Source organism: Hyaena hyaena, unplaced genomic scaffold (genome assembly GCF_003009895.1).
Source record: "Hyaena hyaena isolate Hyena2069 unplaced genomic scaffold, ASM300989v1 scaffold_28, whole genome shotgun sequence".
Lineage (NCBI taxonomy): Eukaryota > Metazoa > Chordata > Mammalia > Carnivora > Hyaenidae > Hyaena > Hyaena hyaena.
The window spans coordinates 5,230,408-5,364,109 of record NW_024080660.1 but is presented as its reverse complement, the minus strand read 5'-3'; the positions used below and the strand labels follow the sequence as shown (position 1 = coordinate 5,364,109).

General features: G+C 46.6%; 4 protein-coding genes and 1 long non-coding RNA gene across 8 annotated transcripts; 4 read left to right on the top strand and 1 right to left on the bottom strand.

The window, feature by feature from the left end:
- Positions 1-1,801: 1,801 nt before the first annotated feature.
- RAB29 (RAB29, member RAS oncogene family) lies at positions 1,802-7,988 on the top strand. The gene is made up of 6 exons (XM_039227413.1): positions 1,802-1,843; positions 2,146-2,380; positions 5,602-5,673; positions 6,363-6,544; positions 6,833-6,954; positions 7,262-7,988. The coding sequence occupies exons 2-6, from the start codon at positions 2,257-2,259 to the stop codon at positions 7,371-7,373; spliced, it is 612 nt and encodes a 203-aa protein (XP_039083344.1). The 5' UTR covers positions 1,802-1,843; positions 2,146-2,256; the 3' UTR covers positions 7,374-7,988.
- Positions 7,989-18,383: 10,395 nt separating this feature from the next.
- Positions 18,384-45,837, top strand: NUCKS1 (nuclear casein kinase and cyclin dependent kinase substrate 1). Of its 2 annotated transcripts, none has more exons than XM_039227507.1 (7): positions 18,384-18,617; positions 35,662-35,711; positions 37,069-37,174; positions 39,662-39,717; positions 41,664-41,816; positions 42,579-42,725; positions 44,671-45,837. In XM_039227507.1, the coding sequence occupies exons 1-7, from the start codon at positions 18,601-18,603 to the stop codon at positions 44,868-44,870; spliced, it is 729 nt and encodes a 242-aa protein (XP_039083438.1). In that variant the 5' UTR covers positions 18,384-18,600; the 3' UTR covers positions 44,871-45,837. The 2 variants fall into 2 exon arrangements, with proteins under 2 accessions (XP_039083438.1, XP_039083437.1); XM_039227506.1 differs by having other exon boundaries at positions 18,385-18,617; positions 42,576-42,725.
- A 31,381-nt stretch (positions 45,838-77,218) lies between these two features.
- SLC45A3 (solute carrier family 45 member 3) lies at positions 77,219-96,566 on the top strand. Of its 2 annotated transcripts, none has more exons than XM_039227556.1 (5): positions 77,219-77,302; positions 89,735-90,136; positions 91,020-91,805; positions 92,515-92,780; positions 94,796-96,566. In XM_039227556.1, exons 2-5 carry the CDS (start codon positions 89,965-89,967, stop codon positions 95,231-95,233), a joined length of 1,662 nt encoding a protein of 553 aa, XP_039083487.1. In that variant the 5' UTR covers positions 77,219-77,302; positions 89,735-89,964; the 3' UTR covers positions 95,234-96,566. The 2 variants fall into 2 exon arrangements, with proteins under 2 accessions (XP_039083487.1, XP_039083488.1); XM_039227557.1 differs by lacking the exon at positions 77,219-77,302 and adding an exon at positions 79,004-79,023.
- Positions 96,567-107,394: 10,828 nt separating this feature from the next.
- Positions 107,395-111,964, bottom strand: LOC120228844. The gene is made up of 5 exons (XR_005527604.1): positions 111,926-111,964; positions 109,775-109,973; positions 108,550-108,630; positions 108,206-108,289; positions 107,395-107,958 (listed from the first exon to the last, which is right to left on the bottom strand). It is a non-coding gene; the product is annotated as an uncharacterized LOC120228844 (long non-coding RNA).
- A 1,789-nt stretch (positions 111,965-113,753) lies between these two features.
- Positions 113,754-124,877, top strand: ELK4 (ETS transcription factor ELK4). Of its 2 annotated transcripts, XM_039227419.1 has the most exons (6): positions 113,754-114,055; positions 119,085-119,231; positions 120,106-120,321; positions 121,634-122,506; positions 123,221-123,337; positions 124,720-124,877. In XM_039227419.1, the coding sequence occupies exons 2-6, from the start codon at positions 119,214-119,216 to the stop codon at positions 124,816-124,818; spliced, it is 1,323 nt and encodes a 440-aa protein (XP_039083350.1). In that variant the 5' UTR covers positions 113,754-114,055; positions 119,085-119,213; the 3' UTR covers positions 124,819-124,877. The 2 variants fall into 2 exon arrangements, with proteins under 2 accessions (XP_039083350.1, XP_039083351.1); XM_039227420.1 differs by lacking the exon at positions 119,085-119,231.
- The last annotated feature ends 8,825 nt before the right edge of the window (positions 124,878-133,702 follow it).

The following is a 133,702-nucleotide window of genomic DNA, read 5'->3' as shown; positions in this document are numbered from 1 at the left end:
AAAAAAAAAAAAAAGAAAATAGCCGCTTTTGGGGGTGATGGGGTGGAAAGAAACCATAAAAGAAAAAGGTAATGGTCAGAGAGACAAGGGGATGAACCACAAAGCCAGAGAGTTGTCAGAGCCATCAACTATGTCAAAGCCAATGGGAACTGAGAAGAGACCCCTGGAAAGGGCTTTCAGACATCCTGACCTCCCATAACTGGGTAACATTTTGGGCTAAATACCTCATGAACCTCATGACGTGTCCTCACGGGTCGTAGGAGACAGCCTCTCTATCAAGAGACCTGGGCAGGGGTGCCTGGATGGTTCAGTTGGTTAAGCATCTGACTTTGGTTCAGGTCATGATCTGTCAGGCTCTGTGCTGACAGCTCATAGTCCAGAGCCTGCTTCGGATTCCGTGCCCCCTTGTCTCTCTGCCCCTCTCCCACTCGTGCTCTGTCTCTTTCTGTCTCTCACAAATAAATCAACTTAAGACCAATTTTTTATTTTAAAGAGATCTAGGCAGAGCTGTGTTTCCCATGGTTTCCTGTTTTCTCTTCTGTTTCTGGCAAAGGCCCAGAAAAATGGAGCTATTTTGTTTGCCATGAATCTCATGCCCCCTTAACTCTTTAACGAAAGGCGGGGCAAGTCATAAAAGTTATAAGCTGAAAATTTTTTTAAATTTTTTTTAATGTTTTATTTATTTCTAGGAGAGAGAGAGAGACAGCGTGAGCAGGGGAGGGTCAGAGAGAGAGGGAGACACAGACTCTGAAACAGGCTCCAGGCTCTGAGCTGGCAGTCAGCACAGAACCTGACGCGGGTCCCGAACCCACGAACCGCGAGATCATGACCTAAGCGAAAGTCGGATGCTCAACCGACTAAGCCACCCAGGCGCCCCATATAAGCTGAAATTTTTAAATCACTGGCAAAAGTGTAGTTTAATGATTGTTTATGAGCAACAGCAGCAGCAAATGGAGGAGGACTCCCAGTGGACTCCAGTTAGCTGCCAGCTCAAATGATAAGACTGGGAATTGTGAAGTGAGAATAAGGAACTGTCTCTTGTTTTCTACCTTTACTATTGTGGCCAGTTATCAAATAACAATAACTGACTTTAATGGCATAAGTTTTTCTAAAGGTCAGTCTCTTGATCAAATGTTCCTGGACTTGACTTATCCTAGGTCACATGGCAAATGACAAAGGTAGCCTTCACGTTCATAAGATACTGGAGATTTATCTGTGTAATTAAAGAAATAGTAAACGGAGCATGAGGGATGAGGCTGGAACTTCTATTAGAATCATTTATGGAGGAGCGTCTGGGTGGCTCAGTTGGTTAAGCATCCGACTTTGGCTCAGATCATGATCTCCCAGTCTGTGGGTTCAAGCCCCACGTCGGGCTCTGTGCTGACGGCTCAGAGCCTAGAGCCTCCTTTGGGTTATATGTCTTTCTCCCCTGCTCGCTCTCTGGCTCTGTCTCTCAAAATAGACATAAAAAAGTTTTTTTAATCATTTATAGAATCTATGGAATCATTTTTAACCTTAATTCCATAAAACCTTTAAAGATAATGAGAAATCTAGGGACGGATTTAGGCAGATGAGGTCATGTGGAATAAAGTAAGATTCCGAACCGCTGAAAGGGTCTGAAAGCCTTGAAACTTTGGGTAGAGTTTTAAAGAAGAAAAATAGTGCATAAACTACATTTCCCAGGAGGCCTCGCGCGGGAGTCTCCGCACTCCGCTAGTTTCTCTTCGCCTCGAGGTAAGCTGGGGAATGTAGTGCTCCAAGCCGCCCTGCACGTGACGCGTGCTGAGGAAGACGAGGGGGGACCGCGCCGCCCTCGGCGGTTCGGGGGCCCCGCAGCCTAAGTGTGAGCTGCTCCTGGCCGGGAATTTGGTTTGCGCAGGGCGGGGAGGGCCCCCGTCGTCCGGCCCCATCCGTGAAAGAGCTGAGCCGGGTTCGCCCGCCGGCGCTGCTCCGGGGAAGTCCCCGTGTGCGAGGCACCTCTGGGTCCCGTTCCGTTTCTGCGCTGCCGGGCCGGGTGCGGCGGAAGGTGCGAACAGCCCGGGGGCTCGCAGCTCGCGCCGTGCGCCCCACCCAGGCTGCGGCCGCACGGGGAGGAAGCGCGTATAGGTTGAGCGCAAAGTTTCCCTTTTTGCTTTCTCGTCACAGCCGCTCCAGCGGGCGGTCTTCACTTTGAGGGGGTCCGGAGCCGAAGGAGTTAAAACAAGCGACGCCCCCCACCCCACTGGCCGCCTCCCTCACCAGTCCAGCCCGCCGGCCATGGGCGGACGCGATCACCTGTTCAAAGTGCTGGTGGTGGGGGACGCCGCGGTGGGCAAGACGTCCCTGGTGCAGCGATACTCCCAGGACAGCTTCAGCAAGCACTACAAGTCCACGGTGGGAGGTGAGACGTCGCCGCGGGGGCGGGGTGCACCCCCGCGGGTGGGGAGCCGGGGGCTTCGAGGCCTTAGGCCCTTACCCGGTCAGGAAGTAGGTGTCCAGGATCTTGGAGGGACTAACCGCCCCGTGTTTGATCTGCACGTTTCTCTTGGGTTTCCCCAATTCGGGTCACCAGCCTGAGCTGACTGCGGGGCGGGGGGGAAAGAGATTGGGCGGAGGTGTGAAGAGCAGCAATGGGGAAGGGAGATGAGAAAATGCGCAATTGTTGCGTTTCCCCCGGGACCTGTGAACTCAGGACTCCTGCAACCTTACAAGGGGTCATGGGCAAATTTGTGTCATCAGCAGGGGCTGCTGGGACTCCCCCCCCCTCCCGCGCCCTCCCCGCACATGGAAGGCCTGGTTGGGTGCGGGACGGGGCTCTCGGCCTGCCTCTTACAGGAGTTCCAGGCAGGTGATGAAGGAAAAGAAAGGTGTTCAATCTGGCCTTAAAGGATCCTAGTTTATCTTGTGTGTTTTAATTATTTTTAAAATTTATTTATTTTGAGAGACAGAGCATGAGCAGGGGAGAGGCACAGAGAGAGAGAATCCCAAGCAGGCTCCCTCTGTCAGCACAGAGCCCCCACATGTGGCTCCTTGGGAGAACTGCTGCATCATGACCTGAGCTGACATCAAGAGTTGAATGCTTAACCCTGAGCCACGCAAGCTCTCCTAGGATCCTAGGTTTGTTTGGGGGTGCCTACCTGGGAGAGCCCCAGGCCCACACAATCTGATGGTATTTTTGTCCACGTATTGCTTAAATAAAGGCAACTTGGGGTGCCTGGGTGGCTTAGTCGGTTAAGCGTCCGACTTTCGCTTAGGTCATGATCTCGCGGTTCGTGGGTTCGAGCCCCGCGTCGGGCTCTGTGCTGACTGCCAGCTCAGAGCCTGGAGCCTGTTTCAGAGTCTGTCACTCCCTCTCTCTCTGACCCTCCCCTGCTCACGCTGTCTCTCTCTCTCTCCTAGAAATAAATAAAACATTTAAATAAATAAATAAAACAAAAAAATAATCTAGAAATTCTTCAAGAAATTTGAAATATACAGATTATCTGACCTATTTTCCGGCCCCCTTTTCTCTCAAACTGGGGAGGGGAAAAAAGGAAGGGAACACTAAGGAGTTCATTCATTTCTTTCTACTCCACTTTTTTTTTTTTTCTCTCTCAGAGGTAGAAATGCCTTTTTGTTAGGTAGAAAGTGTTTAGCTGGTGAAGGGGGAGAGTAACAACATTTATTTATCTACATTACGAGAACATTTTTTAAGGAAAAAAAACCTACGCTAATATAAATTTTGAAGATGGGTAATAGTGTTCACTATGGAATTTAAAAAAATTAACAAGCATTAACATTACAATTAAAACATCCTCCTTGAGAACATCCAGCAAAATTTAGAATTTATAAATTTTTTAATGTCTATATATTTTTGAGAGAGAGAGACAGAGTGCGAGCAGAGGAAGGACAGAGAGAGAGGGAGACACAGAATCTGAAGCAGGCTCTGGGCTCTGAGCGGTCAGCACAGAGCCCAAGACGGGGTTTGAACTCACAAATGGAGACATCATGATCTGAGCTAAAGTCTAACACTTAACCAACTAAGCCACCCAGAAGCCCCAAAATTTAAGGTTTAAAGTTTCAAAAACTATTTCCTGACTACTTTGCCTCCTGACTCCTACATAATATGAGGGCCCCTATTTCATAGATTTGGTTAAAAATATTTCTCTAATTTGGGGCGCCTGGGTAGCTCGGTCGGTTAAGCGTTCAACTCGATCTCGACTCAGGTCGTGATCTCACCTACACTGATGGCCCAGAGCCTACTTGGGACTCTGTCTGTCCTTCTTTCTGCCTCTCCCCAACTTGTGCACGCTCTCTCTCTCTCTCTCTCTCTCTCTCTCAAAATCAATAAATAAACATAAAGTTTTTTAAAAAGTATTTCACTAATTCGTTTTTAGCAATTGCTCTAGTTTTCCTTTAGTAAAGAATAACTGGCTCCAGGTAAATTTTTTTTCCAGTAATTATTCTAAATTTCCCCTGGCTTTCATTTCTGTCACAGATGCGGAAAAATGTATTTCCAAATCTGGAAAAGTATTCATTTTCTCTCATCGAAAGCCTTCCCCCCCCAAGCGTACTCTTCCAGTATCAAAAGCCTCGCCCCCCTCCCCCCGCCACATACTCTTCCAGGCTTAGCTCGCTGAGTCGCAGCATCTCCAGATTTCAGTGGGGCTCTTAAGCGTCATTCGTGCTGTGGCTTCTTCCTGGGACTCCTCTGGGACGTCTGCACTTTGTCCCCATTCCTGCCCCAAATAAGTTCCTCCAGCCTTATGGAGGGTACAGAACTCCCCCCTGGGGTGCGTCCTTCTCATCATGCAATTGGATTAGAAACCAACAGTGAAATTGAATGTGGAAGATGCAAAAGCTACCGCACTTACCTCATTTCCCACTTTTGCGCCATCGTCCCTTCCCTGAGAAAACCCCCTAGACCTCCCAGAAACTGTGCAGCTTGAGATCAGGAGTTGTTTTGCTACTTGCTCCCATCCTCCTACCCCCAGCCTTAGAGACAACTAGTAACAAATAAATGAGTTTGTTGAGAAAATAAAAGCTGAAGACCCCTTCAGAGAGTGGTTATGAATTGTCTGTGCCAGGTGCGCCTGGCTGTCTTCCGTCAGAACATGTGACTCTTGATCTTGGGGTATATGAGATCGAACCCCATGTTGGGGGTACAGTTTACTTAAAAATAATAATAATAATAATAATAATAATAAGGAGCACCTGGGCGGCTCAGTTGGTTGAGCATCTGACTTCGGCTCACGTCATGATCTCCTCATTCATGAGTTCGAGCCCCACATTGGGCTCTGTGCTGACAGCTCAGAGCCTGGAGCCTGCTTCGGATTCTGTGTCTCCCTCTCTCTCTGCCCCTCCCTCACTTCCTCTTTCTCTCTCTCTCTCTCTCCCTCAAAAAATAACTAAATAAATAAACATTAAAAAATAATTTAAAAATAATAATAAATGTTTAAAAAATAAAGAATTGTCTGTTCCACACTTAATACATGTGGTGGGCTCATCTCAGCCCATTGAGAGCTTAAAAATAAATAGAAAGGATTAGATTTGTGTGTCTCTAGTTAAAACTGCATGTTTGATCTGAGTTTGTTCGTGGATTTTTTAAAGGTAAATTTTATTCAATTCTACTTGTATTTTCAGTGGATTTTGCTCTGAAGGTCCTCCAGTGGTCTGACTCCGAGGTGGTGCGGCTCCAGCTGTGGGATATTGCAGGTGGGCTGGGAAGATGCAGTGGGAACAAAGGAAGACGTTTTGTTGAATCAGCAAGCCCTCAGAAAAAGTGGGGTAGCAAACCCAGTTCTTTTCTGGAACCGGAATGACTGGGTCGTTCAGAGGGAACCTAAGATGGGTAGATGTAGAGTGCTTGTAGACCTTTTCTGTAGGTGTTTTGCCCTGGATACATGAAGAGACTTTCCTGTGTGAGGGGAGCGGCTGACCAGGCTGTGGGATCCTCCAGAACGTAGGCCGGTGCTCTCACAGCAGGGGGAGGGCGCTTTCCCCAGCGTTTCAGCTGACCTTGGTGAGAAACAGATCCCCAGAAAATAGAGACAATAATAATAATAGCTGACTTTTACTGTGTGCCAAGCACTTTCCTAAGCATTTTAGATTCAATGACTCGTTAATCCTCATAGCAACCCTGTGATAACAGCTACTGCTTTTATCTCCGCCCTGCAGATGAGAATCTGAAGCACCAAAAGCTTGACTTGGCCAAAGTCATACAGATAATAAACGACAGAGCAGGGATTTGGACTTGGGCGGTCTGGGTGCAGAATCTGGACTCCGCCACAGTGCGTCCTGCCCCGTCCCCCACACTGAAGATAGGAAGGGCAGGGCATAGGAAGGGGTTGCGACTAGTTCTTAGCATCGCCTTTCCAACCAAACATTCCCACCTTCCCTCCCAGGGCAGGAGCGCTTCACCTCCATGACACGACTATACTATCGGGATGCCTCCGCCTGTGTTATTATGTTTGATGTTACCAACGCCACGACCTTCACCAACAGCCAGAGATGGAAACAGGACTTGGACAGCAAGCTCACACTACCTAATGGAGAGCCCGTGCCCTGCCTGCTCTTGGCCAACAAAGTATGTGGTCAATCTAGGCAAACAGCCCCTGGCCTCTCTCTGTGGTCAGACAGTGGGTATATCTAAAATGCTCTCTGATTCCAGATACCCATTTCCCCTTCTCAAGTTCGCAAAATCATCTCTCCCTCCTTTCAAGGGGATGCTGGGACTTTGTTTGGGAAGAATATTGGCTAGATTTTAGATGTCGGTGTTCTGAGCCATCGGTGGAAAGGGTTTAAATCCACAAGTATCTGAGCTTCTCTTCTCAGGAAGCTTATGGTGTTGCCTTTTATGTACTCTCTTTGCCAGTGTGATCTGTCCCCTTGGGCAGTGAGCCGAGACCAAGTGGACCGGTTCAGTAAAGAGAATGGCTTCACAGGTTGGACAGAAACATCAGTCAAGGAGAACAAAAATATTAACGAGGCCATGAGGTGAGCGGTTCCTGCTGTTCTGGGGTCAGACGCACAGATTCCCCTGTCTTCTGCTGCTGCTCTCCCCATCGACCTTCTTTTCTTGTTTCTGAGCAAACAAGAACAGACTGAGCCACTGGAATTCCAGCTTTGGAAGGTCGGGGATGCTGTCCTTTATCCTGAGATACCTGGGGACAAAGGGGCACTTGAACCTTGTGGCTTTACTGAGTGCCATCCGGTGATAAGACAGACAGGGTCTCCCATTCCTCCCTTCCCTCCACCCAGTTTCTCAGGCTTATTTTTTTTTTTTTTTTAATTTGTGTTGTAGAGTCCTCATTGAAAAGATGATGAGCAATTCCAGAGAAGATATGTCTTTGTCCACCCAAGGGGACTATATCAATCTGCAGACCAAGCCCTCCTCCAGCTGGGCGTGCTGCTAGCAGTTTGGGGCTTGTTTTCCCTCCCGATGTCAGGAGGTCTTTTCATCTCTTTCCTTTGGCTGCCCACCCAGCAATCTCCTGTACACGTGACCCATCTCCTGCTGGCTGTCCTGAAAGAGCCATCCTCACTGAGGGAAGTCTGGGACTCCAGTGCATTTCTGCATCCCTCACAGGTGGGCTACTCGCAGCTGTGGCTCAGTACCTTCTGTATAAGAAAGATCATCTTTCTTTGTGATCTGGGATTTTGTGGGAAGCATTGGAAATCCGCACCTGTGATCAGAATTCCCACCCGTTTTTGGCGTCCATTTTTCCATTTGATGTATGTTGATATCTCAACCCGGTAGGACTTCAGATTGCGAGAACAAGAGCAAAGGGCATTTCCCAAATGCCCTATAGGTTGTCGCTGTCAGATTCTTCCTGTCTTGGACTTTGACTTTGAACCTCTGATTCCAGGATGCACAGGAGTGTGGCTGGATATCCATGGGTTTGGGGCCACAGGAGATAATGGAAAAGTCACTGTATTTTTGAAGCTTCTAAAGTCATAATTGGCTTTATCTTATCTTGGCTGCAAGAGTATTCAAGCTTATAAACTACTTATTATGAGTGAAGAGAGCATTTCTTTCCCCCAGAGAAATCAGTTGTCACGTTAGGGTTTTCAAGGGTCTCGCTACCAGTGGGTTGAGAATGGGGTCGGCAGGTTTCTGGGTTGGTGTCCTGACGCATAACACTGCAAGTGACATCAGTTGGCTGCAGTGCCCTGACATAGGTCTGTTCCTCACAGCTTGGGGAGTCTGAATGGAAGAGGGAAAGGTTAATAGAACAAAATCCCATGGGACGACTTGTTTCTGAGCACTTTGGGTGCTCAGCCATAAGAAACAAATTTTATGTACAAACCTCTGCCTGAGGGGAGTGAGTAGATAGACAGAAAATCATTAAGTAATTTAAGTGCTAAGTCGGTAGGGTTTTTAGTATCAAATCATTTCTAGACAGCTTAATTTGTTAAATTCTCACAGGACGGTGATTTATAACCTACCCAAAGTTATGAATATTCTTAATAAATTCTTTGAAAGCACTTACTTAGATAAGTAAGCATCCTAAGTAAGCAGCTCCCAAATCTGACCGAGCAGAACCAGCTGGGAAGTTTGTTTAAAACATCTTTTTAAATAAAATGTTTATTTTATGTTTTAAGGTCTGTCAAGCCCACTGAATCCACATTTCCAGGGGTGGAGTCTTGCTATTTGTTGTTTTTCAAAGCTACCCGGGTTATCTGACTTGCCTGGTTTGGAAAGCATCGCTGGGGAATTTGGTAAAGCTGTACAGAGTCAGGCATTCCCTATATATGTGCCCCTGGGCTTCCCTGCCCTCTCTCAGCTCTCCAGATGATTCGGGTACACACCAGACTTTGGAAACGACGGTCTTAACGATCAGAGGCCAAATATCAGAAAGAGAATGGGAGCCAGACCTTCTTTCAGTGGTTGGTTGCTTGGTTGGTTTTTAATACCAAGTATTATCACTTTTGCATAGTCTCTTAAGACCGTGAAGTTCTCTTTTGTATTACCCTCCATAAACAATGGGTTTTTATTACAACGATTCTAAAGGTATTAGCGGAGTAACTAATTCCCTCTATGTGAAAAGAAAATTGAGTTTTATTTACTGGTTTGAACCTCTGCAAAGTCACAAATAAAGGTGAAATAGGTCTTGTATTCATAGGAGTTATTGGCCTTTAAAGTGAGTTTGGGGGCACCCGGGTGGCTCAGTCGGTTAAGCGTCTGACTTCGGCTCAGGTCATGATCTCACAGTTCGTGGGTTCGAGCCCTGTGTCGGGCTAGCTCAAGCCTGGACCCTGCTTCAGATTCTGTGTCTCCCTCTCTCTCTAATCCTCCCCTGCTCACACTATCTCTCTCTCTCTCTCTCTTTCAGAAATAAATAAAACATTTAAAAATTTTTAATTAAAAAAAATAAAGTGAGTTTAAGTGCCATTTTATACTGATAATTCAAGAGTATTGTGTAAACAGAGATTTTATTTTTACCTTTAAAAATTAAGGTAAAGGAGGGGCGCCTGGGTGGCTTAGTCGGTTGAGCGTCCGACTTTCACTTAGGTCATGATCTCGCGGTTCGTGGGTTCGAGCCCCGCATTGGGCTCTGTGCTGACTGCCAGCTCAGAGCCTGGAGCCTGTTTCAGAGTCTGTGCCTCCCTCTCTCTCTGACCCTCCCTTGCTCACGCTGTCTCTCTCTCTCTCTCTCTCTCCTAGAAATAAATAAAAAACATTAAAAAAAAATAAAATCTCTTTTAAAAAAAAAAAAAATGAAGGCAAAGGAGCGCCTGGGTGGCTTAGTCGGTTAAGCGTCCGACTTTCGCTTAGGTCATGATCTTGCGGTTCGTGGGTTCGAGCCCCACGTCGGGCTCTGTGCTGACTGCCAGCTCAGAGCCTGGAGCCTGTTTCAGTCTGTGACTCCCTCTCTCTCTGACCCTCCCCTGCTCACGCTGTCTCTCTCTCTCTCCTAGAAATAAATAAAAAACATTAAAAAAAAATAAAATAAAAATGAAGGTAAATCTTATTCTGTCTGTTAATTTACGGGTATCCATTGCCTAATACCAATTCAGTACTTGATATAACATTCCAAATAATGCTTGGAAATGTGACATTGTAAAATTAAAAAAAAAAAAAATGAATGTGTTTTCTTTTCCTATGTGCTGACTCAGGAATTACCTGCCTTTTCAAGCATTGCTAGAGGGTGGCCTGCCAGTCCTTCTGAATTTTTTTTCTTTTTTTTTTTAATTTTTTTAAATTGTTTATTGTTGAGAGAGAGACACAGAGTGTGAGCAGGGGAGGGGCAGAGAGAGGAAGACACAGAACATGAAGCAGGCCCCAGGCTCTGAGCTATCAGCACAGAACCCGATGCTGGGCTAGAACTCACAAGCTGTGAGATGATGACCTGAGCTGAAGTCAGACGCTTAACTGACTGAGCCACCCAAGCACCCCAGGTACACATTATAGGGCTGAAACTAATTAAAGAAGAAATTGAAGTATAACTAATTCCTCTGTATGTCCTATCCATAAAGAAAAAGGAAATCAATTAAGTTTTTAAAAACGAGGGCAATGTTTACATGATTAGAAATATAATTATACTAAAAATAATTATATCTTGTCATTTGGATGCTACATCTTGGTACGGTTGTTACATAAGCATGGATATTGTTGGAGCCCTTCCCTAGAGAAATTTCCACATTTGAGACAAGATAGCCTTCCAACCACTCTGCTGGTGTTTGGACAGAACGAAAACATAAGCATTTCCTGCATAGTGTTTTTAAGAGACCCAAGGAAGGGCTGAGAACAGAGCTGTAGAACTGTGACTGCCCTGGCTTTAGACTTTGAACAGAATAACTGAGTGACCAAACAAATAGAGAAAAAGAGATCACAGGTCAAGGAAGGCCCCTCCACAGTAAGTGACGGTTTGCCCTTTTGTTACTACTAATGAGCCGGAATTACTCCCAAGATGACTTTCCCAATTCATTTGCCCAAGCTATTGCTAAGATATGTTTGGGCTCCTCATTTTTCCCTGTCATCTCCAGATTTAACTCTTCTTTGAATGGTCTGTCTTTTGTCCTCAGGACTCTGTCCCATCTAACATGAGGCCTTTACTGTGCCTTGCTGTCCTTTTGTAAGCAATAGCCTGCTTTTGACATGATCTAAGGCTATGGTTAGAAGCTGTAGAAATCTCCATGGTATTCCAGAAGATCCAGTGGAGATCACCCAGGGAAACGAACCTCAGTGCCTTTTTTTCCCTCTACCATCTTGGTTCACTGTATAGGGAGAGGCTTCAGCTATATAAGTGACTCATTTATTAAAGCCAAATAATCCCCAAAGCTGCCAAGTTGAAATAGGTGGGAAACCACTAGAAAGTGACGTGTGTTGGAAAGTACTCCATGTATTTTTGATTCAGCCATAAATACCCAAGACTCAAGAATATATCCGCATATGGCCTTCATTGGTAGAACAACTCTGCCTTTTCTTTGGCTTTTGAGCATAATTCGAATTCTCTTGGATTTTGTTTGCAGAGTTTCAGTATATAATGGTATTGCTCTGTATTAGGATTCTCTTGGAAAACACAGCTAACAGGAGATATATACATACGTAAAGGGATTTATTAAAAGGAATTGACTTGTGTAGTTACAGAGCCAGGCAAGTCCAACATAGGCAGAGTTGATGTTCCAGTTCAAATCCCAAGGCTGGTAGGTAAGCTGTAGTAGCTGATGATATTCCAGTTTGAAAGCCATCAGACAGGAGAATTCTGTCTCACTCAGGAGAGGGTCAGCCTTATGTTGTATTTAGGCCCTCAACTGATTGGACAAGGCCTGTCCACATTACGGAGGGGAATCTGCTTTACTCAGTCTACTGATTTAAGTGTTAATCTCATCCAAAAACAGCCTCACAGAAACACCCAGAGTAATGTTTAACCAGATATCTGGGCACTCCATTGCCTAGTCAAATGGACAAATTAACTGTCACGTACATTTCACAGGACTTCATTAAGCGATGACAGTGTTTTAATATCTTCATACTTAACTTTGATTTACACCCAAAGTCTGTGTGATTAGGAACTAAGTACACATTAATGAGAATAAAGGGGAGAAAGCATGTAGGAAAAGGAAGGACAAAGAGCAGGCATTTTATGATGTATCATGATGTGAGAAAGGCAGCCCAGTAGCACTGACTGCTAATTCCTGCAATGGTGTAAACCCGTCCCTAAGCTCTGAGTTGTGTATGCTTCTTACACTGTCTTTGAAATAAGAAAGCACACCTTCACATTTTATGTTTGAGGGAACAAATGTCTCCAAATTTGACTGACTGAAAGGCAGCCGGTTGAATTTGTCGTAAAGTCAAGACATAACTGCATATTTTTGAATTTCCAATCTCTGTTCTATCATTTAGGTTTCTGGAAAACATTTGACCTGAAAAACCTATTTTAGAAAATAAGCCCAGGGGTACCTGACTGATTCAATGGGTCGATCCTGCAACTCCGATAATCGGGTGGTGGGTTCAGGTCCTACGTTGGGTGTAGAGATTACCTGAAAAATTTTTAAATCTTTTTTTTAAAATGTTTTAAATTATTATTTAGTTTTAAGGGAGAGAGAGGGGGAGAGAGAGAGAGAGAGAGACCGCGTGAGCAGCAGAGAGGCAGAGAGAGGAGACACAGAATCGGAAGCAGGCTCCAGGCTCCAGGCTGTCGGTACAGAGCTCAATGCAGGGCTCAAACTCACGAACCGTGAGATCATGACCTGAGCCAAAGTCGGACCCTTAACTGAGCCACCCAGGTGCCCCGGAAATTTTAAAAATCTTTAAAAAGAAAAGAAAAGAAGCCCAGACATTTAGAGAAACAGAACTGATCCCTTTTGGGTTTGAACTTCCGGTTTGTGTTAGCTTTTGAAACTATGTTCACGCATGGAGTAGAGAGGATCACGTTTCCATATTAAATTTGGGGGGGCCACATTAAGTAGCCTGCGGTGCACACTATCCTAAGATGTTTAATCAACAAGTTCCATTTACCAAGATATGTCACCCAAATGCAGTGACTAACATTTAATTTTGAATATCAGGTATGTTATTTGCAACTACAGGGATTTTAACAGCCATTCCCTTTTCAACTGTCACTGCCAGTAGCTAACATCTAAGTGCCGCTATGAGCCCAGTATTCCCCTAAGCACTTCACATGCATTATTTTTATTTTTACAATGACTTATGATATGTATATATATATGGAAACAGAGGCACCAAAAATTCAGGCTTTGCCCAAGGAGAGCTAAGTGGCAATCTGATTTTTTAGCCTTAAGCAGTGTGACTCCAGAAAATTGCCCTTTACTACACAACACGGTACTAATCTTTTTTTATGTGTGTGTTTTGGTGGTGGCATCCTGAATTTTTTCCATACAACAAATGTTCAGTGTGATAGAAACAAAGAGTAATTTATTAAATGGGCATACAGATTTTTTAATATCTTTTTTTTTTTTTTTTTTTTTTTTTTAGAGAGTGATAGGGTACCTGGGTGGCTCAATTGGCTCAGGTCATGATCTCATGGTCCTTGGGATTGAGCTCTGCATCAGGGTTCTTGCCCACAGTGTGGAGCCTGCTTGGGATTCTCTCTCTCCCTCTCCTCTACCCCTCCCACTCATTCTTTCTTTCTCTCTCTCTAAATGAATAAATAAACATTTAAAAAATAAAAGAGTGAGAACACAGGAGCAGGGGAGAAGGGCAGAAGGAGAGAGAATCTCAAGCAGGTTTGATTTTTTTAATACTTTTATCATGAAAAAATTTAAATCTCATTAAGGAAAATGAAGAAGAAAACTCCAGCAACTCAAACAAAACCTCTATTTACGGGGGCGCCTGGGTGGCTCAGTCGGTTAAGCGTCTGACTTCGGCTCAGGTCATGGTCTCACAGTTCGTGGGTTCAAGCCCCGCATCTGTCTCTGTGATGACAGCTCAGAGCCTGGAGCCTGCTTCGGATTCTGTATCTCCCTCTCTCTCTAATCCTCCCCTGCTCATGCTGTCTCTCTCTCTCTCTCTCTCTCTCTCTCTCAGAAATAAATAAAAACATTTTTAAAAAAAACCTTTATTTACAGAAATCCACCCAACCTTATCTCTTAACACTCTTTAAAGTAGCGAGGAAGTTAGAAGTCTGGAGCAGAAATCTACAGAAGAAAATGAATTTAAATACTTAAATTGACTTCAGCCCAATCTTTTTCTGGCTGCAGTCTGAGGGCAAAGGAGCATCCTCCTTAACCATGAACCTACCTCCAAGGTTACTCAGCCTCTGGGGTTTTAGAAAGACTCAGCAGACACACAGCTTTTCTGTCCCATACTTTCTTATGAGTATGATGGAGCAGAGACACAGCAGATTGGAGGTAGAAGTTTAAAAAAAAAAAAAGCTTGAAAGAAGTTTCCTTTAACTTCCTGGCAGGGTCTTCAAAGACAGGTAGCTCTCTGTGCTCCTGTGGTCGGTAGAAATAATGTCTATCTTTAGATCTGAATGACTTTCATGAGGTCACAGAACTAAAAGTGCCCAGCACAGAGCAAGTGCCCAAAATTTGTTTGAAATCTCCCAGCTACTATAGCTTAGCCTTGAAGGAAATGGGTCTTTGTTAGGGACAGGGAAGGGTCATTCGTTTGCCACCCCGGCACTGCCACTTCTTAGTGTCTTAAACACTAAGCGGAGGAGAAAAGGCTGCTTCCCCAAACATAACTAAAATAATAGGGAAATTAAGCATTGAGTTTAAAAGGCCATTAAATCTCATTTCCAGGGGAAAGGAATGATTATCTTTACTGTCTCCTTAGCCTTTTTGTTTTCCTAGTTTTATTTTATTTAAAAAAATTTTTTTTACATTTCTTTATTTTTGAGAGACAGAGACAGAGCACAAGTTGGGGAGGGGCAGAGAGAGAATGAGACACAGAATCCGAAGCAGGCTCCAGGCTCCAAGCTGTCAGCACAGAGCCCGACGTGGGGCTGGCACCCAGAAATTGTGAGATCATGACCTGAGCCAAAGTCGAATGCTTAACCAACTGAGCTACCCAGGCGCCCCTTCATAGTTTTATTATGTATATTGTCCCTTCAGTGTTATCTGACGGTGCTTCTAAAGTCTAGATATGATATCTTTCTTCAGTTTCCAACAAACTGATTGTGGTTGTGACATGTGCCCAGGGCAGAGCATTTGGGGATGGACAAGAGAGAACTCACCTTGGAGACTTCATTCCAGGCTCGCCTGGCAGCCAGGGAGACAGTGTTGGGGCTCTTGAAGGCATAATTCAGAACTTGCCCACTAAAAAGTAAACTAGTCGTTCAAATATTAGTTACTTTCTTCTTAAGAGACAGTGTTTGTTGAAATACTTAGTGAATGAACAAGCAGATGGACAGAAGATGTTCGCTGAAGTTGAGGTGAGGAGAGAGTAGGGTATGACCCTCACTTTGGAAGAAGAAGACCCTTCAGTGAGACCATCTGTCAGTTGGTCTTGAACTAAACTATAAGGGCAATGCCTGGAAGACCTGTCCTGAAATTTCCACCTGCCTGGACATGTTGACTATGGCCAGTTCCTTTCATTACCTAATAAATGAGTAACAAGAATCCTCTGCCTCATTTTATAATACTAAATAAAGGTATTATCTAAGATAATAGCAGTCTGCCCTGATAAAACAACCCCCAACAAAGTCACTCATGATTACTGCAACACCCTAGCCTTGCATTGGCATTTTGACAATTGTATGTTTGACAATAAACTTAGTCAAAACATATTCAGACACTGATTATGATACTCAATGCCACCCCCCAAATGTTGGCAAGGATGTGGAGAAATTGGACCCCTTGTGCACTGTTGATGGGGGTGCAAAATGATGCAGTTGCTATGGAAAATAGTATGGAGATTCCTCAAAAAATGAAAATATGACCATACGGTTAGCAATTCCACTTCTTTTGTTGTGTTTTTTTTTTAATGTTTTATTTATTTCTGAGAAAGAGACCGTGTGAGCAGAGGAGGGTCAGAGACAGAGGGACACACAGAATCTGAAGCAGTCTCCAGGCTCTCAGCTAGCTGTCAGCACAGAGCCCGATGCAGGGCTCGAACCCACAAACCAGGAGATCATGACCTGAGCCGAAGTCAGATGCTTAACCAACAGCCATGCAGGCACCCCAGCAATTCCACTTCTGATGTATCCCAAAGAATTGAGAGTAGGGGCTCAAAGAGATGCTTAAACACCCATGTTCATAGCAGCATTATTCTGGAAAGCAACCCAAAAAACTGGAAGCAACTCAAGTGTCAACTGACAGTGGAATGGGTAAACAAAATGCGGTACGTGCATCCAGTGAAATATTACTCAGTGTTCAAAAAGCAGAACTTTTGGGGAGCTCCTGGGTGGCTCAGTTGGTTAAGCATCAGACTCTTGATTTTGGTTTCAGATCAGGATCTCATGGTGTTGGAATTGAGCCCTCCTTGGGCTCCCAACTGAGCTGGGAGCCTGCTTGGGATTCTCTCTCTCCCATTCTCTCTCTCTCTCTGCCTCTCCCCCCTTTCTCTCTCAAAATAAGGAAATAAACATTTTAAAAACTGTCTTAAAAAGTAGAACATTTTGGGGGCACCTGGGTGGCTCAGTAGGTTAAGCGTCCAACTCTTGGTTTTGGCTCAAGTCATAATGGCACATTTCATGGGTTGGAGTCCCAAATCAGGCTCTGCGCTGACAGTGTGGATTGGGATTCTTTCCACCACCACCCCTCCACCTCTCCTCCACTCCAACGCATGCTCTCTCTCTCTCAAATAACCCCCCCCAAAAGTAGAACATTTTGATACACACTAAAACATCAATGAACCTGGAAGACATGCTAAGTGAAATCAGTCCACGAAAGAACAAATACAATATGATTCTACTTAGTAGTCAGATTCATAAAAACAGAAAGAAAATGATGGGTGCCAAAGTCTGGGGAGAGAGGGAATGGAGAATTAGTGTTTAATGGTACAGAGTTTCAGTAGAGGAAGATGAAAAAGTTCTGGAGATGGATGGTGGTGATGATTGTACAACCTTGTAAATGTACTTAATGTCATTGAACTATATGTTTAAAAATGGTTACAATGGTGAATTTTATTTTTGTACTTTTTTACTACACCTCTCTCTCTCTCTCTCTCTCACACACACACACACACACACACACACACACATTCAGGGAAGGGTGGAGTGAAATGCTAAAGGAAGAAGATAACTTGTTTAATGCTTCACTGGTGAACTGTGCTATTCTCCTCCCTTAGAGAACCCAGATTTTATATAAGGGAAGACTTTCAGGAGGGAGACAGTGGTAAGTTGGTTGGTTGGTTTATAAAGTGTATTTTCAGTTGGTTATTAACAGGTTGTCTGTGGCAGGCGCTGAAATCATTTTTACAACGGTGAAGTAAACCCAGTCATTCCCATAGGGATACTGAGCTCTACTTCAGAATTTTAGGCATTCAACAAATGTTCACTAATTTAAACGGAATGATCCATTCCACCGGAAAGGAATGATTACCTTCAGTTGCTTGTCTGGAGTTTTCAGCCAACCTTATCCAGTCCGACCCAGGAGTTTCAAAACCTGAATTTTAACAAATACTTAGATACTGCTTACTTATGCGTGGGTGACTGTCCCAGGGCTTTTCATATATTAACTCATTTAATCCTAATAACCCTATGATGTTAAATATCTTTGTTCCCCATTTTACATATGAGAAAATTGAGGCACGGTGAGGTAAAGTTATACAACTACTAAGTTGTGGATCTGATTTTCAAACCGAAACACGTTGTGGCCCCAGGCTCATGCTTCTAAGACCCTGAGGTAATGTCGGAGACCAGGACTCTAATGACCCTGAAACGGATCTCAAGGTCCAGAATGGAGAATAGAAATTAGTAATGAAGTTATGCCTTCAATAACCAAGGTTATGAACCTGCCTTTCTGCTCCAACAGGGGTTGGACCCCTGAGGGCTAATGTTGAAGCCAGGGGAAGGGGTTTGCGCGTCTAAGGTCAAAACTTTTGAACCTATGGAATTTCCCTCCAATTCAGCAGCCCCTTAGTGACGAATCAGCTACCTAGCCCACGGGTTTTGCTATTAGTGCAGTTTCTAGATGATCAAAGCAGGCGAAATGAAACAGCATTAAACTACCACTAAATGACACTGAACCCCATGTAGATCTTTTTTTCTAGTCGTTCCAAGATGCGACCTAAAACGAATCTGCAACCCTTGAGTGGAAACCAGGGGGCGGGCCAAGCAGCGACCATTTTTGTTTTGCGGCCGTGCACTCTCAGAGCATCTTGACTAACAGGACCCCACGGAGGAGGCGGGGCCTATCAGTGCGCGGGGCGGGGTCTGGGAGACGTGATGATTCAAACGGACTAATGAGCTCCGCGCATCTGGCAGAAGCCGCCAATGACCGGGCGTGATGGGGCGGAGCCCACCGACCCTACTGGGTTTGGTTGCAGCGCGGCTTTGGCGCATTTTCGGCTGGTTTGATTCATCCATTTTGAAGAGACGGGGGAGCGGGGGGCTCGTCTGATTAAGGGGCCCTGAACCAAGAAGCAGCGGAGTTTGAGAAGCCAGCAGCCCGGGGTTCGGCGGCAGCGGCCCCATCGGCCGAAGTTGGGGGGGGTGGGGCGCCGAGCGCGCGGGGTGGGGGGGGTCCTGGTCTTTGGCTTCTCGACTCGGTCCTGTTTCGACAGCGAACATGTCTCGGCCTGTCAGGTCAGTGCGGAGTCCGAGGCCTGGAGCGGGATGGAAGGGGTTGGGGGTGAGTGGTGAAGGACTGGGGGGACAGAAGCCTGCAGTCGGTCCTCCCCAGTGCCACGCGCGGCCTCCTCCCTTTCGGGGCCCGCGCGCGCCCTTGAGCGTGGGGGGCCTTGCTGGCTCGCGGGGCTGCGCGGGGGTGGCGGCCGCGCGCCCATGCGCGCGCTCCTCCCCGCCCCGCGCCGCTGCAGGGCTCCAGGCTGCTCTGCTGCCTCCCCCACCCGCCGCACTGGAGCGGGCGGGGTGTTCCCTGAACCGCCAGCGGCCGGAGGGGGAGGGGTGTGAAGTCAGCGCCCCCACCCAGGCCCCACCTCCTCAGGGCCAGCCCCTTGGAGCCTGCGGGGAGACCCTATGAGTCGGACTCAGGCTCGGCTCCCCACCTTCAGTGAGGAGGGGCGGAGACGCCCGGTGGCCCCTTGCCCCCTCTGCCTGCGTGGGGGTGGGGGAACTCAGCCCTCTTTCTTTAGCGGACGGGGGTGTTCCATGCAAAGGGGGAGGGGCGCCGCCGCCATCGGGCCCCGCCTCTGTCCTCCAGGGTCGCTGCGGGGCCCCGCCTCCCGGATTGGGCCGGGCGTGGGCGGGACCCGTTCTTCTCCCTTCAGGCAAAAGTGAGAGCTCGGGACTGGGCCCTGGAAAATAATGACTGTCGCCTCTCCTCAAACTCCGAGTTCTGAGCGGGTTAACCTCCCCCCATCCCCCACCCCCTGAGTTCGCTGTTTTCCCTCCGACTAGAAATGTCCTTCCTCGGGGAAATGTCCATACTCAGGAAGGTGCGGGTTAACAGCACGACCCAAATCCCGTGTGGTTCTCGTTCCCGCTGCCTCTCTACGCTCACCCGGCGTACGTGTCTCGGATGTTTTTGTAACCCTCTCCTTCCCTCCCCAAGTAACCTAAATAATAAGGGGTCTAGGTTCCGGTAACCCGTAGACTTGATTCTGAGCATTTCAACAAGTTTGCAGTTCCCCAGCGGACGGTGGACTCGCCCTGTGCCGTCCTCCTGGCTATTGTATGGAATGTGCCATTTATGGAGGGGTGTGGCTTAACCCAATGTGTTGAGGCCTTTAAAAGGAGGGCTTTTGCAAATTACTGTTAATTCTAATGTAATGTCCGTGACGCTTTCGATGTGAAGGAATCGGCGGCTTCGCATAGTGTTTTCTAGATAAATAGGTGAAGGTGTAGACTTAAAATGTTAACAGTTGTTGCTTCTCCTTCTTCATTCCAAGTTTTGGAGGAACGGAAGTATTTTGACCTAGAGCTCTAAAGAGAGGTTTGGAACCCTGGAAGGGGTTTTGTCCCACACCGATCTATCTCCTCACTAGATCATCCGTCTCCGACTGGTGGTGGTATGGGACGGCATACTTCTCCGTTGGGGACGGGGCTGGGGGGACGCATGAGGAGAGTGCAAACTAACTACCTGATTGCTTTTCTGCCTTCTAATTTCTACCCTCATCTCTGATATCTCACCATCGCCACCGGGAAGAGTTTTGCCCGCTTTCTGGCAAGGAGTCTGAATAGATATTTCAGATTATAGTGTGCAAATTTTTTCTTTTGGCATGAAAATTGATCAATGTATCTCATCAATTTATGTAGAATATTTTCTTTAGGATCAGGTTAAATAGACAATATCGTAATAAAGATTTGACTCCTCTGGATTGGATCTCCTGTTTCTGGAAGTAAATTACTGTGTGGTGAAATTGGACTGTTTCTCTACCTTTTAACTTCGGTTCACTAGGTTTTGATGACTTTATATTATGGTGTGACTTTATTATACTCCTCTGCCTCAATTTGTGTTCCCAGATCTAGACACTGGAACACGAACAGAACTTTTTTTTTTAATTTGGAAACTTTGGTTTTTTTTGTGTGTGTTTTTTTTAAATATCACCAGTTGGGGATATATTAAGCATGGATCTGTCCAGTTTTTGGAGGCATTGGGACGTCTTCACAAATTTTTTCTTGTTCATTGTGCTGTTAAAAATAAATTTAACTGTCTATTTTCCCCTAATTGAACGAAATTAATATACTGGCTTCCGGGGTCACCTTCATAGTATTAATTTTAAAGCAGCTTGGTTTCTAATGATATATTTTAGTGATTAAAATCTCTGTAACTTTTTTTTTTTTTAAAGTTTCTAATATACTCATGACCAATAATAAAGCAGAAATAATTAAAACTTGAGTTTGGTGGTTTGTTAAATTTTGCAACAAAATTGTCTTAATCTTAGGGAAGTGCTTTTGTTCCAAGGTGTAAATGAAGAATCTATATACCTGAGGGTATTTAACAGAAAAGTTAATGGTAGACATTGACCAGGTACCAGAATGATCAACCTGTTTAAAAACAAACCCGGGGGTAAAAAAAAGCACAAGTTGGAAAATGAGTGTCAGCACATCTTCTTTTGGGGTTTGTTTCTGCCCTTTAGGCCTGTATATAATTTTGAGATTTTTCTGCTTTTCATACTTAACTATAAATATTCATTTTCATTTTAATACTAACCTGAGCATTTAAAGAAGTATTAGAAATGTACTAATAGCTGCTTGACACCAGTTTCCGTATGAAGGGAATGGTGAACTGATAGGCTACAGCAGGTTTTTTTTGTAGACCGGTGTGCAACACTTAACCAAGTAGTTTTGTTCACACAGTATTGCTGTCTTTACCTTTTACAGCATCTGACTCATTGTTTATAAATGAGAGCTCAAATATTTTAGGCCTTGGGTTCAATTTTATAGCATAAAATTACAGTCTTGGAGCTAGACAGAAATGTAGGCAAATTCATTTTACAAGTGACTCAGTGGGGACCTGGACAAGTGAAGTGCCTTGCATCACACACTTCATGAATGTAAAGGTTGGGATTAGAACCTAGATTTCTTAAATACCAGGCCTGCTCATCCTCACCCCTTCTGAATAATAATCACGTTACCTTCTACCTGATATGTATTGGTGGTATTGTAGTGTATGGCACTTTTAACCCTACAAAGTGTTTTCATGAATCTTGTGAGGAAGGGAAATGCTATTACTTATAAAAGATGAGAAAGAAAGCTCAGATTTACTGACTTGCCCAGACTAGAAACCAGATTTCTTGAAATTCAACTTAGTATATTCTCCAGAGAGCCTCCTCCTTTTTTGAAAATCATCCAAGTCATTCAGATCAGTGTTTGTTCCTTTCTGTAACATAAGTGTACTTGATATCTGGTTGTCTTTTGTTTAGTGCTTGAGATTGCTAGGAACCCTTAATCTTGAAAGTTTAGATGTAAAAGCATAGGTTCATACTGGTTGGTATAAAATTATTTTAAATAAATGTTTTTAAATAAGCAATTTTGTTTAACTCAATTTAAAATAATTTTCTGAGATACTTTGTAATTTTATTTTTTTAATTAGAAAGAACTTCAGAGATTAAGTCCATTTCCTTTAGCTTACCAGTGATGATTTATAAGCCAAAAAATTAAAGTGTAGAAATAGCAAAACTGTGTTTAAACTCTGAGTCTTAGGTATTTTCCTTTCTACTAGATTTGCATTTATATTTCATTCCACATAGAATGTTGTACAGGTCCACATTCCCTGTATAGTTTGAAACCATGAAGGCCATGTGTGTTTGGAAGTTCAGGTTTTTTTTAAAAAAAATGTTAAAAGTAATGGTGCCTATTCATGTGCTGTCACCAGTGAGTTCTGCAGTAGTGCTCCTGTAATCAAACACTATAGTGACTCTGTAATAAAACAATTTTCACACACAAACGTAAACTGAAACATTTGGTCTTCAGAACTTTTTGAATTTCTAAATTGTGGAATAGAGACTGTGGGCCTTTAACCACAGAAGTACCTTTCTCAACCTTCAATTTTAGAAAAAATAAAATCGCGTTGAAAGTCAAAAGAGCTATCCCTGAGCAACTTTTTTTTTTGTGCCAAGTATTCTGGCTGATGCTTCACACATATCCCACAATCTTGAAAGAACTCTTCAAGCAAGGTATATGTTATTCCCATTTCATATGAAGTAGCTGAGGCTTGGCTAAATTAACTGGCCAGTTTACCTGTTAAGAGGTGAAGCAGGACTTCAAATCCAAGTGTGGCCAGTCCCCAGCCAGTGTGATCTTCCCTGTGAGTCATACTGCCACAGGGAACACCTTCATGGTAGTAGTGCATCTTGCCATCTTGGAGAAAGTTGCACAGAGTTGGAGAGGACCAACCTTAAAATGGGGGAGGGGGTGAAATGACCATTTTGGGGAAGGAACAGGATAATATGTGAAGAGGTTAAAGGAAGATAACCTGAATGGAGAGGGAAAAGCGGTGAAATAGTGGGGCACTTGTGGAAAGAAATGTGAGCATTAGATAAGTGGCATTGCTTCAGGTTTATATGTTTTGTAATGCAAGGGTGTGTACCCTCTAACTAAATCAGGTGAATAGTTTTCAAAGCCACCTACAGGACACTACAAGAAAATTAATGGACTCATTTTACATACAATTATAGATGCAGAAACACCAGAGTATTAGCTAACTGAATCCCTTGTGTATTAAAAATATATATGATCAAGTAGGATTTGTTCCAGGAACAAAACTTAAAATCTGTTATTGATCCATCATTAAAAGATGCCAGAGTAGGCATCTGGTTGGCTCAGTCAGTAGAGCATGTGACTCTTGATCTTGGGGTCCTGAGTTCATGACCCACATTGGGCATTGAGCCTACTTAAAAAAAAAAAAGTTTAAAAAAAAAAACCTTGGTATTTGGAAAGATTCAACACTCATAAAATTCAGCATGTTATAATGAGAAGGAAAATTAAGGTTAATTAAAAATTGGAATTGATTTAACTTGACAAAAAGTTACAAGCTAAGGTAAGTGGTTGAATTTTTAGTGCTTTAAGTAAAACGTGGGGAGGTAACATGGTAAGCAAGTGAAACCCTGGAGATCAGGAGACTTGGGCTCCAGTCTCTGCTTAGGTTTATGTAATGGAGATGTTGCACTCCATTAGAATAATTGTAGCTTGCCCACAAAGCATTTTACAGTTTTCATAGGTTTCTTCCAACTCTAGAAATAATATGGAGAAAGTAATTTTTACTTAAGAAAGGGCAATTGGTTTTGTTTACTTACTTATATGGTCTGTTTTTCCCAGAAAACTAAAACAAGGTCACCATACTATATAATCCCAGAACACCATACCCTAGTCCTGTGAGTGGCACTCTTCTGGAATAGTAAGAATTAGAGCCTGCACAGCCAGATGGATTGCTTTGTAAACTTTGATTACTTGAACTTAATAATGAAGCTATTGAATATGCTGTGAAGTGTTACTTCTGTTTGCATTTTAAAATTCTCAGCTGCAAAGATAGAAATAAATATGACCTCATTACTCCAGATTGTGATGAAGTAGCTTTTTGGATTGTTGAGACTAGAGATAGCAGTTTACAGACCACCATGTTGTGCACAGTAGAAAACCTTTGATTTAGCACAGGACCACTTTGGTCAAACCAGGGCATCCCTTTGTTTTGAAAAACCTATTTAGATTCTAGGAAGTACAACTGATAGTTAGAGAATTACATTGCCATATTTTTAAATAACTACTGTCTAAGTAGCCATAATTACAGGTCTTTGAAATACTTCAGACAGAGACCACAGGTTGCCAAAGACCGTATCTACTGGGTATTGCATATTTTTAGTTGCTGCTTCGTGCACATCTATTTTTTGAATTGTGCACCTTTCCAGTTCCTGCGAACCAAGGTGACCTTCAAGATTTCATATATCAAGCTAAGCTGATCCCGAAGATGAACTACGTGAACTAAATGTTAGCTCCACTTAAAAGTAAAAAATCCACTCTGCTATTCATTGGGCTGGGAAACAAACATGGCTGGCTGGCTGCCACAGATTAACTGCAGCTGTAAAGACTTACTCCTCATGGTGACTACTGCTCTCCTACTAAGAAACCATTCTCTAAAAGCAGAAGCTATCAGAAACTTGACTGTTTGAAATTATGTCAGTAAGAATAAGACATAACACTTCTGTCAGAGTTAGGTCCTTTTGACTTGCAGAACTTGGCGTACAACTTCAGAGCTTCAGGTGAGGAGTTGCTGGACCCAAACTTCACATCTAACCACTCTGCCAAGTAGTAGGCTCCACTTTGTGGTCAGATCTGATGTTAACCTCCTTACACACGTTCTTACTGTGCTTCAAGGCTATTGGGACACTGCTTTATCTCGTTTCCCCGAACAAAGTACCTTTCTCTAAACCCTTTTGTTTTCCTTTGTATGGTGAGGTACTCCATACTTCTGATCTGCCTCTGCCTTCGTTGTAATGAGTCGCTAAACCTGACAGGCTACAGATTTGTGCCTGGTGTTTTGGGTTAAGATGACTGGAAGATGCCGCTGAGCTTCCCGAAGCTCTGCTCCAGACAGGACTCTACTTGGTAGTTTGGGCATCTGAGACCCCTTAAGTCCTACCCGCTTGAGGTTTCTCTGTCCCTAAGTGCATAGGTTTTACACTCAACTTCTGTTGGGAAAAATCTCGCCCCTTTTATTTATCTAATACTATATTCTCACTGAAATGTGTGTGTGCGTGTGTGACTTTTAAACAAAATATTTTCCTATATGGAGAGAATATGGTGGAACTGAATATATGTTAAGAATAAGTGCCATGTAGGAGTTAGTATTTGTTCATCTGGACTGAAACCTTAGCAAGCTGATAAAAGATTTAGTAGGAGATTATGACAATTAGCTCATAAACATGTGCTCATCATTCAAACCTTCACTCCCTTCCCTCTGCCACAGAAATTAGAAACTTTCCATCCAAAAAATGTAGGAATGCTTTCCTAAATGTTCATTTTACTTTATTTTTTACTTTTTGTTTTATAGTGTCTTATAACGTTTTGAATTTTATGTTTAATTATAAATAACAGTGATACAAGGTTCAGTCAAAGAGTAAATCTTAGCCATAAGGAACTTGAAGCTTAAGATGGAGTGAAGCAATTCTAAGAGGTTACTCTTAATTGCATTCAAGTATCCAGGCTTCTGTGAGTTAATGTTCTTATGTCCCGAGAAAACTTGGCATGTGAGTAATCTTTGAGGAATAGAAGAATGGGGGGAGATAAGTTTTAAGGGGGGAGAGTAGTTCTACAGAAACTTTATGTAAATCTGAAGAAACTTCATTAGTCTCTGTTCTGTAGTTAGGTTTGTGAGCGATTAGGAAAGGAAGCTTTGAGAGGTGGCAGGCATCAACAGTGCCCTATGGGGTACTGGGTTAGATGGGCTTGAGTTGGAAAATTGGCTTTACCACTTAATAGCTTGCAATGATAGGAAAGTTACTTAGCCAACCTGAGCATTAGATTCTTCAGATAAAATGGAATTAATGTTAAATTAGCACTTGTGAGATGATGGTGAGGATTGAGTGAGAATTGAATTGAGTATCTGGTGCATAGTACTAATTGCTGTTGTAATAATTTTAAATTCAGTGTTGGTTCACAAAAAAACAATCTCCTAGGTCAGTCTTCCTAATGTCGACTTTCATGGCTCTCTCAGGCATTCGATTCAAATTTTGTTATTAAAATGCTAGTAATTTTAGGGATGCCTGGGTGGCTCAATCAGTTAAGAGTCTGAGCCTTTATGTGGCTCAGGTCACGATTGATCTCACCACTTGTGAGTTTGAGCCCCAAGATGGGCTCTGCACTGATAGCACAGAGCCTGCTTGGGATTCTCTTTCCCCCTCTCTCTGTCCCTATCCCGCTTGTGCTCCATCTCTCTCTCTCTAAAAAAGAAGAAAAGTTAAAAAGTGAAATATTTCTGCTATCTGAAGAGAAACCAGAGTATTAAAAAATACTGGTAATTTCAGAAATCAAAGTTAAGCAAGTTTCTTTAATGCAGGATTTTCAAAGCTTTAACTTGTTTAAGAAGGTGATAATATCCAAATTGATCTGGTCAGGAAACCTTTAGAAAACCTATCTTGACAGAACACAAGTTGGGAAAACTTGTAATGAGAAAATTATTTAAATTTGGCATTAGAATTAATTCGTGCTCTTATAGTGCTGCTTTTCCTTTTTCCTGGCTGTGTTTTATTTTGTGGTTCCTGGAAATATTTCGGTTCAAACGAAAAAGGCTTATTTTTTAAAAGCTTAACTATCATTGGTTTAAACAAGCCCATTTGTTTAAAAAAATAGAATAAAAGGATACTGTAAAAATACTGAGTTTCTCTTTCAAAAAAGATTTTGACAGAGCTTCACATGAGGTCCTTGTGGGGAAAATGACTGAAATATAGGCATAATGCTCGTTCATTGTGATGGACTTGGACCTCGATAAATGGACTTGGACCTCAATATCCATACTCGGAGAAGGCAGATGAATAGGATAACCATCAGCATAAAAGAACATTTCTGATGCCTTAAAGGACTTTGGTCTTGGCCCATGTTGACTAAGTTTACAGATAGTAGGAAGTTGAGAAAGATAAATATGTTGAAATGAACTATCAGTATACAAAACAATTTTAAATAATTACTGGGGTTTTCTTTTATTCTTTTTTTTTAAAGAGAGAGCATGGTGGGGAAGGGCAGAGAGAGGGATGGACAGAGGATCTGAAGCAGGCTCTGTGCTGACAGCAGAGAGCCTGGTTCAGGGCTTGAACTCCTGAACCATGAAGTCATGACCTGAGCTGAAGTCAGATGCTTAACTGACTGAGCCACCCACGTACCCCCAAAAGAGGCTTTAGTTATTGGAATTGGAATATATCCAGTACATTTTATGATACTTGGATTGTATGAGTGCAAATATAGAGTAGAATAGGAAGACATTCTTTTTTTAATGTTTTATTTCTCAGAGAGAAGGAGGCAGCGTGAGCTGGGGAGGGTCAGAGAGAGAGAGAGACACAGAATCAGAAGCAGGCTCCAGGCTCTGAGCTAGCTGTCAGCACAGAGCCCAACTGGGGCTCGAACCCACAAGCTGTGAGATCATGACCTGAGCCGAAGTAGGAGGCTTAACCAACTGAGCCACCCAGGCGCCCCTAGGAGGACATTCTTAATCCTGATCTCTCTCTTTCCTGCATATACATCTTTATAAACCATATTGTTATGGTTAGATTGGGGCACTACTTGATAGTCTTTACTTGATAAATCTGGAGGGAAACAAGGTTGTGAGGATGCTTGAAGTCAGTCATGAGGAGGGGTTAAAGGAACCCTAATTAGCCTTGAAGAAAAAAGTAGAAACTGTCCTAGAAATTGTAAGGACCATGTGGATGAAGGGTTAGATTTAAACCATGGTTTGGGGCGCCTGGATGGCTCAGTTGGTTAAGCTTCTGACTCTTGATCTCAGCTTAACTTTTGATCTCAGGGTCCCGAGTTCAAGCCATGCATTGGGTTCCACGCTGGGCCTGGAGACTACTTTAAAAAAGAAAAAGAAAGAAAATTGTAAACCATGGTAATCCAGGAGATAGATGATAGAATCAAGTGAGTGGACTTTAGAAGCAGATTTTACCTTCTTGGGAAGAAGTATTTCATTATTGGAGGGGTTTGGGATTTTTTTTTGTTTTTGTTTTTGTTTTGGTCTTCTTTTTTTTTGGTATTTTGATAGGTTTTTGGAGTGCTTAAGTTTGAAAAAGTAAGCATTTTTAAAAGAAGAAATTAGGGGCGACTGGCTGGCCCAGTGGGTAGAGCATCCAACTCTTGATCTCAGGGTCATGAGTTTGAGCCCCCCATAGGGCACAGAGTACACTTTAAAAATAATAATAATAAATGGGAAAAAAAATTCTTTTAAAGATAGGAGGGGGACCTGGCTGGCTTAATTGGTAGAGCATGTGACTCCTGATCTCAGAGTTGTAAGTTTAAGCCCCATGTTAGATGTAGAGATTACTTAAAAATCTTAAAAAAAAAAAATTATGGGAAGTTAAAATAGGAAGGGATGTTATTTTTTTTTGCTACCAAGGATCAAAAACAAACTTTTTTGTAAAGGTAAAAACAAGAAAAACTTGAGAACTCTCCTTTTGCAATCCACTTTTTATTCTAGAGTAGTGGGTTTCAAACTTTTTTGATGAGGTTGCTACACACAACACTAACACCTGAAATAAGTTTCAGGTAACTTATATGTTACTTAGGTACAGTTTTTTTTCTGATATTTTTTGTTTTGTTGTTGTTGTTTTAATGTTGGTTATATACCAATAAATTCATTTCAGGACCCAGTAGTGGGTTGTGACCTATCGATTGAAATGCATTGTTCTACAGGATCTCATCTATCTGATGAAATGAGATGTTTACCACCCAGGTGATTAGTGACAAGAGCAATGTTGGTTATTTTAGGTTTCTCAAAATTCAGATTTCAGATGTGCTTTAAGTGCCTAATGGGAAACTTGTTAAATTCTGGAAGGTTAACAAGTTGGGTTTTTTTTTCATTATTCTCTGCGTTGACCAGAACTTCTTCAGGAGAAATGGAAGTGTAGTCTGCTGATAGACCTAAATAATATAATAGATTGTCTTAAAGGCTCTCCAGTTTGCCCTGAGAAAATGGCTTTGTGCTCTTCTTGTGGTATAGAGCTTAGGGTGTCAATTTATATTATTATATGTAATTGTTGGTTGCTTGTTATGACTCCCATGTTTTGATGTACAGGCTTGTTGTAAGTAGAGCTGGATTATGTGGTTTTGTTTTCTCATCTGTAAAGTTAAGAGGGTTAGAAGCTCCTGGCTGGCTCTGTTGATAGGGTATGGGACTCTTGATCTCAGGGTCATGAGTTCAAGCCTCCATGTGGGACCTAGAGCTTACTTGAAAAAAGAAAGAAAGAAAGGGAAGAAGGGATTAGATAAGGTTATCTCAAAATTGTGATGATTTTCATCTCAGACACTGATCCTTAACTTTTCAGAATATTGAGGGAAGGTAAAACACAACCTCTTGCTGTTTGGGTCTTACACAGTCACTGCTGTAAGAAAGAGCATTGTGGGTGTAGACCGATCAGTATTTAGTAAAAATAAGTTGATTAAGAGTAGAAGAAAAAGTCCCTACTGCTTCTGAATTGCTTGAGTTATCTACTTTTGGTGCCCAAACCAGATATTTTAGTGTTGTGTCCAGCTTCCCACTTTACCCTTTGTTTTTGCTCTTCAACCTAATGCACAAGTGGGGAGTCTCACCTCAGAGTTCTCTGGTGATCATTCACAAATTGGTTTGCTGTGACCAAGGTACATTTAGAATCTAGACAGAGATTATGTAAGTTTTTAAAGTCAGAGCAGGCATATAAGTGAAATTTTTGTGTTCCTGTACAGTTGACCCATTGAACACTGAGTTTCAACAACCTAGGTCCAGATTTATGCAGGTATTTTTTCAATAAAAACAGCACAATGCTATAAATCTATTTTCTTTTTTCTAACTTACTTGTAAGAATACATTATGTAATACATATAGCGTACAAAACATGTGTAAATCAACTATTTATTGATAAGGCTACCTGTCAGCAGTAGGCTAGTTGTTAAGTAAGTTTGGGAGGGGGCCATCAAAGTTATACATGGATTTTCAAGACATACAGATTTTAAAAGCCTAAGTTAATCCTCATGTTCAAATAACCGTTAGTTGTGTTATGTTCGAAACAGCAGTGGTATCGTGGGTGGAACACGTTAGTATTTACAAGCAATGAGAGCTGCTCTTTATTGGTTAGTTGTGTACCTGATACAACAATGTTGAGAGATAGGTATTGTTATTCCTATTTTACAGGTGAGGAAACTGAAGTTCAGTGAGGGGAAGTAACTTGCTCAAGAACATACAACTAGTAAGTGGCAGAGCCAGGATTTCAACCCAGTTCAAAACCCTGTTTTTAACCTCTGTGCTATATTGAACTTTTGTGTTGTCCTCCCCCTTCTGGTTCCTGTCTTAGTCGTCGATGCTCATTTTACTCTGAAGAGTTGGGTTAGCTTTGACATTTAATTTACGTAATGGTATTTTTTTGAGGAAGGAAGACTGTTTCTTTGTTTTCAGTTAGAAGTAGAACTTCTCACACCCTTAGACTTAAGTATTGCTCATGAGTGTTGTGTTTCCATCCTAGTATATCTTCTCAATTTTCAGTTTACATTGGAATAAGTTCATTAAAAGTGCATTTCTACCCTAAATAAGGTAAATCTCCAAGTAGTGGAAATTGTAATTCTATTATTGTTTTGAAGCACTTTAGAAGGCAGGAAATGAACTGAGTTATTATTATAAATCATTATAATGAGTTATTAAGAATGACCCATTTTCATAGATGTTTTATTCAAATTATTTTTTCTTTAACCTCTCTGAAATTTGTGGCGGGATACTTTTTTTTTTTTTTGCGCCTAGTAATCCTTAAATTTGCTACTGTTCATATTTTGCATTACCCACATTTTATAGTTTCTGTGATAAAGGACATATATGCAAGATAATTCTGATAATCTTCACATAATTGAAAGTAAAATATTTTGCTTCAAAGGAGGGAGTGGCCTTTGAATTTAATTTTGAAAAATTTAATTACTCCTATCAGCAGGGCTTACATGGCATTTTTTGTAGTTCTGCTTGTTGTAAACTAGGATAGAAGAAAATGTAGTAAATAGTTGCCTTTTTAATTTTTTAGATCTAAAGTAACCAGTTATTTCACATGGAGGAAACTGAATTTTCCTATGTCATTAAGGGCAGTGAAAATTAAATGTCTGATAAACTGAAGGCTCACATACTACATCCTCTCTCATGCCTTTTCATCCTGACCCTTTACACATGCCGAGTCCGTTCACTCATCAAATGCATTTCTTGGACTTGGTGTTCTGAATGAAGGAGACCCAACCCCTGTCTTCAGGAAATTCACATTTAGTAGGGAAAACAGACATTAGGTTAATTATATAATTGTACCAATAAAGGATTAAAGGTGTTGAGTAGGTGAGGTTGTATCTAGTGTGAGGGGGAGAAACACAAGCAGCAATGTTGGTCAAGGAGAAGCCTGACCAGTGGTGAAGAAAGAGCGTGGAGGAATTACAGATTTGTGTAAGTGGCAAAAGATGAGGTCAAAGACTTTTAGGAGATTGGATATTATTCTCTCAAGTATTTTACAAAATTAGGTTTCTTTTTTATTATTATTTTTTAATGTTCATTTATTTTTGACAAGGAGAGAGACAGAGTATGAGAGAGACAGGGAGACACAGAATCCGAAGGAGGCTCCAGGCTCTGAGCTGTCAGCACAGAGCTGAACACGGGGCTCAAACTCATAAACTGTGAGATCGTGACCTGAGCCGAAGTCAGACACTTAAGTGACTGAACCACTCAGGTGCCCCCAAAATTAGGTTTCTAACAGACTTCTTAAATTTGGCCCTAAGAGCAAAAAATTAAAAATAAATGAGTGCTTGCTTGTTTACCTTGCTCTGTGGTAAAAAGAAAAGAAAAAGAAGTGGAAAACAAAATGCGGGTGTAAGACCATTGGTATCAAGAAGCTCAGTTTAGTGAAGGCAATCACTGGGACAGCAACAGGAGCAAAGACGTGTGGTATACAAAAGGAAAGGTGACTATTTGCAGTTGAGAAAACCTTTTTTTTTTTTAACTTTAATTTATTTAAATTTGTGGCATGGGACACTTAATGAGTCAGTCAAAAGAATGTTCAACTCTTGATCTCAGGGTTGTGAATTCGAGCCTCGTGTTGGATGTAGAGATTACTTAAATAAATAAACTAAAAAAAATAAATTTATGGCAATAAATAAATAAAGGCATACCCATTTAGGTCATTAGTTCCAGCAGAGGAGAATCTGAGGCCCAGGTAAATTACGTGACTTGCCTCGAGTTCTAGAACCAGAACCCGAGATTCCTGTTAACAAAGATTCCATACTTTTTAGTATAGAATTCCTTTCTGGAGTGTTCATAACTATCATTAGCAAACTTTTACAAAGTTTGAACCCACACCTAATCTGATCACAAAGCTAATAAGCCTTTTCAAAACCTTAAAGTAGCTAACATGTTTTCTCTTTTGCAAGTTAAAAATTCTATACCATACCCATCACCATTCTGCTTACCCTTCTTTATTTAGTCTCATAGGATGCATCTATTGATAGATGGTACCCAGAAATTGTACCATTGTTTTAGTTGTGACCTCATCAGCAGGGATAAACTAGAATTATTATGCCTGCAATTTCAGAACCTTGTATATTACCTATTAGAGATTAGAGATTTCACACTCCCTCTTCTGGATACTTTCCTTCCTCTAGTTACATGTCCCATTTTTCTTGATCCTAAATAATGCAAAAACTGGTCATCTTTAACATTATGATCATAACACTGTTTTTCATGACATCTGTCATTAAAAAATCAATATTTTGCTAGAACATAATACACATTTAATTACTAGCCCCCCCATAGTCTTTTTAAAAAATATTTTATACTTTTTAAAAATTGTAAAAGCATATAAAATTTACCATCTTAACCATTAAAATTTTTTAAAATTTATTTTGGGAGAGAGAGATGAGGGCACATGAGTGGGGAAGGGGCAGACAGAGGGAAAAAGGGAATCCCAAGCAGGATCCCCACAGCTTGGAGCCCAACTCAGGGCTTGAACCCACAAACCTGTGAGATCATGACCCTAGCCAAAGTCAGACTCTTAACCAACTGAGCTACCTAGGTGCCCTGCCATCTTAACCATTTTTAAGTGTACAGGTCTATAGTGTTAAATACATTCACACTGTTGTACACCCAACCTCCAGAACTCATTCTCTTGCAAAAGTAAAACTATACACATCATTAACTCACCATCCCCTCCCCCTAACCCTTGGCATCTACCATTTTTCTATTTTTATTTTTATTTTAAAAAATTGCGGGGGACACCTGGGTGGCTCAGTCGGTTGGGCGTCCCGACTTCCACTCAGGTCATGATCTCATGGTTTGTGGCTTCAAGCCCCACGTCGGGCCCTGTGCTGACAGCTAGCTCAGAGCCTGGAGCCTGCTTCAGATTCTTTGTCTCCCTCTCTCTGACCCTCCCCTGTTCATGCTCTCTCTCTCTCTCTCTCAGAAATAAATAAAACAATAAAAATTTAAAAGAAATTTTTTTTAACATTTATTTATTTCTGAGAGAGAGAGACATAGTGAACAGCAGAGGGGCAGAGAGGGAGACAGATTCCAAAGCCGACTACAGGCTCAGCTGTCAGCACAGAGCCTGATGTGGGGCTCAAACTCACAAACCTGGAGATCAGGACGCTTAACTGACTGAAGCACCCAGGTGCCCCTATTTTTATTTTTATTTTTATTTTTATTTTTATTTTTATTTTTATTTTTATTTTAGAGGAGAGCCCTAGTCGGGGGGAGAGGGGCAGGGAGAAAGGAACAGAAAATCTTAACCAGGCTCCATGCTTAGCAGGGAGTGAGAGGCGTGGTTCAACCCCATAACCCTAGGATGATGACCTGAGCCAAAATGGGAGGCTCAACTGCCTGAGCTACCCCGGGGTCCCACTTTCTTTCTTTTTTTTTTAAGATTTTATTTGGGGTGCCTGGGTGGTTGACAGAGCAGTGCCTGCTTGGGATTGTCTCCCCTTCTTTCTAGCCCTGCCCCCTTTGTACATGCTCGCTCATGCATGGGCCACTCTTGTTCTCTCTCAAAAGAAATAAATAAACCTATAAACATACAAATTTTATTTTATTTTACTTTATTTTAGGTAATCTTCATGCCCAGCATGGGTGGGGGACTTAAACTCATGACCCCGAGACCAAGAGTCACATGGTCTACTGCCTGAGCCAGCCAGGCACCCCCACCATTCTTCTTTCTTTCTCTATGAATTTGACTACGCTAGCTATCTCCTATAAGTGGAATTAATGGTCATATTTTTGAAGTTAGCTTTCCTATTACAATGGTATTCATATATATAAAGTCAGCTGCTTGTGACAAAACATTTGGAGCATGTTTTAAAGTTTTGCATCTTGACTTACAGAGGCAGTACAGTGAGAAGATAATTCATTGCTGGTAGACTAAAGAAAAACAGAAGGCAAAATTCCTTTAGAGCCTATCTTTCTTCTCCAAAGCCAAGGGTATGGCTATGCCTTCCTCCCCATATAAGCCCCAAACATGTTTTTAGAATTCAGTCTTACACCTTTCATTTTTCCATATTATATATAAGTTGTACACGTGCTTGAATTCTACACTTCCTGTCTTTGGATACAAATGGTGTCTTACTCTATAAAATCAGAAATATTCTTCTGCTCAGGTTTAAGTGTAGTTGGTGGCATTTTTCTTTTAATCCTTTTGGTTCACATATTCAGTATCCATTTAGTACCATACCTCTAAGGCTCTTTTGAAAGCTAGTGTATTTGGATACTAACCTGGAAATTTTTATATATCTCTAAAGGTGGTGTTTTCAACTTTTAAAGTATGAAATAGGAAAATGGAAATTAAAGATTTGTTCAAGATGTTAAAGATGCCTTACCTAATAGGAAGTACTTAAAATCATTGGGTCAAGAAAATTTGTGATTTTGTATTTTTCTTAATCACAGACCCTTTAAGGAATTAATGCTTTAATTTATCAATTTAATTTATCAATAATTTCCTTTAAGAAAAAGATGCTTTTGAATAGATCAGTTAATTTTTTTCTTCTTTGTAAGGCTTAATTTACTGTCACCATAATTCGTATGTTATAATGTAACTATTATGTTTAAAACTCACTTTGCCTTGAAAAAAACTTAGTGATAACTTTATCAGGTATACACATGTGTGTGTATATATCAGTAAGCATAAAAATGTAAAATATTTACAGTTTTTGTTGATGCACGTGTGATATCTCTATGTAATTAATATATATGGTAGTTTGGCTCATTTTGCTGTTTCATGTATGTTTGGGGAGGTGGGAGGTTTTGTGGGAGAGAATATTTGAGCTATCACTGAGATGAGCAGTTGGAAAATTGTAGTTTTAAATACCTTTAAACTACACTTTTCTGTAACAACATGTAAAGCCTTTTTGGCTGAAGTAGGTGGGGGCTTGTCGGAAAATAATTGTCACACAGCTAGTTCTGATTTTGTTTATGAAATAGAAACAAGTGTTCTAATGTCTTAGGAAAGTGCTGCATCTTTATGATCTTCAACAGAGTCTCTTCTTTCTACAGAAATAGAAAGGTGGTTGATTATTCACAGTTTCAGGAATCTGATGATGCTGGTAAGTTTTCGTGATTTCAATAAATTATAAGTTGGATCAACTAATAATGAAGAATTGTCAACTCAGTGTACTGTTTTATCATGCTTTTAGAATAAGTTTTATTTTTTGATTTTTAAACTATGTATATTATATCAGGATTTGTGTCACCCTAAACAAAGCATTGGCTTTTTACTTTTCCTTAGTAGATCATTGATAATAAATACTTGGATAACTTTTTTCCTGTCTGGTTTTGAAGTCCACAGCTTGAACGCGCAGTAATTCTGATGCAGTGTTTATTGATCTTTCTCCAGCTATCATCACAGCAAAACTTGTATCTTATCTTAGGAAGTATTTAAGTGTTTTGCATAGTAAACTAACTAAGATAAGAGCACTTTGTGACACATCCTAGGTCTGTGAACTAATTCATCATAGAATGAGTAGTAGGTTGAAATCTTAGCCATGAAATGTTTCCTTACAGTATGTCCTTAATGTCATTATTTTCCAGATGTACTTGCTATTTTTTCTGCTTTTTTAAAATCTAATTTTACTTGGGGCGCCTGGGTGGCTTAGTCGGTTAAGCGTCCGACTTTCGCTTGGGTCATGATCTCGCAGTTGTGGGTTCGAGCCCCGCGTCAGGCTCTGTGCTGACTGCCAGCTCAGAGCCTGGAGCCTATTTCAGAGTCTGTGTCTCCCTCTCTCTCTGACCCTCCCCTGCTCATGCTGTCTCTCTCTCTCCTAGAAATAAATAAAAATATTTTAAAAAAAAAAAAATCTAATTTTACTTTATAAAGATAATATGTGCACTTTGGTAAAACTTAGAAGATGCAGAAATGTAAAGAAGAGTAATGACATACAATCCAACCTCCCAGAAGTAATGCTAACATTTATTAAATGCTTGCTAAATATTTGCATTTATCAAGTTCTATAGGACTTTTGATATTGGAGATATTTTCCTCAAGTGTCAGAGTATGCTCCATTTAATACTTTATTTCAAGAGTGATCTACTTGATAACAGTAATTGTGTTAAGATTATAGAATTGTGGGTTCTTTACATTCTGAAATGCTTGTATTTATTACTGTAATAGTTTTCAAGTAAATAGATGTTGAAACATAGGAATATCTTTAAGAAATTAAAAGGGTAGGATATAAAATAATAAGAGATACTTGACTGTGTATGGATATGTTAAAATACACACATGAGATTAGAAGGGACCGGGGTAGAAAAGAATTTATTTTTTAAAAATGAAAGAAAATTTTGTGGGAAATCATGCCCCCTGACCACTTAAATAGCATGAAAGATGCTTATCTCCATAAATAAACAGTGGCAATTTGTACATGTAAAAATTATAATATTTGAATTTGAAAATGCTCTGTTTAGATGAAGATTATGGAAGAGATTCAGGCCCTCCAGCTAAGAAAATTCGATCATCTCCCAGAGAAGCTAAAAATAAGAGGCGATCTGGAAAGAATTCACAGGAAGATAGGTAAGAGGCATTGTTAATCTGTTCCTGCTTACGGTGTCCTCGCTTGGAGGTGAGGGTGGCCTCCGCTGTCTAAATTGGTAGAATCTCCATTAACTTGGGGAAAGTGTTTATTGTCCACTTAGGTTGTTTTGCATATTTCTTATCTCAGGCAGTACTTCTTGAGTTATAGGTTAGCCTCTTTAAGGTCATGAGGCTTGCTTGGACTCAATCTGGAATCCAAGGTGATCTCCAAGAATGCCTTTGTTGCCACTCGAACCTCTGAACATAAGCAGAAAGAGTGTTTAAGTATGTAATTTGTTCCCTGAGGTTAGTATTGACATTTTCATTGTAGTGATGATAGCAAAGAATGAGTACCTTTCCTGTTCAGTCACATATCACTGGCAGAATCATAACTAAAGCTTATAGAACCTTAACTTGTATAGACTGCTGAGTTTTGCTGTCTATAATTCTTTGTTCAGATAATTTAGTCGTTTGAGGGGCAGTTTCCTTTCCCTTAGTTTTATAAATGAGTTCAGAGGAGTTGTTATTTTAACTACACTTGCCTTCTGAGACGAGGATACTGCAGTTTTTTGCCTCTGCCATCACAGAGCCATCATACTCCATGTGGCACAATTTTAAGACCTCCTTAATGACGGGGATGATGGCGATAATGGTGATAGCTACCGTGGATGATTCTTTGCCAGTCTCTCCTATGTGCTAATTTATAATTTATATTCATTATCATTTAATTCTGGCAACACCTGTATTGGGGTCTTGCTAGCTTAGAGACCGTGACAGTGATTTACCCAAGGTCGTCCAGCAAGTGGACCAGCAGGCCTTGGAACCGTGTCTGTTGGACTCCAAAGTGCACGTTTTAACCATTGGGCTATACTGCTTCCAAATACCTGAAGTTAGAGCAGTTCAAAGAAATACAGTCTTTCTCGTCAGCTCTTCTAACATATTTCCCTTCCAGTACTCAAGTCTTGTCAAATAAAGCCCTGCACAGAAGTCTTTCCATTCTGAATTCATAGATGCTAAGTTTGTTAGAAATGACAATACTTACCTCCAATGTTTTCTTTCCTGGAAAATTTCAGAAATGTGTTTTTGAGGAAAAATAAGACAAAATTGTGCTGTGGGGAGGAAGACAAGTCTTCCATAGTTTTGTAATGTGTCTTTAATCCAGTTTTCTGTGGTAGCCCAACTTAGATTCTCTTCCATTAGGTTCATTTTTTATATTTCTCTTAGGAGTGGGTTTCTTTGTGGCCAGCCACCTGTTCTGTAATGTGTCATTGACGCAGTTAATACCTCGCCTGAACTTTCCCCTGCTCTAATCATTTGGTTTTATTTCTTTCCTAAGTGTCGGGAATGGTGGAAATACAGTTTTTACTGCCATTTGTACTAAGTGCCTTGTAAAGTTTATTCCCTCAGACCGTTGTTGTGTTGAGTTTTCGATTGATCTCTACTTGTAAAAGTTCAGCTTTTACTTGACTTTATTGTAATGAGACTCCAGGATTAATGGTCTCTGTAAACCCAATAATAAAAGAACTAGAGACAGCTGTAGTTCTTTGTCATTGTAATGGGTGAATTAAATGCTTACCTTGCATAAAAACATGTAGACCGGTCCCAGGTTTCAGCATTCTGGTGTCGGTGTGTCTTGAATCAGGTTACTTAGTAAAGAAATAGGGTTGGGTTCTCTCTTTTTTCAGGAATCTTGAGTTTGGTAGTTTGTTATTTGACTGTGGTCCAGATCCTAGGAAATAGCAAAAGCGATTTACAAGACCTGCTATTTGAAAAAGCTGTGAAGGCTGTTTTTATGTTGAGTGTTTCTTTTTTTGTTTGTCAGAGTTTCTCATAGAATCATCAAGTTGAAGCCCTGACGAGTACCAGGTGATTTGCCTGAGATCATACAACTAATTAATGACAAAGACAGGACACTAGAACCCAGATTCCAGAATAAGATTTCTAAGGGCATAAAACGTGCATCTCTGTGACTTGAATGGTTTTATATAACTTTCCATGGGACTTTGAAGCACGTTTTCTTACTTGGCAGTGATCTTGAGCTCTCTTTTATTCTCTCCATGATACAAGGCAGGTTTGTGTGTTGATGTTTTTGATGTATAGATAATATTGGAGGCAAAAAAAATCTAAGGAGATAATTCATTGATTTATTTTCCTTTTGTTTTAGATAAATTTTTAGGGACATTGTAATTTATGCAACTACACTCCAGTTTTTTTAAATAATTGTTTTAGGTGTTCTCTGCATCTGTATTTCGTGCCATCCAGGTTTATTTGCCCGCTTTCCCACCATTCATACATTGTGTAATTTATTTTTATTATTTTTAGACTCTGCCTCTGACAACAGAGAATTTTATTATTAAATGTTCTTTGAATATTTCATCCATAAAAGAGTTATTTTTCAGGTTCTTCCCCCATCAGAGATATCAGAGATGTGTGTTCACTTAGATTTTAATCTAAGACTTTTAAACTTCTCCCCTCTTCCCTTTACAGTGAGGACTCCGAAGAAAAAGATGTGAAGACCAAGAAGGATGATTCTCACTCAGCAGGTAGTAAACAATTTTTAATGTAATAGGTGGATTGATTTATGTCTGTATTCACTGGACATTTTAATAAGCAGGTTTATAATAGTGCTAGACACTGTCGTAAATACTGGCATTATGAAGAGGTTTGCATTTTTGAAGGGCTCAGTGCTGGTGACTTACTATAGTTACCCTTGAGGGTTTTTTTAAACATGCTTATTACATGCTCTGTCCCACCCCAGGATTTCTGATTCAGTAGGTGGAGGTGGGACATTGGGACTTTGTTTTTTAAAAATAATTACAGATTATTCTTATGCATAATCAACACTGAAAACTATTTACATGAACAAATAACAACTATTCAAACTGAATAGACCTAAACGATTATGTGTAATACTAAGTGACAGAAAGATCTAAGGAGGGTGGTAAGGAGCTCCAGGGTAAGAGCCAACAGAAGATAGTTTCACCCTTACTCACTTTCGCTGGGAAGTAGTCCTTTGAAACAGCAACCACAGAGCAGTCTTCTTTGGTAAGAATTTTAACTCAAAAGAATTAATAAGAGAATCCATGGCCAAATAAAATGTTGAATCCTGATTACTTGTTGGTAGTGTGTATTTTTCCAAATTTAACTCTCCTGAGAATTGAGGGTTTATTCTATACTGCCCCCAACTACTTTAGTTTTGACCTACATTCCCCTTCTTTTGCTTTCCTGGATGTTCCTGTAAGTAGGATTGCTGTTGGCTGATAATGTGGAGGCCCGACAGTTTCACTGCATATACACCACTGAGCTGCTGGCTTTCGTTCTTCCCAAGTGTGTTACCTGACTGCCTGAGTTGAAAAGAAATAGGTTTTGTATCTTTGTATCTTTGATAATTATCTTTGGAAGACAGTCTTCCCCTCTTCTAGAATTTATAAGTATTTTTCTGGGGTGCCTGGGTGGCTCAGTCCATTGGGCATCCATCTTCGGCTCAGGTCATGATCTCGTGGTTCATGAGTTTGAGCCCTACATGGGGCTCTGTGCTGACCACTCAGAGCCTGGAACCTGCTTTGTATTCTGTGTGTGTCTCTGTCTCTGCCCCTCCCTCACTCATGCTTTGTCTCTCTGTCTCTGAAAAATGAATAAACCTTAACAAAATAAAAGAATATTTTTCTAACTTTAGTTTCTAAAAACTGTGAACATATTGAAATGTAATTGATAATTTTGGAGTGACACAATGATATGAGATTAAAGTATGTTATAAGAAGCAGGTGTTCACACCTAAAAACTGCACTACATGGCCCAAGTTATTTTCTATGTAATAATGAGTACATAATCAGGGTGCCTGGTGGCTCAGTCGGTTAAGTGCCTGACTTTGGCTCAGGTCATGATCTCATGGTTTGTGAGTTTGAGCCCCACATTGGGCTCTCTGCTGACAGCTCAGAGCCTGGTGCCTGCTGCAAATTCTGTGTCTCCCTCCCTTGCCCATGCTCTGTCTCTGTCTCTCTCTCTCTCTCTGTCTCTCTCTCTCTCAAAAATAAATAAACATTTAAAAAAATTTTTTTAAATAATGAGTACATGATCTTCTTCAAGTTCATTCTTCAAATTTTAGCTCCTCTTGTATGTTTTGTAGGAATTTTTAGGGATAGAATTTACCCTTTTTTTTTTCTTTTTTAATGTTTTATTTATTTCTGAGAGGAGACAGCATGAGCAACGGAGGGTTAGAGAGAGAGGGAGACACAGAATCCAAAACAGGCCCCAGTCTCTGAGCTAGCTGTCATCACAGAGCCCAAAGTGGGGCTCAAACCCACGAACCATGAGATCATGACCTGAGCCGAAGTCGGACACTTAACCAACTGAGCCACCCAGGAGCCCCAGAATTAACCCTTTTTGAATGAAATAAAGCTGAAGGTTATAGCTCATGTTGGCTTTTCTAGTCAGCCGTCAAATAAACGCACAACTCTCTGATTGTTGCATTATAACTTTGATATTATAGAGGACAGTGAAGATGAGAAAGAAGATCATAAAAATGTGCGCCAGCAGCGGCAGGCAGCCTCTAAAGCAGCCTCCAAACAGAGAGAGATGCTCATGGAGGATGTGGGCAGTGAGGAAGAACAAGAGGAGGAAGATGAGGCACCATTCCAAGAGAGTATGTAGAGGTGGCTTCTGTTAACTTTGGTCGTGATTGTAGTTTGTGACCTTGATGGCTTCTGTGTTGTTGTGGATGCTAAGTATTACAGCTGGTCCTTAAATTAGATATTCGCTGTTAGACGAGATGACTGATTTTGATACCTGCTGATACTTTGAGATTCAAGGACTCTTCTTGATGATGATGTCCATCATTTGAACTCAGATACTAAATGAAGAGTTGTTAGAGTGGCGGTTACATGGTGGGCGTTGTGATTTGGATTTGTGTTTTGGCCTGGGAGTGAAAGGCGTACACCTCCCCCCCAGCAAGTGTTCATCGCAGAATCTAGATGCTTCACACATTACTCAGACTTACTAATTATGTGTATTTTTGCTTTATATTTAGCTTTCCTATTTCATTGGTTCATAATTGGCCCAAACACACCCAGCTGGTTCCCTTTCATTTCCCTGGTCCCCCCACCCCGCTCTACAGGGGAATGATGGAACTACCAAAAGTTACTTGATGGCTTCAGTATTTATTCAGATTAAATTCCTATTTTCATCCAACTCTTCGTACAAGTCAGTGGTGTCGCCCACATGTGCATGCTAACCCACTGCGCACAGGGGGCTGGTAGTGACTCCGGCCAAAGCGTAGCACGGCTGCCAGCAGAACTTGAGAGTGTTTATTTCCCAATCCAGTCACACTTGGCACGGTCTCCCTTTGTTCACTTGGAAGGATGTAGACATTAAGCTGGACGTTGAAATTCTTCTTTCCTCTCAGAAGATTCCGGCAGCGATGAAGATTTCCTAATGGAAGATGATGATGATAGTGACTATGGCAGTTCAAAAAAGAAAAATAAAAAGATGGTTAAGAAGTCCAAACCGGAGAGAAAAGAAAAGAAAATGCCCAAACCCAGGCTAAAGGCTACAGGTGAGTTGTGCAGAAGTGAAATTAAATTACTGCTCTGAAAAATTTCAAGAGCCAATAAACTTTTCTCTACAGAAATTCTTCATTAGGGGTTGGCAGTGGCCACATACCTAACAGGAATGAAAGGATTCTGAAAGGACCCTGTCTTGCCCAGTTGAAATATCGCTTATTTTATTAATAAGGACTCTAAGCCCCTGCAGGAGCCTGATGGCTCAGCCCTGTTCTCCAGCTTCTGCCTTATAGGCAAGGTTCGGTGGCCACTTGCTTGTGTCAGGCACGGTGCTGGAGACACTGCAGTTCCCGCCCCTTTTTCCCGCTGATGTCACCATCCCAGCAGCTACTAAAGACTTGAGAATATGAAATGCACACCTGTAATCCCATTTCGGTTCTCTGTTCTGATCCAGGCACCGTCCTTTGTGCTAGCCTAAGGAAACCACGCTTGGCAACGTGGGTTCAGTTTCTTTGAGCCGTTACGGTTTCCACCAGATAGTCTCCCAGTCGCAGCTACTGGGATGAACACTATCCTTAGTGGTTTGTGAAACTTAACTCAGAAAGTTCAATTTGCTTTGTTTTTTCTGGCAAACAGAACTGGTGATTTATAAATTTTTTAATCACTTCTTACCGTTAAGAATAGTGGAACTATCTGGGGCACCTGGGTAGCTCAGTCAGTTAAGCCTCTGAGTCAGTTTCAGTTAAGCCTCTGACTCAGTTTTGGACCAGGACCCTCAGGTCATGGCAGTTCATGAGTTCGAGCCCTACATGGGGCTCTACACTAACAGTGTGGGCCTGCTTGGGATTCTCTGTCTCCCTCTCTCTATGCCCCTCCTCTACTCACTTTCTCTCAAAAATAAATAAACATTTAAAAAAAAAAAAAGGAATTATGGGACTGTCAAAAGTTCTGTTATTTGATGAGGGCACCTTGCTGGCTCAGTTGGTAGAGCATGGGACTCTTTTTTTTTTTTTTTTAATTTTTTAATGTTTTATTTATTTCTAGGAGAGAGACAGAGACAGAGACAGTGACAGCGTGAGCAGGGGAGGGTCAGAAAGAGAGGGAGTGACAGACTCTGAAACAGGCTCCAGGCTCTGAGCTGGCAGTCAGCACAGAGCCCAACGCAGGGCTCGAACCCACGAACCGCGAGATCATGACCTAAGCGAAAGTCGGACGCTTAACCGACTAAGCCACCCAGGCACCCCGAGCATGGGACTCTTATATCAGTCATGAGTTTGAACCCCACTTTGGGCGTGAGTTTACTTAAAAATAAAATAAGGGACACCTGGGTGGCTCAGTTGGTTAAGTAGCCGACTTTGGCTCAAGTCATGTCTCTGTCTCAAAATAAATAAAACTTAAGATTTTTTTTTTAAAAATAATAAAATAAATGATATATCCTTAGAAAAGTTTTTAAAAATTTTTTGATGGCTTTAATTTCTACTCCCATTGTTCTATGCAGTCTTCTTGACCCGCCTTTTTTTTTTTTTAATTTGAGAGAGTGCACAAGCAGGGGAGAGGGACAGAAGGAGAGAGAGAGATAATCTTAAAGTAGGCTCCATGCTCAGTATGGAGCTCAGTTCAAGGCTCTGTCCATCTACGACCCTGGGATCACAACCTGAGCTGAAATTGAGTCGGATGCTCCACCGACTGAGCCACCCAGGCGTCCCATCCCCGACCCACTTTTTAAACATAACTTTTATCAGAAACAACTTTTAGTTTCACAAACCACTAAGGATAGTGTGCAGTTTCTGTAGCATCCCTTTTCTTTATTATAAACATTACTGCTAACATGACACCACAATGTTGGCAGAAGTGATGGGGAACCAGTACCCACCGTGACTTTTTAGTCAGTTAGGGTGTTGTCTTTATAGATTATATTCTTAACAGTTTTGTTTTATAGCTGATTTTTATTAAAGACCTTTTCTTCCCTTCCCCAAATTGGTATTTTTCTCCTTGCAGTGACTCCAAGCCCTGTGAAAGGCAAAGGGAAGGTGGGTCGCCCCACAGCTTCAAAGGCATCAAAGGAAAAGACTCCTTCTCCCAAAGAAGACGACGAGGAAGCAGAAAGCCCTGCAGAAAAGAAACCGTCTGCCAGCCCCCCACCTGAGAAGTCTGGAGACGAAGGCTCTGAAGATGAAGCCCAGTCTGGGGAGGATTAAAAAAGTGATGATGGTTTGGGGAGAGATTTTATTAAAAAAAAGAGGAAAAAAAAGAAAAAAGAAAAAGGGGAAAAAAACTTACTTAAGATAGAACATGGTTTTGGCTATGGCTTGACTCATGGGCTTTCAATGCTTTTTTCCTTTTCTTGAAAATAACATTCTCTGTCTCTTTCTCTCTCTCTTTTTTCAAGAAAACCATTGTACGTTTAATTTACTTTTTTGTCTATTAGCCTTTTCTTTGCCGTCACCCCTCTTTCCCACCCCTTCCCAATGAAAGCCATGTCAGAGTAATCACTGGATTGACCGCCTCATCTTTTTATTTTTAATGGAAGGTGTACCACAGTTGTAAAGCAATAAGATTTGAGGTGAACGCTCTGGAAATTTTGCTTTTTGCTAAACAGTAGCAAGTTGAACCATAATCAAAAAAACGTAGAAGGTTTTAGTTAAAAATGATTGCTTCTTTTTCTCTACCGGGACTTAAAAGAATCAGTTGTCATCTAATACAAGTTTATATTGTCTATAGACACAAGTATAGACCTCTACAGAAAATGAGGATGCTAAACTTCCACTGATGGGTCAGGTAGGAGATAGAGACGAATTCTGAATTGTTACTAAAAGTATTCATATTTTTTACTGTGGGGGCGGGGCAGGGAATGGGGTCACCTGACCTTATGTGGTAGGGGGGTTGTTGTTTTTTTTTTTAATTCACTCACCTGTTATCTCAAAGAGACCGGGAGCCAGTGATCCTTTTATCCTGCTACATTCTTTCAGGAACTTAAAAAAAAAAAGCAAAAAACAAAACAAAACAAAAAAAACAGGCAAGGGCCACCAAAACTTAAGTCACTCTTGATTTCCTATTTCATTCTATAGTGGTTCATGTTTTTAAATATATATGTATTCTGTTTCTTGGGTAAAATTTTACCAAGGATCAAAAAAAAAAAAACCCCCACAAAAAAACCAAAAACACCTAGAATTTAAATGGCAAGTTCTATACACCAGAGTGGATTTCTTCTTAACTGACAATGTTTAGGTTTTAAGCAAATAAAGTACCAATTAATGTGAAACTCAATCACAGAGACTTGAGATTTTTCCTTTCTGAAAACAGAAAACTGAAATTCTTTTATGCCGTAAGTGTGTGTTCAGACCCCATGAAGCGTGCTCTGTAGTATTTGGGGATAGAACAGTTTTCCCGTCGTGCGCCTGCCTTCCCACTTCTTTGAAGACACGTGAAGCGCGTTTCGGCCTCCTGCCACCACACAGGACACCGCTGCTTCCCCCACCCCAAGCCCAGCAGCGCTGCTCAGCTCTGGCCCTGTTCTTCACCTCCTGGCCCCTGCTTGGCAAGGGTTATGTTAAATGCTGCTCCCACACTCTTCACTTATTTGCTCTTGTTTTTCTGCCGGTGCCCCGTTTGTATAAAGCCGGAGTGTCAGGGGCCCGGGGCTAGAGAAACTGGGGTAGGAGGCTCGTGCGCACCGATAATAGACTTCACATGCCTTAGGAGAGCAGTCAGGACACAGGTCTGTACGCTTGATCCTCCGCATCCTGACGCCGCGAGCTAACGGGAGCAAGGTTTAGGGGCCTTACTGTGCTACTAAGTTGAAAACATAGTTGAGGTTTAACTTCTGCCTTTTTATCTAGATTTGCTGCTTCGATATATCCTACGCGGTTTTCCTCCTTTTAAGTCAGAGCATGTTTTTTGTCTCCGACCACATGGCTTTCTTGCAGATGTTCCTAGGACAAGAGGTTATTTAAGGAATATTTGTAGTCTGATTTTTAGGATGCCTTCAAGACTCTCCTTACTCTGTGACTTTTTAAAAGAGCGCCCAGTGGCAGAGTCATTTCACTGCCGCGCACGGCGTGTGCTAAAGAGTGAATTTGGAGACTTCGGTAACTTGGCCAAAAATGCAAAATTTGAATATAAGTAGCGGTTGGATCATTATCTTCCATGATGGTTAACTTTATTGTTGGGAACTTTGTAATGAGGGTGTTAAAGAATATTCCGTTTGCTTTGGTGAGTTTGTTCAGGTATCCACTTTTCACAAGGAGGTTTGTGTTCAGATAGTAAAAAGATCTATCAGTGTTTCCACCATGCACTTCTATTTTTAGGGGTTTATAACTTTAAGTCCTACATTCCTAGTAACATTTGGAATTTTCTTAGATTATGTTTCATGAAGATTGGGGTGGGAGGGGTCTTTTAAAACTTTAGCCTCTGTACTTTATGTAACACGGTCTCTTTATATATTAATCTGCACTAACATCTCTGTGGTAATACGCTCATTCTTTAGAGGTAATCCTGACTTCTAGGTTACTTGTGTGCATTTGGTTGGGATCCCTTTTTTAAAACTTAATTCATGAGATTGAAAATGTCTTCTATATTTCTAATGGACTAGACAAAAGGATCTGTGTCCCCAAGTGAGACAGGCTCTGAATGACCTTTGTTTTCTCTGCTTTTTATTGATGATTTGAGAACACTCTAGTCTTCCCCTCCAATCATGCGTGCGTACAGGAAGACAGCTGTGGTGGCCCAGCGGGAAACAGGTGCTCAGTCAGGTTTGATAGTGATGTCAGGACAAGCTAGAAGCTGTTGGTGACCGGCCGTTGGCACCGCCCTTGACTAACCCCCACCTTGTTTCCGTCGAGCACGCCTCTGGCAAAATGGCGATGGCATCGTTCAGGGTCTCGTTTGCAATGCTCAGGAAGCGGGACGTGCACTTGGAGGGCGCTTGTTTGCCATTACCTGAAGTCTGTTCGCTCTGCTAGGTTTACCTCTGGAACAGGGATTTCGGCAGCTCTGCTGACACTACATTTTATTTCTTAAGATCCTTAATTTCCAGACTTCTCTTCCCAACATACACGGCCAGAAATGGCTGTCTTACATCTTCCGAAACCCATAACTTGCTGCTGCTTTTTTCCCTCCCCACCTCAGACTGGAACCAACGGAATGGGCCCAAAGGATACACTTCAAGTTCAGTGATGGTAGATTTGTCCTACTTTTTGAAATCTCTCTCCCTTTCATATCCCCACTGCCTGTGGAGTCCATGAAGGGAAATGAACGGGTGTGTCCCCCCTTTAGGGAGGTACCATTGGAAGACTTTTAATCTGATTTTCCACAAGAGAGCTTGGATAATGGGGTGGTTTTGGTTTTGGGTTTTTTTTTTCCCCACAGTATCTGGTTTGCCCCATTTCAGTCCTCAGTTGAAATAGCATTTTCTTACAGGTTACTAATGAGCGGGATTGAGGTTATGATCCAGTGAAGGTTTTGACACTTGTGGATATGGTTGGCTAGACTGGACTCGATGCTTTTTCTTTTTGTTTAAATTTCTCTTCTTTTATCCAGGAACATTCAAGTAACAAGTGGATTTTAAGAGTACTGGTTGGAAGAAGGAAGTGCTTTTCTTTAAACCAGTTTAGGAGATACTTTGAGAGTAGTAGGAAGGCAAGAACAGAATCTACCAGGAGCCACAGGGAAAGCTTTATAAAAGATCATGTGGCCACTGTTGTGGTTCTGAAGAGTGGGAGTTGCGATTTGAACAGTTCTTTCTGTTCCTGTGTCGCCAGTAGCTGCACTGCGAAGAAACTCACCTTAGGAATTTGGAAAGGACAAAAAATCTGGGCTCTGGTCTTTAATGGCATTCAGACAGATACCTAAGTAGAACAAGTAATAAATGTTTCCTACTGAGGGAAGGGGGAGAATAAAACAAGCCGTTTGCTCTTGAGGTTAGAAAATTGTCTTTTTCTGTGTTCATAGAGCTGTGTTTATTTGAAAAGGGAGTTAGTTTGAATATCAGGACATCGAGCTCTCTATAGCCAAGTTTCAGTCTGCAACCTATTTTCCCCTCATCTTGGGATAAACTTGATACAGAATGACTTTCTGAATCCTAAATCCCCCAGTTATACTCTTTTTCAAAGCCTGATTCACAAAATTCACAGTGGTGCTGACTGTGTATTAACCACTATTGGGAACAGTCCCGTAAACCTGCCTGTCGCCATGCCAATGGAGCGCGTGAGCGGGTGACATCTGCTGGAGCATGCTTTGTGTGGCTGGTGGGATGCCACCATTGTGATACACTTTGTACATCAGGGGTGAAGGGAGGGTTTTCTAGATTATGGGGGGAGGGTAAAATTGGGGTTTTTTTTTCGTTGTTCCTTTTTCAGTGGGGTGTAGGGGTATAGTAGTCAGCTTATGCCCTAAATAACATGTATAAAAACCCCTGAAGTATTGTGTGGGTGTGTGTGTGAGTGTGTGTTTGTATATGTCTGGCAATTAAACTTTTGTCTTCTGGAAATTAGTGAATTCTTTTCTTCTTTTTCCTCCAGAAGTATTTGTTACAAGATTTGTAAATAAGAGCTCTACTTAGTTTGTTTACCATGAACATGTTGCAGCAAACCTTACACATCTAATCCCTGCAAGATTTAAAGAAGGACTTTAAGACGTGCCAGGTTAAGCAGCGGCCAAGTTCTCAGTAATTGTTTGCCTTGATTCACCTCTCAGACTTCATTTTCCCCAGCTGGAAAACTCCCAGTCTTCGTTGATTTTAGTTCTTAATCCTTTACCTTCTGAGCAGGAAGGGTTATGGAGAGGAACCTGTTTCAATGTATTTAATTAGTCCGTGGGGCTAAGACGGGGGCATCTCTTAATATTGCAATGTTGCTAGATACGTGATCAGACACCAGAGGGTTGGGCATTCTTGCAATACCTTAACAGTGCTGAGATCTGCAGCATGGTACTAAGGAAGTTAAAGTTTGAATGTAACCACTTTATTTAAAAGATTTTTTTTTTAATTTAAATGAAATGAGGTTGAAGTGAACATGATTTTGTTGACCATGTTCGTGAATTATAGATGCAACATGCATTGGTAGACTTGTGTGATGGTCATTTGTGATCCTTAATTTTTACATATCCCAGTCTCTGTATGTATCTGCATAGACCAAGAAGAAACAAACTCCTGCTTTCTTTTATTGAAGGGTCTCCAGGACTGCGTGTCTGCTCCTGAGCTCTGTTTTGAGTATGTGTATCCTTTGCTTGTATTTTGTATTAAAAAAAATAAGAAAAAGAACCCTTTATTGTTGAGCATGTTGGCATTGTCCCCTTTATTTTTTTTTTCTCTTTTTGGGACATATGAAGCAAGTTATTCTTTTTCTGTATCTTTTTTTCTTTTGTAAACTTTTTTTTTGTTTTGTTTAAAAATGGCTTTATAAAAGGGCTTTTATAACCCAGATGCGTGCTCTGTGTACTTCTTATAACACTCTCAAGCAAATACACTGACTATCCAGTTGACCACCTGGCCAGTCAGCTTCCAGTCCAGCCTGACTACGGGGGTGGGGGGTGGGGGGAAGGAGGGGGACTTGTTTCCTGAATGAATTCTTTGGGAACAGTGAGCGTCACTGTTACTGGTAATAAGAAAGGCGTGTCTTGTCTAAAAGTCAAAAGGAGGGGCGCCTGAGTGGCTCAGTCGGTTAAGCATCCAACTTCGGCTCAGGTCATGATCTCAAGATTTGTGGGTTCGAGCCCCGCGTCAGGCTCTGTGCTGACAGCTAGCTCAGAGCCTGGAGCCTGTTTCAGATTCTGTATCTCCCTCTCTCTCTGACCCTCCCCTGCTCACGCTGTCTCTCTCTCTCTCTCCCCCTCTCCCTCTGTCTCTCTCTCAGAAATAAATAAAACATTTAAAAAATTATTTTAAATAAAATAAAAGTCAAAAAGAGTACTTAATACGTAAGTATGTAATGAAGAGGCAGATTCCCTAACTTGATTAAGTTAAGTTGTGGAGGGCAGAATTTCTTCAACAATAATATATATGGAAGAAGATAATATTTATGCTCAGAAGACAGATGTTTGCATTCAAATACCCATATGAACTACAGTAACCTGCAATTTAGAATTAAATATTACTTTGATATATCGTCTAAGATCCCTCTTTAGAATTGGGCTGATATGGTAGCTATTAGGGCTTTTATTCTTTTCATCATTTCCCATTGTTTACATTCTTGCCTTGTCATCTAAATATTGCAGTTAACATCAAACTCAGCTTGGCTCTGAAATTAAACGTTTCTACACACTGTTACCACCCAGGAACTACATAACTATTTCTCGCAGAGTTGTTTGTCCAGGTGAGAGTTGACTTCTGAAGGACCAGCCCCTTTTCCTTAAACAATCCCTAGGTGCTTCATGAGCAACATACCCCGGTTTCTGTTTCCATACGATGCTGAAGAAGTGTATTCAGTACTATTCTGGTGTAAAGAACTTAAGAAACCACCAGATGGACAAACCTCAGAGGCATAAATGCACTTGGACTCTCTTGACTCCGGTCCATGAACTTTACTGTGCAGTAATTTAACACTAGTTGTACGGCGCTTTGCAATTTATGCAGAGTTTCTGTTTACATAATACTTCATTCAGTTTTCCTAACAACTGAGATTGGCCCGATGTGTGTTGGACCTCCAGTTTCTTAGAGCATAAACCGCTCAGGTGTGATTTCACGTGGCTGGTATTGTGCTAGAAGCCTTTGAAATCAGGTCATTAGTTCTGTGGGCTTGGAGTTGGCACTGCTGTTGTCTCTAAACCCAGCTCCCATTATCTTGAATCAATGGATCCCTTGAGCCTTCTTCCCAATAATAACCTTTTGAGCATTTTGCTGGCCTTCAGCATCTCAGCTAACAGTGCCACTTGAACCAGTCCAGTGACTAACATCAAAGATTTAATAGGAAAAATGTCAGTAAGATACGAAAATGTCTTGTTAAATGCTTCAATGTACTTAAAAATTCTCATGGCCCCTAGATATGAAGCTTCAAATTACTTAAAAGCTTTCATTTTCAGGGCGCCTGGGTGGCTCAGTCGGTTAAGCGTCTGACTTCATTCAGCTCAGGTCATGATCTCGTGGTTCATGGGTTCAAACACCACATTGGGCTCTGCTGACAGCTCAGAGCCTGGAGCCTGCTTCGGATTCTGTGTTTCTCTCTCTCTCTGTTCCTCCCCTGAAGGTTCTCTGCCTCTCAAAAAAAAAAATACATAAAATCTATTTTAAAAAATTAAAAGTTTTTATTTTCTGATTATGTTTAATGACTATTGAAAGTATTATTAGTCATCTTGACTATATATACAGTCTTATTCTCTGCCAGTAGAGGGCGGTGTTTGTCCTCCATACACTTGGCCAATGGGACGGCTGGTCTCCCCAACTCATTTATTTATTTATTTATTATTTTATTTTATTATTAAATTAAATTTTATTTACCTTTGTAAATTCTTGGCCCAACATGAGGCTTGAATTCATGACCCTGGGATTAAGATTCGTATGCTCTACCGACTGAGCCAGCCAGGTGTTCCCCCCCCACCTCACTTTTAGATACTGTCCCCTGGGCTCACCACCCACTGTATCAGGACACCCTTCCATCTTCTTGCATTAGAAATGTTCTGTGATCGGTGTGCCCACTTAACATCCTCATGTATGCAGCAGCAGTAGTCTGTTCTGTGTTTTAAGTGGGAAATAGGATCTCTCGATTCCTGCACATGTGTCTGCTTATGTTCTCTTTTTGCAACTGCCGAAACCTATACGGATAATATCCCAAAACAGAAGATTATGCCGAGATTTGAAAATGCAGCTGAGAACTCTTGGCCCTATTTTGAAACAGGTGTTGTCTTTTGAAATCGTCCTCCAGCTCAGAAGCCTGGTCTTTTGCACAAGCGGCACTAAACACACGTTCACATACAATGAATCCTGAAACTTGTTTTCACGGTGGCACAGGGCCTGGCGTTCCTGTATGTTGATATCATGCTTCTCATGCTGTCCATTACCTGAATAGAGTGGACAGGCACCCATGCTGAACCGCTTTAGCTAGGAGAAATCAGCGTTACTCATGGGTGTGCCCTTGTTTCAATATGAAAGTCCTGGGCAAATATTGGAAAACAAAGGCTGTGCTAATTCTGAGGTCAGGGGGTGGGAGGGTGCACCCAGAGTTTCCGTCCTAGTAAGGCAAACGATTGCTTAAAAATATAACATGTTGGAAATCATAGTTTGCTTTGATTTAGCTCTAAGCTAGCACCCTGAAATCGCTTGTTTAAAAAATCTGATGTTAAGGAAGGGGTTGTGGAAGATTGTGTGTATATTACTATCATTGGTTATGTGTTAGCTATTAATATATAGTAATATATGTATTGAATATAGATACAAACCCTTTGAGCAGAACATGCAAGACCACATCATCTCCTTTGGCTGATGTGAACTATAATGTGTCTAACAGTTCAGCCTTTTCCACCGTGGGTAGGAATCAGGAATATGTAGTCTATATGTAGTCAGTACTTTTCTGACTGTAAGAGATTATTAGGGTGGATGTCTTCGGTAAGGCTCTGAAGAAAGTAATTGGAACAGGAAAAATGATGGCCTAAATTTCTAGGATAAGATTACAGATTTGGCAACTAGCTGACTGGCCATGTGGCAAGAAGCGATTCTCATCCATGAGGAACCGAATTATGTGTAGTGATGTAATTAATAAAAAGTGTGTAGACACAGTGACATACATGCGTCCTCACCGAAGCTCTCTTGTAGTTCACTGACTCAGCCCTAATGGAATCAAATACTAAGACTTTAAAATATGGTCTTCTAAAGTTTTTAAGAAAAATGACATAGCCATGATCTCGCAGTTCGTGGGTTCGAGCCCTGCGTCAGGCTCTGTGCTGACAGCTAGCTCAGAGCCTGGAGCCTGTTTCAGATTCTGTCTCCCTCTCTCTCTGACCCTCCCCCACCCATGTTCTGTCTCTCTCTCTCTCAAAAATAAATAAACTATTAAAATTTTTTTTTTTTAAAAAGAATAGCAACATAGCAAAGCTCTTATATAAGACTCTGTCATTTTGAGCTGAGGACTCAGCTGACATTCAGTTTAGATCTCGGAACATGATCTGCGGCTTCAGTAGCCTAACTTCATATCTAATGCATGCCACATCTCAGTTACAAGCTCCAAGCCCCACCTGTTCGCTGCTTCTCCTGCCTCTGACCTGAATCTAACCACTATCTCTCTTTTCTCTTCTCTTGTTTTTGTGAATGAGTGGTTTCCATGGGGTCAGTGTTTCTGGGGTAGAAATATTGTTTATACATGAACCAGATATCCCTAGAAGTGGTTAGGAAACCCTCTGTCCCACAGACAGCCCCACAGCTGGCTCATGTTCAAGACAAACAGCGTTTCCTGGTAAACCTGGAACAATGCAGAGCTTAGATTCCGAGGCCTCACTGTGGCTGTGAACACAGGTATGCAGGGCATACACAGCACCTTGTTAAAGAGAGCGGTTATTGTCCTAGACCTTGCACAATGGGCCAGTCTTGGGCCATGAGCAGAGCAGGTCGTTCCTCCGCTCTGTCTTTCCTTCGTTCTCTCCCCACACCCTCGAGTGAAGCAACCAGACCCAGTATTTGGTCCAAAGGCCACTTGCTCTTCTCTAAACACCACACCATTGAGGAGTCGCTGGGAAGCAGGTGCCCCGCTCTGGGAGACTCAAGTTTACATGGGGACACACTAATCATGCCATACAATCGAGGGGCGCCTGGCTGGCTTGGTCAGTAGAGCATGAAACTCTTGATCTCGGGGTCGTGAGTTCAAGCCCCCCATTGGGCGTAGAGATTACTTCTTAAAAAGTTAAAAAGGGGCACGCGGGTGGCTTGGTCAGTTAAGCGTCTGACTTCGATTCATGTCTGATCTCATGGTTCGTGGGTTTGAGCCCCGCGTCAGGCTCAACTCTGACAGTGTGAAGGCTCCCCCCTCCTCTCCGCCCCTCCCCAATTTACACACATGCTCGTGAGCTTTCTCTATCTCAAAATAAATAAACAAAATTGGGGGGGGGGGGAAGGACACCTGGGCAGCTCAGTCAGGTAAGTGTCGGACTTCAGCTCGTGGTTTGTGAGTTCAAGCCCCACATCAGCCTCTGCGCTGACAGCCTAGAGCCTGGAGTCTGCCTCGTATTCTGTGTCTCCCTCTCTCTCTCTCTGTCCCTCCCCTGCTTGTTCTCTCTCTCTCCCTCTCTTTCTCTCTCTCAAAAGTAAATAAACATTAATAAAAATTTTTTAATTTTTAAATTTTAAAAATTAAAAAATTTTAAATAATGCCAGACAGTAGAAATGGGAGTTCCCAGAATACCTGTTGTTCTAGAGAACCCCTCTGAATTGACCACATGTATTAACAATGAACATTATGGTGACTCTATTACCAAAACTTGGGACCTGTGGTAGAGTGAAGACTTTTGCCCTACTCCCTGAGAGGAAAACCAGTCAAAGATAAAGTTTGGACATTTCTGGGATATTTTTATGGTTTCAGGAACCAAAGCATGAACTAGGTAAAATGGGATTCTTTGAGAAATGTATATGTCAAGTGTAAAAATTACAACAAATGTTCAGTAGCAGAGGTGAGAACACTCTAGAATGAACTGTCCTTCGCTTTACTGAAACCCCAGTCATCTTTCCTCACCTTATGACCTGCTTCAGGTGCTTGGTAGCTGATTGTGGATGAAGGGGTTTACTGGGTGATCTCAAGCGAGTCGCCTACCTCACGCAACCCCATCTCTCCCTACCTCATGCCCGATATATAAGACAGATAATAAGGGCCTGATTCTCCTCTGCTTCAAAGGACACTAGAGAGGAAGTGGGGCTGTGTGCACTTGACGCCTGGGAGAGAGGCTCTCTGTGTGCCCCAGAAGCTGTTGACACTCTAGCCAAACTGGCCTCAAACAAAAGCAGCAATGTACCTCTAGGCAAGGTATGTGGCGGTGAAAACCTCATTCCTGCAGGACCGAAATCCTTTTAGCTTTGTCTGTGAAGCTTTACCAATGAGTTATTTATTAGTAAGAACACTCTTGCAAAAGGGTAAACTTTAACCAACCCACAATACAGAGCAGCTTTAGAATGGAAGAAAGTGTCACAGCATCTCCCAAGGGACCTGCACTAATAAAAGGGCTTTTTTAGTAATCTAAGTACACAGCACTGATTGCAGTTTGAAGGTTTCTTCAGCTTCTTGTAGGAAAAAAACTTTCTTCCAGTGGTTACAAACTCTTTTCCTGATTGTGGGAGGTGCATGTCAACGAGGGCCGCACTCGTTTGGACTAGAAAACGGATTAGAAGTACTTGCATTGTGTATTTTGAGGATATGAAATCACCATAGTTTTGTGTCTTTGGTCTTCCAAGATTACTACCAGAGGAAGCCACCAAATATCCATTGGAACCATTATCGGGGACAGAACCCAGGGGTCTCGACTGAATTGTGTTACTGATGCAGTGTGACATCCTGGGTTCTCATGATCCCTGAGCCTCACGTCTCTGCTTTATTTTGGACGGCCCATATCAGGAAAGCCTTTTATAGATGAAGAGCATCCTGGGGACTGAACCCCGGGGTGAAAAGCTCCAAGATGGATGCCTCCTTCCTCCCCCGCAAATTCTCTCCAGCCTTGGGGAAGAAAGACCCAGTTAGGACAGATAGTGAGCAGGCCTTTTATAAAAAAGTTTGGTTTATGTTCAGTTCAGTAACGGTCAGACATTCTGGTCAGGAGCCTGTCATCTTGAAACAATCTCTTCCATCAGATTTTAAAGAACATCCCATGTGGTTCTTGCATAGATAAGATAAGTCCCAGAAGTAGATAGTTCCTCCTGTCATGTTATCTTGCTCCAGGAGCTAGAACTGGTCATTTTGGCTTTAGTAAAAATTTCGCTTTTCTCAATCCAATTACCATCACTGAATTCTGTTAAAGTACATGACACATGCTTCCTCCTCATTTGGGATTTTGGACAAGTGTCAGCACTGAAGGTCGTGAGAACTGAGTTTTTGTTCCCTCTTATGAGTGTGATATTAAGATCACTTAGCTGTGAGCTGGGATCGCTTTCGCAGCCTTCCTGGGGGAGCCAGAAGGCCAGCGTGGTCACAGAGAGACGCACAGGGCAGGCCCTCCACAGGCAGGCTGGTGTGAGGAGCGAGGAAACCTGCTTCTCCGGGCCCTTTCCTCTACTCCCTTGACAGTGAGTGCGGCGATCAGGCTTCCGACAGAGATTTCTTTGTTTGAGGTTGTTTTTGTTTTGTTTTGCTTTTTCTGTTTTCAACATAAAATTCCTAATTGATAACACCTAGCTTTTTTCTCTAGTCAACGGAGTAGAACAGAGTAAGAAGGCCAGTAACTAGATGCAACTGTTACACGCATTGGAAAACAAGATGTGAAGGGTTCTGGAATCTGAAAGACTCTGGCTGCCCATAGAAGAGTGCTTTCCACCAGGGGTCTCAAAATGCGATCTTGGGAACAACAACCTCCGCATCAGCTAAGAACTTGATCAAAATACAAAACCTCAGGTAGCATCCCAGACCTACTGGCTCAGGGGCACGGCCCAATAGTAAGGGCTTCACAAGGCTTCCAGTTGATTCGGAAGCACACTGGGGTTTGAGAACCACGGCTAGTTTAAATCCTACCAAAAGGTCCATTGGACCAGATCTTTGCCCTTTTCTCCCGATTGGAAAGGCAGCTTGGCCGAGGTGATGCTATTGAGACAGACAAGTTACTACATCCCTCGGGGCGGCTCAGCAGCATCGATGAAGTCCAAGAGCTGCATCCTTGTCTGCCTTTCCTGGAAGTAGTTTCCTTCAGTTTTGGAGGCTTCATCTCTCTGTAAGTCGCTAGGGATAAAACTGGCCCTTTTCCCTTCGATGAGTCCCACTGCCACATACCTCTTCTGGCACCTCTGCTTTTTGCCTTTTATTTTTTTAACATTTTATTTATTTTTGAGAGACAGAGCGTGAGTGGGGGAGGGGCAGACAGAGACAGAGACAGAATCCCAAGCAGGCTCCAGGCTCTGAGCTGTCAGCAAAGATCCCAACATGAGGCTCGAACCCATGAACCGTGAGATCATGACCTGAGCCGAAGTCGGCTGCTTAACCGACTGAGCCACCCAGGCACCCCATGGCACCTCTGCTTTTTACTCTATGACCTAAGGATGCTGCCTGTGATTGGCCTTGGTTTGGAGGGTTTTTTCATTCTCTTTCTGGAAAGACATCAGGACCCTGAAAATGTATCTGACAAACCACAGATGTTCATGTTCAAGAGAACATACATGGTGACATCTTTTTTCTCTTTTAATGTTTTTTATTTATTTCTAGGAGAGAGAGAGAGACAGCGTGAGCAGGGGAGGGTTAGAGAGAGAGGGAGTCACAGACTGAAACAGGCTCCAGGCTCTGAGCTGGCAGTCAGCACAGAGCCCGACGCGGGGCTCGAACCCACGAACCGCGAGATCATGACCTAAGCGAAAGTCGGACGCTCAACCGACTAAGCCACCCAGGCGCCCGGTGGTGACATCTTTGAATCTACATCTCGCCCTGGAAACCTCATTTTGGCTGTTAACTTATAATTCTTCTGCATTGTCTTAATAACAGTCGTTTCTGTTTCTCAGTGCTTACGTGACCATCTACCGTGCCTTCTGTCACTGAATCCTCATGACTGTCCCCCCGGGTACGGGTAATAGCACTATCCCCAGTCTACAGAGGAAGAAACTGAGGTCTCGAGTCAGTTGGATGGTGTGCCCCAGATCACATAGCCCAACAACAACAACAGTCTGCAACTTTTTTATGGACCAAGGTCAATGTCGATCAGTTGTATTCCGGTGCCCTTCACTGGCTTCCTGGAACACCCAGCCTCTACTAGAAGCGTCGTCAGGGAGCAACGAATGGACCAAAAACTGGTGAAAAGAGAGATGCAGTGAGAAAGCAAACAAAAACTCTAGACAGACGCTCAGGGGCCTGGGCAGGAGTCCTGGGCCACCACTCACCAACCAGCTTGGCCCTTGTTTGGTGAGATGCTGCTCCTCCCTGGTCTGTTTCTCAGACTGTTAACTGTTAACATCGACTTCTCCGCGTCGCAGTGAGGGTCACAAGCGAAACTGCCTAGCGGGAGGCCCCTGTTCTACTTCCTTCCCAGGGAGGGTGACAAATGAGTAATGCCAGTAGCACCAGCAAGGAGCAGCTGCAGCCTCTGAACTGTGGGGCCTTCGTTCTTGCTGCAGAGGGAAGTTACGTTTCTCTGACTGGTTTTTCTCGAGGGAGAGATGATGGTGCAATCCAGGTGACCAAAGGCACGGGAGGAAGAGTTGGGAATCACCCAGCCTCCTGGCCTCAGTGCTCCTGTCTGCCCATCCTCTGTGCCTGCCTGAGTGCCTTGCTGCAGGCACCCTCTGTTTGTTTATATTTGTCCCACAAAGTAGCTGGCAAACAACAGGCTTCTTAGGCACATTTTGGTACTTGTGGATGGGGCCAGGCAGGGTCTCTCTTGAAATGCCCTAACATTCTGGAAGCTCACAGGCCCGGCCTGCCTCAGAGCAGCATTCTCCTGGCCGGTCAGATCTCCCTGGTGAGGTGGTGGCCAGTGGTGTATGGTGGAAGCCGTAGGTAACCAGGACCCCTCATGAAACTGCTCTCAGGGCTGCTCTTCTGCCTAGGACACAGGACTGCACCATTGCGGGCTGGGGAGGGGCTGGGTTGGGAGTGGTGTGCGCCCCCACTTAGCCTTGCCCTGTGATCCCCCCAGGGTGGTGGGGAAGCCTGGAACGGACATCCACACTTGGTGGACAGACCACAAATGCCAGCCTCGTGCAGCCCTGCCAATGGGAGGGGAGAGTGACTGTGAAACACGGAGCAGGAAGGCGAGGCCCGCACGACCACCTTCCTCCCAGGGCCGGTGGTCCTGCCTCCACCCGCCTCCCCCCCTCCCACAGGCTCCTGGTTCACGAGTGTGGCCTGGGTGCCTGTACGGGACAGAAACAGGCAGAGGAGCCAGTATTCGTGTGTCCTGGAGGATGGGAGGCTGGAGGGGGGCTTCTCATCTCTCTGCAGCCCCTCTCTTGTCGGGAGTAGCCAAAGGATGCTTGCTCCCCAGGTTCCCCCCCCCCCCCCCCCCCCCCCCCCCGTGAGGTGGGATACTGGTGACATTGACATTCCCCAGACACTCCTGGCTGCCCAGGAAGCCAGGAACAAAGGAAAGGGGTTTAAGTGCCTGCCATGGTGATGCGGGAAACTAAGGCAGATGAAAAGTTAAATTCCCTTACTGCCTCCAGCCCATGGACAGTCCTTGAGACCAGCAGAGTGACTTCCCTCTAGGAGCTCAGCTGCTTCGATGATGACACTTTGCTGGGGGCAAAAGAGAATCTTGGCTTAACTTTATCCTGACGCCCCCATCCCCCACTGAGGTCCTGCAAGTTTACTTTAACATGTAAAAATTCCTTTTGAAACTTCCTTTATCTCAACTGCCCCAAGATACGTTCTGGCAATCCTATTCCAAGTTTATGGTCCCTGATAGACATCTGAATGGTCTCCTGACTGAGGTCTTACTAAACAGTAATACGTGGTGTTTCCCTAACTGCAGCTACCCCTCAAGGTCCTGGAAAACTTGCTTCCCAATTCCTTAGAGACTTACAGTGTCCAGGACAACCCCCCCCTCGAGGGTATACAATCAAGTTACCCATCACGGGCCCAGTGCAGCTCTTCCGGCCCACGGGTCCTGTTCCTCTGCCTTTAAGAAAATCACCTTTTTGCACCAAACACGTCTTTGAGAATTCTTTCTTGGCCCTTGGCTCCGGACCACCTCCACCATCCCCCCAAAACTTCATCAGTGGGTGTCACAGGCCGGACACTCACCGGACCTCCGTCCCAACCCGCCACTGGGCACGGCTGTGACTCGGATGCTCTCAGGAAACCCAAGCAGAGGATGAGATTAGGGGGTGGCCGTGTGTCGGAGAGTCCCTAAGGAAGAGGGATTGTTCAGCCACAGCCCCTCAGCTGCCACTGGGGAGTGAGAGGGAGTGTGGCTGGCCCACCCCTGCTGTGTACAGCTGCTGGGGCGGCTGCTTCCAGCTGGGCTGCGGGGCAGGGGCGGAGGGGCAGGGGATGGGGGTGCTGGCTGAGGTCCCGGATCTTCCTCCCCCCAGAGGCCTCCCTGGGTTGGCACAGTCCCTGGGGTTGTGGAGCGGGTGCCACGTGAGACTATAGGTGAGGGGGATGTGGAGGGAGCGGCTGGGGGAGCAGGAAACAGCTGGGCTGCTGACTCCCTGGAAAGGTTACTCATGAAGCCTGTTCCGGGATGTGAGGGCTCTGGGCACCTTTCCTCTTTCCACCCCCGGAGAGAGGGAGAGGGCGGGGAGAGGGGACGTCCTGCCTCGGCTCAGGCTCTGTGCTCTGTCCCTTCCGTACCTCCAGTGAGTTAGTTAGCTGGTCGCCTGGCAGGGAGCCTGGGGTCAGGGAACGAGAGAGATTCTCCCGGCCTCCTCTCTGTTGCCTTCCCCTGACCCTTGATCTCATGGTTACAGGTGTGTCACCCTCCCGAGGTCCCCTTAACAAAATGCAAAGTTGAGGACTTTGGGACTGGGACAATCAGGAAGAGGAGTGAAGACTAACCGGACTTGGAGGCCCTTCACGAACCACACAGCAATTTCTTCCCCGAGAAGAGTCAGACCACCCATTTATTGCGTCTCAACAGCGTTCAGCCCAGAGCTGTACACAGGGATAGAGAAAAGGCGCAGGGGCCCAGAGACTGTGAGGCCCCTGAAGGCAGAATCTCTCTCAGATCTTTTTTTTTTTTTTTAGTTGAGATCACTGTAAACTCACATGCAGTTAAAAAAAATTATAAAAAGAGATTACTGATATGCTTTGTTAAATGGTAACTTTTAGCAAAACTTAGTATAGAATTACAGCCAGGAGATTCATGCTGATACAGTTCACTAATCCTATTCAGATAGCCATTTCTAAACTAGAAATATTTATCTAGTTTATGTTCAAAGATGTTATATGAGAGGAATGCCATAGCATGCTCTCTCAGCATCATTCCCTGAAGATCCACTCAGACTGCTTTATATCTCAGTAGTTCATTCTTTTGTATTGTTGAGTCATAATCCGTGATGTGTTAGTGCGAGAGTTTGCCTAGCTGTTCGCCCATCGAAGGCCATTTACACCATTTACAGTTAGGGGCTTTTACACATAAGGCTGCTTGTGGACATTTGCATCCAGGTTCTACGTGAGCATCAAGTGGTTTTCTGTCCAGCAACAGCGTCGTGTGGGCACATAGTGGATACTCAGTCAGAGTTCCTTGGTAATGACTGAGGACAAACAGCTCTTCTATCCAGGCAGGGGTAAGGGAGGTCATGAGAATTACAGTGCATGACGGTGGTGACCTCCAACAACCAACCAAAAATCAAGGTACCTCTGGATAAAGGATTGATCAGAAGGTGCAAGGTCAGGGGTGCCTGGGTGGCTCAGTTGGTTAAGCATCTGACTTCAGCTCAGGTCACGATCTCATGGTTCGTGGGTTCGAGCCCAACATCGGGCTCTGTGCTGACAGCTCAGAGCCTGGAACCTGCTTTGGATTCTGTGTCTCCCTCTCTTTCTGCCTCTCCCCCACTGAAACTCTGTCTCTCTCTGTCTCTCAAAAATAAATAAACATTAAAAAAAGAAGGTACAAAGTCACCATTAGCGTCAAATAGTTGGGACTACAGAATGTAGGGTTCAATATACAGACAGAAGAGAGTAAGAACAGCTGGCCAAAAGCACATGCCAGTGTGCCAATACACAGGGAAGTCACAGAGATGCCGAGACAGCTCTAAGACAAAGAGAAGGCAGGGAGAATCAGGTCTGATTCACATCCTGCCAGCACCACGTTTTAGCTGTGTGTTCATGGCAAGGTACTTAATCTCTCTGGGACTCTACTTCCTAATCTGTAAAATGAACGTAAATCTTTCTCATTAGAGTCATAAGGAATGAATAGTATATATAAAGTTCTTAACTCAAAGTAACCCCAGAATAAATGTTAGTTTCTTTCCTCTCTGCCCCCACAAAGGGGAAATAGGAGTAACAGACATGGAACAGGACTAATCAGGAAAGACCTAAGAAATCTGGTTTATAGGAAGCTCATAAGGGTGCCTGGCCAGGCGTGGTCAGTTGAGCATCTGACTCTTGATTTCAGCTCAGGTCATGGTCTCACAGTGGTGGGGTCGAGCCCCCACGTCGGGCTGTGTGCTGGTGTGTGCAGCCTGCTTAGGATTCTCTATCTCTCCCTCTGCCTCTGCCCCTCCTCCACATTCACACCTTAGCTCTCTCTCTCAAAAAATTATTTTTAATTTTTATTGTTTTAATGTTTACTTTTGAGGGAGGGAGAGAGAGACAGAGACAGAGGGTGAGTGAGGGAGGGGCAGAGCGAGAGGGAGACACAGAATCCCAAGCAGGCTCCAGGCTCTGAGCTGTCAGCATAGAACCCAATGTGAAGCTTGAACCCGCAAACAGTAAAATCATGACCTGAGCCGAAGTCAAACACTTAACCAACTTAGCCATCCAGGTACCCCTAAAATTATTATTAAAAAAAAATTTTTTTAATGTTTATTTACTTTTGAGAGACAGAGAAAGACAGAGCATGAATTGGGGAGGGGCAGAGAGAGAGGGAGACACGGAATCTGAAGCAGCCCCCAGGCTCTGAGCTGTCAGCACAGAGCCCGACGCGAGGCTCGAACCGACAAGAGTGAGATCATGACCTGAGCCGAAGTCAATGTTTAACCAACTGAGCCACCCAGATGCCCCAATTTTTTTTTTAAGGAAGCTATTCATAGAGGCCCAAGAGTAACAGAATTTGAGTAAAGGTGGGGGGTTTGGGCTCAGCAGTGGACTGTATTCAGTGCAGGCCCCCTGGCTCGGCCATGGCGCTGGCATTGCCTCAAAGCAGCAGGATCAGGCACCCCTGGGATCAGGCTGCACAGGGTCGCCAGTCCCACTACCACTCAGCTGGATATGCCACGCTGTTTTTTCTACTTCTAAGGTGTGTTCCTCCTTGCAGCGTTAAGGTCCTGGGGTGGACGATGGCCGTCCCTCATCGGAGCGGCCGTAGGTCGTGCTGGGGAAGATCCCTTCCTTCCCTGCCAAGTGCATGCGGACTGTCCACCAATCCACCCCTCCCTTCAAATTCCAAACCCCAAGCAGCCAAAGTCCCAGATGCCTCCAAAGCCTCCCAGAGACTGCCTGCCCCCGCGCAGCCCTGAGCCTTTGATCTGACAAAGATGCTTAACCTTTTGATCCCATCACGGGACTGTCCCCAGCCCTTGGCCACTGGAAAGGGAGAAACAGAACACTCCTTTACTTGTTCCCATTCCTGTTTCTTTTGAACAAGGATTAGCTCCCTTTGGGTTTCTCCTCTGGAAGAGGAGATCGCAGATTCTTGCCACTCTGCTCCTTGTTCTCATCTACTCATCCTGCCTCTGGTGTCTTCTAGGTGCAGGCTAGTGAGGTGGCTGCAAAGAGCCCCTGGCCTTTGAGGCCAGTCCCTGGGGGTGGCAGAGGACAATGGGACACTGTTTTCCCAAATGCCTCCTTCTCCCTGCCAGTCCTCTCTCCCAACTCCGTTTGGGTCACAGAGGACTGGCCTCCTCAAGCGTGGGGGGTGGGGGGGTGGTAAGACCGGGAAGGCGGAGACGGAGCTCTCCTTGGGTGCACCTCCCACCCCATTTAGGGCCCTCCATGCCACTCCAGTGGTCACAGCAAACGTCCCATTTTGTTTCAAACTTCTTTTTCCCTCTGGATTTATTGGTTCTTCTTCTTGTCAAACGCATCCCCTCCAGAGTGATCTCGGAAAGCACAAATTAGATCATGTTCCTCCTCTGCTTGACTCCTTCTGGTGTCTTCCTGTTGCGCAAGAACGAATTCCATACCATCTGGTTTCTGCTCACTTATCCCACCCCATCTCTGCTGCCTTGTCTTGCTCTGGCTTTCTTCCAATTCCTGGCACTTGCCTGCCATGCAAGACCTGCCTCAGGGCCTTTGCACTTGCTGTTTCATTTTCCTACTACTTTCCTGTCAGATCTTCCTGAGGTGGGATCCTCCTTAATTTTCAGGATCTAGCCAAATGTCACTGCTTCAGAGGGACCTTTCTTTCTTGACCCTCCTTCCCAGCCCCTCCCCACAGCCCCTGTAACTCATTATTTTGTTTTCTTTCCTTCATAGCCATCGGCAAGTGTTTCCCTATGAGTCTGTATGGTTCCCTGCTAGAATGTATACTCTACGACACAGGTACCTTGTCCGTCCTCTTCACCTGTGTGTCGCCAACATCTAGAAGGGGTTTAACCAACATTTTGTTGGATGACTTAATAAATCGCTGCAGTGGGGTTGGGAACGGCCCCTAATCTGGGCAGAACACTGGCCTCAGGGACCAGGCAGCCAAGAGCTGGTTTACTCCCAGTCTGGCATATGTTAACTGCACAACCCCACACAAGGCACTCTACCTCCTTGCATTTAATTTTCCTCAGATGTAAAACATTTAGCTTCACAGGACTCCGTGAGGATGGGAGACTGATGTGAAAGCACAAAACAGATATGGAATGAACACTGGCTTAAAAATAAATTCACAGGGTGATCGGAAGGCAGCAAAATAGCACCGAGGTGCTGGCACATGCTGATCTTCGTATCTACACTTTTAATCAACTTGATGATGCTTTTTTGTTTAAGGAGGGTGATGCTCGAGGCAACGCCAGTGGAGGGGTAAACAGAAAAAACCACCACCGGGGAGCCAAAGCCAGGCCTCCGCAGGTTTTTTGGACAGCCCACGAGTGATGAAGGGTTTTTACACATTTACATGGTTGAAAACATAAAATAAAAAAACTATTGCGTGACCCATGAAAATTGTATGAAATTGAAATGTCAGTGTCCATAAATAAAATTGTATTAGAACCCAGCCGCGCCCACTCATTTGTGTGCCGTCTGCGGCTGCTTTTATGGTACAAGGGCGGAGTTGAGCAGCGTGTCCCCTAAAATATTTTCTCTTGGGCCCTTTACAGAAAAAGCGAGTGGACCCTCGGCTGATTGTGAAAAGTGAAAGGGCTCGTCTAAGAGGCGGCTTGGCAGTGGGGAGGATAGCATGGCCTCTGGGGGCCATTCCCCTTCCAGGGCTCTCTGCCGCCAGCTCTGGGAGGCGCCACTTCACCCCTGGCCAGAGAAATGGAGGGGAGCCACGCACCTGCCAAGCCTTTGGGGGAAGGGGCCCCCAGGGCAGTGCCCCTTGAAAGCCCCTTGCCTGTTGCAGCCCAGCTAACTTCCCCTTGCCCTTAGTTTGTTCCTAGAAGGTGGGAGGTGGGGTGGTTAAAGTGGCTTAACCTCAGGCACATCGACTCTCAAAGCCAGAGGCGGGCCACCCAAGGGAGGAGCCTTGGGTACCCTTTTCCTCCACATCTGCACTGTCTGCACTGCAGGCACCCGTATAGGAGGCAGCGTGTGAGAGCCCTGGTAGGTTCTTCTTAGGGGGAAAAAAAAAGCCAGGAGAGCTAGCTGTTTCTAGGAAATGGCAAGTGTGCTCCTAATGACAGGCCTCTCTCTCTGGGGAGCTTATAATCACCTTGGGAGGCTCCCCCTCCGTGTGGCAGAGCCAATGCGGGAGCAGCGAAGCTGTGGGGGTAGGGATGTGTGTGCACGTTCTCTAGGCTGCGCGGGCGGGAGGGGCGGGTGGTAGAGAGAGGAATCAAGATGCAAGGGCCTCCGTTCTGGAACAAGCCAGGGTGCTGGGGGCGGTCTGGAAGCCGAAGGCCAGGGCACAGTGCAGAAGCAGAAGCGTGCCATTCCACGGCCTCTTCTTTCTGCTGGTTCCCTTCGGCCGCCTCTGGGAAGTCCGGGGGGGGGGGGGCCAAGCTCCCCCCACCGCCTGCACACTTGGAGGAAGAAAAGGCCCATCCCACCAAAGATCTCAGGGACCAGAGACCCAACGTGGCCTTGCCCCGCCTTGCTGAGGTCCCAGCGCCCAGCAGTTAGAAGTAGACTCAATCAGAAGGCTATCGGTCAGGACCAGGCTCCAAAACGTAGCAGCTGTGTAGACCTAGCCGGTCACTTGCTACCTATCCAAGTTTACAATACCCTTTTTTACTGTGTCCCAAGGTCATTGTGAGGACCAACTGCCACGTTGTGCATGAAAACCATAAGGCCCGGGAGGGAACTTTCATGGGAATGAGCTATGAATCTTTGTGCCCGCCCCTTGCAATCGGCAGAGTGAGCCTCCAGACCCAGAGCGGAGGAGTGACTTTGAAATGACCAAGGCCTAGCATGTCCCAAGTAGAGGCCGGGAGCTGCAGGCTAAGATGTTCTGTACAGTCTAGGAGATGTGCGGGAGGGAGGGAGGCCTGTCCCAGAGCTGGGAGGCCTAGGGGAGGCTATTGCCGGCTCACATCCAGGCAGCCCCCTGCGTGTGGTCTGATCTCAGCATCTCCGATGGGGCCCAGCCTTCCGGCAGCTAGCTGGAGATAGCAGGCTGCTTCCTGCCCAGACTAGAATAACGGCCTGTACCCGCCCCTCTGGTCTCTGGCTTTCCTCCTCTGCTCACCTGCTCTGGCCCAGAAGGTGGAGGAGAGGTTTTTAATGCATGGATTTCAGGTGGCAGGTGCCACTCCCCTCTTTTGTTCTTGGAAGGTGTTGCTGAAGTTCTAGAAACACCCATGTGACCCCCTGGGGAGGTCAGCACAAAGGGAGTGGGCCTTGGCTTCTAGTCCACCTCGGAGACTCCACAGCCACGGAAGCCTTGATAAGTCCCCTCCCCAGCGCTGTGTTCTCATCGTATAAACACAGAACTGATTCCTTTCCAGGGTGGTCAGGAGCCAATGGGAGGGGTCTGTGCAAGGGTTTTGAAAACAGTGCCATTTACATGCAAGGGACTGCTGTTTTCATGGAACGGGGACACAGACTGGCAGGGCAAGGGGGACAGAAGTTGGCAGTGGCGCGGAGATGGGGGTGGGGGCAGGAGATGGGGGAGGAAGGGGACGGGGCAGCAGCTGGTTACTGCCCTGCATCAGGCACTACACTAAGAGCTCTGTGGTTCCCACACAGCCCTGCGGGAGGGGTACTCCCATCCCCATCTTGCACAGGGCAGACTTGGCTCAGCAATTTCAGTCATCTGCTCTAAGTTTACCACTACTAAGGGCATAGTTGGCCAGCAAGCCTGAGTGTGTCTAATGCCAGAGTCTATGATCTTTGCACCCACCAAGTCTCTGGAGAGCCTGTTCTGGGTGTGGGCATAAGACTAAAAACAGGGGTAGGAGGATAGGAGGGAACTGAAGCGGAGGAGGGGAGAGACAGGAAGTATTCCTTGGAGCCAGGCACGGAGCCTGGTCCACAGAAGATGCCAGTGCTACCGCCGGCCCATACAATGCTTTGATGCAAAGCAGACGAAGGGTGATGCAGCCACGAGCCTTGCTTGTTATGTTTGGGGAGTGAATAACATGTACAACTGTACATGGCAGCCCTGGGAGGGACTCTGAAATTAATGAATCAAAAAAAGAAAAACTAGGGGTGCCTGGCTGGCTCTGTCGATAGAGCATAAGACTCTTGCTCTTGGGGTCATGAGTTCAAGCCCTATGCTGGGCATGGAGCCTATTAGAAAGAAAGAAAGAAAGAAAGAAAGAAAGAAAGAAAGAAAGAAAGAAAGAAAGAAAGAAAGAAAGAAAGGAAGGAAGGAAGGAAGGAAGGAAGGAAGGAAGGAAGGAAGGAAGGAAGGAAGGAAGGAAGGAAGAAAAGGAAGGAAGGAAGGAAAGAAAAGAAAAGAAAAGAAGGAAAGAAAAGAAAGAAAAGAAAAGAAAAGAAAAGGAAAGAAGAAGAACAACCAAACAAAATCTACAATATAGATTTTGTGTCTTGTTCCTCCTCCCTTTCCTGCTCTTGGAGCCCAGCAGAAGGGCTCCTCCTAATGCCTTCTGTGTCTCTGGGGCTCTGGAGGCTGGAGGCTGGAGGCTGGTGGCCCTGCCCAGACCAAGTCTCAGGCCTGTGCCTCTCTTTCCTGCAGGCCTGGGGATGGATTGTGCAAAAGTGGTACCAAACCCGGAGGCAAAAGTTAGTTCACAATCTAATTATTAATTACTCACTTGCTTATTATCTTGAGCATTGCATCAGGACCGTGAGAATGGCTTTACAGCCACTTAAATTAGTATCGGCTCCCCTCACCCCGCAGACACACACACACAGGCCCAGGTACCGAAGTAAATCCTACCAAAAGTCACTCCAAGCCGGCCTGGTCCCTATAACTCCTGGCACAGCCAGGTCGTCCCTTCCAGAATGGGAAAGCCTGCCCCGCCAACAGGATTCCCCACATCGGATTCCCAAGATGGGGCCTGCCAGGGGTCATCTCACCCATCCCGTATCCTTGGCTGGACTGCTCTGGGGGCAGCTGCAGGGGATACTTAGAGAAGGGAGGTTAGTAATTTTACACCTTACCTTGGATCGCCTGGGAAGTCCCTCCTTTAGTCTGACTCCCACCCCTCTTGCTGCAGTTCTAGTTTCCCCCCCTAGTTTGGCCCTCCTTGCCTCCGAGAGTCAGAGCACTTAATGGTGGGTATGGCAGACTCCTCCTCCTTTTACGCCTGCCTTGCAGCCCAGAGAATCAGCCCCACAGGGAGAATGGAAGGAGACTTTCCTTGGGGCCTCTTCCCTTGCACCCTCCTGCCCCTTTCTTGACCCCTCTATTTTCCCCACTCTGGAGACTGGGGCGTCACCGCCGGCACCCAAATCCCCTTTGAGCTCCGTGGCCTCCCGGCCTGGGCTCTGTCTGGGCCTGCTGCGGCTTCTGCACTCACACACCACGGAGGTGCAGCCCTGATCTGGGGAGAGCTGAGCCCCAGCACTGCCGCCGGCCGGGGACTCGGGCTCTGACCACACCCAAGTGAGGGCCTCAGGCTCTCTCACTTGCTCCCACTCGGCCTCCTTGGGCAAGTAACTTGGCTTCAGCTTCCCCGTCTGTAAAAGGAGGTAAGCACCTGTCTGTCTCTGGGATGATGGTAGGGTCCAAAGCCGATGGCCAAGAAAGAATTCTTGAAGACGTCTTTGGTGCAAAAAGGTGATTTTCTTAAAGCACAGGGAGGGGACCGTGGGCAGGAAGAGCTGCACTGGGGTTGTGAGGAGTGGGGAGGGGGTCAGGTGGGGACGGGGTTAGGAATACAGCAAGTCTCTAAGAGAGTTTGGAAGCAAGGTTTTTAGGACCTTGAGGGGCCAGCTGCTATTAGAATAATGTCATTTATTACTGTTTAGTAAGACCTCAGTCAGCAGACCGTTCTGATGTCTAGAGGGGACCATAAGCTTGGAGTAGGATTGCCAGCATGTATCTTGGGGCAATTGAGATAAAGGAAGTTCTTCAAAGGAATTTCTATATGTTAAAGTAGACTTACAGGACCCTGGGAGAGGGGGGAAGGTCAGGATAATGTTGAGCCAAGATTCTCTTTTGCCCCCAGCAAAGTGTCATCATCGAGACAGCTGAGCTCCTAGAGGGAGGTCACTCTGCCTGTTTCAAGGCAATGACATTCACTTGACAGTGGGCTGAAGGCAGTAAGGGAATTTAACTTTTCATCTGCCTTAGTTTCCCACATCACCATGCAAGTACTTAAACCCCTTTCCTCTGTTCCTGGGCAGCCAGGAGTGTCTGGGGAATGTCACCCATATTCCACCTGGGGGTGGGGGTGGGGAGACGCTGTTGGCCTGTCCTTTGCCCTCAGCGTGCCCCATGCTCCCTCATCACTAGTAAGAATCAAACCTGTTGTCTGTGAAAGTGTTTTGTAAGGCAGTAAGTATAGCACAGAACAAGTAATTATTGTTCACTGTCACCAGCTTACTGGCCTCAAAGCCCCAGCTCAGAACTTGCCGGCTGTGCCCAGCTTACTTGGACTTCTCCCACCGAACTCTGTGATCATTTTGACCCCTGGAGTTGGTTTGCAGCCTTGAGGTTTCTGGGCTTGCTGACCTGTTGCTGAATCATATCTTTGCGGCTCTTTCTATTTCCCTGAGAAGATTATAACGTCCACGAGGGCAGAGAGTGTACGTTGCGTGTTCCTTTCCATCTCCGCACAGCATCCTTAGCATCCTGCATGGAAGACAGGATGAACAAACACACAAGGAGATTCTCCTCCAAGGACAGTATTTAGGCAGCAGTTTGCATCCTTACCAACAAGCTTCCTGCATAAAAGCAGAGACTCCCAGGTTAAGGGGCTTGCTTGCAGCCATCAGTTTACTACATTCTAGCACAGAGCTCCATTTGTAATTGTTACTTAATAAATGTTTGGTGACTGAGAAATGAATGACTGCATGCCTGGTAAGTGGCCTCGGAGAGCCAACACTTTTTCCCTGGAGCACACAGCCTCTCAGAGACCTGCTGGTGAGAGCTCAGGGCAGGCGTGGGGGGGGGGGGCGGGGGAAGGGCTGGGGGGGAAAGGGTTGGGGGGGGCGCTGGGGACCTGGTTGCCTTAGGCTGTCCCTCCCCATTCTCCAACCCCGCCCTGGTAAGTTAGCCCCTCAGGCGGTCTGAGCTCCCAGAGTCTGAGTCCCCTGGCATTCATAGCGACATAATCACCTCCTTGCTCCAGGCATTTCAAAACCCAGCCCAGTTAACAAGTGTCTTTCCCAGTTAGGCACTTGCAGGGAAGTTGTCTGGTTCACTCCTCAAACTCTTTTTAAAAAAAAAATTTTTTTTAATGTTTTATTTATTTTTGAGAGAGAGAGAGAGAGACAGCATGAGCAGGAGAGGGACAGAAAGAGAGGGAGACACAGAATCTGAAGACAAGCTCCAGGCTCCGAGCTAGCTGTCAGCACAGAGCCCGACCACGCAGGGCTCGACCACGCAGGGCTCGAACCCACAAACCACGAGGTCATGACCTGAGCCAAAGGCGGACGCTTAACTGACTGAGCCACCCAGGCACCCCTTCACTCCTCAAACTCTTAAGGGGAAGGAGATAGCATTACTTTTCTTACCTCTGCCTCACTGCCCTGAAGGAGTCTCATCCAGCATCCGACCCCAGCCCCCAAATCAGTCCTGTCTGGTTTCTAAAACGGAGCCGTCACCATTCCCATTCCAAGCTCCTTGATTCAAACATTCTACTGATGCCCCTAAACTATGGGAGGCTAAAGGGCTCAGATCTGGCCTTGAGAGAAGAGCAGGATGGGTTTCAGTGGCTCTCAGACGTGGGAAGGACTCTTGTGCTCACCCAGGCTCACCCCTTACCTGGCACCTGAAAGCCCCCCCCCCCCCCCCCCCCCCCATACTTAATCTGCTTAGAGCTGTTTGGGACCCATTCCCTTCACTTCACTCATCTATGATCTGGCTCCTGTCACCCTCTCCTCTGCTCTAGGTTGGCCCTCTGAAGGCATTCCTTTTTGACATGGACTTTGCTGCCGTCTATAGAGAAGCCAAGACCTTTGCAAGGAACATTGGGCGGGCACCCCATTTCCCCACCTCTGCTCTCTGCTCAGCTGGATCTTTCTGCTTCATAAGTAGTTTTGGTCTCTCCCCTGATTCCCCAAGGGGCCCAGGTGGGCTGGAGGGAGAACTCAGAGGAAGTTTAAATCCAGAGGAAAATTCTCTTCATAAAAGGATTTCTGGTCTGAGGGAAGCTTCCTGAAGGAAGTACCTTTGACGGTTTGTTGTTATTTTAAAACCTTCTCTGTATGGGGCGGGGTGGGGGGGGGGGAGTCGCACTTAAATTGGACTGTCCCCTGCTGTGTAATGAGGGGCTGCACTCACCAGTAGTTCTTTTTTTTTTTTTTAAGTTTATTTATTTTGAGAGAGAGACAGAGACAGAGACAGAGAGAAGGAGCAGAGAGAGGGCAAGAATCCCAAGCAGGCACTGCACTGTCAGTGAGAGCCCGATGTGGGGCTCAGTCTAAGGAACCAAACCATGAGATCATGACCCGAGCCCAAACCAAGAGTTGGATGCTTAACACACTGAGCCCCCCGGGCGCCCTTGCCAGTGGTTCTACGGCTCTGCCTTGTAGCAATGACAGTGGAAGGGGAGCCCTGGTGACCTCAGGAACTAGAAGCCGCTGCCATGCCCCTGCTTGAGGTTTGAGAGGGAAGATGCGGTTGTCCACTTCTTCTTTTGCTGGTTCAATGCCTTCCTCTTCTGTGCCCACGGCGTTTGTGGTCATGGTGGAAATATGGCCCAGGTGTGTGGGAATAATCCCTCCAGTTCTTTCTTGATTTTCCTCAGACTCTGCTTCATCTCATTTGTTCATCCAAACCTCTCAGTTAAGGAGGCCCTGGGGCTGGTCTCCTGGCTTGGTTCCCTGGTGATTTCTCATCCCTCTTTCTTCCTCCTTCCTTCATCTTATTTTACCCTTTTCCTTTTTACAAAATGTTTATTGATCCTTTCTATTTACAAAAGCAATCTCTGCTCCACATAAGAAACTTGGAGATACAGACATTTCCCTAGTGCACTCCCCTGCCCCCTTCCCAATGATAGAAAGTCAGTATTCACCTTTCAGTTATTAATTTATTTATGTTTTTTAAGTAAGCTCTACAATCATCATGGGGCTTCAACTCATGACCTGGAGATCAAGAGTCTCATGCTCTGCCCTCTGAGCCAGCGAGGCATCCCTGCATCTTTCTTTTTTTTTTCTAATCATTTCTTCTGTATAGACTTAAACTTAAATTGCTTTTTTTTTTCTTAAAGTAGCCTCCATGCCTAATGTGGGGCTTGAATTCAACAATCCTGAGATCAAGAGTCACACGCTCTAATCTACCTACTGGCTAAGCTAGCCAGATGCCCCAATATATACCTGATTTTTTAAACTTTTACTTTGGAACAATTTTATATTTACAGAAAAACTGTAAAGATAATACAGAGTTCCCACATACCCTTCAACCAGTTTCCTGTGATGTTAACATAACCGTAGTACAATGATCAAAACTGAGAAATTAGGGCTGCCTGGGGGGCTCAGTCGGTTAAGCGTCCGACTTCAGCTCAGGTCATGATCTCACAGTTCGTGGGTTTGAGCCCTGTGTTGGGCTCTGTCCCGATGGCTAGCTCAGAGCCTGGAGCCAGCTTCAGATTCTGTATCTCCCTCTCTCTCTGACCCTCCCCTGCTCATGCTGTGTCTCTCTCTCTCTCTCTTTCTCAGAAATAAATAACACATTAAAAAATTTTTTTTTTAAAAACTGAGAAATTAATACAGGTGAAGTACTATTTACTTTCCCATTTCTTTTTTTTTTTTTTTTTTATAAATAGTTTGTTGACAGGTTGGTTTCCATATAACACCCAGTGCTCATCCCCACAAGTGCCCTCCTCCGTGCCCATACCCCCTCCCTCCCCATCCATCAGTCCTCAGTTTTTGTCAGCATTCAAGAGTCTCTCATGGTTTGCCTCTCTCCCTTTCCCCCACCATGGTGAAGTACTATTTACTAAACGGTAGACTTGATTCAGATTCTGCCAGTTTTTCCACGAATGTCCCTTTTCTATCCCAAGATCCAGTCTGAGCTACCACATTGCATTAGTATATACCCAATTTTTAAAAAATGTATATCCTATGGTGCACACTCTTTTGGAGTCAGTTATTTTCATTGGTAATATATCTTCTGTGTTTCCTCTATCAATTAAAAGTATTCTAGGTGTGCCCAGGTGGCTCAGTTGGTTAAACGTTCAACTCTTGGTTTCAGCTCAGGTCATCATATAGTTTGTGGGATTGAGCCCCACATCAGGCTCTGTGCTAACAGCACAGAGCTGCTTGGGATTCTCTTTCTCTCTCTCTGCCCCTTCCTGGTGCTTGCTCTCCCTCTCTCTCTCTCTCTCCCTCCCCCCCCTCTCTAAATAATTAAACATTTTTAAAAAATACATAAAATTCTTCTATGTTACCACCATTTTTAATGGTGGCATAATGTCCTGCTATACGGATTTGGCCATAATTTGCTTAGCCAACGGTTTATTATTCTACACTTAAATTGTTTTTAGTTTATCACCATATGAAGAATGATGAGATGAACACCTTACACACACTTCTGATACACATCTCTTTGATTATTTTGCCGCAAGAGAAATTCCAGAAGTGGAATTGCTGTGTCCATCCCTCCCCCTTCCTAGTCTACAGCCAGAATTTGGCCCTGCTGGTGGCCTTTACACTTAAACAGACTTCTCACTCCTCTTCCTGAGGCAGGCAGGGGAAAAAGCAAAGAGGCCACAAAGGGACCACAGCCATTGGATGGTGGACACGTCAGGAGGCGATGGGAACATCAAGGGAATGCCAGGTCCTTCATGGCTTCTCAGCCTTCTTCCAGGCTAACCAGCCCCAGTTGGGTATCTTATCTCTATAGAAAGAGCATGATGCTTGTTCTGAGCCTAAGGATAATGGGAAGGGGCTGTGGGTGGGGGCTGGAGCAGAAGCTGCTAATGCATTTTTGCAGCATCTTTGGTTTCTCCAATATCCAGTCAGACTATTAGCAGTTCCCCAAGGATGGCCTTGCTCCTCACGTCATCCCCCATTTCCTATAAATGGGAAGTGGCTGGGGAGTAGCTGTGTGTGTGTGTGTGTGTGTGTGTGTGTGCTCCCTCGCATGTGTGAGTGTATATGGGGGCAGGGAGGAGGGAGGAAAAGGGACATGGTGGTTTTCCTACAGTAGATTTATGGGGGAACTAAGGCCCAGGGAAGCCGTTGTGCAGAGAGACTCAGCATCATGAGCCACAGTGTGGGTGTTGGGACTTTCTCTAAGATGCTGAAGTCACTGTGAGCCTCTGCCTTGTTTCTGGAGCTCAGAGACTATGGGTATGTGTGGGTGGGTAGTAGTAATTGGATGGAAGGATTGCCTCAGTTTCTTTTTTCCTAAAACTGTACTATGTATTGAGTTGCCATAAGGAAGGAATGAGCTCAGACAGGGAAAGCATTTAGAGCAATGCTTGGCACAATCAGAAATAGTTAATGATTATTATCACAACATGAGGCTGCTACGGCAGAAAAAGGAGGAGGGAGCATCTTCACAGCGGAGAGCCCTACAGCACCCTGTGCTGGGTGGGCAGGGCCTGTGGGCTTCCTCCTGGCTTGGTGAAGAAGGGTCAATCCAGCCAGATTGCTGGATGGGGTCCAGGACCTCACACCACGCAGTCTGCTCACTGCCCTGAGCCCTCCTTGCACTTCCCCAGGCCACAAGGCAGAGGGCATGCAGGCCCCTGGCAACAAGTCAAGGGGGCAGAGAGGAGGTGCTACTCCTCGGAGGCAGGACAAGTCCCTCCTGCTCCCAGTGCTCTTTCCCCAGGCCTGGAAAATACCGTCATCCACTCTCTCCTGTTCTGTAATTTTCCAGCTGACCTGGAATTCCCTCTGACTCCTGCCCTCTTTTCTGGGGCAGAGGGGACACCAGCTCAGGGCCCCAGGACTCTACCCGAGTCTCTCTGCTGGCCACACATAAGGTGTTCCAAAGGTTTGGGAAAGCCACTGAGGCTCTGGAGGAGTGAGTTGGAGGACTGAGTGCTGAGACAGTTTCCAAGTTAAACTTGGTTAGTGACTCAGAAAGTTCTTGACTTTGCCCTGCTCTCTCCTGCACCCTCTTCCCCATGGCCACAGGGGCTCCATAGCTTCTCTTCCGTTTCCCTTGCTTCTCGTTCCCCGCCTTTTAGCTCAGGTGCCCTTAGAGATGATCTGGCCAGCTCCTTACAGAGGCCCAGGATTCGGAAGGGACTTGCTTCACATCACACCTGGTTGGTGACAGGGCCAGCATTGGGTCCCAGCGCCCCAGTGCTCATCAGCCCAGGGCGACAGCCAACTGGCTCCTCCCCTTCAAAGGTATCTTTCTGTGATCTTTGTGACATTCAAGTCAAGTATCCACATAAACTGGATTTCTCTCCACCCTAATTAAACTCCTGAAGGGAAAAAAGACACATCCGGGCTTCCCCGTCCCCAAGGCCAGCCTGGGTCTCCGGTTCTCTGTCTGCCACCTGCATTGTTCCACTCTTGTCAACGGCATTCTGGAAACACATTATCTGTTGGGACCTTGCTCAACAGCTGACAAAGGGAACATTTTACCGGCAGCGTATCGCTCCCTTTCCCCCATACACATCCTTTAGTAGACAAAAAAATTGAAATTTGGCTTTTAACTTCAGATAGAGGGGCTGCGTTGGCTGTAAGGAAGCTTCTTCTGTTTCAGAGGAGAGCAAACAGTAGGAAGGGTAACTGGGGGAGACTGTGACATCTCTCCTTTCAAGGGCTGGTCCTGGATGGGTGGGGTGCAGCTCGGGCCTGGGACAGGCTGGCGGCCAGAAAAGCACGTGCGGATAATGGTCAGAGACTGGCCCCGGGGAGGGGAGGTGCCCCGCGGAGCCGGGCAGCTTTTACCTAAATGTTTTGGTGGCAAGCGGCGAGGGGGCGGTGCACTGCCCTAGGTAATGACAGGGCAGTCAGGGAGCCACGCGGGGGCTGCCCGTCTCGGTGGTGGCTACAAAGAAGGCTTCGAGACCTCCCGCTTTCTTCCCCAGGGTACCAGCCCCACCCCTCCCCACCCCTCCCGCACCCCCCCACCCCGGCCCGCCTCGCCCCGCCCCCTCCGCAGCCCCAGCGCGCATGCTCTCTCCCCCCACCGAGCAACCTGGAGATTTAAAAGCGGCCGGCTGGCGCGCGTTGGGAGGAGGTGGGGGGGGGGACGAGCTCGCACGCGCTGGCCCCGGGTGACAGCCGCACGCCTCGGCCAGGTAGGCGCGCGCCCCCTCCCCTCCCGGGGGAGGGGGTCCCGGCGCGGCGGAGGGAGCGGCGCCGCGCGGCCGAGCTTCGCGGGATGGCGTGTTGCGCGCCGCGCGCGACTCCCGAGGGAGGTGGCGGGCCCCGGGCGCGTCCCCCGTGCTGCCGCTCGGTCCCCGGGGAGCGGGGCTTTCTTCCGCGGAGGGCGGGCTGGGCCGGAGCGCCGCGTCCCCCGCCGTCCTGGACCGGGCGGCGGGTGGGCGGGGAGCTGGCCCTCCCGGGAGCCCCGGGCCAGGCAGACGGCGGGTGGACCGGCCACTCGCTCCTGTTGCAGCTCCAGCGTCAGAGTTTTCTTTGGAAAGTTGCATTTATTTTCTTCCCTTGTCTCGACTTCACCGGAAAGGGACGGGATGAGTCACCGCGGCGCGCACAGTCCGGGACTGGGGAGCCGGGAGAGGGGCCGGCGGCCGGGATGCCGCGGGGTCCCCAGGTTCGGGCCAGCGTGCTTGGACTAGAGTGAGGGGTTACGAAGGGACGGGAAGGTGACCGAGCGCTCTCGGACGTTAGTCTCGGGGCCAGGCTCTAGGCAGAGAGTTGAAGCGGGAGTGTGTGCGTGTGTGAGCAACTCTGCCCCCTTCTCCGCCTCGGTTATCCCTCTGGGTAGGAGGAAAAGGAGAGGCCCTTTTCTCCTCGCCTCCTGGGGCTCTCAGGCAGGGACGGTGAGAGTGCCGAGATCTGCAGACAGGTGTGACGAGATGGTACCTGGGCATCCGCTGTAGCTTCTCAGGGCTCTGGGCTTAGGCAAGAGCATGGCCTGCTGGGGAGGTTCCCAGGGACCTGCAGCGCTTCTCCTGAGTGAGAGCCAAGCCAGTCTTTCCCCGTAGTCTCCCGTTCTTCTCAAGCGCTGGAACACCCCCACCCCCACCCCCGCGACTTGCCTTTGCCCTTGACCTCTGAATCAGCTTCCATCTTCCCCACACACTCTTGACTTGCTCAGCTTTTACCCCTCCCCCCGGGCTACTCCCGCCACCCAGCTTCCTCTTTTCCCCAGGGGCCAGGGTTGGGGCTAGGGAGGGGTTTGGCATGGTGGGTACCTGGTGAGGACTTGCCCTTCAGCTGTCACGCAGACCTGATCCCAGTGGAGCGGACACTAAGAATAGCCCGGCCGCTGTTTTGCTGCCCTGCAGTCTGCTGCGGGGCATCGCCAGTGCACCCAGGCGGGGAGTGACCCTTACTGGGCTCCTGGAAGCATTGCTCGGGGGCAGGGGCGAGGCCCTGGGGGCTTCTGGCTGCCTTTCCTGATGCACTTGGCAGCTCTCCTTTCAGAAGGAAACAGCCTTGGTGTGAGCTCACCTGCCCAAGGCCTGGGAAGCAGGCTGGCACACAGGGGTTGGGAGGGGAGGGCCCGGGAGCCGCATGCTGGAAGGGCAGCCGGAGGAAACCCATGGAGCAACTTCTCCTAGGGAGTGAGTGCTACGGTATTTGAGGTCACAGGCCCTTCTGTTGGATGGGTCCCATCCCCTCATTCCTTCCTTATCTCCTCCCCCCAGGCTTGTCATGGAGCCAGGACTCTGTTTTTCTAAAAGTGCTCAGAAAAATGGAGCTTGAGTCAGCAGGACGAGTCTGAAGAGAAAAATACAGCTGTGGATGACTGTACAGCTGCGGACACCCAGGCCAGGAGTGCGTGTGTGGGGTGTGTGAGCGGCGGTGTTCCCGTGTCTTCTTGGGGTGTGCGGTGAGCTTGCTGCCCCACCTGGCTCTCTGGCTCATCCTGAAGGAGGAGGAGGGGCTGGACAGGGATTCTTGGTGACCCACTGAGGTCCTTCCAGGCCATCAGGCGGTGGAGTCCCCCGCCCCCACCCCAAGCCTGGGCAGGGCTCTGGAGGGAATGGCAGGAAGGTGGGGAGGGTCTGAGGACCCTGAAGGTGAAATTCAGTACTGTCATCTGGACTGTTAGAGCCTGAATGACTGTTAGAGCCTGACGGACACAATTTTTCGGATAAAAACCTAGACTGTCAGACAGGGTTTCTATCTTGGCTACTCCACCAGCCGCGGGAGGTCGGGAAAGTTACTTCTTCAAAGTCTCAGCATCCCGGGATGCAAAATGAGGATGATGATAATAATACTTTATAGCTTCTTTTTAAATGTTTTTTTTTTTTCTTTTGAGGGAGAGAATCCTAAGCAGGCTCCACACTGTCAGCGCAGACCCCAGTGCGGGGCTTGAACTCTAGCTGTGAGATCATGACCTGAGCTGAGATCAAGTCAGATGGATGCTTAACCGACTGAGCCACCCAGGTGCCCCTACAGCTTTTTTGTTGTTTTTTTTTTAAGTTTGTTGGTTTATGGGATGTCTATACCCAACATGGGGCTTGAACTTAGGACCCTAGGACCTTGAGATCAAGAGTTACATGCTCTTCAGACTGAGCCAGCCAGGCACCCCATAGCTTTTTTTGTTTATTAAATTAAATATAAATATCTGACTGTATGTAATATATAAAATATGAAAAAATGTATATTATTAAATCATGAGAACGGAGCACTGTGCCTTAGGTAGTAAGTGCTCAATAAATGTTAGCTAGTATTTCCTGTATCTATCACCTGTGACCGAAGGGGCAGCAGCACCTAGCCCGGGACTTTCTTCTTGGAATCTGCTCTTGTTTCTTTGGGAGCAAGGTCTTCTGGACCTTAGGGAGTCTGTATGAGTAGTTAAGAGACTGGCCTCCAGCACCCCGTTGTCTGGGTTTCAGTCCCATTTGCTCTTGTGCCAAGTTTTTTTCACCTCTCTGTGCTTCAACTTCCTCCTCTGTAAAATGAGAATAATAGTACTTACCTCACAGTGTCATGAGGATTAAACACGCCAATATAGGTAAAGCTCCAAGCACAGCAGCTGTGTAAAAAGAGCCCGGTAGATGTCAGCTGATGTTATTTGGTGACAATGGAAGTAATTATTGCTGTTTACACTTAGAAACCAGAGTTTCTGAGCAAGGGAATTAGACCATATATAACCATATGTAAACTGTGAATGACCTATTTGCAGTTGAACTTGTGGTTTAGTGCAAAGAACACACCGGGAGTGGACATCCTGGTTTCTCCTGCGTCAATATTATGTGTGACTTGTTTTTCAATCAGTCCAGAAACCCCTGCCCTGCCTGTCTCCTCAAGCTGGAAGAGGGTGCCAGGAAGTAATGGAGGTGAATATATATCTATCTCGAAAGGTCAAGAGCCTTCTATGCAGACAGATTATTGGCTGTGATTTTTAGGGAAACTGTATGAGGAGGTGGGGGGCATACTGAAGTTGGGGTTCTGTTCTGTCCTCCCCCCTCAACCCTTGGGATGCATTGCTTTCTGATGTCCGGAAGAAAAACGCAGCCTGGCTTTCTTTCTTTGAATAGTCAGTGGCCCTATTTGCTGGCTGCAAGGACAGAGGCTGGACCAGTTGGTGCCAGGCCCAGGGTCTCGAACGCTGATGCCACTTGACTCCCGGCAATAGAGCTGGAGTGTGGAGCTTTGTCTAGTGTATTAAGTGTCCCTGCCTGGGGGCGGGAGCTGACCCGAGCCATCACAGGATGGTCCTGATATCTGGCCAGAACTTCCTGTTTAATCCCTTTTCCTACGATGAGGTCTGTGTTTCCTCCTCTGTGGGATGAAGTCCACAGTTTTGCCACTGACCCCGAATGACTTGTAGGGCTTCTTGCTTCTGATACTAGAGATGGGCCTGCCTTACCTGCTGGCCTTGGCATCTGTGTCTTGCTGTCTGTAAAACCTTGGAGGTTACAATGAGGATTGAATGAGATGTTTTGCAAAGTGCCTACACAGACCAGGTGCTTAATGCATGTTTGTTCCCTTCCCTTTCTTTTGTTAATTCTGGAGATCACTCTCTGGGAAGCTTGGATGAGACCAGCCCCTGGTCACACAGCCCATAGTCCCTTAGTCACCAATTTCAGGCCCTTCCTAATGCCCCGCCAGATAGATGCCCTCAGGAGCAGCCAGCCAGGAACCAGTCCCTTCTTCCCCAGTGCTCTTTGTTAGGCCCCACCCCAGCTTCTAATCTCAAATATCCTTTGAGCTGGCAGGTAGGGTCCAGGCTGGGAACGCATGGCTCATCCCTAGGGATGGGGCGGTCTAGCTTCCCACTCCTGGCTCTTGTTGCTAGAAAGAGCTGAGCACCCAAACACCCCGACTGTGGCCCTGCCCGAGTCCCTGGAAGGCTGGTCAGATTCATCAGCCGGGAATCCTGATTCAGCCTCACTCTGAAGGCTGTCTCTTGAGCACTGCACACCTCCACCACTAGTAGCATCCAGTCCTGAGGGCTGCCTGTTGAGCACAGCAAGGCTTGGAGGAAAGAGGGGATCCTTGATAACGGCTCCCAGGAGCCCTGGAGGAGGCATGGGACTTAAGCTGGACAAGGGTCAGGTGACGGGAAGGCATCCCCTGGAAGTAACTGGAGCACGGTGACTACTTTGGAAGCAAAATCAGGCCTGGTGCTGATAAATTCCCCTGTCTTGGGCCCAGGTCTGAGATCGAAACCCATTGCCACAGTTTGGGGTCTGGTATTCTTGCCACGGTACTTCACTGGGTAGGGGAGGTAGGTGTGTGTGAAAGTCCCAGGCTCCAGTGACTATGTTTTGCAGATATCTGCCCTTTTCTGCACAGTTCCTGCCTGCCCATCTCGCAAGGCTCAGGAACATGGATTCTTCCTCCAGGAAGCCCAGGGAGGGCTGGTCATGCCCTACATCTTGGGCCCCCACCCCAGGGACCTGCATCTTAGCCCTGTTAAAGGGGCTGCAGGCAGTTGTTTCTGTATCCAGGGTACCGTCACAGTGGGCTTGCACCAAATTGGATTTCAGTGAGTGTTGGGTGGATGGATAGGTAGGTGGGTGAGTGAGTTTGAGTGTCTTTGACATTCCTTTGGGGGAGGTTAGGTTGCATGCACTGAGGCATACTTCCTCCAAGGGTGGGCAAACTCGGACTCTTTAATAAAAGAGTCCTTTTTGGAGCCCCCTCTCACACTGCTCACCACTGAGCAGTTGTCTTTGAGAACACCTTTCCAGAAGGCTGAGTCTGGCCCAGGGCCCTCAGATGATAAACGGGACTGGTCACAGACCGGAGGGTATCAGGGCCGAAAGGGCCCGAGAGACCATTGAATTTGAGATCCTAGAGGTGGGACACAGCAGAGCTGGGACCAGTGCCCTGGTCCCCCTCGCAGCCTGGATCGGTAGGTCTACCCAGACACTCCATCTCCTGGCCTCTTTCTTGTGAGCTGCACCTCCTAGGGGAGGCGGGAAGAGGGCAAGGGTTGGCTCTGCAGGATGGGGAGAACTGCCCAGTCTGGCTGCCTGGCCAAGTTCAAATTCTCGAGGAGAGAGGCTGTTTAGGTTTCACTTCACAGGGGCTGTAGGAACTGAGAAGGCAGCAGGGGGAGAGAACTTCCCAGCGGCCTGCACGCTGTGCCAAGCTCCTCATCCCCCTCCCCCGCAACTCTGGACCAAGGGATTTCTTGGTACTGCTACCCCACTTTGTAGGGAAGCTTTTATCATGGCCCAGGTAGAGAAAGAATTGACCAGTTTCTGCCAGGACCAGAGTCCAGATCTGGGAGGGAGGAGGGAAGAGGGCAGGCAGTTCTGCCCCCAGATGTCTCAGTTAACTTGGCTCAGTTTCAGGTGACCGCTAACCCTTGGCACCCTGTTGTACTTGAGCAGGTAAAAGGATGGTGTAAGGGCAGCTGGGGAGCCCCTCTCCGCCTGGTTCCCCGTGTCTCTCTTTGGAAACGCCCTCCCCAATGCCACGTGGCCTTGTCGGGTGTGCACTCAGTAGGCACCCGTCCAGGGAGAGCACCCATACCTGAGGCCAAGGGCAGGGCGTGGGTAAGTGAGAGATCATTTAGCTGTACAGTTGTAGAGAAGCTTTGGCAGTATCTAGACTAGTTCTCATTTTACACTGTGAGTCCCGGGGTGGTGGGGTGGGAGTGGGGGGCGGGGGGGATGCGTAAAACAGCTATACAGCTACAAAAGTTGTTGAAACCAGACTATACGGTCCTGGTCCCCAGTTCAGAGCACTCTGCAGAGTTTTCAAATGGTCTGAATTAGAGAAAAAGGTATGTCAGGTATACAGCGCATGCCGGACACCTTCTGGACAGTGAGTAGGTGTCAGCCACTGTGATTGTTTTCCCTGGGGATGGGATCCACCCTTGTCTCATGACTGTGGCTGTTTGTTCCACCCTCGGTCTCCTTTGCAACCTCAGCCACCAGGCAGGTCTGCTGCAGTGACCTCTCACCTGTCGGGACCAGCACCTGGGGAGGCATTTACATTCTTGGCATTCCTCCTGCCTCTGGGAGCTGAAAGAGGCGTCGGGAGCCAGTGCGGGCAGCAGCATGTGGGTGAGAGGGGAATGCGGGAATGCGAGCGGAGAAGGAAGGCAGCTAGCTGGTCCCCCTCTGACCTCTGCTGCTTCTGTTTGGGGACGTGAAAGCTGGCTCCCAGGTTTCTCTGCTGGGGAAGCCATGACACCTGAAGGACGGGCTGCCTCAAACTTCCCACATGCTGTCTCCTAAACACACCACGTGGCGGTGAAGTTGGTGGTGTTCATCTAAGTCTTCTCGCCTGTCAAATGGGCAGATTCAACACTGTACCCACCTCATTGGGCGGTTGGAAGATTAGGATGCTTGGAAGACCTGGCATGTAGCAAACCTCAGGGTTAGCTGTTACTATTAATTGCAGACGAGGAAACTGAGGCCCAGGGAGGGCAACTAACCGGGGCACACAGTTTTAAGTGGTGGAGTTGGCGTGCAAACCCAGGTCAGGCTGACTGCCACACCTAGGTCACCCTGCAGAATCTGCCGGGGTTCAGAGGCCTGCAGCCCCTCAGGCCGAAGAGAGCTTCAGGTCCAGGAGTACTGATTCTCTAGGTTTGGAGGGCACTTGGTCAAGGTGACCCAGTGTGACCTTGAGTCACAGCTGGTCTCAGAAGGGAAGTCTGATGGTCACCATGGGCTTGCCAGAAAACCCCTTGGGAAGGCGCTTCACCTTGGCTTAGGCTGGCCAGGACTGAGTGGCCAAGGTGAGGGTCAGGCCAGCCCCAGAACTCCTGTCACTGGATTGTAGAGGGGAGGGGAGATAAGAGTGGGCCCCAGGGACTGCCCGCCCATCCTCTCCCCTCCCCTTCCCCCAACCTCCTCCGCATTTGTTTCCTTTCAGAAGGCAGGCTGAGGCTCTCAGACAGGGCAACAAAAGCAACTTTCCTCCAAGCCACTGCCACCTGTTGGGTTTTCACACATTGGGGGGTGGTGGGGGGAGGGAGCCGTTGCCCTTTTCCCAGTGTCTGTGGTGTGCCCCCTCTGCCCCCCCAGGGCCTGGGATTCTCTTTGCTGCCCAAAGTGACAGGGCTCAGGAGCCGGAGGGGGTGGGGGTGGGGGGCTGCAGCAGCTGGAAGGGGAATTGAGTGGGAAGGGGCCAGAGCTGGCAGCCGGGAGAGAGTTTGATGGATTACTCTGCAGGCCGAGAGGTTTCTCCCTAATCCCCCTTTGTGTCCCCGCCTGCAGCCCCCTCACTCTCTCTGACAAGCTGCTGAGCAGAAGGCTTCCAGTCCAAATGAAGAAAAGGCAGCGCAGCAGGGCGAACTCCAAATCCCTGGCCTCTGGGCCCCGGGGGAGGCAAAGCTGGGGAGCAAGTCTGGGGCGGGGGCGGGGTCTTCCCCCCTCCATCCAGCCCGTATTCTTTCTGACAGTTCCCTTGAGGTGCGGAGGCAGCGGAGTTTGCAGGTGTCTGGGGGGAAGGCCTGCAAAGTGCAGGCCTCCGTAGGGTACGTGCGCCGATCACTGCCCTTCTGATGGGGAGGCTTGGGGAAGCAGAGCCTCACTTTGGAAATTTGAGCCCAGAGTGTCACAGACTGAATATGGGTAGGAAGGCACTGAAACCGCACAGTCTAAGCCTCCACGCCCGCCACCGCCCCCCTACCCCAGCTGCCCAGGTAACAGTTCCCACAGCCCAGCAGCCCTGAGCTGCTCTGATGAGAGCCGCTGCCCCACGAGGATGCTCACTTTCTCCTGGCTGGCCAGCACGGCTTCTTTCTGGGGCGCCCCAAGGCCCCATGAGGGCAGAGCTCATTTGGGGAGTGCTGTGTGCTAGGTTTTACCAGGTAAAGCCCAGGGCATTCGTCCCCTGAGACTGGGGCACGGTGTCGGGTCACAGGGATGCTGGGCTGGTGAACCCCCAGCCCTCTTCCCTGCCACCCAACCTAGAGGGCTTGGGAGAGCTCGACTTGGAATGAGGTCCTGGGGTCCCCATTCCCAGTCTTGCAGCCTCCACTGGGGGCTGCCCCTCTTTTACCCTCCCTCCCGGCCTGGGGCTGGACAGCCTCCGGTGCTGGAACTGCATCAGGCAGATTGGCCAGGAGCGACTCCATCCCCTTTCTGCCGCTGAGTCATTATTCCTCGAGGGAGCCCACCCCACCCCACTTCCTTCTCTACGGGAGGGGCTGCCTGGGGGCTGAGAGGGGTGGAGGAGCGTGTGAGAAAGCCGGGCAGTCTTTGTGAGCCCCGAAGGAGGACTGGGGTCTTGAGCTGCTGGGGTCAGGGTGGGGGCCGCAGTGTTTGATGTGCCTGGGCGGGGTGCGGGGACGCGGGCCTGCATAAAGGGACCATAGAATTGCTGCCTGACACTGGCCCGCGGCGGGGCTGCCCCAGCCCAGGCTCCTCTGGCCTCTGTCTGTCAGCAGAGGGAATCCGCTCCCCCCCACCCCCCTCCACAGCCCCACCTCAGTCGTGAGGGTGGCAGGAGCCCCTTTGAAAGCCCTCAAAGGCCTCTTTATGCATCCCGCTGACCCTCCCTTCCCCGGGGAGCTACCAGAAGTGGGCTCTCGCCTTTCCTCCCACCTCCTTCACTCAGTCTTTTGAATTTTGGAGAAAGTTCAGGCCAAGTTTGTTCTTGCTGCTCAGTTTCATGGCCCCACGCTCGCTGAGGCCTTAACCTGACGAGGGGCGTTCCGAGGGTCTGTCCGGTCTACTGGCCACCTGGGAATCTTGAGGAGTTGCCCCCTCTGGGGGTCTGGCTGAGGTTTCCTTGGTGGGGATGGGGGTGGAGGGGCCCTCAGGTCTTTTCTTATCCCTTACCCCGCCCACCCCCACTCTACTTTCAGCCGTGGTTTTCTTCCTCAGGTAAATGTTTCCCAGGCCCCTCATGCTGAGGTGGGTGCCAGAGGGTTGAGCGAAGGTCTCCCGCTCTCTGGGGCTGGGCTCACTGACCGTCCCCAGGGTGCTAGAGTTCTGCTCCCCCAGGGATGAGGAAAGACGGCCTGGGGCGGAGCTCCTGGAGCTCTGGGGTTTCTAGCTGCCTGCTGGCTGTCCTGTCACTGGGGGGCCCAGAGAGGAGGAGATACTTGGAACTTGAGAGGGACTTGTCCTCCCTGAAGGCGGCCACACTCACCCTTTCCGTACCTCCACTTCCCTCCTCGTCCCGCCCCCTCCCTACAGGTGAGCACTGCTGGCTCTACTGGTTGATCTTCTGGTTGCCAGACGGGCAGAGTGCTCCAGGAGCAGTGGGACAGGACGGTTTGAGTCAGAAGCACCCCTGACACGGGAGGCCGCTGGGGAGAATCGGACTCTGTCACCCTGCCTGTATTCCTGAGGAAGACAGGGGAACGCCCCCACATGGGTGCCCAGCAGTCAGCGGTCACTTACAAGCTTTGGTGGCAAGCACGCCAGGGCTGTGGGCTGCAGACAGGAGTTGGTGTAAGCACTTCTTGTCCCCTACCTGTCTGAGCTTGGGCACCGGGCAGGGCCTGGAGGGCTGGCAGGTGGCTGTTTGGTGCTTTGGGGGGGTCCTTGTAGTTCCCTCCACCCTGAGGACCCTGAAGTGGAGAATTGGGCGAGCCTGGGGCCCTGGGGGAAGGTGTAAAGGGCTGATGGCTGGGGTGTGGGAGCTTTGGAAGCGAGAATATTCTTATGGCCTTGGAATTGCTTAGGTGGTTCTGGGCATTGAAGAATAAACTCTAGGGGTGGCAAGAGTGCTCTGGACCCCAGGGCACAGTCCAAGTCAAAAAGACAGAGGACGGGCTTAGCAACCTAAGAACAGAAGGGGTACAGAGCTGGGCTTGGAGCCTGCTCACTTCCTACCCAAGTCCTTTCAATGAATGCCTCACCTGGCCCAGCCCCCAGTTACCTGGTAAAGGAGAAGGGGGGAGGGGTCAGGAGAAAGGAGGAAGAGGGAGGCAGCTGATGAGCTGTGTGGGCTGAAGGAGAATGAAGGGAAATTCCTCTCTTCACCCCCTTTCGTCTTCTTGTCTCTCTGTCTCTTGTGGGCCACGGACATCCTCCTTGTTCCCAGGACCTAGGAGTTGTATCAGGGGAGGGGAGAAGGCCAGTGGGGTGATTAGTGTTTTTGCTGGAGAGCTGCTACTTATTTTACACAGCAGGGAGAAACCAAGGGCTGGGGAATGGGGGGGACAGGTTGTGGGTGAGGCTGGGTCTGACAAAGTCTCTGTTTGCTAAGGGAGGACCTGGTCCTTTAACCCAGAGCAGGTGAGTGTCCAGGGCCTTCCCAGACTGAGGGTGGGGAGTAGAATGGGCTGGAAGCCTTTTGATCCAGAGCCCTTCCCTCTAGGCTGGAGAGTCTTGGTCTCCCTGTGTGGGATGCTAGGGCAGGGGAGGGCCTTGGTTCAAAACTGTCCAGCTACGGGGCACCTGGGTGGTTCAGTCGGTTGAGACTGAGCTTCGGCTCGGAGCCTGGAGCCTGCTTCAGATTCTGTGTCTCTCTCTTCCACTCCCCCGCTTGCATTCTGTCTCCCAAAAATAAATAAATATTAAAAACTGGGCAGCTAGGACCTACGTGTGGCCCCCTCCCAGCACCCTTAGGGGCCCTGTGGATCAGTATTTTACCCTCTCCCCCATGATGCCGCCTTGGGGGCCAGACCCTTCCCAAAGTGGATGGTCTGGGTCTGAGCAGAACTTTGGGGAGGAGGCTGCTTGTTGCGCAGCCAGATCTGAAGTCCCTTCCTTCCTGGTCGACCAGCTGCAGAGTCCTGGAATGCGGTTAGGAGATGAGCACATCTTAACCAGGATTGATGGCCGTCTGATTTCTCTGTGGCATATTTCAGAGAGCACCCACAACAGGCTTTATAACATACAGGGCCCTGCGAGGTTCGGTGTTCTTTGATGAGATACAAGTGATTGAAGTGACAGATTGTAAGATGCTGAGATTGGCCGGCAATGAAGATGTCTGAGGGTGCTCCCGGCGCTGGCTGAGGGTGGGGCTGGGAGTGGGGCCCTCTGAGCTGTGGACCTCGCCCAGGAACAGTGCTGTTCTGCAGCATTTATGGGAGGGAGTCCGTGGGGCAAGGGAAAGGCACTCCCGTCTCCAGCCTTGAGTGGCACGAAGCTCTTTCCCCACCTCTCTGAAACAGACGACAAAGCTAGGGGAGTTTGCTTGCCTTTTCTCACAAAGGCCCTACCTTCTACACCTCCTCTTTGTGGCTGACTTGATTTAGCCTCTTTAGCGGTCACCCCTAAACGGAGCAGACTGCATTGGGTACCATCGTACTCAGGAGGCAAGACTTGGCCTCCAGTTGCCTGGCTGCCACAGGATGTCCCCCACCCCCTGCACAGGAGGCAGGCCTCGCAGGAAGGGCTGTGGGGACCTCTCTGCTGAGAATGGAGCCCTTTGGGGAGCAGACAAGGGCTGTCCCGAAAAGTGGTGGGGCATTCGCCAGCCCCCAGTCACTGGTGTCATTACAGTGGCCACCAGGTGCTGAGGTTTCCCACCCCGGTGAGGCTGGGACCTGGGAACAGTCCCCGCTTCCCATGACACTTGGGCAGTACGTGTGGGAACGTTTCTTCCCCAGGCCTGTTGAGCACGGGGAGAAACTTCAGGGAGAGGTTTTCAGGCCAGGGTTCCTCCAGGGGAACCTTCTTTAAGTGGTTTCAGTGACAGGTTAAGCCCCAGCCTCTCATCCCTTCCCCCTTGTCCTCGTCCCCTGGGACTCGGGTTAGGTGGTGTGTGGCCAGGCTGTGCAGAGCCGGAAGCACTGCTCTTAACAAAGGGGAGCCGCACAGCCCAGCTTTGGCAAGTGGAGAGAGAAAGGCAAACAAACCACGCCCGGCAGGGGGGCTCCAGGGGCACCTTGATGACAGAGCCTGGGGAACCAGGAATTCGATTGGTTTGATTTTTTTTTTTTTCTTCTTTTTTCCATACTAGCAGGCGAGGGCAGTTGCAAAGATATTCCAAAACAGAGAAAAACTGACATCCGTTTGGTTCTGGAGTGTGCTGAGGTTTAAGTGTGCTGAGGTATTAGTTAGGTCAGCCTTGAGCTAACATTGACGAGCCTTTCCTTATTGGCTAGCAGGGCCGCACTGCCAGCCTGCGGGTGAACTGAGGATTCAGAGAACTCAGCAAATCTTGGGTACCTGGTTCCCCAGGACTTAACACCATGGGTTTGATTGTCCCTGCCCTTTTAGGACCTGAGTGATGCGCTATGTCTGCTGCACTGAGGCGCCCCACGGCAGCAGGCGGTTAGCATGGGCTCAGAAGCCGCATCTGTACGGAAGGCCGGCGGAAATGGGCTCCTGGCTGAGTCTGAGGCAGTTGGTAGCAGCAAGGAGAAGAGGCCTGGGTGTCCGGAGCAGGGCTGAGGCGGAGCAGCTCTGGAGTGTGTGAACCGGCCGGAGCCCACCCTGCTGGCTCTGCCATGGCCCAGAGACCGTGGGTGAGCCGTCTGCTGCGGCATCGGAAAGCCCAGCTCCTGCTGGTCAACCTGCTGACCTTTGGCCTGGAGGTGTGCCTGGCTGCAGGTATCACCTACGTGCCACCCTTGCTGCTGGAAGTGGGGGTAGAGGAGAAGTTCATGACCATGGTGCTGGGTGAGTCACCGCATCCTCCTTCCCTCCTGCTCCAGATACATGATACCCAGGAAATAGGTGCCTCTGCCCAAAGAGGAGGAGGCGGCTGCCCGCTCTTGCTGAGCCCGTGGAGCTGGGGGGTGGGCACTGCTGGACAGAAGGGTGACCATGGGCTGAGGGGGGCCCAATAGGAAAGAGAACACCGGGACATTCCCTGGTCACCTCACGCTGGCGCCTATGCGTTGCCCGGAGCATAGGAGACACTGGAGAAATTGCTCTCCACTTTTGTCTGCTTCTGACATTTATCTGTTATCTCATTTAATCCTTGCAATAGCCCTTTGAGGTCATCCCTTTCACAAGGAGGTAATGGAGGCTGATAAGAGGTTGGGTAATTTAGCTGGGCCAGAAGGCTCGCTGCTGATTACTAGGAGCAGAGCCTCCCAGCCAGGGCGCTTTCTTACCCCTAGGGCATGGGCTGGGCTTCCGACTGCAGATGAATTCTGCAAAAGCCACAGGAGGCAAGTGGTCACCATAGCTGGGGGGAGCTCCCTGAAGAGGGGGCTGTCCCAATCATAGGCTCTGGAGTCAGACTGCCCCTTGGAACTTGCCTCTTGCCCCCCCCCCCCACTTACCCCCCCTTGCCGGGTGCCAATGCACAAGTCTCACCGGCAGCCTGGTGCATCAGTGGGCCCATCCTGAGATTGGGCACTGGGGATCCTAGTTGCGAGGACTAAGTCAGAGTTGGTGGGACATACTCAGCACTGTGTCCAGCATGGAGGTAGGGGTGGCCCTCCATGCGACAGGAGCATGGTCCTTTCCATCCCTCTCCCAGGAGGTCAGACCCCCTTCTCCACTGGCCCTTCGGGCCCTGGCCTCCACCTCATACTACTTGTCCTTCCTGCAGGCATTGGGCCAGTGCTGGGCCTCATCTCCGTCCCGCTCCTAGGCTCAGCCAGTGACCACTGGCGCGGGCGCTATGGTCGCCGGAGGCCCTTCATCTGGGCCCTGTCCCTGGGCGTCCTCCTGAGCCTCTTCCTTATCCCGAGGGCCGGCTGGCTGGCGGGGCTGCTGTGCCCGGGTACCCGGCCCCTGGAGCTGGCCCTGCTGATCCTGGGTGTGGGGCTGCTGGACTTCTGCGGCCAGGTGTGCTTCACCCCCCTGGAGGCCCTGCTCTCCGACCTCTTCCGGGACCCAGACCACTGCCGCCAGGCCTTCTCTGTCTACGCCTTCATGATCAGCCTCGGGGGCTGCCTGGGCTACCTCCTGCCTGCAATCGACTGGGATGCCAGTGCCCTAGCCCCCTACCTGGGCACCCAGGAGGAGTGCCTCTTCGGCTTGCTCACTCTCATCTTCCTCACTTGCGTGGCGGCCACGCTGTTTGTGGCCGAGGAGGCGGCGCTGGGCCCGGCTGAGCCAGCGGAAGGGCCGTCAGTCCCCTCCGTGCCGCCACGCTGCTGCCCATGCCATACTCGCCCGGCCTTCCGGAACCTGGGTGCCCTGTTTCCCTGGCTGCACCAGCTTTGCTGCCGGGTGCCTCGCACTCTCCGCAGACTCTTTGTGGCCGAACTGTGCAGCTGGATGGCTTTCATGACCTTCACGCTGTTTTACACGGACTTCGTGGGTGAGGGGCTGTACCAGGGTGTGCCCAGGGCCGAGCCAGGCACCGAGGCACGGAGACACTACGATGAAGGTAAGGCCTCGGCAGCAGGGCTTCAGAGCGGGGGCTGCTGTGGGACTTCCCTCGGGGGGCCGGTCCGGCGTGGGGAGACGCCCACGGTCTGCGCCGGGCTGGGAGCCGTGTGCCTGGGCTCCAATTTCCCCATCAGGAAAATGGGCCCGGTCAGTGCACTAGGCCCCCAGCATGCAGGGCAGCGTGGCCTGCAGTCTCGGTAGAGCCTCAGGCTGTGGACGGTTTGCTCCACATCATTGTCTCTATCAGACAGAAGAAAAGGCTAAGCTTATTTAAGGTCCAAAGAGAGTTGGAGGAGTCCAGCCCGGGTCTCGGGTCTGCCTAGCCCCAAGTCCAGGGTGTCCTCTGCTCCCCCTGCTGACTTTCCACATTGCCTGGCCAGACCTTCAGCTCAGGCCTCCTGGACCATTGTCATGGAGCCAGTGGCAGAACTGTCTTTGTGTCTCCCTCTAAGCCTCCTAGATAGCTGAGGCCCCCAACCAGCGTCTCAGTCTGCGCCCAGCCCGCAGCTTCGGCCGCATCTCTAAGGGCAGTGGAAGAACACAGACTTGGTTGTTGCAGCTGGGTAGGGGTGGGGGGGGTGCAGGGGAGATGGTCTGGTCCGCAGAGAGGCTGGGACCGCAGGGGCCCACCATTCTGGGCCTCCCCCAGATCTACGGGGCCTCTTCCTGCCCCTGGGTCTGACTCCCTGTCCTTCCCCACCCCGCAGGGGTCCGGATGGGCAGCCTGGGACTGTTCCTGCAGTGTGCCATCTCCCTGCTCTTCTCTCTGGTCATGGACCGGCTGGTGCAGCGATTCGGCACCCGGGCAGTCTATTTGGCCAGCGTGGTGGCCTTCCCCGTTGCCGCGGGCACCATGTGCCTGTCCCGCAGTGTGGCCGTGGTGACTGCCTCTGCTGCCCTCACTGGCTTCACCTTCTCCGCCCTGCAGATTCTGCCCTACACGCTAGCCTCCCTCTACCACCGCGAGAAGCAGGTACTCACACTGGCCACTGGGTGGAGCGGGGGTGGGGGGGGGAGACGGAGTAGCCCAAGTCTGGTCAGAGAAGTTATTCTTTGATTGGAGAGGAAGCCCATGTAGCCCAGGGCCAGAGACGTGGGCTGCGGAAGGAGGGTGTAGATTAGGGTCTGGGAATGACTTCCTGGTGTCAGAACTATAAAGCACTTGAGGGGATGATTGCAGGAAATGCTAAATCCTTCTTTGAGAATCCTGAAGACTCAGGCTAGCGGAAGCCCTCCGTCAGGGCTGAGTTCTGTGCAGAGGCAGGGGGCTGGAGCAGGTGACTTCTGGGGCACCCAGCTTCAGCAGACGGTGAGGGGCAGTGGTCTGGTGTTGGTGCCAGCTCTCTTTATGCAGGGAGGCACACTGTGACGGACCAATGCCCTGCTCCGCTCGCCAGTGTGGGGAAGGCTCCTTACTGCCCCTTCTCTTTCTGGTTTATCTTCTTTTTCTGCCTAATCCTCTCTTTTCTTTTCCTGCCTCACACCTTTGCCTCCGTCCCCTTCCCCCGCCCCCACGGCGGATCTCTGAGCCTGACGCACCTGACACCGCTCGCCTGGGCACTGTAAGTTGGGGGCCTCCTTCCTGCTTGGCCCACGCTAACCAGCCCCTCCAGGGGCCCCCTTTTGTGTGGTCACCTTTTCCCCTTCACTGGCTTCAGTGCGCTACAGCCCTGGGTGCAGAGCTCCGCACAGAGGGTGAGAAGTTGGGGTGTCCTGAGGGAGGAGATGTAGGCCTGCCCTCACGGGGCTTCCAGACCATAGGGAAGATGGATGTCTGCCCCTTGTAGGACAAGAACGAGGTAGCAGAGAAATACGTAGCTGGGAGGCTGGTTAATTGAATAGGTAGCTGCAGGGGTGGGGCGTGTGGAGGGAGGGACCTGTGTTTTGTTGGCTGGGGTTGCCTGGTGCCTGAGACCCCTGTCAGTGCACGGAGGACCTTCGTCACCTTCCATTCTTTCGCTGCCCTGCCTGGGGGCTTGAGGGCAGCAGCAGGCTCCAGCCTCACTGGTCCTTCGGGGGCGCAGGCAGGGAGGAGGGGTTCCGGGAGGTGCATTCTAAGCAGCAGTTGATGGCACGCTTGGCCCTGTGCACCGACTTTACTTGCCTGGACTACCTGTGGCCTCACCCAGAGCTGTGGGCTTCTTCCCTGGTCTGATCTCTGCCAGGAGTCCCTCTCTAGTGCAGCCAACTCGAGAGCCTTCTCACGGTCAGTGCTAGCAGGCAGGGGACAGTGTCGCATAAATTCTGGCCCTGTCCTAAAATAGGGCACTCTGGGCAGGGCCAGCCTACCTCGGTCTAAGGCTGACAGTGAGTAGGAAGCAAGGAGGGCTTCAACATCAGCACAGCTAGGCCATAGGAGTCTGGAGTCTGGAAGATTCCTCTTGTTCTTCTCTTCCTGCAGGCTGAGTCTGCTGGACCTGTCTTGTCCCCAGGCTGGGGGCCATGGACCTCACAGGCCTGGGACCCCAGTGGGGGCAGAGTTTCTCTCTTTGAGGTTGAGAAAGATCCAAGGCAAAGTAGTGGTGGTGGGGGGCAGGAAGGAGGAGGGTTAGGAGAGCCTGTGTGCGGGTTTGGGCCACCAGGGACCCCAGCTTTGGATTTTATTCCTCTGTTCTTACACATCTCTCTTCTCACGTATCTTCATTCTGTCTTTTTTCCTTACCTTGGGGTTCTGTCCTCTGCCTTACCTGCACTATGAGTTTGTCTGCCACTTACCGGTTCCAGGAGAGGCTAGTGGAGACCTAGACTTGTGGGTTCAGATTTGTCCTCTCCCCAGGGGATCCCCTGCCCCTAAGGAGAGTCCTAACTAGACCCAAACCAAGGAGGGTCTGCTTGGTTTTCTCACCTGCTGCCTAATTGTCATGAAGGCCGGCTGCCTGGTTTCTTCCAGCCCCTGGTCTGAATGCTGGGGTCTGTTCTCATAGCTGGGATCCTATGCTTGGGTACCTAAGTGTCCATGTCCCCCTTTGTCTCCCCTCCACCTCCCAGGTTTTCCTGCCCAAGTACCGAGGAGATGCTGGAAGTAGTGCCAGCGAGGACAGCCTGATGACCAGCTTCCCACCGGGCCCCAAGGCTGGATCTCCCTTCCCCAACGGACACATGGGTGCTGGAGGCGGCGGCCTCCTCCCGTCCCCTCCTGTGCTCTGTGGGGCCTCTGCCTGCGATGTCTCCGTGCGGGTGGTGGTAGGCGAGCAGCCCGAGGCCAGGGTCATTCCGGGCCGGGGCATCTGCCTGGACCTTGCCATCCTGGACAGTGCCTTCCTGCTGTCCCAGGTGGCCCCATCCCTGTTTATGGGCTCCATTGTTCAGCTCAGCCAGTCTGTCACTGCCTACATGGTGTCGGCAGCAGGCCTTGGTTTGGTGGCCATTTATTTTGCTACACAGGTAGTATTTGATAAGAGCGACTTGGCCAAATACTCAGTGTAGAGTTACTTTACTCTTTCCCACTGAGGAAGGGCCTGCCTCACTGGGTCCCAGCCCTGCCTCCCTCCACCCCGCCACTCTACATCCTGTTAGCCTCCTGGGGCCAGGGTTGGGGGGCGGGCGCTCTAGTTTCTGTTGCTGCCAAAGTGGTGTGGCTCTCTGCTGCCACCCTGTGGCAGTGAGGTGCATAGCGGCACAGGTTGGGGACCTGGGGCTTCTCTCTCCCCAGTCTTCAGGGCTGGCTGACTATTGGTCCAAATAGGCTTCATTCTACAGGGAGGCCAGAAGGGCAGGGCATTTCATTAGCTCCATGCACTGGAACGCAGGACTCTGCAGGGGGTTACCAAGGCAGGGTTAACAGGAAGTGTTCTGGTCAGGACATCCCCAGAGAAGGGGGTTGGGGAGCTGAGTAAACTCAACCACCCAGTCCCCTTATCCAGTAGACCCCCTCGATGTTGCTCTTGCATGGGAGTTCCTGGTGTGAGACTCTCCTCCCCAGGATTTGAAAATACGAAAGTTATTTGTGGGTAAGAATCCGCCAGGGAGAGAGGAAGCTGCCCACTGCCTTTTTACTATCCCCACCCCCCCCAACTACATTTTATCAGGACATGGCTTGTTGGCCCCTGTGTTGACATCAGTGGGACACAGGCCTTTAAATATTTAACTTATTTATTTAACTAAGTAGAGGGGAATCAGTTCCCGGCCCCGCCATCTTGGTGTCTAAGGGGTGAGGCCTCCAATGGGCCTGTGATGAGATGGTTGGTTTACTGGGCTGAGCATTGCCAGAATCTTCTTTGCCTGGGTGACTGGTCTGGCCCCAAATGCCTAACCCAGGAGTTGGAAGCTCTACTCACCCCAGCTAATGTCCCAAATCATGTTCCCCAAGGCTGGGGGAGCTGGCGGGAAGTGGAGGGTGGGGCTCCAGGTCTCGGCAGCCTCCCTAGTCTCTCTCTTGGCCCAGCCTGCCCCCCACTCCCAACTCCTCTCTGCTCTCTCTAGGGTTGGGCTGATGAAGGAGCTGCCCACCCCCTCCCCTTCCCCACTGGCTCCACAGTCCTCTCCTTAGGGCTGTGGCAGGGCCAGAAGCACAGAGTGTGGCTCCTTGAGCCTTTATCCGTCTCCGCCCCCAGGGCATATATGTGCTTGAGAATCTCGCACAGAAACTCAGGAGTACCCCCTGCCTGGGCTAAGGAGGTCTTATCTCTGGGGGGTTTAAGTGCCGTTTGCAATAATGTTATGTCTTATTTATTTAGTGGAGTAAATATTTTATACTGTATGTGAGCAATCAGAGTATAATGTTTATTGTGAGGAAATTAAAGGCTTCTTATATGTTTAATTGGCCTGTGTTTATCTTTCCTGAGGGGAAAGGACCAGATCTCTCTCAAATCCTCAGCATCAGCTGTTTGGGCAGCCTCAGCTCCCAGCATCACCAGCAGATGGAGCCAGAGACCAGTATTCTTCCGATGCTTGGCGAATGGGCCTAGGATGTGCTACCTCTTGGGCTGGGGAGTTTGGGTATTGGGGGGGGGGGCGGGCAGGAAAAGCACAGAGTGCAGGGGAGTGGGGCGTGCTCCTTCACAAAGGGCTCACAATGTGGCCAAAGAGATGGAACAAGCGCCATCTATCCACTACAGCAACAGGAAGTAGGAACGAACCTGGTATGTTGGGCTAGGATTTCAGCATCACTGAGCCTTCGTCCTCCTTGCTTCACCCTTCCTGCCAGGCTCAGGTCAAATTCAGAATCTTCCCGGCCATGCCACTTCCCTCATCCTTCCAAACTTGACTGGCCTTCTAGCGGTCAGAATGGTTGACACCATATGCAAGGACCAGCTTTATTTGAGGCGCCTGGCTGGCTCCGTCGTTAGAGCATGTGACTCTTGATCTTGGCATTGAGAGTCTGGGCCCCATATTGGGTGCAGAGATTACTTAAATAATTTTTTTTTTTTTAAAAAAGGAAGGATTGGCTTTATTTTTAAATATTCTATATTTTATTTCATCTTTTATTATGGAAAATTTCAAACATACATGAAAAATGAGCCTGGTATAATGAACCCAATTTTAACAATTATTAACAGTCTGCCACTTTAATTTTATCTACCTTCTCTCCCCCACCCATTGAGGGAGAGGTTCTTTTTTAATTTTTTTAAGTTTATTTATTAGAGAGAGAGAGAGAGAACACAAGCTGGGGAGAGGCAGAGAGAGGGAGACACAGAATCTGAAGCAGGCTTCAGGCTCTGAGCTGTCAGCACAGAGCGCAATGCGGGGCTTGAACCCGCAGACTGAGATCCTGACCTGAGCCGAAGTCAGACACTTAACCAACTGAGCCACCCAGGCACCCTCGCAAGGGGAGGTATTTTAAAGCATGTGGTAGGGGCGCCTGGGTGGTTCAGTTGGTTAAGCGTCTGACTTTGGCTCAGGTCAGGATCTCGCAGTTTCTTAGTTCCATCCCCATGCTGGGCTGTCGGCATAGAGCCTGCTTCAGATCCTCTGTCCCCTTCTCTCTCTGCCTCTTTCCCTTTCCCGCTCATGTTCACTCTTTCTCTCTCTCAAAAATAAACATTAAAAAAAATTATAAAGCATATGGTAGACACAATTTCATTTCACCTGTAAATACTTCAGGGTGTTTTAAGAAGTAGGACTTTTTAGGGGCACCTGGGTGGCTCAGTTGGTTAAGCATCCAACTTTGGCTCAGGTCATGATCTTGCGGTTTGTGGAGCCTGCTTCAGATTCTGTGTCTCCCTCTCTCTCTTCCCCTCCCCTGGTCACACTCTGTGTCTCAAAAATAAATGTTAAAAAAAAAAAAAGCAGGACTTTTTAGTAACTTAATCACAACGCCATGACCATATCTAACAAACAACAATTCCTTATTACCACCTATTACTCAATCTACCTATACTTTTCTCCAGTTGCTCAAAAATGGCATTTCACAATTGGTTTATTTAAATCAAGAGCCAACCAAGATAAATTTCATTTCGTGGCCATGTCTTAGGTTTCTTTTCAAATCCAAAAATTTACCCCTTTTTAACTTAAAAGAAAGTTTTTAAATGTTTTTTTTTTTTTGAGAGACAGTGTAAGCGGGGAAGGGGCAGAGAGAGAGGGAGACACGGAATCCGAAGCAGGCTCTGAGCTGTCAGCACAGAGCCCAACGTGGGGCTCCAACCCATGAACCGCCAAGATCATGACCTGAGCTGAAGTCAGATGCTTAACTGGCTGAGCCACCCAGGCAACCCTCTCCTACAGCAAATTTCAGATATTATACTTCATTCCCGAGTATCTCAGAATGTTTTTCTACAAGGTAAGGACTTTAAAACAAAAAACACATAGCCTCATTATCACGATCAGACCTACATCTAATTCATTAGCACAATTCACTATCCAGTGTTCACATTTCCCTCTCATAATTTCGTATAGTTTTTGCCCAAAATGGAAATGAATTAAGTTCCAGATGTTGCAGTGGATTGATGCGTCTCTCAGATCTCTTGTAATCCATAGGTGCCTCCTCAGTTTTCAATTTTTCCCTTGTAACTTATTTGTTAAGCTGGGTTGTTTTCTTACAGATCATCTGGATTTTGCTGATATCATTCCCATGGTGGTGTTTCATGTATTATGGACCGTGTATTTTCTGTAAATTGGTGATTAAGATCAGAGACCAGATCAGATTTGATTTTGGGTTTTTTGGGGGTTTTTTGTTTTTTTGGTAAGAATACCTAGTAGGTTTGCGTACTTCCACAGAAGGGAGAGGGTACGGTCTTTCTTTTTTGATGTTAGTGGTCACCGAGATCTTTACCTACACCCATTGTTTCATAGACATTGGAAAGTGATATTTCTTCAAAAATGCTTGACTCTTTCCTTGTATTTACCAGTTTACAAAATAATGCATTGATTTCCTAATGTCCCTAATGATACCATTGAGGCATTTCCCATTAGTGTCGTTACGTGTTAATGGATGGAAACTTTGATGGGTTTCAGTCCTTTGCAGCTCTTAATGTTCATGTTGTCCCCATGCTTGGCCAGCAGAGACCTCTTCAGGTTTATTTCTTTTTATATTTTTTTATTTTAGAGAGAGAGTACATGGCAGTGGGGGAGGGGCCAACAGGAGAGGGGGGAGAGACGGAGAGAGGGAAAGAGAGAGAGAGAGAAAGAGAGGGAGAGAGGGAGAGAGGGAGAGAGAGAATCTCAAGCTCAAGCAGGCTCCACGCTCAGTGCGGAGCCCAATGCACAGCTTGATTTCATGATCCTGGGATCGTGACCTGAACCAAAAATCAAGAGTCAGACATTCAACCAACTGAGCCGCCCAGGTGCCCTTCAGGTTGATTTCTAAGTCCTTCTGACACTATCTTTTTTGGTCCTTGAAAGCTTCTTTGCTTTCTGGCATGACTAGACATCCAGGCTCCTCTTGTATATTTCCTGCCACAGACGCAGAATGAGCTATTTCTTGGGAGGGCCCCTGATTGCTTTCTGTGGGATAAGGTTTTCAGAGACTCCACCAGGAGGGCCCGTGACTGGGCGCATCATTGTTTTTAGGTCTTTCCAGTGGATAAAGCTGGGACGTTTTTAAAATGTAAACACGTGAGTTTATATTAATACTTGCAGTTCAAGTTCAAGACGGTACATGCATACACACACACACATGTATTTTACTTCTCTAATTTCTCCCACATGGAAAAATGCCCGGCCCAGGGCTTTGTAGTGTGCATGTGTGAGATGTGGGAAGAAGAAAAAGAACCACCAGTCACCAATGTCAGCCTGTCTGTCCCCGGAACATTGAACCTGGGCCACCAGACTGGTAGCCTTCCTTGTCACGTGTACAAACGGTTTCAGAGGACATAGAAGGCGGCTTGGGATCCTCAGGAACAGGAAGCTTGGGATTTTCTAGCACAAGCTTTCAATATCTGGGGTGAACTGAACTAACTCAGAAGTGCTAGGACCTTGCGTTGGTAGCTCCGTAGTCCTTGCTGAGGACAGAGGGGAGGAGAGATGCAGGAAGAAAGGGGACTCTGGAAAGGAGGAGGGGACTCTAAGATCTCACAACTAACATTGGTGAGTCCTCTCCACACGGGCTCTCAACTGAGTGCAGTCTGGCCCATGCCCTTAAGGACCATTCATTGAATTTAGGTGGAGAGGAACAAGCACATTTGAATGAAATGTACCCACACGGATGAGGCAGGATGTGAGTGGAAATGTGAAGCATACACCAGAGAGTTTAGAGGAGGGAAAAATAAGATGTTTTTGTGGTGGAGAGACAAAGGGTCGGACTTTTCCATAGCCCGCTCTGTCCCCATCATGCTGGGCCCTCCCCATCTCCCAGAGAGGGATGGAGCCCTGGGTCCTGGCCTGTGTGAGCCTAGGAACTAGAGAAAGGGCGGCTGGGGAGCTTGGGTGGGTGGTGCCCTGTGCTCTGTACCTTCGTGGCTCTTCCTTCTGGCCCAGGGTGCCCGTCCTTGCAGAGCCAGTCCTTTGGGCTGGGGGAGCAAGAAGGCTAGAGGGGGGGGACATGTGGCGGGCAGCCTGGATCTCCGGTTACTTCTCTGCTGTTGGGGGAAAAGCCCTCAGCGTCCAGGGTCCGATGTGATTACAGCAGCCTGGCAGTCTTGTCGGCACTGGCTGGAGGCCTGCTCAAGGCAGGGGCTTTCTGACACCCAACATGGCCACTGGACCTCCGCACACACTGGGAGGCAGCCTGGCATGCCCTGGTGACAGGGTCACTTGACACCAGTCTGCCCCTTGCTGACATTTGACCTCTTCTCCATCATTCTGTGCCTTGTGTCCCCCACTCCCCCATAAACTGCTGAGTACTTCACAGTCCCCAGGTAATGTTGTTTCTTCCTTTTTGTCAAATACTATCTACCTCCCTGCATCCTGGGCCCTATGTTAGCCCTGGGGGCCGTGCTGACGAGAGACAATCGCCGTAGCTCAGTGCTGTGCCCCCACTCCCCGGCTGCTAGGACACCTCGGTCCTGGAGAGGAAGTGGGCTCCAGGAGCAGAAGGCCGGACCCAGAGACCACCTCACAGGCTGGCCTCATCCCATGACTTTATTACAGTGATGTGGGGACGGCAGGGGGGGGGGGGGGAGGACCGACACTGTCGCCCCTCTTTCACCAGTGACAAAACTGAGGCCCACTGAGATGATGTGACTTGTCCAAGGGCCCACTGATTCAGGGCTATTTTTGTTCCATTATCACCAATTGCAAAAGGTGGAGGTGAGGGGTCTATAAGAAGTCTCTGCATTATCTCTAAAGCTTTTCTGAAAATTGAATATTATTCCTTTATTTATTTTTACAATTTTCTAAATGTTTATTTTTGAGAGAGAGAGACAGAGAGTGAAAGGGGCAAGGGCAGAGAGAGAGAGAGAGGGACACAGAACCTGAAGCAGGCTCCAGGCTCTGAGCTGTCAGCACAGAGCCCCATGAGGGGCTTGAACTCACGGCCCTTGAGATCATGACCTCAGCCGAAGTTGGATGCTTAACTGACTGAGCCACCCAGGAGTCCCTATTCCTTTTTCTAAATGTTTATTTATTTTTGAGAGACAGAGAGAGAGGACAGGAGGGACAGAGAGAAAGAGGGAGATAGAGGATCCAAAGCAGGCTCTGAGCTGAAAGCAGAGAGCCCGGATGCGGGGCTTGAACTCACAAATTCAAGAGCAAGACCTGAGCTGAAGTCAGATGCTTAACTGACTAAGCCACCCAGGCAGCCCCAAATCTAATATTCCAGTAAAAAAGGTCATTTCTTTTTTAGCGTGGAGGACTTTGACCTGTCCTATCACCTTCTGATAGGCACCAACCAGTCAGCTCCTCAACAATTCCTGTTTCCTGACTCCCTGAGAGACATAGGGCACCGCCGTCCATACAGCTAAGGGAGGGCTGACCATGTATGAGACGTGGTCCTTGCTCTCTGAGCTCTCAGATTTCCCCACGGGAAAATAAGACTGGTTTAGTGAAAAGTCACTTCTATGAGTACAAGCAGTCTGACCAATACCAACCGCACACAGGAGTGTAAAGGAGAGGGGGAGAGAGTACCACGGGGAGGTTTTTCAAATAGGACAAAGATGATTTCCTTCTATGAAACAAGTTCAAAGTGGTTTTGACCTAATGGACACTTGAAATATACAAATATTTTGATCAATCGTACATACATTTTCTCAGTCTTCAAGCATTAGTCATGAAGAAACCCACCAAGCTTTGTTGACTCTACATCCTAAATATCCCTCACTCTGACGGCCTCATTGCTAACCTCACTGCCACTGTCCTCTCTACTGGGCGAATATATATTTTAATGTTTGTTTGTTTGCTTATTTTCTTTAAATGTTTTATTTATTTTTGAGAGAGAGATAGAGACAGCATGAGCAGGGGAGGGTCAGAGAGAGAGGGAGACACAGAATCCAAAGACAGGCTCCAGGCTCTGAGCTAGCTGTCAGCACAGAGCCCGATGTGTGGCTTGAACCCACAAACCATGAGATCATGACCCGAGCCAAAGTCGGACGCTTAACCGACTGAGCCACCCAAGCACCCGTTTGTCTGTTTATTTTGAGAGAAAGAGAACAGGAGGGAGAAGAATAGAGAGAAAGGGACAGAGAGAACCCCAAGCAGGCTCCAGGCTCAGCAGTGCCCAATGCAGGGCTCGAGCTCACAAACTGCGAGATCATGACCTGAGCTGAAATCAAGAGTCAGATGCTCACCTGTCCGAGCCCCCTGGCGCCCTGGACTACTGTATTCCCTGTGCCCATATCTCCCCTTCTGCACCCACTCGACTGCCCTGAGGGCTCTGCTCACCTGCAGCCTGCACTGTCCCCGTGCCCTGAACATGTTGCCCCACACTTGAGGGACAGCACCCGCAGGCAACTGACCCACACGTGGCTAGCAGGCTCCTTCATGGGTGGCCCTGTCCACCTCTGCATCCCCTCCACGGCCACCCCAGCCTCTCGAACCTGCTCCAGCCGCAACGAGCTTCTGCCTGCTGGGCAGCCAGCCTTGGCTCCCTCCAGCCTCCGCGCTTGCTGCCCTCTCTTCACGGGCAGCCCTCTGCCTCTCCTCTGCTACTGATTTTCCAACCCTTAGTGTAAACCGCTCCTCTTCTGGTTCCTCGAAGTTAATCACTTCCTCCTCAGGTTTCCCATCACACGCTGCTCCTATAAGGCCCTCACGTACACTTGACAAAAAGCCTATTGGCCTTATTCCTCTGCTCATTCCTTCCACAAGCATCTATTAGGCAACTAGCACATGCCAGGCTGCGGCAGGGGGAGAGAGAGGAGCGGTCCCTGCCCTTGAAGGTCCCCGACCGGTGAGGGGTTTGGAGACACGCGGAGGCGATCACGGAGCATGTGACAGTGCTGTGTTGAGGGGCACAGGGCTAGGGGGTCACAGCGGGGCCCCCGTCTGGGAGGTGGTCCGGTGCTGGGGATCAGAGAGGCTTCCCGGGAGACACGGCGCTAAATGAGAGCTGAAGCCCAAGCAGGATCTGCAATGTGCTCCCCACCGAGTTCTGCCAGTGCGTAGGCTGCCTCTGTCCCTTTGTCATGTTGCCCCAGATCTAGATCTGTAGCCACGCGTAGTAGGGGCTTGATAAATGAGCTTGCTTGATGAAATGAATTACTGAACAAACAAATGAATGGGCAGATGAAAACCATCTTACTTTTAAGCAAATAGACAACGTCATTTCAATGTTGCTTCTGTTATCAAGAGGCTGGGCCGAAGACAAAGGCTGGGTTCTGTCTCTGTGGACCAGGTGGTTTGTTGTAGTACCTCTTGGCCTTTAGATTAGTTCAGTAACACTGCATGAATGATGAGCAGTTTCGCGTTATTTTGAACCAGGTGTGGGCTTTGTTTCAGTGTGCTACGGAGAGAGTATTTCATTTCACTTATTCATGTCTATGAATGTTATGAATCATTATTTCCTCAAAGTGCTTTAAAAAATGTCTTAGTGTGAGGCGCCTGGGTGGCTCTGTCAAACATCCGACTCTTGATTTCGGCTCAGGTCGTGGTCTCACAGTTCGGGTCGTGAAGCTGAGCTCCGTGTGGGGGTCTGCAAGGACAGTGCAGAGCCTGCTTGGGATTGTCTCTCTCTCTCTCTCTCTCTTTCTCTCTGCCCCATCCCTCCTAGCGTGTGTGCTCTCTCTCTCAAAATAAATAAAGTTTAAAAAAAGGTGGGGAGCACCTGGCTGGTTCAGTCAGTAGAGCGTGTGACTCTTGATCTCTGGGTCATGAGTTCAGACCCCATGCTGGGTGAAGAGTTTACTTAAAAAATAAAATAAAATAGGGGCACCTGGGTGACTCAGTCGCCGACTGAGTGTCCAACTCTTGATTTCAGCTCAGGCTGTGATTTCATGGTTCTTGAGATCAAGCCCCGTGTCCGGCTCTGTGCTGACAGTGGGGAGTCTGCCTGCTCTCATTCTCTCCCTCTCTCTCTCTGCCCCTCCCCTGCTCGCTCTCTTTCTCAAACTATATATCTATAAAGAAAAAAGTCTTTCTGTTAAAAATATTTAAGTGTGAAGTGGGAGTGGAAAGAGTTGTGGGGTTGGTGGATGGGGGGCCAAGGAAAAGGTGGAGTTAAGAACCAAGGATGGCCTTGCCTGCATGTCCACAAGGTCAAAGAACTTTCCCATCTGATGTCTCCTGTTCACCCCCAGGGCTAGGTCCTTTGGCTCACCCAAATCATCTACATCTACATGATTAATTTTGTGTGTCAATTTGATATGGGGCTACGGGGTGTCCAGACGTATGGTCAAACATTCTGGGGGTGTTTGTGAGGGTGTTTTTGGATGAGATTAGCATTTAAATTTGAAGACAGTGAAGCCAATGTGGGTGGGCCCTGTCTGATCAGTTGAAGGTCTGAACAGAACAAAAAAAGCTGACTTGCCTCTGAGCAAAACAGAATTCCTCCTTCCTGACTGCCTTCAAATCGGGACATCACATTTTCCTGCCTTTAGACTCACACTAAAACCCTGGCTTTTTCTGGGCCATGAGCCTGCTGGCCTTCAGACGGGAGCTACACCACAGTTGCCCTGGCTCCCAGGCCTTCAGACATGGACTGGAACTACCCACTGGCTCTCCTGGGCCTCCAGCTCACCAACTCCACCTGCATATCTTGGGACGTGTCAGTCTCCATAGGCGTGGCAGCCACTTCCCTGTAACAGATCTTTCTCTCTGCGGGCATCCTACAGGTTGTGTTTCTGGCGGGAAACGTGGCTACTTCAAGGAGATTTTGCTAAGGCCAGACAAATCAGCGACTCATAGATACCAGGGCTAGAAATCAAACACTTCCCTGAGTTTACAGGTGACAACACAGAAGCCCGAGAAGGAAGATTCTCCCTGCTGAACATTCTACCAACCATGTTCACTTCTTAGCTGATGCTCTGAATCTCCTTAATTGCAGACCATAATTAGAAATAGACTTGGGGCGCCTGGGTGGCTCAGTCGATTAAGCATCCAACTCTTGGTTTCGGCTCAGTACGTGAGTTTGAGCCCCACATCAGACTTCATGCTGACCGTGCAGAGCCTGCTTGGGATTCTCTCTCTCTCTTCCCCTCTCTCTCTGCCCCTCCCCTCCTCATACTCTCTCTCAAAATAAATAAAAGTTAAAAAAAAAAAAAAGAAAGAAGACATAAGATGCAAATATCCCTGGGAAGACAAGGTACTGACATGAATTCATAAGAGAATATAAGTGACTTGAAATGTTTTCTGAGGAGCAATTTTTGAAAGGGACGGCAGAGGTAGAGGGTGAAAAGACAGACATAGTTCCTACCCTCTCGGAGGTCCTTGACCAGTGAGAGTTTCAGAGACTGCAGAAGTGACCTACGGAGTCAGCATGCTTTGGAGGTGTGGGGGTACTCGGGACAACGGGAGGCAGGGGACAGGGAGGACAGGGCAGGGCCATAGGCCTCACCTCCTCATTACTCTGTCGAGAGCTGGCTCAGAGCAGTGCTGGCTCTGCTAGGCTGGGAAGCTGAGACTGTCCCCGCGGGGGGACGAATGGGTGGAGGTGGCCCAAGCCTTCACTTCAGTGAGCTCACAGAAAACTGCTGAAAATACGGATTTCTAGCAGTAGCGCTTACATCTTTTTAAAAAGAACATTTTTAGCGCATGCCTCTGCCTTCCTCGCTGCCCTGGTAAGTGATGTGGGTGCAGTGGGGGTGTCGGGCTTCGCACTTACAGTGCGGAGCCTGCTTGGGATCATCTCTCTCTCTCTCAAAACAAATAAATATTAAAATTTTTTTAAAAAACCCTGGGAGTTCTTTACTCAAAATTTACTAAGTCTTTATTATGTGTCAGGCACAAGGCTAGGGAACACGGGTTGTGCAGAGATGACAGGCACGGTATTTGCTTTCAAGGAACTCCATGGAGTGGAGGGGGCGGTCCAGGCCGAGAGAGCGCTACTAGCAAAAGGCTAGTCCTGGCAGTGCTGGATATGTTCGAGGGCCTATAGTTCGTGAGGCTGGATTAGGCTGAAAAGGGGTCAGACTGGAAAGGGTCACTAATCAAAACAAGGAGCACTGGATATGGCCTTTAAACCTTGTCCATCACAGGTCGGACAGGTTCGAGTTTGGACTTTATCTTGGAAGCAGCAGAGAAATCAATTGTTGGACACTGTGAAACAGATGAGTGACAGAGTCAAATGGGTGTTTCAGAAGGTTCCCCCGAGGCAGTGTGGGTGTGGGCTGGCATGCCTGGGCACCAGGAGAGAAAGCAGAAGGCCACGGCAATAGTCCTGGAAAGAGACCCTGAGAGCCTTGGGGACAGCCATGAGGAGGGATGGATGTGAGACATTCTAGAGAAGAGATACAACAGACCGCGGTGACCGATTGCGTATGGGGGGTGGGGGGAGGAAGAAGGAATTGTTAGGGCACCTGAGGTGGCTGGGCGGCGCTTTCAGCTGGAAGAGGGAGGGAAGAGCTGGTACAGGCAGCAGGTGTAGGCAATGGGTTCAAATTTTATATATATATATATATATATATATGTATTTTAATGTTTAGTTATATTTGAGAGAGAGAAAGAGAGACAGAATGTGAGCAGAGGAGGGGCAGAGAGAGAGGGAAACACAAAATCCAAAGCAGGCTCTAGGCTCTGAACTATCAGCACAGAGACCAATGTGGGGCTCGAACCTACGAACTGTGAGATCATGACCTGAGCCGAAGTTGCACGATTAACCGACTGCGCCACCCAGGCGCCCCTCAAGTTATATATTTATTCTAAGATGGAAGGGTTGTAAGGACATCCAGAAAGAGAAATCCTACAGGAAATGTAAGACATGGATCCAGAGGTCAGGGGAGAATTTAGGGTCAGAAATAAAGGCTGGGGGTCCTTAGAAGTTTGGGTGGTAAATAAAGCTTTGGGGAGAGTGAGGTCCCGCATGGGCAGGGAGTCGAGGGACCACAGTCCAAAGACAGAAGCCCGGGGCTAGGGGAGAGCCCATTCTTCAGAGCTGATGGAACAGAAGCCCCGCAGGAGACAAAAACTGGTCAGAGAGTAAGAGGGAGAATCAGGGAGGCCAGGAGAGGCCAGCGTTTCCCCGAAGACACCAAGAAGGGACATCTCAGCTCCTGTGGAGGTCAGGGAGTGTTACTTAAAGAGGGGGTGTCCACGCCGGGCTCGAGGAGGACCAGGAGATGGTGGGTGGGCTTATGCCTCAAAGAGTCTATGTGGGGACAGCAGACACAGTCAGGAGCCTGGAGAGTGAGCAGAAGCTGAGAAAGCGAAGGCCGCAAATAGAAACCATTACTTTTTGAAGTCTGATCCTGAAAGGAAGGAAAAGATAGGCTGATGGTTGAAGGGAAAGTTTTCTCAGGATGGGTGAGAGTGAACGACTTGACGGGCAGGATGGAGAGGGGTGAGGCTAAGGACCTGGGAGAGGCCAGCGGGCTGCAGTGAGAGCAGAGGTGGCGAGGGGGGCGGGCTCAAGCTTTGGGCCTGGCACACCTCCCAGCTGTGTCTTCCTGGTGCCCCCCTTGGCCCCGCTGATCTAGTGGCCCCGTTAGTACTTACCGAGCAGCACCTGGCGGAGGGTCTGCGCCGTGTCTGGGACCGGAAAGGTGACTGGGGCCTGGGCTCTCCTCTGGAGGACTCGGCCTGAAGGGTGGCACAGACAGAGGAGGAACTTAAGGTGAGTGTGGCGAGCGCCACACACAGGGACAGTGCTGGCCGCGGTGGGAGACGGTGGAGGTCACACACCCTAGAGCAGGTGACTTTGGAGCTGAGCTGAGACCTAATGTAGGGGTCAGCCCCCGGAGCAGGGCATCCCAGACAGAATGTTTCCCTACAAACCCCTTCCTGCTTCCTCCAAGTACAGCGTCCTCCCCCCACCCCCAAGGACAGGAGGAGCCTCTGACCTTCCTCCCTTCCTCCAGCACAGTCTTCTTCGCCCCCTCCGGTGTCACAATGGGTTGTAGCCCCTTCTCTTTTAGAAACTTCTAAAGAGAGGAGACTGGTCTTGGTCATCTTTGCATCTCCTGAAGTGTCCAGTGCAGTGCTCGGCACACAGTTAATGCTTAAAAATTATATATATATTTTATGAAGCATTGCTTAATTCTCTCTCTCTCTCTCTCTCTTTTTTTTTGGTTGTTACATAAACTCTGCCCTTAACGTGGAGCTTGAACTCACAACCCTGAGATCAAGAGTCACATGCCCTACCAATTATTGATTTGAAATCTTCTCAGGCCTAAAAACCACTTTCATGGCTAATAAATTCTCAAGGTGGCCAATGGCAGGGTTAAGGCAGCGAGATAAAAAGGGAAAGGAAATGTAAGGGTGCCTGGCTGGCTAGGTTGGAAGAGCATGTGACTCTTGACATTGGGCTCATTACTTTGACCCCATTGGGTGTCGAGATTACTTAAATAACTACATAAATAAGCTTTAAAAATAATAAGGGGAAAGGAAAAGTAGGCAGAGAAAGAAAAATAAGGCCTAGGGAGAGGGCTGGGGTAGGGGTGGGGAGGAAGCAAAAAAAAAACAAAAACAAAGATAAGGTATATACGCACGGGGCAGGGATACAATTCCAAACAAAATCTAACCAGAATTCTCTTTGCTCCATGAAACTTTGTGGTCGGATTCTCTCCCATCATGGGAGAGTCCCCTCTTCTCCCTCCACTTCCGGGCTCTCTCACTGAAGTCTCATTTCTAGACAACTCAATCAGTTACATGTATCACCGCTGCATTTTCTGAGACGCAGGGAGAAGCTGGGAGAAAGAAGGGAGGGGGAATAAAGCCCTATAGACCAACAATTTCCCCCTTTTATGGGGTGAGCCTAGACAGAATTAAAACTTCCTTCCTTGAGAGTCTGAAGGAGGGAAGCTGGTGGCTGTGTCACACTTCTGAATTGGGTATCCAACTCACCAGCCATGCGTTCTTTTGCATGGCAAAACGAATTCTGTTTTGCAGCTGGATAAATAAAGTAAGGCAGAAAAAAGCTGGCATTACACATTTTTGAATTAGCACCAAGTCTCTCAAACTCCACCTCTTTCAGGAAATGTTCCTGAATGCAGGGGGAGGTGGTCATTTCCCTCCTTCTCCCTCCTCACCACAAAGCACCACACTCACTGTAAGAGCTGCACTTACCCCTTCATCTGTCAGCCTGACTTCTCCTTCCCCATCATCTCTGGAGGCTTAGCCGAATTCTTGTCTATGTCAATAGGATCAAAAGAGACAATGCCGGTGGGGGGGAGGGGAGGGGGGGGACTCTAAAATCTATGGAAGCTGTGGATAGTAATAATAGTCTCTGAGGGCGCCAGTGTCGCTGGTCCAGGACTGAGAGTTCCTAAAAAAATGAACAAAACCTTTTGATGGTCGTATCTGAATTAAGTGAAAAAAATTTTCAAGGCAGTTACCATAAAACATACAAGAGAGGAAGCAAAACTTCTGGCTTAGAATTCAGAGAAATACATATCCTACAATGAGTTACTCAAATCACACAGAATCTTACATGGTTACCCACAGGATGGATTTCACGAACTCTTGTCAATCGAGTTACATCTTTTGCAGAGAGCAATTAGGAAGGAAGCGATCGGTTCTGTTCTCTTTCTTTTTTTAAAATTTTTAATGTTTTATTTATTTCTGAGAGAGAGAGACAGCATGAGCAGGGGAGGGTCAGAGAGAGAGGGAGATACAGAATCTGAAACAGGCTCCAGGCTCTGAGCTGGCAGTCAGCACAGAGCCCGACACGGGGCTCAAACCCACGAGCCATGAGATCATGACCTGAGCCGAAGTCGGACGCTTAACCAATGGAGCCACCCAGGCGCCCCTGTTCTCTTTCTCTAGGACATAGTCTGTCAATTATCACAACTAAGAGAAAGTACATGTATCAAAGACCAGTAAAATAGTTTTAAGTTAAAAAACCTTAGGGGAGGAGGAAAGAAGTAGACTGGGTGTGGATTCCCGTGAAGAAAAGAATATGCAGTTATTTCTGAGGTGTGTTCGGGAGAGGTTCTGAAATGTGTTAAGCAGGTCCTACGCCCCAGGCACGTGACTGCAATAAGTCATGTCTTGTCATGTCCTCTCTGGGAAAACAGGGAGTTGTGTGAAGATTATAGCTCTGGCTGAAAGATTTTCCATGAGCTTTCCTCATAGTTCAGAGGCTACAAACACCTTGTTCAAGGACCTTTTTGTGGGTTTTTCTCTGGACCTTGAATAGCCTCGGATTAGAAATCTTATTGTTAGAGATGAGACTTCTTTGCCCAGAATAATAGTCTTGGTGTAAAGATACTTCTAACCTGCACATTCCTGGTCATCTTTGGTGAATTTTAGGGCCTTGACAGGTAGTGGGGTTAGCAAATGCTGCCAAGTTCAGTACCTAGTTGGCCTACGTTTTATTTTCAGTGAGAACTTTCCCATTTCACGTCCCACAGACATAATAACTATAGGGTCATTCCGCAAGTACTCAAAGCATAGTTTGATCACCTGTCTTGTTTCCTCCATCCACCAGAGAATACAAATTGAAAGGTATGATATGAATATCTCTTATTTTTTAAAGATATTGAAAGTTGAGGCCCAGAAGGGAAAAGTCGTAAGGATTTTCCCAAGAGGATCAAGTGAGGAGTTTAGGGAGATTAACAAGCTAGAACCCAGAAATCCTAGATTTTTTTTATTCTTTCATGCTGGCCATACTTCACATCTGTCCCTCTCTGGGGTTGTTGCTGCTTCCTCTGACTTAGAGTTCACGTTTATTTGTTTATTTCACGTGCTACAAGCCATCACCTGGAAGACAGAACAGGCTCGGATGGTTGGTCCATGCTTGTCCAGTCAGAGTCCGTGAAATATTTCTTTAGGAAAAAGGAACACTAATCTTGGGTAATGACAAGGTAGTGAAAAAGAAGAGAGGAAAAGGGAAATTGCTTTGAGAAGAAATAATCATAACTCGGGGTTCTTGGGAGAGGAAATGTAATTAAATTAGGGGAACGGGGTGGCAGGGCTGGGTAACTCAGTTGGTTGAAAAACACAATCTAGGGCAGTTCAAGCAGAAAAACACATACATACTAAATAAATAAAACCCGCAAATTTGCCTAAGGTTACCATTGGAAATCTATCTATTGAGTGGGAAAGTGACCCAAGTAACAAAAAAGCAACATAACCACCATGGAGTTTGCAAAAACAACCATCTGTTGTGTGAGGAACCATGGAGAGAGAGTCTGTATTTATAGGATCTTGAGTGGGAAAACCAAGCACGACCCAAGCACGACAATAAACTACACCCCCCCGCCCCAGTTCACTAACCTGAAATCTGACTTTTCTTTTAGTTTCTCTGCTGTCAACCTGTACTGTTTAAAAAAAAAAAAGATAATTTAAAAGCAGACTTGTTATGACTAATTTAAGAACTCCCAAAGTAGGATCTTTTCCAAAAATACACTGCAATTGACGATACAGTCAGCTAGTACATAAGCATTTGTGATAAGACAGACCTTGAGGCTGAATCAGATGTTTACTGCTAGGTTGGGGAGAACAGGCTAGTGCGGGGAAGAGTTCTGCCCTACTTAACGGTTCTTGATACAAGGCTTAAAATGAAATCTTTCTATAAACAAATGTTTCAAGGGTGTCTCCTAAAACAGCCTACCTTAATAATTCTTATTTTTTCCTCTAGGTTTCTAAAATGGAAACTGTTGTAAGGAAAAACCTTTATACCAGAAGCCAAGAGTGCTGGTGTTTTTCAGTTATTGCATGTTTCCTCTTAATGAAAATATGTTTACATCCTCTGGTGAAATTATTTTTAGAAAGCTAACATCTTTTGGTAGCGCTCCTCCGCGTACAGGAATACCTCTGTGTTATAATTACTCTGTACTAGGGCAGGAGGTTGGAAACAAAAAGAAGTGCCAATTCTCTTCCAAAAGCCTACACAGGGATTATAGGAGCACATTCTACTCAGTGAGTTCAATTAATTTTACCTTGAATTCAATTGTGGGAGTGACGTGGAGGCAAGAGTAAGTAACATCACCGTTTACTGGGTGTCTGCTAGGTGCCAGGAAATGCACGAAGCACATTACAGTCTCTATCTCATTTGACCTTTTCAGCAATGCTGACATTCCCTTCATTTTACATGAGGCATTGAAGTTCAGAGAGGTTAAGTAACTCACTGCAGGTCTTACAGCTAGTAAATGACCAGGTAAAAATAACTCAGACACTGGTGTGTATTTGGTTTCTTGTTAAAAAGAATATGTAAGCTATTTCTTCCAGGTTTTGTTCAGCAGTCCAGCTTACTGACTGTGCATCTCTTCTGCTGCTAAATTACTCAGTTAGTCTCTAATACCAAGTGTGACTTGGTTCCTTAGGAATTCTATTTATGAGAACCTATGTGCTAGAAACCCTGCTAGGTGACTTATGCACCTTATCTGCTTTAATCATCACAGCTCTGAGACTGGGTTCTCTCCATTTTACAGATGATGAAGCTTTAGGGAGGTTATAGTTACTAAGATCAGGGAGTTAGTGAGGGGCAAAGCCACGACTGGATTTCAAATCTGACTCCATTTGTCAGTCCCCGGTCTAGCGAGCCACAGTGCTGATGATACAATATTCATCAGGGGAGTCCCTAAGCGTCCTGGGAGCCGGTACTTGGATGAGCAAACTGCAGCGGCACCAACTACCCCGACCGTTTAGCCTGGGGAAGGCAAGACAAGTGTCCGGGGAGAGAGAGAGAAGCCCTCACGCTTCAGCTTAGCAACAACAAAGGGGATCCCGGCGAGCGTCGCCTCCACTCTCGGACTTGGGAGATGCGGAGAGGCCCCAGGCCGTCCTAGGTGCCCCCCTCCCCCCCGCCCAGACGGCAGCTTTGGCGCTGCAGCTGTTAGTGGCCACCCGGTAGTCCGGCGGAGGGCGGCGAGTGCGGAACTCCAGGGGGCACCCTCACCACGCCCACGCTCACACCCGGTTCCCGGGACCCCCGAACCCGGGCTCTGGGCGGCCGCAGTTCGCAGCCCACTCCGACAGCCGCCCCACCCTTCCCGCCCCCGGAAGTGACGCGCGGCGGCTACGGCGTCTGGGAGGGGCCCCGACGCAGCCGGGGGGTTTGAGAGTGGCGGCGGCGGCCGCGGAGCGACTGGCAGGCCGGGCCCCGGCGAGGAACGCCCCGAGCGCGCGCCCGGCGGGTAGCGGCCCCACGACCCGCGCCGCCGCCGCCGCCACCGCCGCGTGCGGGGGCGGGGAGGGCGGGGCGCGAGGAGCCCCGGCGGGCGATGCGGGCGGCTGCGGGCACCCGGCGGGCTCGGCTCGGCCGCCGCCGCCTTCTCCGGCTCCGCCGCGGGGGTCGCAGCGGCCGCCGCGCCGTCCTCGAACTCCCGGCGTGAGGAGGCGGCGGGCGGAGAGAAGCATCGCGCTCGAGGCGGAGACCCACAGGGAGCCCCGCGCGCGGCCTCGGTGAGCTGCGGTCCCCGCGCGCCCCGTCCATCCCGCGCTCCGTCGGGCGCTCGCGCCGCCGTCCCCCAGCCGGGGGTTGCGGGGGCGGGGGCCGGGGCCCGGGGGGCAGGCGGCACAACAGGAAGTGAGCGTGGCGGCGGGGGTGGGCGGGCGCGCGCTCCCCTGGGGCCTGCCCCGCCCGCGGCCCCGGCCCCGCGGCGCGCAGGTGGACTTCGGAGCGCGCGGTCCCCCGCTTCGCCGCTTATTTAGTTCCGCGAGGTCCCTGGGCGCCGGGTGGCGGTGGCTTTTTGGCTTGGGGAGAGGGGGCGAATTTTGACTCTTTGTGGTGGCAGGAAGTTGGAAAATGAAAGTACAGTAATTCAGTGCTTACCGGGGACGCGTGAGTTTGCGGCTCTTTCGGCGGACTTTGATCTGCTCCCGGGCACTCGGTCACCCGAGTCTCTTCCTCTCCCGAAGTTCGCGATTCATCCGGTGTCAAGTTTCATTCTTTCTCTACTTCTCCTCCGCGAGCCCCCTCCCCCCTTCACTTTCCGCTTGATGTACAGCGGCGGCGAGGCCGGTCGTGTCTCGGTTCTGGGAGGAGCAATTGGAAGCGCCTTGGGGGGGGCGGCAAATTAAGTGGCTGTTGTTGACTGAACTAGTCAAAGGATACACAGTTGACTTTTTCCCCAGGATGTTGCTGTTTGAAGTTTAGGGAATTCACGTGAAGACTCTGGAGTCTCCTCCCTCGTCTCGACAATTTCATCCCTTTGCCGTGTCTCCCAGCCACCAGCCCACTGCGTGAAAAACTCGGTGCTTTCATGTTTAGGACTGTCGGCGGTGTTTTCGTTAACTTGTAGCTATGATTCAGTTTCCCACTCCTTTATCGCCCCAACCCCCGTCAGGAATTCCTTTCTCTTTGATTTTATTTAAACATTAAGACTGCGTGAGTGAAATCTCTTACGTTTTTAGGAAAATATTGTCTTCAAGTTTTACCGCCATGTAACTATACTTTTAATACTATGTTAATATAGGGTACAGTTAAGAGACTCCTGGTTACTTTTCAACGGTGATTTTTAACTCAAAACAAGTCTTGATACATTTCATAATTTGGTTTTGTTTTATTTAAGCAGCACGCTGAATTTGGAGCCATTTATTATTTGGGTCTTAGCTGCTGTTGCTGAAAAATAGTCGGGCAGTGGGTCACCACAGCAACTGGACTATGTGTATTATAAACATGTTTAGGGTGGAAAAAGTTTCATTTACTAGAGACTTCCTTTCCCTAATAGGTTATTTCAACAGACTCTCTTTCCGTTTAGCATAGGGATCGAGCTACCTTTGAAGTGTTACGGTAGAATCTATTACGTTTTCAACCTTAACTCCTCAAGACTCAATTCTTTGATTTGCAACAGGTATTTCTCTCCCTCATTAGACTTCTGAAAAACTCTTTTAAAATTGTAATTTTAGAAAACGTGAGTTTTCCTGTGAAGGAAAGTAAAGGTTTTTATTGATAAATAGCTAGAATAAAAGTATTTGTATTTTTGGTCTTTTGGTTTCACCTTTTAAATTGTCTTCTGGATTTTTTTTTCCTTTTTGTTCTCTTTTATAGCTGAGGAAATCATTGAATTTCAGATCAATAGCACACTTTTTAGGAGCCAAAGTGAAGAGGCTCAACTTGACTGTATACCCAAAGGTTCACCAACTTTTCAGTTAAATAGTATAACCTGTTATCAAAATTGAATAAAAGATTCTTTTAAAGTCCCCACTGGAGATGTCCATTTTATATCTTTGTTAGTTTCTGGCAAAGAAACATTCTTTTCCAGTACTTCATCCCCAAACCACAAGGCCCCTTTTCTTTGATTCTCAACCACTTTCTCTAGGGTCCTAAAGCAGCAGCATTTCCCTGGAGAGCTGAGTTCTGCCTGAGGTGGCAGCAGCCCACCAGCACTTGACTCCATCCGTGCCCTGTCCCCCTAGTAACCAGCCTAGGAAGGTGGAAGTTGAAAGGTGAAACTCGAACCCCTTTGGGAGCATCCTTGCTTTGGGGTGGCGATGTCCATGGTTATTTCTGTTTTTGCATGCCTACCTTAACCATTATTAACGTATAGGGCCCAAGCATTATCTACGTGATAGGTATTACGATTCTAGTCTTAGTTTGGGAATTTTTCCAAAAACAAACGGAACTATAGGTACCAAATTTGTGATCGTTTTGAGATTCAGTTCTCTTTAATTTTTCCCTTCCCTCTCTCCCCCACCTCCCCTTTACCCCTCTTTCCCTTCCCACTGGTGTTCTCTCTTCCTCCCTCTCTTTCAGACACACCTACATTCACACCCCAACCCCATAAGCATTATTGATATGAAGATGATGCTTGGAAATATGAAGACCGTTCTTTGGCTAAGCTAAAATTTATTAGAAAGTAGCTTTAACAGGTTTAGACTGAACAAAAAAATCATTTAGGTGGCAAACATCTGTAATTAAAAGGTAACTGGCCATAAACAGGCATTATTATCTCTGGTAAACTGAGAGGAATGATTACCCCCCCCATTCTTGATAGATCATAATATGAAACCACTTTTTTTAAATTTAACTTTTATTTTTCTTTAAGTTTATTTATTTTGAGAGAGAGAGAGAGAACCAGCAGGGGAGGGGCAGAGAGAGAGAGAAAGAGAGAATCCCAAGCAGGCTTCTCACTGTCAGTGTAGAGCCTGACAACTTAGGTCCCAAACCCATGAACGGTGAGATCATGACCTGAGCCGAGATCAAGAGTTGGACACTTAATCGACTGAACCACTCAGACGCCCCTTAAACTACTTTTTAAACTCAGCTTAAGTGAGGCCATGGGTAAGATTAGGGGCATAGTTACTTAGTATTGAGGTTGCACTTGATAGTTCTAGGCTATTGTTACTTAGTACTTAATATGTAATATTTCTTTACCCCCAGCTGCTGACGGGAATGCTGTTATCCATCCAGGGAGTGGTTTTCCTGGTGAACAGAGTGGGACTGATGAAAAAGACTTGGGCTCATGGGCTCAGCTTCTCCATTAACCTTGTGACCGGGGACATCTCCCACTTTCTGTTCTTTATTATTTTCCCATCTCTACTTTTGGGTGCGGGTACCTGTATAGCCAAGTTCAAAGTGACAACTGAAGATTATTGGAAGATATTTTTGAGTGTCTCAGAAAAGTTATAGAAACCCAGCCATCTTCCCGCTTCAGTTTCTCCTGCCTTTTTTTGGCGGGAGAGACATTGTTGACCCTTCAGGATCCCATCCTTTGTGAGTTACATACTCTTTGTTAGAATTAGGCTTCTGAGGTCCACACTTTTGTAATGGTTGTAGTGTTAATTTGTTGTTAACATCTTTATTGAGACAAAATTCATCTACTTAAGTTGTACAACCCAGTGGTTTTAGTGTATTCAAAGAGTTGTGTAACCACCATCGCAATCTTTTATTTATATCACCCCATAAGCAGTCACTCCCCATTCTTCTTTCCACCCAGCCCCTGGCAACCACTGGTCTACTTTTTTTTTTTTTAATTTATTTATTTTTGAGAGAACAGGGCATGAACGGGGGGCGGGGGGGGGTAAGGAGGAGAGAGAGAGGGAGACACAGAATCCCAAGCAGGCTCCAGGCTTCTAGCTGTCAGCACAGAGCCCAACGTGGGGCTCAAACTCATGAACCACGAGATCATGCCTCGAACTAAAGTCAGCGCTTAACCGACTAAGCCACGAGGTGCCCCACCACTGATCTGCTTTGTGTCTGATACATTTGCCTATTCTGAACATTTCACATAAATGGAAATAAAATTATGTGGCCTTTGTGGCTGGTGTTTTTCACTTAACACAATGTTTTCAAGGTTTATCTGTGTTGTAGCATGTGCCGGTACTAAAGTCCTTTTTTTTCTGGCTGAATAATATTCCAGTAGTTACGCCACATTTTGCTGTCCACTCATCATCAGTTGACGGACATTTAAGTTGCTTTTGCTGTTTGGATGTTCTGGACTAATGCTGCTGTGACCGTCCTGTGCAGGTGCGTCTGTTGGACGTGTATTTTCAGTTCTCTTGGATATATATGTAGGAGCCGAATAGCTGGGTCATATGGTATTTCTGCTTAGCAATTTGAGGAACTGTCACACTGTGTTCCAGAGTGGCAATACTGTTTTACATTCCCACCAGCAACGCATGAGGGTTTCACTTGCTACACATCCTAGCCAACACTTGTTAGTGTCTCTCTCTTTGCTGATATCCATCCTGGGAGGTGTGAAGTGTCTTCTGCAGTTTTAATTTTCAGTTCCCTAATAACTAATGTTGAGGATCTTTTTGTGAGCTTATTGTCAATTTGTCTTTTTAATTCTTTGTACTCTTTTTTTTTTTAATGTTTATTTTTGAGACAGAGAGAGGCAGAGAGAAAGAGAATCCAAAGCAAGCTTCAGGCTTTGAGCCGTCAGCACAGAGCCCCACACAGGGCTCGAACTCATGAACCGCGAGATCATGACCTGAGTTAGAGTCGGCGCTTTAATTGATTGAGCCACCCAGGCACCTCAATTTGTATATTTTCTTTGAAGAAATGTCTTTGCACTTCTTTTAACTATTTTCTATTTTTTTAATTACAAGAATTCTTTATATATTTCTGATACAAGTCCCTTATTTGAAAATAATTTCTCTCGTTCTAAAGATTGTCTTTTCACCTGAGTTTGCAACACAAAGATTTTAAATTTTGATATAGCCCAACTTAACCTATTTTTGTAGTATTCTAATGGGATTGATTTAATTTGTTTTTAAGTCCTATTCTGGTCCATTGAGATTTCATTCCTAGGTAAAGAAAGGAAGGTTTTTCTATTTGTTTGTGTGTGTGTGTGTGTGTGTGTGTGTGTCTGTCTGTCTGTCTGTCTTAGGATGTGCTTATATATATTTGGCCAGAGTTTCTGCCAAAAAGAGTTCTTCCTAATGGGAATTTTGAGGTTCTATGAGGGAAATAACTCCCATGAGAGCACTTCCTTGCTGCTCTGATGCCTAAACCAGTGGTATCAACTGGGATGGTTTTGTCTCCCAGGAGAACATCTGGCAGTGTCTGGAGACGTGTTTGATCGTCACAGCCGGTCAGGAGGTGATACTGGCATCTAGTGAGTTCAAGTACAGTGCACAGGACAGCCTCCAGGAACAAAGAATTATCTGGCCCAAAATGTCAATAGAGCCAAAGGTGAGAAACTCTGGCCTAAACAGGGAAATCCTAAAACCTGGTATTGAAAGCCTTTTCATTTCTTGTCTTGGTAATCACATAAAGGCCACTAACCAAATGAAAGAGGAGGTATGGCTGACTCCGTTGGTAGAACATGCAACTCTCGATCTCAGGGCTGTGAGTTCAAGCCCTACGTTGGGTGTAGAGCCCAATTGAAAAAAAAAAAAAAGAAAGGAGTAATTTATGTAGGTGGAAGCCCTGTGGGCAGATTGGTGACAGAACTTGTCAAATAAATCGGAGCATTTTGTTGAATTTTCAGTGCTGCCAATTTAAATGTACATTAATTTATGAGAACGGAAACTATTTGGAAGAGAAATGCCAGTGGAGCAAGAGTAGATTATTCCCTGTATCTTCAGGCCCAGGTGATATACACATAACACACACATCCTGGCAAATGAACCAACTGGGTTGATTTGTATAGATGCTAAAATGGTGGTCTCAGAGGATATGAGGAGCTTTTCAGTTAAAATGTAGTAGTAGTGGTGCTCAGTGAGTGGCCATCATCCGACTGCTCCTGGGACTTACAGAACTCACTTTATTTCCCAGCAAAACTTTTCTGAAGCAGCGTGGCATGCATTGGAGTTTGGACTCTAGACCTTCATTGCCAGGGTTTAAATGTCAGCTTCACCCATTACTTGTGCGGCCTCCCAGGAGTGACTTAACTCTTTTCTGAGTCAGTGTTTTCAAATGTAAAATGAGGCCTCGACAGTATCTGGCTTGTAGGATTGTTGAGGGATTATATGAAATAATACATTTAGAGCACGGTGCCTGGCACAGGCTGTTACAGGAGTGTGGCTGTTAATATTGTCGTATGTCCTGTCTGTGCCTCTTTCAGCTCACTGCTATGGACAGTGCCATCACCCTGTGGCAGTTCCTCCTGCAGCTCCTCCAGGAGCCTCAGAACAAACACATGATCAGCTGGACATCCAATGACGGGGAGTTCAAGCTCCTGCAGGCAGAAGAGGTGGCTCGTCTCTGGGGGATTCGTAAGAACAAGCCCAACATGAATTACGACAAACTCAGCCGAGCCCTCCGATACTATTATGTAAAGGTAACAGGCATGCATCTCAGAACAAGACTTGGTCCTCTCTTCCTTTGAGGTTATGAAACAACTCCTGTCCTGGTTTCTTTTAAATCATTTTAGATCAACGTGTAATTGACATATACCATTATATTCGCTGGAGGTATGAGACATAGACATAGTGATTTGATATTTGTATACATTGCCAAGTGATCATGGTCTTGGATTATTTTGACCAATTTATTTGATGCCTTCAGCAGTGTGGAATTAGGATGAGATTTGTAAGCGTGCCAGCTCTGTTTCTACAGAGTCCCATTGCTCACACATATTTTGTTCCTAATTGCAGTTGTCGTCAAAGGAAAAATGATCATAGGGTTGGAATAAGGAGAAGAAAATTGGAGATTCTTGAGGATAAACATTCTTGTGTATATCATAACCTAAAAATTGTCACACATATGCATGTGTTTTAGCTTTATTTACTTTTTACTTTTTAATGTAACTCAGAGAACACAAATACCTTAATAGCTGTTAGTGCACACATTTGATTTCTTTGTTGAAATTTATTTTTTGTTTGATTTCATATTATTTTGAATATTTTCTTGGTCCCTGAGGTAAAGTAAGTGGTTCAAATGGATAGAATTAGAATGAGAAGCTGAGATCTTAGTTTCACCTTTTTTTTTGTTAATACTCATTTTTGAGAGAGAGAGACAGAGTATGAGCAGGGGAGGGGCAGAGAGAGAGGGAGACACAGAATCCCAAGCCGGCTCCAGGCTCCAGGCTCTGAGCAGTCAGCACAGAGCCTGACGTGGGGCTCGAACTCATGAACTGTGAGATTATGACCTGAGCAGAAGTCAGATGCCCAACTGACTGAGCCGCCCAGGCGCCCCTCACTTTGAAGAGGTTGATCTTACCAGTTTTTCTGTATGAGGACAGGAAGTAACAAACAACTGGGACTTTAGAAGGAGGCAGAAACCTCAGCAGAAGTAACATTCTGTTCCTTTCTGCTTCCTCAGGATGCGTCTGGCTTGTGCCTTTGGAACTATTTGAGCTTGTGTTCAGTGATTTTTGACTTAATACCGATATTTGGTTGGGAGTGTTAAGCAGTTGAAATCTCTCTTTTATGTAATGTACTGTTTCAGTTGTTAATGAGATGTTTAAATATTTTCAACTTGTGCTCCCTGGTGGTAGGAACTGGGTTTGGTGTGGCTTGATAAGTGTAGATGATTTCGAAGCTCTTAAGTAAACTGCTTGCCACTTAGAGTCTCTTGGGTCAGCTTTTTCACGAACTGTGGGAGGTAAGTTCATGAGAAAGTATAAGAATGCTTATTTTATTTATCTACAGAATATCATTAAAAAAGTGAATGGTCAGAAGTTTGTGTACAAGTTTGTCTCTTACCCAGAGATTTTGAAAATGGACCCAATGACAGTGGGCAGGATTGAGGGAGACGGCGAAGCCGGAGGCTGCGGCGAAGTCACCGGCGGCTCCAGGGACGCAGAGATCGGGGGCCGAGAGAGGCCACCTCCGCCTGGTGTCAGGACCTCCAGCCGCAACGACTACATACACTCTGGCTTGTATTCTTCATTTACTCTCAACTCTCTCAACTCCTCCAACAAGAGGCTTTTCAAACCGATCAAGATTGAGAATCCAGCCGAGAAGCTGGCGGAGAGAAGACCCCCGCAGGAGCCCACGCCGTCTGTCATCAGATTCGTAACAACGCCTTCCAAAAAGCTGCCCGCCGAACCTGTCGCCGCGCTGCTGTCGGCCGGCCCGAGCGTTTCTCCATCTTCGGAAGAAGCGCTCCAGGCCTTGGAGACCCTGGCTTCCCCCAGACTGCCTTCCCTGGAGGCCCCGACCTCCGCCTGTGGCCTGACAACCGCGTTGGCGCCCCCGCCTGATGCGTCCGCACTGCCTTCTGTGCAGGATGCTCCTGGAACGCCTTCGCCGCCGCCGAGCCCTAACCCTGACATTGACACAGACATCGACTCCGTGGCTTCTCAGCCCATGGAACTTCCAGAGAACTTGTCGCTGGAGCCTAAAGACCAGGATTCAGCTTTGCTGGAAAAGGACAAAACAAGTAATTCCTCAAGATCCAAGAAACCCAAAGGGTTAGAGCTGGCACCCATCCTGGTGATCACGGGCAGTGACCCGAGCCCGCTGGGAATACTGAGCCCGTCCCTCCCCACGGCTTCACTCACACCAGCGCTCTTCTCCCAGGTAACCACCTCCTCTTCAACGCCACCCACTCCCCTTTCTCAACAAATCCCGAGTTTGGGACGTCAGGTTCTCCTGCTATTTAGGGTTGACTCAGGTTAGCTGTGACCCCGTTAAAGTCACTGTGTCAGGGTCGCCGCAGGAAAGGCTCGGAGTTGTGTTGTGAAGGAATTCGTCGTCTCTGCAATAGATAAATAGTTTCCAAGTTTCTCCTAAAGCAGCTATAGCAGCTATTTGCTTTCCCTCTCTTTTGGTCTTATAGAATTGGTTGGTATCTTATAAAATAACAGTGATAATCTCAAAAGCTAGAAAACAGTAAATCCTGAGAAACGTCAGAACAAGTGGTGTGATGTCAGGTAACAAGTGTGCACAGTTACATTAGCTGTTTCTTAACTTGCTTGTCTCCTGTCACCTCTCCTGTAACCTTGAGTAGATGACTCCCAGACCCCCATTCCTAACTGTGTTTGTGACTTAGTTACTCATTGTTTCTCTGTACTTGACCAGATTGGTTTCTCTATTTGGGAAAGACGCTACAAAAGACAGGTGAGGAGACAGTTTGATCTTTCTTAGGATGTCAGAATAATTCCTGAGCTTTCCCTCATGATAAAATTCCTGAGAGATTTGGAGAATAAGACAGTATTTGGGTTTGGAGCTGCGGGTGTATTATTTTAAGGCTGAAACCATCCTTTGTGACCGTGTCTGTTCCGCGCGTTGCAGACGCCCATCTTGCTGACGCCGAGCCCCCTGCTGTCCAGCATCCACTTCTGGAGCACTCTCAGCCCCGTCGCCCCCCTGAGCCCAGCCAGACTGCAAGGTGCTAACACGCTCTTCCAGGTAAAACACCCACGGGCCTGTCTCTTGCTGTTGGGGCCCAGCCAACGAAGGGCGAGGCCAGAAGGCAGTGTCTTCACTCTTCGGGTTTATCATTATAAAACTCATGTTTAACAAATACGCCTTCCAAGTGTTGATCAGAATTCTAGCTGACGAACACCTCCGACACGTATTCACAGCAGTGTCTCCTTTTTACAGTTCACTGTGACAGACGTTTGAGTTAGACCAAGAATTGTTCAGTACTGCAGTGGATTTTGAACCTGCCGATTTCCTTGTGATTTTAAATGCTAGAAATCTCTCTCTCTCTCTCTTTTTTTTTTATTTTTGTAAAAAGAAGAAAATATACACATACATATGTACGTGTGTGTGTGAATTTGCAGGAGAATCTGCACATAGCTTTTCTCTTTTACCTGAGGATTTTTAAAAAATAGAGACAGCTTTTGAGAATAGTATATCCAGTGCTCCCATTTCTCATTCATTTAGATTTGATCTTGGTCAACATTTTAAATACATATTTAAAAAAATGGATAGTGTGTTATCCATTAGCCAAGATCATAGGAAAGGTCATACAGCTTGTAACCATTATTTTGCCTCAAGCACCTGGACTTTATAACATGTAGAATTTATTTTGGCTGATTCAGTTTTCTTATATTTGTAATTTAGTTTTTCATTTGTTCATTTGGAAATGAAATGGTAAGGAAAAAAGAAAATTAAAAATCTTCCCACTTCTGCGTTTTTGTTTTGTAAAATGTTCTAGATCATTGAATAGAAAGTGTTGAGAATTTTTCATGTTTTATTTTCACATTTTTCTTTGCCCCTCACAGATAATTGAGTTAGAGAGTGTCCAGAGGCCTCAGGCAAAGCTACAGTGCTCATGCGGCTCCAGCCTGGACTGCCCCTATGGAACTGGTCTTTGAGTACATGATGGGGACAGTGTCCTACTATCAGAACCTCTAACTGTTTGCACCAGTCGTAGAGTTAATAGATGGGCATCTCTTTCTGGACCTCTTTTTGAGTCTGCGATTTGCTTCATAATTGAATTATACTCTACAGCACAAATTGTCATTTTCCTGAACTTTCTAAAACTTTCATATGAAGTTAAACGTAAACCTGTATACCTTCGGCTATGAGCGAAGCTGTAGGTTTCCTCTTTCCCTCAGGGTAGGCTGGGGAGTGTCATATTTCACAGGTAGGACGAGCAGGGTTTTTTTCTTTCAAGTTTTTGCTGTGACATCATATTCTTCTATGATAAATGGTCACTACCTTTGTCCCATGAGCCACTGTAGGCGGCTTTCATTTTCTGCCTCAGGGAATGTAGCAGGGACAGAAATTGAAAGTTGGGGCTGAGTAATAGAATGATAATGTGTTTTTATTTTCTTTCTCAGTTTCCTTCTGTACTGAACAGTCATGGACCGTTCACTGTGTCTGGCCTGGATGGACCACCCACCCCTGGCCCGTTTTCCCCAGATCTACAGAAAACATAACCTATGCATTTGTGGAATGAGAGAACCAAGGAATAAAGAAACAAAGACTTTCAACATGATTACATTTGAAGTGAGCAATTAATAGTTCTACAATGCTAATAATAGACTATTGTAATTTTTGCCATTCCCCATTGAAATGCCTTTTTAAGATTCCCTTTGACTATGACTCAAGTTGGACTGTACATAAAAATGCCTTAATTGGAGTGCAAACTCCACCTTCCCCCCCTCCCCTCCTCTCCCCTCCCTCCCTCCCTCTCCTCCCCTCCCCTCCCTCCCTCCTTCCCTCTCTTCCTTCCTCCCTCCCTCCCTCCTTCCCTCTCTTCCTTCCTCCCTCCCTCCCTCCTTTCTTCCCTCCCTTCCTTCCTTCCTACATTCCTTCCTTCCTGAATATTTTGAGCTTTGTTTTAAGGAAATATTTGGTGGGGTTTAGCAGTTAGCTATGCTTTGCAGGAGCAGTTAAGAACAAAGTTATTCCTTCTGCCTTATTGGGACCCTTTGACCAGGAAAACAATTATGCTTTGAGTATATTATTTGAAGAAATGTTAAATGCAGTTGGCTACATCTTTAAGACTAAGTGTGTTCTGTTGAATAACTAAGAGTGAGCTGTGTGTGAGCAGTGAGGAAAGGATTCCTTCCTGTTCACACCGAGCAAGATTGGAGCAGTACTGTTGGGGAGATTCTGTCTGGCTGTGGCCCATAGCATGTGTAAGCAGTCCACAACAAGGTCTCTTTACCTGTATGGGGCGGGGGGATCTCTTAGTCACGTGTGCGATCTTGTTTCAACCTGTGAACAGCATGGAGCTTGGTCTGTTTCAACATAGGAAGAGTTTTAAACCTGGGGTTTACGAGCGTGTTTGTGACAGCCAGTGAGAACAGGGGACCCCATGTCCAGCACAGAACTATTGTCTGCTCGTGGGTGGTACAGTTACGCACCCCTGATATCTACAGATGGTAAGTGACGGCTTTCAGGATGGACCTGGGTTGTGAGATCTCGAGGTGTCTCTGAGCAAAACGTTCATTTCAGTGACTTGAAACAACATGCAGGGCTTTCTTTCCCAGTTAGAAGATACTTTGTCTTCTCTGTTCACAGCATATTTATCTTTTAAATTTCAGGTTGTTAGGGGTTGGGATCCTTTTAAAGATGTAATTAGGAAGATGAAAAGCAAAGTGAAGTCTCCAAATCTCTAGTGAGGTAAAGATGTCTTTGAAAAAAACTTTTTTAATTAGAGAGCAGCAGAATTTGTTTGGAAATGCTCACGTACAGGGATTGGATTGTTCATAGTGAAAAATGTAGGCCTTCGTCTCTGCCTTACTACATCCATGAAATACTACCACGTGGTACTCCGCATCGGCTGTGGACAGATTTGTGGGTACTCCAAGCTGAACTGATACCAATGTCACAGTGGGATCTCTTGAAAAACTTGGCTTTTAAAGTCTAGGATTAGATTATATGCCACCACCACCACCACTATAACACTGCCCGTTAGTGACCTCATCTTTTAACCCCAGAAGTGGATCCGTAGTTGAGTCACATAAACGAAATGGAATGGGGGAGTAAGGATTTGAGGGCTCACAATGACACTGATATGAGCCAGTATCTCCCAGATGTATAATATTCACTTTAAACATGTTTCTATACAGTGTAGAGAAGCTGTAGTGTGAGACATGCGTGCCAGTTAGTAGTCGGGGAGGGACAACATTCAGGGAGCCGTCTTCACACCTGTTGTCTTGGGGACCCGGCGCTGGTTCCCCTGTGGTTCGCAGCTGAGAGGTGTGCTCCTGAGGTGTGCAATAAGTAGTTTCGGAGGCAGTGTTCGGTGGTGGTGGGGAGCGGGCGGTGGACTTCTCTCCCACACGGAGTCACTTCGTGGGCATGCTTATCTGAAATCCGACCTCAGCAGCACTTTGGAATAGTTTTATTAGGTTTATGAATATTTTGTACATGAAATCTAAGTATTGATGGCTTGATTTAACTAGATATTTTAAATTTTGGAAGCACAAAAGTATTTTATCTTTTTGAATTAAAGGAGAAAAGCCATTGGTTGTTTTCATAGACAATATCTTTGATGATTAACTGTGTCAGCACAGGGGTGCCTGGGAACCAAGGGCACCGTTTAAACTCAGTCCAAGCAGCTTCTTGGGAACCAGTTTTTGTGAGTCCCCTCTCTCTAAACCTACCCTGGAAGCCTCCAAGAGGTGTGGGCCTCAGGAGACCGATGCTTTCTCTGAGATCAGCTGACTGTGGAGCCTGTGTGTGTGTGTGTGTGTGTGTGTGTGTGTGTGTATTTCCTTTTTTAAATGAAAGTTTACAACCTGAGCTCAAGTGTATGAGGTAGACCGTTCTATTTATAAACTACCTCCTTCCTGCAAAAATCTCAGCTTCATGTTTTTTTGAACATCCAGAGTTCTTAGCCTTGAAAGGTGACATACCACTTAACACTTAAGATCAATGTTCACTGGAGAGACTTCTGTTTGGTATCTAGCTGGGGTCCATTCCCAGGATGATGGCTGGTGGGCAAAAGTGGCCCAAATTAAGATTAAGGGAGCAGGTTGAATGAGTTTTTGAGTCATCTGTGATTATCTTAGCTTTTCATCTGCTCTGGCCCATATCTACTCATTTGTATTCTGGGAAATGTTTAACAACCAGGCTTTCTGAAGGGGAAAAAAATCCTTAAATTGTAGCATTTGCTGATTTCCATGATTAAATTACTTCCCCTGTGGCTGATTTTAAGCTACTACCTTAGAGTTGAGAAGGGCTGAACACAGTTGGCTCACAGCCACACACTCAGCCAGCAGACCACCACATTTAATCCATCTTGGGGTGGGTTTTCACGTAATTTCTAAAATAAATTTTTTCTTGTTCATGTGCTGGTTTTTTAAAACACAAAATTAAAATCACATGGCTAACTTCAGTAATCTTTCTTTTAATGGTTTGCCAATGCCTTTGTGAGGTTATATTCCTTGTGGCGTATTTTGTGTTTTCTAACAAAGGTAGAAAGTTTCATAGATTTTTAAAAAATATGTACATAATGGAATAATCTAGAAACCCCCAAAAAGGCAATGTAAGCTATATAAGCATAAATTTATTCTTTAGATTTCGATGGGGAAAGAAAGCCCATGAGCCCATGTGTGTAGATACACACATATATACACATGTACACACACACAGACACGTATGTGTATATGTATATATAGTGAAAAAGGGTCCTGGATTTTTTTTTTTTAACTGGAAGAATTCTTTGACGATTTCTAGTTTTCTCCATACTGTGCCACTCAGGTGTAAAGTAAATAAGTAAAGAGGCTTGGGATTCTGCGGCTATAAGTTCAGCCTGTAGGTAATATCATTCCAGTTCTATTCAAACCTGTTGTGTGAGTTTTAGCCTAAGAACTTTGTTTCATCCTACTGTCAGAATAGGTGTTGGGATTCTGAATCTCTGAAGGCAGTTTTGTATGTTTCTAGGGAATTGAAGCACACTAGAGGCACTCATTGGCCTTTCAGAAGAGCAGTCTGCGGCCTTTCTGAACACACCTTGATCAATTGAGGTTTTAAACCCCATCTTTCCTATTGCGAAATCATATGTGCATCAGTGAAGCTGTGTGCCGCTGTAGGAAAGTCGAACGTACATTTTGAGACGTGCACAAAAATAGGAATTGAGGATGGGCTAAGGAGTGAATCTTGACTGGAAGTTGTTCTGTTTTCTTCCTACACCAGTAGATGGTCTTGTGCGCCTCCCAGCAGTGCACGCTCTACCTTAAACACCACAGACTCAGGATACTGTTTCATGGTTTAATCTTGAAAACAAAACATGGATACTTTTGTTGTGATTTATGGAGAAATCCTTTACATATTTGTTCTGATTTTCATGTAAAACCCCTACAAGTTTGATTTGGAATTTTTCAGAAAAGGTTTTCTTCAGCTTCCTGAAATTTTATATTAATTCTCTTTCGTACATAACCCATTATCACATGTTTTCCAGAGCTTCACGCAGATCATTTTTGACAGCCTGTTGGCTCTTGTTTCTTCATACTAGATAGGACTCTATAATTTACTTTTATGTTAACCAGCCTGCTTATAAGCTTCTTCTGGCCTTATTAATATTATGTTTTACCAACAAATTCGGAATTAGGTTAAGTTGCTTTATGCTAAAATATGTAATCATCTCCATTTTCTTGCTGCCTTCGTAAGCTTTGCTTTGTTTATTGAGTGGAACATTGCATCATCTCTTGAAGAAATAACTTTCCTCGATGGGTCTGTGCTATTACTTACTTGTATATATTTTAGTTGCCTATACCCGGAATCTACAACTGTGCTGAGGTGTGTAGACAAGGATGGAGACGGCTGCAGGTGTCTTTGTGCAGAAACCTGGGGCTCCAAATGAATTCCAGAACCGATGGGAAAGTTAGACTATTCGTGATGCAGGTAGTCTGCTAGCCGAGGGCACGACAGAACACGTTCTCTCTAAAAGGGAGGTGAGAAGTTCGTTGTTCAGTCCGTAGCAGGGAAGCAGGGGTCAGCCATGATTATCTTTCTTCAGCAGGTGCTCTGACCAGAGAATGGGTCCTATAGAAGATATTTCATTAATTATCTTCTTGCTTTGGGGTCAGCAAATAAATGTTATGATTTTGAGTGCTGCCAGCATTACCTGAAACAGGTGCCCTATTACTCCTCTTAGATCATCAGAATCCTGCCTCCTGAAGTCTGAAGTTTTATTCTTAGAATCTAGAATCCTTGTGGGTGGTAGTGTATTAAGCAAGGGAAACAAAAAAGGCGGTTTGATTTCATTTCTCATACTTGGTAGAACCTGTTAGCACAAAAGTCATGTTTTGACCTGTAAACAGAACAGTTTGAAAGGTGAATTGTTGATGCAGTTTAAATGTTCCATTTGAAGCTGCCAGTTTCTTCATGCTTTTCTGAGAAATAAAATAAATAAATAGAGTAAGTGATAGATTGACAGCCTGGCAGAAAACCGCAATCGCTAGGCTACCGCCATCCGCCCTGAGCTGTTGGGAGAGGTGGACGCCCAGAGTGGCCTGCGTGAGAGCGGAGATGCCGGCCTTCAGGCCTTCCGCGGAAACTGAGAAATTCAAGCTGTTGTTAACGTCATTTTAAAAGAAACCTTTAACAAGAAAACTCATGAGGGATACAATCAAACATGGTAAAGCTCTCAAACTCTAGTTTTTTAAGGGTTATACACATTGGAAAATTCTGTGAGGTTTAAAATTTTATTTTTAAATATGTAATTGGGGGACTGGAGCGTTTCTTTTCAAATCATTCTGGTTTATTGGCTGAGTACCTGTGTGTGTGTGTGTGTGTGTGTGTGAGAGAGAGAGAGAGAGAGAAAGAGAGGGAGAGAGAGAATAAATCTGTCTTGCAGAGGGAACATATATATTTTCATCCTCTAGGATGGCTCCCAGGCTATTTTATACTAAAACTTAAAAAAAAAATTGGCTGCACTTTGCAGTTGCCACATTTAAAAAATTAATGCCTTGCACATTTCAGTTTTTTTAAAATTCTTAGAATCATAGGCCTTAAAGACTAATTGCTTGCCAAAATTTTTAGAAGTAGAAGGCTGCATGCATGTATCATTGCTCAAATACAGACGCCCTGTCCTAACATTTCTACATGATCACTTTTGTGTAAAATCCTTGTTACGTTGGGGTGTTTCTCAGAGAGGGGGTTTATACTAAGAGTAGTATTTCTAAAATACAGATGTGACCGTGAATTGATGAAATAGTGGAGGAGTTGTGGCCTTGTAGTCTAGTTTATCCTTTCAGACTATACATAATAAGCATTAGCAGAAACCTCAGAATATCTCGGGCTGAATGTTCTTTTCAGCTTGCTTTGTTTCCCAGCTCCTGAGGGCCCGTTCCGAGTCTTGGCCTTCCAAGGATTCTGAGCCGTGCTAGGCCAGGCCTGGGGTCCGGATGGGGCGGGCATGCCCTACGGCTGGGCCAGAGTCGTGGCCAACAGCATCATCCGAGTATGCCTAGAATTAGAGTTCATACTGGTATTAAATCACTTGGCACTTTCAGGGGCACCATTATTAGCACTGTTTTCTTATTAATAACTGGAAGCACTTAATGATTATTCTGTTTCATTTCATCTTAAGGATATGGAAGGTTAGAGAAGTAATGTTTTCTCATTTATGTTTTCTGGAATTAAGACTCTTTGGAGAAGAGATAAATGGATTACCTATTGAGCCATTCTTTGAGGCTCTGTAAGGTATGCTGTTTTGGCTAGGATGTTTTAAAATCATTTACAAGCTTTTAATATTGTGCTTTGTAGAAATGTCTGACTGTTTAAACGGTTTGCAATTGATGGAGTACACTTGGCTTTGGAAACTATCCAATTATATGTTTCTTTTCTGTTGTATCGTTGCTGCTCATTGTCTGTTGGGCAGGGGACACAGTCCCTTCTAAGACATTTCATGGTTTTTATTTTTGAGGGCAATATATCCAGGGCCTATATGACATTCAGTGCTTATGTGAGAAGTAGCAATATGTTATGAACTTCCCTGTTCACTGTTCGTGAAATTAACTAATATGCATATATGTAAAGATAGAAATTAATACAGTTAAGGTTTGATCACTCATGGCCTGTTTGTTCAGTTTGGCCATTTGATTTCCCTGATCACAGTCCTATTGGTTTCTGCACTTTTGCCTTCTTGCAGTTTCACTGACCTCTGTGGGTAGAGAAGATTCAACATGAAACTCAGTCCAGTCATTTTGCCCCCGGTGGCTTTCGTTTGAGGTGAATAAGATATTTTACCTAAAACTAGTTTTTGAGAATTCTACCCTTTTTTGGCCAGATAATCAAGTTGGCTTTGAAAAAAAGTATAAAACTTTGCATTTTGAATAACAAACTAAGAATTTCCTGTGAACCCTACTGGATCTTCAGGTGTGGCCATCACTTGACAATGCAGTGTTATTAGACGTTGAACATTTGACTTTCATCCACCCGGTGTATGATGCAGGGGAAAACAATGTCTGCTGTGATGTTAACACCAGAGAGAAGTATTCTTTTACATAAGCGTCTTAATTCGGGCTGTGTGGTGATCAGAACTTGTCAGGGTGTTTCCCTCCAACTTAGATCAACTTGGCCAAGAAGACAGTTCCGTCACTGTTTATTCCCCACCCCCTCATTTATTGAAATCTGTCTCTCACAATACCTAGCATCCACCACTTTTGTATAAATGGAACGCTTCTTTGTGATACAGGTGTGCACACCTACCCAAATGAACGAATGACCATTAGAACAGCACCAATAACTGTTTTTAATTTCAGTGTAATTTACATTAGGGAGACCTTCAAAGTATCAAAGTTGCTTTTTTTCTTCTTTTTCCTACAACAGCAATTAAAGTGATGGTAACTGCTAACATTTATTAAAATCGTGCTGGTTGTTGGTGCAGCTGGAGAGAGGCTGCCTTGTCTTCTAGCTCAGCAGTGTGACTTTGCCCATTGGGGAACAAAGGGGCGTTGTTTTAAGGTTGATCAGAATGACTGGAGCCAGAGTCTCAAATTCTGATTCGAATTCTGATTTGAATTCTGATTCCTGCGTGAGGCAAAGAACCTTCACACATAGGGGAGGCGGGGGAGGAGGAGGAGGAGGAGGAGGCGCTAGCACTTTGAGGGCTTTATGATATGCTGCTTGGAAAAGAGAAAAGGACTGTTGATACTCGTGCATCTCTGGACGGATGTAGCAAGGGGTTGCTCTGATAACCAGTCAGGTGATCGTTTTTTCTCTCTCACTTCAAGTTTTATGCAAAAGTTTTGTTAAATTCTGTAATGGTGATATGCGTCTTTTTAGAAAGATGATGTGTTAAAAACAACTATTTTTATGCAGGAACTGACAGAGGAATTTGCTTTGTATAATGGCAAGCTTGCTTTAAGAAAGCACTGTAGCAAATTTACTGAAGTCCAAAACTATATAGATATGTTAATAGATATATGTGCATCTAGATACGGACGACAATTGTATTTTTTTAAATAAATATTTTTAACAAAATGACTTTCTGAATTGATGATTCCTCTCACACCTATTGAGGTCACCTCTGTGGATTCTGTTTTCATCATGCTAAATGTGGGTTAGAAAAAAGTTGAGTTTCCCAGTAACCCAGCCATCAACTATTTGATGTGTTAAATATTTAAGTATTTAAAGCCTGAGTTGGGATATGGGTGGTGGAAAGGGGAGATTGTAAAATGATTGTTGCTATAAAAAGGAATTGAGAACTGACTATCTAGAAAAATTATTCCCAGGTGAAATCTTTTTTTTACTTTACTTTTTAAATTTCACTTACCTTTTTTTTAACTCTAAAAAACTTAGATTCCTTCTAACCCTTGTGAGCATCATGTTTTGCATATTTCTGCTCTAGGTGTTGTTTCTTGACATAAGAAAGTGGAAACTTGAGTTCTTTATGTAAATGAAATTGGTCCCTTTCAGAACCGAGTTGATACAATACACATGGGGAAAAGTGGGGTTACTAGGTGGCACACATTACATCACAGAGAGCTGTCTCCTGTCTCTAGTTGGAGATAATGAGATGGAGTTAAGTGTGCTGTGGGGGGCAGCAGTGAAGCATCGCTTCAGATCGTGGGTAAACCATGTTCAGCTTGGTTACCACACTTAGGACGACAGCTGGATCCTCCTAAACCACTGCTGTCAAAATAGTACTACTTAAAACTGCAGTCCCTTGAGGTCGAATAAGTTTGGGAAATGGGGTCACCACCTCTTGGAGATTCAAGATGCATATTAGAATATTGAAAGCTCTAAGAAACCCTTCAGTAGAAAAGCCTATTTGATCCATCACTTTCTAACGTTTCTGACTTTTGACACATCCTCTTGAGAGGCATAATGTCCATTTTGCAATCACTTTCTGTGTTTTAT

What these genes read in the sequence shown, in the direction of transcription:
- RAB29 (XM_039227413.1), top strand. Translation starts at nt 2,257, where the DNA reads ATGGGCGGACGCGATCACCTGTTCAAAGTGCTGGTGGTGGGGGACGCC. An exon ending in CTACAAGTCCACGGTGGGAG is followed by an intron (nt 2,381 to 5,601) that starts GTGAGACGTCGC and finishes TTGTATTTTCAG; the next exon opens with TGGATTTTGCTCTGAAGGTC. An exon ending in CCAGCTGTGGGATATTGCAG is followed by an intron (nt 5,674 to 6,362) that starts GTGGGCTGGGAA and finishes CTTCCCTCCCAG; the next exon opens with GGCAGGAGCGCTTCACCTCC.
- ELK4 (XM_039227419.1), top strand. An exon ending in TCCGATACTATTATGTAAAG is followed by an intron (nt 120,322 to 121,633) that starts GTAACAGGCATG and finishes ATTTATCTACAG; the next exon opens with AATATCATTAAAAAAGTGAA. An exon ending in CACCAGCGCTCTTCTCCCAG is followed by an intron (nt 122,507 to 123,220) that starts GTAACCACCTCC and finishes CGCGCGTTGCAG; the next exon opens with ACGCCCATCTTGCTGACGCC.
- NUCKS1 (XM_039227506.1), top strand. An exon ending in TGAGGCACCATTCCAAGAGA is followed by an intron (nt 41,817 to 42,575) that starts GTATGTAGAGGT and finishes CTTTCCTCTCAG; the next exon opens with AAGATTCCGGCAGCGATGAA. An exon ending in ACCCAGGCTAAAGGCTACAG is followed by an intron (nt 42,726 to 44,670) that starts GTGAGTTGTGCA and finishes TTCTCCTTGCAG; the next exon opens with TGACTCCAAGCCCTGTGAAA.
- SLC45A3 (XM_039227556.1), top strand. Translation starts at nt 89,965, where the DNA reads ATGGCCCAGAGACCGTGGGTGAGCCGTCTGCTGCGGCATCGGAAAGCC. An exon ending in GTTCATGACCATGGTGCTGG is followed by an intron (nt 90,137 to 91,019) that starts GTGAGTCACCGC and finishes TCCTTCCTGCAG; the next exon opens with GCATTGGGCCAGTGCTGGGC. An exon ending in TCTACCACCGCGAGAAGCAG is followed by an intron (nt 92,781 to 94,795) that starts GTACTCACACTG and finishes TCCACCTCCCAG; the next exon opens with GTTTTCCTGCCCAAGTACCG.